Source organism: Medicago sativa, chromosome 2 (genome assembly GCF_051527215.1).
Source record: "Medicago sativa cultivar Bolivia chromosome 2, Bolivia_mono, whole genome shotgun sequence".
Classification (NCBI taxonomy): domain Eukaryota; kingdom Viridiplantae; phylum Streptophyta; class Magnoliopsida; order Fabales; family Fabaceae; genus Medicago; species Medicago sativa.
This window is the reverse complement of record NC_140750.1, coordinates 75,536,230-75,680,408: the sequence shown is the minus strand read 5'-3', so window position 1 is coordinate 75,680,408 and position 144,179 is coordinate 75,536,230. Positions and strand designations below refer to the sequence as shown.

General features: G+C 33.3%; 14 protein-coding genes, 1 long non-coding RNA gene and 2 pseudogenes across 36 annotated transcripts in view; 9 read left to right on the top strand and 8 right to left on the bottom strand.

Moving 5' to 3' along the window:
- LOC146950784 (vacuolar fusion protein MON1 homolog) overlaps positions 1-4,195 on the bottom strand; it is a 5,905-nt gene extending 1,710 nt beyond the window's left edge. For both annotated transcript variants that reach the window (XM_085746728.1, XM_085746727.1), the window contains exons 1-10: positions 3,840-4,195; positions 2,036-2,115; positions 1,843-1,914; positions 1,687-1,726; positions 1,285-1,386; positions 1,043-1,164; positions 682-814; positions 513-604; positions 211-292; positions 66-130 (exon numbers count right to left, since the gene is read on the bottom strand). In XM_085746728.1, the coding sequence (XP_085602854.1) occupies positions 66-130; positions 211-292; positions 513-604; positions 682-814; positions 1,043-1,164; positions 1,285-1,386; positions 1,687-1,726; positions 1,843-1,914; positions 2,036-2,115; positions 3,840-4,172 (1,121 nt within the window). In that variant the 5' untranslated portion in view covers positions 4,173-4,195. The remainder of the gene's footprint in view (positions 1-65; positions 131-210; positions 293-512; positions 605-681; positions 815-1,042; positions 1,165-1,284; positions 1,387-1,686; positions 1,727-1,842; positions 1,915-2,035; positions 2,116-3,839) is intronic.
- Positions 4,196-17,984: 13,789 nt separating this feature from the next.
- LOC146950783 (putative pentatricopeptide repeat-containing protein At3g08820) lies at positions 17,985-18,677 on the bottom strand. Its single transcript, XM_085748669.1, has one exon. It carries the CDS (start codon positions 18,675-18,677, stop codon positions 17,985-17,987), a length of 693 nt encoding a protein of 230 aa, XP_085604795.1.
- Positions 18,678-34,008: 15,331 nt separating this feature from the next.
- Positions 34,009-37,271, top strand: LOC146950782 (F-box/LRR-repeat protein 13-like). The gene is made up of 5 exons (XM_085746726.1): positions 34,009-34,067; positions 34,161-34,211; positions 34,979-36,211; positions 36,419-36,574; positions 36,670-37,271. Exons 2-5 carry the CDS (start codon positions 34,167-34,169, stop codon positions 36,958-36,960), a joined length of 1,725 nt encoding a protein of 574 aa, XP_085602852.1. The 5' UTR covers positions 34,009-34,067; positions 34,161-34,166; the 3' UTR covers positions 36,961-37,271.
- A 6,664-nt stretch (positions 37,272-43,935) lies between these two features.
- On the bottom strand, positions 43,936-46,433 carry LOC146950781 (Pentatricopeptide repeat (PPR) superfamily protein). Its single transcript, XM_085746758.1, has one exon. It carries the CDS (start codon positions 46,410-46,412, stop codon positions 44,340-44,342), a length of 2,073 nt encoding a protein of 690 aa, XP_085602884.1. The 5' UTR covers positions 46,413-46,433; the 3' UTR covers positions 43,936-44,339.
- A 2,070-nt stretch (positions 46,434-48,503) lies between these two features.
- Positions 48,504-49,320, bottom strand: LOC146950780 (protein S40-4-like). The gene has a single exon (XM_085746757.1). The coding sequence runs from the start codon at positions 49,142-49,144 to the stop codon at positions 48,680-48,682; it is 465 nt and encodes a 154-aa protein (XP_085602883.1). The 5' UTR covers positions 49,145-49,320; the 3' UTR covers positions 48,504-48,679.
- Positions 49,321-56,513: 7,193 nt separating this feature from the next.
- Positions 56,514-60,037, top strand: LOC146950779 (large ribosomal subunit protein uL11x pseudogene; annotated as a pseudogene). Its single transcript, XR_015027695.1, has one exon. The product of XR_015027695.1 is annotated as a large ribosomal subunit protein uL11x pseudogene (transcript).
- Positions 60,038-66,850: 6,813 nt separating this feature from the next.
- On the bottom strand, positions 66,851-68,016 carry LOC146950778 (uncharacterized). Its single transcript, XM_085746756.1, has one exon. It carries the CDS (start codon positions 67,611-67,613, stop codon positions 66,867-66,869), a length of 747 nt encoding a protein of 248 aa, XP_085602882.1. The 5' UTR covers positions 67,614-68,016; the 3' UTR covers positions 66,851-66,866.
- A 2,881-nt stretch (positions 68,017-70,897) lies between these two features.
- On the top strand, positions 70,898-73,618 carry LOC146950777 (aquaporin PIP2-7). Its single transcript, XM_085746755.1, has 4 exons — positions 70,898-71,286; positions 72,337-72,632; positions 72,747-72,887; positions 73,133-73,618. Exons 1-4 carry the CDS (start codon positions 70,974-70,976, stop codon positions 73,244-73,246), a joined length of 864 nt encoding a protein of 287 aa, XP_085602881.1. The 5' UTR covers positions 70,898-70,973; the 3' UTR covers positions 73,247-73,618.
- A 7,976-nt stretch (positions 73,619-81,594) lies between these two features.
- LOC146950776 (uncharacterized) lies at positions 81,595-82,432 on the top strand. The gene has a single exon (XM_085746754.1). The coding sequence runs from the start codon at positions 81,692-81,694 to the stop codon at positions 82,106-82,108; it is 417 nt and encodes a 138-aa protein (XP_085602880.1). The 5' UTR covers positions 81,595-81,691; the 3' UTR covers positions 82,109-82,432.
- A 5,220-nt stretch (positions 82,433-87,652) lies between these two features.
- On the top strand, positions 87,653-92,945 carry LOC146950775 (putative serine/threonine-protein kinase PBL28). 16 transcript variants are annotated; one of them, XM_085746740.1, is made up of 10 exons: positions 87,653-88,165; positions 89,365-89,529; positions 89,869-89,994; positions 90,498-90,722; positions 90,821-91,056; positions 91,256-91,382; positions 91,469-91,540; positions 91,836-92,016; positions 92,120-92,252; positions 92,414-92,945. In XM_085746740.1, the coding sequence occupies exons 2-10, from the start codon at positions 89,442-89,444 to the stop codon at positions 92,729-92,731; spliced, it is 1,506 nt and encodes a 501-aa protein (XP_085602866.1). In that variant the 5' UTR covers positions 87,653-88,165; positions 89,365-89,441; the 3' UTR covers positions 92,732-92,945. The 16 variants fall into 16 exon arrangements, with proteins under 16 accessions (XP_085602866.1, XP_085602871.1, XP_085602868.1 ...); XM_085746745.1 differs by having other exon boundaries at positions 87,656-88,165; positions 91,965-92,016; XM_085746742.1 differs by having other exon boundaries at positions 88,034-88,165; positions 91,839-92,016.
- Positions 92,946-104,468: 11,523 nt separating this feature from the next.
- On the top strand, positions 104,469-108,531 carry PDIL1-4 (PDI-like 1-4). Its single transcript, XM_085746736.1, has 12 exons — positions 104,469-105,054; positions 105,159-105,288; positions 105,972-106,137; positions 106,229-106,347; positions 106,463-106,543; positions 106,919-107,005; positions 107,128-107,202; positions 107,340-107,408; positions 107,493-107,573; positions 107,653-107,787; positions 107,917-107,973; positions 108,116-108,531. Exons 1-12 carry the CDS (start codon positions 104,540-104,542, stop codon positions 108,296-108,298), a joined length of 1,698 nt encoding a protein of 565 aa, XP_085602862.1. The 5' UTR covers positions 104,469-104,539; the 3' UTR covers positions 108,299-108,531.
- A 1,569-nt stretch (positions 108,532-110,100) lies between these two features.
- Positions 110,101-110,804, top strand: LOC146950773 (uncharacterized). Its single transcript, XM_085746735.1, has one exon. It carries the CDS (start codon positions 110,244-110,246, stop codon positions 110,682-110,684), a length of 441 nt encoding a protein of 146 aa, XP_085602861.1. The 5' UTR covers positions 110,101-110,243; the 3' UTR covers positions 110,685-110,804.
- A 1,116-nt stretch (positions 110,805-111,920) lies between these two features.
- HDS (4-hydroxy-3-methylbut-2-enyl diphosphate synthase) lies at positions 111,921-117,307 on the bottom strand. Of its 2 annotated transcripts, none has more exons than XM_085746734.1 (20): positions 117,139-117,307; positions 116,542-116,768; positions 115,964-116,121; positions 115,760-115,866; positions 115,562-115,662; positions 115,364-115,440; positions 115,103-115,222; positions 114,775-115,005; positions 114,556-114,672; positions 114,378-114,452; positions 114,204-114,281; positions 114,032-114,091; positions 113,886-113,948; positions 113,584-113,728; positions 113,360-113,498; positions 113,174-113,251; positions 112,944-113,103; positions 112,745-112,843; positions 112,510-112,614; positions 111,921-112,318 (listed from the first exon to the last, which is right to left on the bottom strand). In XM_085746734.1, exons 2-20 carry the CDS (start codon positions 116,747-116,749, stop codon positions 112,217-112,219), a joined length of 2,223 nt encoding a protein of 740 aa, XP_085602860.1. In that variant the 5' UTR covers positions 116,750-116,768; positions 117,139-117,307; the 3' UTR covers positions 111,921-112,216. The 2 variants fall into 2 exon arrangements, with proteins under 2 accessions (XP_085602860.1, XP_085602859.1); XM_085746733.1 differs by having other exon boundaries at positions 117,191-117,307.
- Positions 117,308-126,700: 9,393 nt separating this feature from the next.
- On the bottom strand, positions 126,701-130,926 carry LOC146950771 (uncharacterized). Of its 4 annotated transcripts, none has more exons than XR_015027697.1 (9): positions 130,769-130,926; positions 130,121-130,585; positions 129,470-129,626; positions 129,005-129,293; positions 128,274-128,346; positions 128,110-128,200; positions 127,770-127,849; positions 127,308-127,673; positions 126,701-127,003 (listed from the first exon to the last, which is right to left on the bottom strand). XR_015027697.1 is itself a non-coding variant. In XM_085746731.1 (8 exons), the coding sequence occupies exons 1-8, from the start codon at positions 130,841-130,843 to the stop codon at positions 127,398-127,400; spliced, it is 1,506 nt and encodes a 501-aa protein (XP_085602857.1). In that variant the 5' UTR covers positions 130,844-130,926; the 3' UTR covers positions 127,095-127,397. The 4 variants fall into 4 exon arrangements, 2 of the variants coding, with proteins under 2 accessions (XP_085602857.1, XP_085602858.1); XR_015027698.1 differs by having other exon boundaries at positions 127,308-127,658; XM_085746731.1 differs by lacking the exon at positions 126,701-127,003 and having other exon boundaries at positions 127,095-127,673.
- A 5,524-nt stretch (positions 130,927-136,450) lies between these two features.
- On the top strand, positions 136,451-136,982 carry LOC146950770 (uncharacterized). The gene is made up of 2 exons (XR_015027696.1): positions 136,451-136,576; positions 136,715-136,982. It is a non-coding gene; the product is annotated as an uncharacterized LOC146950770 (long non-coding RNA).
- Positions 136,983-137,922: 940 nt separating this feature from the next.
- On the bottom strand, positions 137,923-138,756 carry LOC146950769 (AT-hook motif nuclear-localized protein 10-like; annotated as a pseudogene).
- Position 138,757: 1 nt separating this feature from the next.
- On the top strand, positions 138,758-139,605 carry LOC146950768 (AT-hook motif nuclear-localized protein 6-like). Its single transcript, XM_085746730.1, has 3 exons — positions 138,758-138,889; positions 138,992-139,147; positions 139,320-139,605. Exons 1-3 carry the CDS (start codon positions 138,758-138,760, stop codon positions 139,596-139,598), a joined length of 567 nt encoding a protein of 188 aa, XP_085602856.1. The 3' UTR covers positions 139,599-139,605.
- Positions 139,606-144,179: the final 4,574 nt, after the last annotated feature.

The window sequence follows — 144,179 nt, the reverse complement described above, 5'->3', positions numbered from 1 at the left end:
TTTTAATAAAAAAAAAATAATGAACAGAACAGATGCAATGATCATATTATCAAAACATCCTTTACCTGCAATCCTTGAGATGGTAAAATGTATCAGAATTATTTGTTAGCAACATCAAGTATGTGTCATCCTGCGACAGATATACATAAAACTGTCATTTATGAACTTAATTTATAACACATGTAGATTGTCTATGCACTTGTCACTCACATCAAAATAATGGATATAAGCATACAAAAATGCTAAAGGGTTGTATCTTGGCAAGCAAACAGGGGAAAATGCCTCGGAGGTCCTGCATGATTATAGTCCAAAAGAAGAGAATGAGAAAGTAATGGTATGAGAAAGCCAATAACTCTACTTGCAACTGAGCAAGATAAAAGTAGTTTACTGCTCATAGGGTCAACAAAACAAGACAAACAGAGTCGTATATAGACTGCACGAATAGAAAACTATGCCATCAAACCATCTCTGAAATGCTATCTGAAATATAAAATAATGCCGGTTCGACTTGCCTAAAGGACTCTGTGGACATAACAAAGTTGGCCAGTAGCAGCATATCATCTGGATGAAGAGAGGCTTTCTGAGCACCAAATAGACTGATTACCTGCCTTCAACCTTTAACAAGTTATTTTATCATTTTATGTCTGCACGTGACTTGACAAATTGAGTATAGTGCTAAACCTTGTGTCTACACATCAGTATTGCAAACAGAACCCCAGAATCAGCAACGTCTTGCAAGATGGCACCAGCAGCTTGCCTTGTTGCATATGCAAGAGGTAGACAAGTATAGGCATGAAGAAATGTAGCTGGATTCCTGATACAATCACACAATAACAACCTTAACTACTGAAGTATAGCATAGGGTGATGGGAAACCAGACATGTTAAACAAATGAACAACCTCCACAACTCTTCCCACCAAGGGAAAACACAGACAGCAGAAAAAACACATAAAATACCCCTATACCTATATCTTGGAGAAAATATTTTATAGTTTCTCCTTTAAAACAAAATATCAGACTGCCTAGATTAGAGAAACGAACCAACTAAAAGAGTGGATTAGCGAAGAGAAGACAGTGTCTGTTCCACCAAGCAAGGGCGTCATATCAAACTTAGGATTCTTCTCAAAACATCTGTTTACTGACTTTGTAAGTATAACAATCATCTGCAGATGTATAAAAAATAGGAATGCATCATATAACTGTCACAAGTCACAACATTACCAGTCCATTTGAATGATTAAAAAGGTGATGCAACGGTATACAAGCATCCAACTCAATTATACCTGTCCATAAATGAGATCCAATTGCCTTCTTAGGGACTCGTATGACTCTTCTGTGCAGCTGATGCAGACTAAGTAAATCGGTCCTTTCACAAGAAAAACCACCTGCACCATAATTTCAAACTAAGATTTCACAACACATAATCATTGTGTTGCTACAGAAATGCCTAATAAATAAAATCCTCTCTCTAAAACCACTGATGAACATAACATGAGAAACTCAGCAACCAAAAGCACAACATACAACCAATATTTCTATCTTACAGCAAAGATTGAAATATCATTTTGCATCACAACATGATACTAGTTATGTGGGCTTCAAGTACTGACTTATAGGAAATAATGCTAAATCAAACAATATATTGATTAGCAAAACTTTTACAAGAGAAAAATGTGTGATAAGACCTGATGCTTTCCAGCCCTCACCAATTTGACACGGTCACCCCTGAAAACAAAGAAATAAATCTTTGAAAGTTCCTTCTCAAATTATATCTAGATAACGAATCAAATACATTCAAGAATGTTTTTATAAATTAACCAGACCAAAGCCAGCTACAATACCCATTCTCAACAAAGGAAATGATTGCTTGCAAAGTTGCAGAAAAACCAGCAAGCTTGTGTTCATCTCCGTACCTGGAAAAAAAAAGTGAGAAACAAAAAATTGAGAAAAAGAGCACAAGTTTAAGTCAGCAATCATAGAGATATATGAACAGTAATTGAGGGAAGCTCGCATGAGGAGTTGATAAACACTAACCTAGAGTATATTGGTTTTCCGGAATGACTCAGAACAAAAAAATGCTTCTTCCTTTTCCTCCATGATATGGAAGCATCATCCTGCACTTTATTCGTTAATCAATCAGGATGTGGTATTACAGGTATCTTCAGTGTAATGCCTCAGAGGGCATGAATTTGAAGAGAAATGTTTGTATCAGAAAGCTAAAGTATTTAGCAAGAATTGCAGAACAGCTCTTAATAGTATCTATAACAGATTCACAGTTGATTTGAGTTTGGAAGTTAGTGCTTAGAACCAAAACAACATTTATCCATTTTTAAAGCTAAGATGCTGTTAGGATATAGAATATTTAAGAGTTGTCGGAGCAATTAGTTAGTTAGTTGGTTAGTGACTACCATGTGTTAATAGTTGTTAGAGTAGTTAGAAATTATCATGCAAAAATCAAAGAATAATTGATAGAGGGAATCATCGACTATTGTAAATGTTTTGTAAATAGAGTGGTGGTGACTCTATGATTGAACTGGAAACCCTTGCAGGAGAGTTTTCTCTGCTATTCTTTCATATTTTCTCCAGAGTAGTGCTAGCAACACTCTCTTTTCAAGACTCTCCCAAACACTCACTTCAGTATTGGTTTGAATCAAGGTGGCTCTCACACATTGGAAATGGGTTCCACTTAAAGTGGTGGGACATACACTAGTTTCATCCAATAAGAGAGTGAGTGTTAGAGAGAGTGTTGAAAAGAGAGTGTCCCTAGCATTACTCTTTTCTCAATAAAGGTGTTCCTACTATTCAGTCTAATTTTCGGGTTACTAACAGGGATACTAACAGACGTCAACTTCATTCCCGTTTTGTCATTCATGCATTTAATTGTGTGTTGTGACCATAATCTTAAGCACAGTGGAAAATCCTTAAACAGACGTCAACTTCATTCCTGTTTCCCATGCTTTTTCATTTTCATTGTCACTCATGCATTTAATTGTTCAAGTTAGATGCTTATGTATGTATTTTGATTTTCATTTTAGACTGTCTAAATAAATTAACATATATGCAGCGGTGTCGGTGTCCTACATTTTTTTCATAGTGTCAGTGTCGTATCAGGTGTCCGTGTTGGAGTCCATGCTTCATAGACGAAAAGTCAAGTGATTTTAAATTTGATAACAACACTTTGTTTTATAAAACCTATACTCTCAACATTTAATGAATCTTCATCCTTAAGGAACAGCTGAATGGAATGAATATGTAAGTTAAATTTCAAAGTCATTCATTGAAGACTAAATACTGGTTCATAATCAGTAGCCACATGAACAAATCAAATTTAGATTTATAAACAGTGAAAACAAACACAATAAGGGTCTGTTTGGATTGGTTATTTGTGCATATCTACTGATGAGACTGTTTATGAGAACTATGAAAACAACTTATAACATTGTCCATAAACTGTTTTCAACTTATTTTCGTATGTTCTCCAATATAGCTTATGAAAACAACTTATGGCATTGTTCTAAACTGGTTTGAGCTTATTTTCATAAGTTCTCAAATATAGCTTATGAAAACAACTTATATCTTATACGAAAACAATTTAACTTCATTTTGTCTTTTGCTATAGAAATGGCCTATACACAAGCGCTTACCATGATAAGTGCTTGTGCTATAAGCTACAAATAAGCTGTTTATCCAAACAAATCCTAAAACAATGAAACAAAATCGCATTAATCCTAATTTTCAAAACTGAATGACACAAATTACACCTAACACTATCATCACGAGATTAATCACAATAAGCTATAGGTTGAAAGCGAAATTGTGAATAATCAACAATATATACCTCATCAAGATTTCGTTCACCAGGAAACCAAGAATCATGCGAATCATTAGAAACGGACGGTGGAGGATCATGAATACTCATTTCTTCAATTTCATGAGAAACGGAATCTTCAACATGCGACACGCTTGCGGCAGTGCTGCTGCCGCTACCTCTTTCGGCAGCGTAACCGCTGCTGGTAGGACTTGAAGGTTCGGAGGAGTGTTTGGAGGGAGTAGATCCATGAACGACGTCGTTTGGTTGTTCGGAGGTTGATGGTTCGCCGTCGAAGAGGCTTAGAGAGAGTGGTGGGAGGTTGAATTGGATCGGAGAAGACGAGGAGAGGGATTGATCCATCGGTGGTGCAATTCAACTGTGATGAGAGAGAGAGAGAGAGAGAGAGAGAGAGAGAGACGGTTGTGTTTATTCAGTTGTTTTGTTTTGATTTGGATATCCATAGAGAGCTCTAGTCGTCCGATCAAGATTTGATGATCTGACTTTAAAACAAGTTTGTTTAAATCATTTAAACTGGATTAATGTTTGGATTGGATTTGGACGTTGATAGAGAGGCAAAAGTTTATGCACCATGCATAAGGACTTGTCAATCATCAGATCATGCATAATCCTACGGTTCACAGCTCACACCCCACACCCCACACTTGATCGCAGAAAACTCAACTCATTCTTGCTCGCACGCGTTTTCCGACGAATCTATCAGAAATGAGTTCAAATCTTGAATCTCTCCAGAAGCTTCTTCTCACGAAAGTTGTTTTCGTCGACGACGACACTTTCTCTAAAGCCTCTCTCGCCGCCAATCAAGCCCGCACTATCAAACTCCTCGATCAGCGCGTCCACACCTTAGAACGAGAACTCGACGCCGCCATCACCGCCGCTGCTCGCGCTCGTTCCGAGAAACGACAAGCCGTCTCAGAAAGCTGCTGAATTACGCGCTCTTGAAGTCACCAAAGAACTTGAAAACACCACAAGTAAGTACTATTAACCTAATTGTGAATCCTAATTTCGAATTCGATGATTGTGAATTTGAATTATTGTGATCTTTGATTGGAGAAGTTAATTGATAGTTTCTGATTTTTTTAATACGGTAGAGGTGTTTGAGTTGCATATGGAAGAACTGCGTGCAAAGCAAGAAGAAATTACGAAGCGTGATAATGATATTAAGCTTTTGGAAGCAATTATTCAAACACTTGGAAGGAAAGAATGATTTACTACATCTCTGTAAAACACTAAAACTTGTTGTTCTTAGTTTCGTTAGTTTCTGTGTAAATTGAGTTTTCTAGTTCTAGTAAGTAAAGATTTATTGTTATCTGAAACACTGTAATAAATTTGAATTTTTCTATAATGAATAATTTTTCTGTGTTATTTAGTTCTCTGGTGCAAGGATTAAATTTGTGTGTGCGAAATGAAGGTGATAAAGAAAATAAGTGTATGGTAGATTTTAATTTGAAGGTGTTGAACTTTTTTTTCTTTGCTTTGGTTAAATGTGTTTATTATAGGGATGTTTTAAATTGTGATCGAGTCTGCTTCGTGATCCTTGATATTGCTGATAATTGCAATTAAATGTAGTTGACGCGGCCTTAATCATAGTTGCATTGTTGTCTTAGAGACATAAAAAATCTTATGGCATGGCCGAAATTGCGTTTCTAGACTTTCTTTTGAAATATTGTTCATTACATAGAGGATACAGTAAGCATAAGTTGTGTCTGATCATATTACTTTAGGACATTAGAGTATATAGATTCTCCACAATTGCAATGAGTGCCTTAGGAAGCAAGATATGTTTGTTTTCCTTGATGAAAGACAAAATTGACATAAGTTCTATCCAGAAGAATTAACTGAGATTTTAGAGACATATGACACAGTAAGTTTCTTGGTATGACATATCCAAATTCCTGGCTCCATTTTCTTTCTTTCATGTCTCATCTCTTTTATCCCTTAGTTTGGAAACACTGAAAGTATTAATGAAAGAGATGCACATATCTCAAACTCTCAAAATACATCTTTGCTTTTAAATGCTAGCGATGTGTGCAGAGTGAAGTATCGACCTCTCAAACAATATATGTGAAATTTGATCTGCAATGTTGTCATGTTTAGGGTTAATTTTCTTTGTTTTTGTATAATCAGCTCACTCAAAACACATGAATATTGCATGCAGGTAAAATGTACATGTAATGACAATTCTTCAAAAATTCTTTAGAAAGGAGATGGTGGTTGGTGAAGCAACTGTAATTCAAGAATTCTTTAGAAATGAAGCTCTCTCAAAATCATCTTTAGAAATGAAGCAACAATAATTTGTGGTGTAAAACTATTTTACACATGCATTCAATCAATTTATTTTTTTAAATTGTTGTCAGTGTTCATGTGTCGGAGTCAGTGTCATGTATCAGGTGTCTGTGTTAGTGCGGTTAAATTGCTTGATGTCTTTGTTTTGAATTAAGAAAAAGTTACAGTCTGCTGTAATTTCACTATGCATTTGGTTGTTCTTTTGAGGGTTATGGATTGTAGGAAGAATCACATGCTTTCAGATTGGTAATTTGAAGGGAAATTTTGATTCGGTTATATTCATATTGTAACACAGTGCTTTGTACAATGCTATTAGCATCTATTTGACTTGGAAATTTTAATTTGACTATATTATGAAAGAATCCTGTTGTTCTAACGATTTGATTCAAAACTGCTTGGTTAATCTTATGCAGTGTCACGACCCAAGGACACTAATCGTGACCGGCGCACGAACTAATACCTCACAGTTCGGCAAGCCTGATGACCAAAGAATTAAAAAAAAATTCAAGCTAACTTTCGATTCAAAATCATGTTTACTAAAATTTCGACAGAGTAACCCCTATATTTTCAACATTACCAAGATGTAAATCCTGTTCATAAACTATCATCATCAACCAGAATTTCAAAGTGACATTTCAACATATTTGTACAACTCAGAATGAGACATTTCTAAACTCCAAATAGCTGCAGATACTTGGACTCAACGTATACATAAACAATAGAGACATTCATCAAGGAAGCCTACCAAAAAAAGTGACACCACTGAACTTCGAATCTACTAGCAGCTTCCCACTTAGCTACTTGGCAATCTGAAAAAATAGAAAATAGAAGAGTAAGTCACATGGACTTAGTGAGAGACAACAACCACCACCAACTAGAAGGGAAACACACAAGAGCACGATTAGTTACTTTTCTCAAATCTAATTTTAATTTACAAAGCTAGTACCCGTATAAAAATATGATAAACTCACAATTAAGTGTCCCATGAAAATTCGAAAAAACTTTGTAATTTTAGCAAACCAAATAAGACTGTGTCAAAATTCCAATGTCGTAAACAAAATGTGAACCCAAATCCACAACTTTAAAGAAAATATAGAAGCCGCGTATATTGAAAAAATAATCAAATCCAAATAGAATATCAAATCAAATTCCAGTTAATAATACCAAAATAATCAACTTTGAAGAAAGTATAAAAATCCAACTTTAGTGAAAATAATCTAATGGGTGAATCGAGAACTAACTCCATCTCGTTGATAGCCCTCTCCTCCTAATGGTGGCCTTTCCATAGGGGCGGCTCCATCTAACGGATAGCTCTTTTCTCTCGACTCAAAACAAAAATGTTTTTTAAAGTATAGTAAACTCAATTTAGTGAAATAATCAAAATGGGTGAATCGAGAACTAGCTCCATCTCGTTGATAGCCCTCTCCTCCTAATGATGGCCTTTCCATAGGGGCGGCTCCATCTAACGGATAGCTCTTTTCTCTCGACTCAAAACAAAGTGTAAAACATCTTCAATTAGGTAGTTTACCTCTCATTGATAGCCCTCTCCTCCTAACGGTGGCCTTTCCACAGGGGCGGCTCCATCTAACGGAGTAATTCTACCTAATTGAAATCACATACTAGGTGCACCTAGGTCGTCGCAATAATAATAGTTTTTCTCAAAACAAAATTTTCAAAATGTCTCTAAAACCATATTTCACAACATATTGAAACTTAAGTCAAAATACGTTCATCAAAACTCAATCGAAAATCTACTACTTATCATCATAGGTAAATCCAAATTTAAATCCAATTATAGTCCATATTAATATCAAAATCTTCGAAAAACACAAAGTTCGTCTCAATTATCCTTTTTCAAAGAATTTCCCAATTTCTAAGTAAGAACAAATAGGTTCACTACATCACAGTTTAGCCACCTTAGTTACACCTTTAAAAAAAATCAAGTTTCAAAGATTAAAAACATTCCACAAGGATTGGGTCGACTTAGAACTAGTTATGCGGGATTTTTCGACAAAACGTTTCAAGAGTATTTTCCCCATAACTTGCAAACCAAAAATCGTATTCAAGTCAAACCAACGCCCTTAGAAAGATAAAAATATTCTCTACAATTTTCATGTTTGCACCAAAAACCAGTTCAAAACAAAAACGAGGGAAAAGACACGAAAACACAAAACAGGGAGCACTGACCTGTGTAGCTCGCAACTGCGAGTAGGTCTACTCGCCATTGCGAGTGCTCGCACTTGCGAGCAAGCTTTACTCGCCATTGCGAGTCATGACAGTTCAGTCTCGGGAAAAACCTCATTTTCACCCCAAAACCCCAATTTTGACTTCCCAATGCCCAAATTTGATCCCAAAGTTTGTTTAAACATTTCTAAACATGAAAAAACACTCAATTCCATATAAAATTTGCCCCAAAACATTCTCTTGACAAAAATCATCATTTGACCCATTTTTCATCAAACATTCAAAAACAACACAAAGTCATAGCAAACTCTCCAATTATGATTACCCAATGTTTTAATCATCAACAACAACATCTCTCAACAACAACAGCAACTAAACATCATGAGTTCATCAACAATTCATCACAACAACACTTCATATCATCATTTTTGGACAAAAATGCAAAGTATACATATAACCACAACTTAAGCATGTAATTTCATCATCAACAACTCAATTAACATTTAATTTACATACTCAAACATTGCATCAAAACATGAACACGAATTTAAAAGCAATTAGGTTCAATTCAACAATTTCAGAAAATGGGTAAAAAGAAAAAAGATGTGAATCATGGTTGAAATCTAACCCTCTTACCTCTAACACCAAGATTCTCTAACCCAAGCTTCAATTTAGCTCCTAGATGATGAATCCTCTCTTTGCATTCTAACCCTTGTTGATGTTCTTCTCTCTAGCCTCTATCTCTTCTCTTCTCAAATGAAATGAAATGAATAATGTTTGTAAAACCTAATTTCACCAACAACTAGAGTATATATATATATATATATATACATACTCTACTCAATTGGGCTTATCTCTCAAACCTTAACGGGCCTAACCCATTTCTATTCTAACACCCAAAATGTCACTACTCACTTAATGGTAAATTATAACACTAACGGTCACTTAATGGTAATTAAAATAATTACTACACCCTCTCTAGTAACTTGGTAAAATAATACTCTTACTAAGCACTAAAAATAACTTTCTGAAAAATTACAAAATTACCCCTGCTCTCAAAATGACCAAAATGCCCCTAAGTCCAAAATGACTAAAATACCCCTCTAATACCGAATTCTACGAATCCCAACCAAAAATACACACAGAGGCAAAAAATCACATATAAACACATATAACACACTTAAAAGCAATTAAATAAATAATAAAATAAAACTAGCGAAAATCGGGCTGTTACAACTCTCCCCCACTAAAAAGAATTTTCGCCCTCGAAAATTACCTGATGGAAACAACTCTGGGTACGCAACCCTCAGCCTACTCTCTGATTCCCAAGTGGCACTCTCACCAGTCGGTCCAACCCAAATCACTTTAACCAAAACGATCTCCTTGCCACGCAAACGTTTCACTTCACGATCTTCAATCCTAACTGGCCAAGTCTCAACGGTCAAATTATCCCTTACTTCCAACTCATCCACTTGGATCACATGAGACGCATCATACACATACTTCCTCAACTGAGACACATGAAACACATCATGAAGATTCGACAAAGATGGCGGTAACGCAATCCGATATGCTACAACCCCAACCTTCTCAACAATCTCAAAAGGTCCAACAAAGCGAGGAGTCAACTTCCGACACTTCAAAGCACGTCCAACACCGGTTACAGGATTCACTCTCAAAAACACATGATCACCAACCTGAAACTCAATGTCCTTCCTCCTCTTATCATGATAACTCTTATGCCTACTCTGAGACGCTTTCATCTTCTCTTGGATCATCTTAACCTTTTCCGTAGTTTCTTGCACAACTTCCGGTCCTAGCAAAGCACTTTCTCCTGACTCATACCAACACCACGGAGTTCTACACCTCCGACCATACAAAGCCTCAAACAGTGTCATTCCGATACTAGAATGAAAACTGTTGTTGTAGGTAAACTTAATCAATGGTAAACATTCAATCCAACTGACACCTTGCTCCAACACACAAGCTCTTAACAAAGTCCATTGATATACTATCCCACTTCCACTCTGGCACAAACAACGGCTGCATCAAACCTGACGGCTTCTGATGTTCAATCTTAGACTTTTGACAAACCAAACAAGCATACATAAATTCCGCAATCTCTTTCTTCATTCCAGGCCACCAAAACAACCTCTTCAAATCCTGATACATCTTAGTCGCTCCTGGATGAATACTCAAACTACTTCTGTGACCTTCCTCCAAAATCTGCCTCTTAAGCTCAAGAATACTTGGCACACAAACACGATCATGAAACATCAAAACACCATTCTCATCCAACCTGAAGTCTCCACCCTTACCTTGCTTAACCAACACCACACGATCAACAAGTTCCAAATCTTCCTTCTGACCATTCTTGATCTCCTCCAGAATATTACTTGTCAGCTTCAACATTCCCAACCTCACACCATCCGGTGTCAACTCACTAACCAAACTCAAATCTCGAAACTGCTCAATCAACTCCAAATCTTTTACCATCAAAGCAGACATGTGCAACGACTTCTTACTCAAAGCATCAGCAACAACATTGGCCTTTCCAGGATGATAGCTCAACTGGAAATCAAAATCCTTAAGATATTCCAACCATCTCCTCTGCCTCATATTCAACTCCTTCTGGTCAAACAAATACTTCAAACTCTTATGATCACTGAACACTTCAAACTTAGAACCATACAGATAATGCCTCCAAATCTTCAACACATACACAACAGCTGCTAATTCCAAATCATGAGTCGGATAATTCTTCTCATGCACTTTCAACTACCTCGAAGCATAAGCCACAACCTGACGATTCTGCATAAGCACACCACCAAGACCCATCTTAGAAGCATCACAATACACAACAAACGATTCCTTCGGATTCGGCAAAATCAACACTGGAGCCGAAGTCAACCTCTTCTTCAACTCTTGGAAACTCTTCTCACACTTAGCATCCCAAACATAAGCTTGTCCTTTCTGAGTCAACTGCGTCAATGGCAAATCCAATTTAGAGAATCCCTCAATGAACCTCCGATAATAACCTGCTAATCCAAGAAAGCTCCTCACTTCAAAAACAGACTTAGGTGATTCCCATTGCAACACTGCATCAACCTTCGACGGATCCACGGCAATACCACCTTTAGAAATCACATGACCAAGGAAACTCACTTCCCGCAACCAAAACTCACACTTCGACAACTTAGCAAACAACTTATTCTCCTTCAAGACTCCCAACACAATCCTCAAATGCTCGGCATGCTCTTCTTCAGACTTAGAATACACCAAAATATCATCTATAAACACCACCACAAAACGATCCAGAAAAGGATGAAATATTCTATTCATATATTCCATGAAGACACCTGGCGCATTAGATACTCCAAATGGCATCACAGAATACTCATTGTGTCCATACCTCGTTCTGAACGCAGTTTTGGATATATCTTCCAACCATCTAAATGATTGGGGATCGGAGGTTGATTGGTTTCCGGTGATCATAGTTTCATTCTCGTTGAACGCCTTCATATTTCTGCGACCAGAAGCTGCAGTAGTTGGACAAAACAACTAAGGTTAATTTCGGTATTTTGCATGAAAAAGAGTGGGGACCTCAGTTGCCAGCGCATTCGCGGGATATGCACGATAGTTTCTGTCGCACAAACTATCTAACAATGATGTAATTTAGGTAGCTTTTTTCCTTAATGTCTTATTTTGACTAAGAAATTATAGTTAAATTCAATCAACGATTTTTGTACGCTATTATGATGTATTGCATTCCAATGGTAGCCACAAACTATATTACTAAAGTCACCATTATACGACTAATATTTATCGTAATTGAAATTTTATAAAATATTACTTACATTGATTCAGTTATAACCAACTGACTTATTAATATAGAAAGGGAATAATAATTGTAACTTAAACACACATGTGTAAGCTGGTAGGACCTGTGCGGAGCACGGGTCGATGGTCTAGTATTATTTAACTCAATTAAAGTTATTGCTTAACCTATTCCCCCAACCCCACACGTTTTCACCACCACAATTTGTTTCATTTCTCAATCGGCAGCCTTTTGTAGCTTCAGTTTCTCTGAGTTTTTTTTTTTTTAATACTTCACATTCTCGTTTAATTAATTGCAACTGATTTGAGTTTTGGTTTAAATAAATTAAAACACCAACATACCGGTTGGATTTATAAAGTGAGAACTGCTGTGATATGTATCTTCTAATCTAATAGGAAGAATGTTTGTTAATTTCTCTCTCTGTTACAAGTCTTCTTCAATGCTTTTTTTCCCCTTTTGGCTGATTGCAAACAAGGGCAAAATTGAAAATTTAAAATTTGGAACACTCTCTCCTTTATTTCTTCGCATGAGTGTGAAGATTCTCAAAACCGTGGGACCCACGTGTTTTAACTCTCTCTCGCCTATTTCTTCCCTCTGCGTCAAACAGGAGAAATGCTCCACTTCTTTTCTATCTCTCTCACTTCAACTTCTCTCTTCCCTAATTCTTCTCTACCAAACAAGCCGTTAGAGCTAGGGGTGGGAATAAGCCGGGCCGAGCCGAGCTTTGGTTAAATAGGCTAGACCTAGTTGAAAAAACTAAAGCCTAAGCCTTGGCCTTTTACCTGTCATAGACTTTATTTTAAGCCTGGTTTGACCTTTTTAAAAGCCTGCCTGACCTATTAGCCTGTCGAAAAGCCTAGTTTGTGTTACAAATTTCAAACAAAATTTGTTCATCAATCTTTTTTTCTTTTCAATTTGTGCAACATGCTTAATATAGAGATAAACATTGATTAGATACAAATTAAACTAGTAAAACCCAATTGTAAAATTTATAGATGGATAGAAACTCAAGAATAATCATGTCTGATAACAATAAGGATTTCAAACTTAATCTAATAATCATACTTGACCTTAGGCATATCAGTAGCAAGCCTTTTTTGGTGGTGGTCGGGGTTTGAACCCCGAACCTTGCATATATTATGCATTGTCCATACAAACTGAGCTAAGCTCACGATGACATATCAGTAGCAAACCTTAACATAAATAATAAATATGGAAAAATGCAATATAAATAATAAATATGGAAAAATGTATTATAAATAATAAATATGGAAATATGTAATATACTCATATATGTTGATAGGCTTTTTTATAAGCCTAAGTCTGACCTAATTAAATTAATAGGCTTTTTAAAAAGCTCAAACTTGACTCATTTATTAAACAAGCTAGGCCGAGCCGAACTTTTAGTAGGCCGAGCCATGGGCCCCTGACGGGTGGCCTGGCCTATTCCCACCCCATAGTTAGAGCCCAACACCATGCCCAGTACAACATCGGTAACTTTAGTCTCTTTTGTTAATGTTCTTATAGGTTAGAATTAAAGTGATTTTTGTAACACTAATCCAAAACTTTTATTTGACCTCATAAATTTGTTAATAAGTTTGGTGATCCACCCAATGCGTATATCTCCAAGATATTTCCACACTTCAATATGTATGTTATTTGGTCCAACTGAATTGCCCTTACTCATCAATTTGAATACTTCTTTTGCCTCATGTTCTTGAATTCGACAATAGTAATTATAATTTCAACCTTCCTCTCTAATGTCATGTTTGTTAGAGTTTAGTAAAATCTCATATCCTTTAATAAATAAGGTATGAAAATGTTTTTTTCTTCTTCCATATGTCATTTATATTTTTTTTGAATTTTTTTTATATAAATATTTACAAAACTAATTTTTTTTAGTCAAAATGTGTACCGACAGTTAGTAAGTTATATCCTAATAAACTTGTAAGAAACATATTTTATATGTAATTATGAACCATTAAACAACTTTGTTGCGCCCATAGACCAAAGAGAAAAAAAAAAATACTTATTTGGTTTTCATAGTAGTAATAATAAACTTACTACTTTAATGGTACGGTGAAAAAAATAAGCACATGGAAATTTTTAGTAATCAATTGCTTACATTTTGCACATTTAACGTCATTTTGCGCATTTTACTTTTCTAAAATATTTATGAATTTATTGTTGTGTCTTATATTAACATATAATAATTATGTGATGATGAACTTATCTGATTTTATTAGTGGTTGATCATTACCACTTGTCGACAAAAAATTGCTAGAAATTGTAGTTTTCAAAGTATTAGGAATTTTCTCCCTCTCCACTTGTGAATATTTCTTTCTCATTGTTTCAATGGAAGGGGAGGATCCATTTGATTTGTTTTTCTTATAGTGAAAATATGTTTGGATGCAATAAAAAAATGCTATTTAGAAGTCAAGTCTAATTTACGTGATATTTGGAATTTGATAAGACGTGCACGTGATATTTAAAAGTGCTATCACTTAATGAATAATATCGCATATTTAGAGGCACTTCCGAAAGAAAAAATTGTATTGTATTCACGTGGGGAAGTCACAATCCTTTACTATAAACATACACAACAACTAATAACAATCATTTTGAACTATTTTATTTCTCCCAAGTCTTTGAAAACAAACGTCGTGAACCAAAGAAAAAAATAGATAGCTTATTTAGAATGTTCGTACCAAATAAATTTCATTCAAAATATTACAATGTTTATTTCAAATATTACAATGTGATCATTTATTTAAAAAGTTTGTACCAAATTAATTTCATTTAAAATATTGTTGATCCTTAGAGATATTTGTCTTAATTAAAAAATAATAATGTACAGAATTTCCATGATTTATAAACATAAAAATATAAACTCTTTAATTATTTAGTCAAAGGTTCCATCCATGACAATCTTAAATTTTTCTCAAAAAAAAAAAGAGAAGAGTTTCCTCTCTACTCTTTTGTGAAACTCGAAAAAAAAGAGAAGAGTTTCCTCTTACTCTTTTGTGAAAATGAATAAATGAGTATTTTTTGGTTACACAATGAATAACAATTAACAATATTAGTCAATTAATTTTTTTATTAATTATCATTTACGTCACAACACATATATGGTGATGTGGCGGATGAAGGATATATGAAAAAAAAACATTTTCATACCTTATTTATATAAAAAAAACATTGGTTATAAACATTTTTTTCTCTATCTATCAGTCCCGTAATATTCCAAAGATGGTGGAGTGTGAACAGCAATATACTAAAGACATTGGGTTGGGCCTAACACCCTAATAGATAACCTCGAAAATTAGCCCATATAGTAGGAACTAGTCGTTGCTCTATTCTTATATAAGCCATACGCGCCAAGTTTTCATCCTCAACTGATTGAAATTATTCACCAGAAGAATAACAAACTCACTCACTTCACAGTTTCGATAGAGTACTCAAGATTTGTGCGCATTCACCATTCAACCTTGTTGAATTTAGGGTTAGATCCTTTTGTTCCTTCTCAATATTCTACAATTTTATTTTGTTAAAACATAATAAAATCTTCAATTCCTTGAATTGTCCTTCAATTTCAGAGTGTGATTTGTTCCATACCTTCACTATCTTCTCCATCAGATTCCTCTTTCTTTCAGATAAGGTATTTCATCTACCCAGTTTAATTCTTTTTTTCTTTATATCAGTTTTTGGTGAAGAAATAATGGTGTTTGTTGAATTTTATAGGTTCCTTTCTTATCTTCTCCCATAAGTGCTTGGTTCTTTCTTTCTTTCAGATAAAGAACGGTAATTTAATCTTTTTTACTCTATATCTGTTTTTTTTTTTATATTTTTTTTTTATATTCAACCTTGTTGTGAATTGCTTTTTTTGGTTCTAATACATATCTACCATTTATTATTTTGTTATAACATTTTGCTGAATTTTCTTTTAATTTCAGTCTGTGATTTTGTTCTATCTTCGTTATCTTCTCCTTCCTTCAGTGTTGCTTTCTTTCGGAAAAAGAAGGTAATTAATCTATTTAATTTACCCCTTTTAATCCTTTTTTTTTTTAGTTACTCTTTTTATTTCTGTGAACTAGATTTCTTACCATTTTATTTTAATTTCTTTGTTTGGATCATGATTAGGGTCAGAATTAGTTGTATGGTAGTTATTATTTACATGCCTAGTGATTTTTATTTCTGTGAATTGGATTTTTTACCATTTCATTTTATTTTGTTTGGATCATGATTAATTAGGGTCATGATTAGTTTTAGGTGGTTATTATTTACATGCCTAGTGATTTTTATTTCTGTGAATTGAATTTTTTACCATTTCATTTTATTTTGTTTGGATCATGATTAATTAGGGTCATGATTAGTTTTAAGGTGGTTATTATTTACATGCCTAGTGATTTTTATTTCTGTGAATTGGATTTTTTACCATTTCATTTTATTTTGTTTGGATCATGATTACGGTGATAATTAACGAATTACTTTTGTACCTGTGTTATTAGATAGAATCTTTGGAATTCAATAATGTTCTATATGTTTGAATTTAATAAGCTGAATATTGTTTGTTTATCTGCAGACATGGTGCGTTGTGGATGTTGCAAAGTTAGGAGGGCAAAGTGTGTTCAAGGAGAATGCATCTATGCTCCCTATTTCCCAACTGTGGAGTCCTATGAAGGAGTTAATAGATTATACGGTTTCAAACGAGTACAGGAGTGGATTAACAATAGTGCACAAACAGATCAGCAGAGGCATTCGTTGGCGAATGCTCTTAGATGGGAAGCCAACAACAGGCATGCAGATCCTATCCGAGGGTCGTACCGTCCATATATGGAGGCCCGGGACCAAATAGATATCCTGCAGAACCAAGTTAACGAATACCAACAGCAACTGCATACGCTTAGGCTAAGAGTCGAACAATTGCAAGCACAGCAACCTAATGCTGCTGCACAAGGGCCACCACAGCCAGCCGATGCTGCACAAGGGCCACCACAGCCAGCCATTGCTGCACAAGGGCCACCACAGCCAGCCAATGCTGCACAAGGGCCGCCACAGCCAGCCAATGCTGCACAAGGGCCGCCAGAGCTTCTTGATCTTTTCAAATTTTAGATTATGCCTATGTTAAGCATCCTTCTGTAAGGATAGGAAACCTCTTTTTTTTTTTGTTTTTTTTTAAAGTAGTGGCACCTTTTGGTAACATGCATTGTAAAACTTTGAACATGTGTAAAAGTTTTTGAATGCTGTTACTTTTGGATGAATTTGTTAGATGTAACCGTTGGCATAATAACTTGATGAATTCATAGTTCAAATTTTCACTTGCTACAAAATGTTTGCCTTACTTGCTAGACTTCAAATGACTGACATTGTCTAAGTTGCTTATATAATTTAATCTAAAATGGTTAAGTTCTCCACCCGATTAGTAAGTTCGTCATGCAAAGGTTTTCCACAATATCAAATTAATTAGGCTCATATTGAATGAAAAAATAGACAGCAACTTTGTAATGTAATTCAAGTGCTCACTTGTAATCATTCCAGACCTCGAGAAAACAATTTGCATTTTCATAGACAACTGCAACTCCGGAGTTCAATTTTGGAACCCGTACATCTATGTCAAGTTGAGGTATGGGAGGAATTATGAAGTTAGATATTTAGGTGGATTAAACAAGTGCCCATTTCTTCATCTGAATGTAACAAAACTATTTTGGATCTCTGCTATATTCAAGGCAGGTGCAAGATGTCACAAATTTTGTTTATCCCCTTCGCGAATTTCTGTAAAGGATGGCACAATTTTGAAGGGATGCAAACAATGAACTCAATTTTAAAACTGAATATACATCAAAATTTTACCAATAATCCCGACAAGAACATGCACCATCCCTGAAACAATGGAATCTATTATTGTCCCTAATGACTATCTCTCTCCCGGTAACCTTTGAAATGAGTTTTATTGCCTCATGACAATCGCCGCATAGACGAAGATTTTTAACAACACGAATCACATCTTTGGCACCAGTACTGATCAGTGCAAATGCAACAGCTAATTTCTCACTATGACAGCCAAGGAAGTGCTCTTTTTCCTCTTCCTCTACATCAAAGAGCACAAACTCGGTGGTCGGAGTATAACCAGCTTCTTTCAAGTCCTTAAATAAGCTTTCAAGCTTGTCATATATCTTCTGTGATAACGGATGGGAAGTGTCCCCCACAAGGAATTCATGAATAACCCCGTCAACTTCAACCCAACTATACCCAGGTAACTTTTGCATCCCTTTCTCATTCACTGTTGACCTTATTTTTTCTGCCTCGTCCCATCTATGACTTGCTGAATATATATTTGATAAGAGAACATAATGTCCCGAATTCCATGGTTCTAACTCAATCAGCTGCTTCAGCACATGTTCAGCCAACTGTGTTTCCCGATGCAACCGACATCCTCCCAACAGTGACCCCCAAACAATAACATTAGCCTTCATTGGCATACCCTTGATCAAATTATGTGCTTCATCCAAGAAACCTGCACGGGCTAGGAGATCCACCATGCATCCATAATGGGTACGCAAACATGTATGAAAGCAAAACAGAGTCGACATGTATGAAAGCAAAAGGGTACGCAAACATTTAGGACATTTCTTGTCACTAGTGCTATAAAACTTGAATTTATGTTTCATATTCACATAACACGGATACACACGAATAATAGTTAAAACCACAAATTAACTACGATTCCATGAGTCTAAGTATCTATTTCAAGTTGATCTAACTGTAAATTCAAATTTTAGTAAACTTTGGTAAACTCGTAGTGAACTAAATTTTGAGTCTAAGTATCAATTTTGATTCCATGAAGTTGAGTTTAATCGCAGTGAACTCGAGTAAAGTCACAGGAGATTTTTAACACAGTTTGTGATCTTTTTTCATCTCACTTTTTTTGATCGAGTTCCTTTTCTTCTTTGTTACTTGGATTTTGTTCATGTTACTCTTTTGTTTATAACCGAGTTAAAATTTTGAGTTATTGATGTACTTACAGTCATGTATATAAGTATATATGTCACTGTCATGTATATATTATTTTTAATATCAAGTAAACTCTCGTTATAGAGAAACCGCGAGTTTAATATCATTCTAACTCAATGTTTGTTTGCCAATCCTTAATCTTGAACATACATGTTTCATGATGCTACAAAAACATTTATGAAGTTTTGTATTTCTCTCTAGGCCGTTCCTTTCTCCAAGGGCCAAGCACTAGCCAACAAGTATGGAATCAAATTTTTGAAACAGTAAGTGGTGTATATACATAAAAATGTGGAAACTTCCTTAATTTTTTTTTTGTTGCTATTATTGCAAATTGAAGATTTTCTGTTGCAGAGTGCAAAGACAAATCTAAATGTGGAAGAAGCTTTTTTCTTAATTGCAAGGGATATAAAACAAAGGCTTCCTGACTCTAAGAAAACGGTATTTAAACTTCCTCTTCCTTGACTTCATTTACAAATTTAGTGTTAATTAATAGCTCTTTGTTCATGAAGTTGAATGTCTGTTTTTACATTGCAGCCGTCGAGAATTAGAATCAACAAACAAGGCAATGCAGCTGCATGCAACACGTGGTTCACAGAAGTTGGCATGTTGTGGTTGAGGAAGCAGAATTGCTGTTCAAGATCAAGAAGGAGGAAAAAAATACATGTATGATGAGATTGATGATGACTTCTTTTGTGTTTAACCTTGTCATTCTTTCAGAATTTCTTTGTTTTCTAGGAGTAAATTAATCCAAAATGACAATGTGATTGTGTCATTGCCTCTATGGTTTTTGTTTGGGACAAAATCCCCTAGTCATTGATTTTTTGAAGGGTTAATTGTGTTTACATTCTTTAGAATTTGACAAACTTATGTTGACCTAGTTCTTATTTCAATAAAGTACAATAGTTAATTTTGTTAAACTTTTACCAATAATTTCATAGTTACAAAATCAATAGATGAAAAAGCCGAAATTACTAGTTGAGAGTAACATTCCAACCATAAGTTCCGTTGGAACATTGGTGTGAAGATGGAAAGAAATTGGAAGGTTGAAAGATTAAACACTAAGTAATTAAACTTTGATCTAGTGTTGTGTGAATTAAAAAAAGGGTTAATTATGTTTCTAGTCCCTATAAAATAGCGACCTTGTAAATTTAGTCCTTACTTAATTTTAATAGCATTTTTAGTCCCTATAAAAAAAATACTTATAATTTTAGTCCCTGCTAAAACAAAGTTTGATTAATTATCATTAAACTCTTAAATTTTTGAACGATTTTTTTAAGACAAGATTAGAACACTATGAAAGGTTCGTTTACTAAAATTTAGAATTTTCTGACATGAAATGAATTAATTATGAATTTTTCAAAACGACAAAAGTTAAAGATAAAAAGTAATAAAATCTGGATGTAGAAATCAAATTTTGCGATAATTTTTTGCGGAGGAACTTTTAGTAATGTTCTAAACATGTCTGCAAAAAATTGTTCAAAAATTTAAGAGTTTAAGCATAAATTAAACAAATTTGAATTGAGTAGGGACTAATACTCAGTGCAGAAAAACAAAATTAGGGACTAAAAATGCTATTAAAATTAAGTAAGGATTAAACTCACAAGGTCGCTATTTTATAGGGACTAGAAACATAATTAACCCTTAAAAAATAGAATGTGGGGGTCCCACATAAAATAGAACACACACATTAGTAGTGTTTAAATTGCGGTATTTAATTTTAAATACCCGATAATGATGAAAATAATAGTAATTATTATTTTTAATTCATGGATATCACTCCCCATAATTTTAGTTTTTATGTTGGTTGTGATAAGATTGAGAATCCAACTGAATTTCCTATCTTTCCTTCGTTAGTGGATTTGTTTCTTTTTGAATTTATCCGATTAGTTTGTTACTTGAGCTGATCTGTGAGTTGCTTAATTTTTAAGTTTACTTAATTCTTAAGTTTCTCCAAATTAGTTACAAACTCTCCCTATAAAAGGAGAGCTCATCTAGTTCAAAAAACACACCAAAGAGTTTCATTGAGTTGTCGGAAACTCTTTCTCTCTTCTCCCTTTCTTGACTTGTGTTGACGAGTCTGTCTTCTCTTCATCTCCTTTTTCTGTTCCTTCGGATTTAAGAGTGTTCTTAAGACCAAAGTCCCTTTTCGGTTTAATGTCCCTTCGGAATTAAGAATGGTCTTAAAAACATAGTCCCTTCGATAATATAAGTCCCTTCGAAATAAAATGTACTATTAAGATCATAGTCCCTTTTTGGAATAATAATGTCTCGTCGGAATTAAGAATGAATGATCTTAACGGTATATAAAATATTTCAATATTTTTCTATTTGAGGAGAAATGGTGGTATCACCATATTTGAGTGGTCGTAGTGCCATATTGATGTTTTGGAGAAATTAAAGTTAGAATGGTGGTAACACCATATTTGAGTGGTCTCAGCACCATAACAGAGTGATCATATTAAAGTGGTTTCAGTATTAAAAAGTGGTCTTAGTACCATATTTGAAGGTGTAAATCTCGAATGGTTTTCTACAGTGCAGTACTTAACCGCACAGTTGTCGCTGAGCTTGTTTTATCCTGGAGGCGGCGTGGTTGATAGTCTGCCTTGCACAATTTTGGGCAGTGCCACGAAACGTCTTAAAGAGAGCGACTTGGTCGTGACTCAACCTAGTAACAACTTCGGTAGATAATAGAATTTGGAAATTCAAATATAACAGTTTGGAAATCCAAAAACTTGAAGGAAACTAAAACTTGATGGGACGGTTGATGAATACAAGGCTCTCCTTGCAGTCAAAGGTTTTAGACAAAGAGAAAAATATAGACTTCTTCGACACTCATTCACCAGTCACTAGAATCATACCCATAAGAGTACTAGTCCCTTTAACCGCTATTCATAACTCGATAGTACTCCAAATGGATGTGAAAGTTGTCTTTTTATGGTGAACTAGAAGAAGAAATCTATATGAAACAACCTGAAATTTTTGCGTTTCTTGGACAAGAAAACAAGGTCTGTAAGGTAGATAATTATTTGTATGGTCTAAAATAAACTCCTAAGGAATGACATGAAAAATATGACATTCTAATGTTATCGAATGAGTATAAAGTAAATGAAAGTGACAAATATTATTTGCATGATCATATGTCTCTATGAAGACGACTTGGTCATATTTGATTTAAAGATTCATGTTATGAATTATGTGAAATCATTGTATATCAACAACAATGATAAGAAAGACCTAGACAAAGTTGAAGTAATTCTTGGTTTCAAGATTACTAGATCAGAAAAGAGAACTTTTATGATAAATCTCACAAAGTTGAGAAGATCTTAAGGAAATGTAATTTTTGACCGTAAACTTGCAATCATATATTATGATCAAGTGTAAGAACACTTGACATGGAGTTAGAAAAACAGAATATGCGAGCATCAGGCAGTACTTAGGTATGCCACTGAATGTATTAGACCTGACATTGTCAATGTCATGAAACTCTTGTGCAAGTTTACTAGTATACAGATGAGAAGCATCGCCATGCTATAGAAAGAGTCATGAGGTACCTCAATAAGACTATAATGTAGAATTACATTATGAGAAGTATCCGATCGTATTTGATCGGTACACGATACAAAATAGGACATCATTCAGATGAGTTTTAAAGCGACCAATGACTGCACATTGAGCATCACTGTAGGAGTTATTTGTTGAAACAAATGATATCGACTCAGTCCACTATGGAATGAATCTAAGATGAGAACACTAGAGAAAACTAGTGAAGAAGCAAGTTGATAAGATGCTTGCTAGTTGAGAACCCTTAATGGGTAAAACTGTTACCAGAAGTGTTAATTCATTGTGATAGTGCTGCAACTATTACAAAAATTGAGAATCGTTACTACAATGGCAAGAGACGATTATTAAGGCACGAACACATAGAGAAATAGAGAGCTAGCTACTCTCAAAAGGAACGGTTAAAGTAGATTATGTACGTACTGATAAAGAATTAGTCAATCATTTGACGAAAGGAATTACTAAAAAGAAAGTCCTAAACACATCTAATAGCATGGGACTAATGCCCAAAGGTCACAAGTGATGGTAACCCGACCTACATGACTGGAGATCCTAAGAAATAGGTTTAATGGGTAATAACAAGTCACAAGTGATAGAACATGCTATGAGAAAATTAAGAAAGCATGAATCCTGCAGCGACAGAAGGATGAGATAATAGAAACTCTTAAAGAGATCTATACTCTATGTTGAGTGGAGTACATAGCTACAAGAGTACTCTTGATAGACTCACCTATACGAATGTGGAATTGAGGCCGGTTCCTATGGTATTCAGGGCAGAATACCTAGAGCGTTCATTAAAACCGGGATACACGTGCATGGCCATAAACGCACGGGCTTTTAGAATACACCTTATGAAAAGGTTTGTGTGCGGGTTCTATGTCTGAGATAGAGTTCAATGGTGTAAGCAACTCTTGTAAATCGGAATATTAACCGCTATGCAAAGGTTCAAGTTGTAGGTGACGCCTTTGTTTATTAGCAACCTTATAGATACGTTTTGACGTTATTATTGAAACCATTTTTTAAATTTAAGTGGGGGATTGTTGGAACATTGGTGTGAAGATGGAAATAAATTGGAAGGTTGGAAGATTAAACGCTAAGTAATTAAACTTTGATCTAGTGTTGTGTGAATTAAAAAAATAGAATGTGGGGGTCCCACATAAAATAGAACACACACATTAGTAGTGTTTAAATTGCGGTATTTAATTTTAAATACCCGATAATGATGAAAATAATAGTAATTATTATTTTTAATTCATGGATATCACTCCCCATAATTTTAGTTTATGTTGGTTGTGATAAGATTGAGAATCCAACTGAATTTCCTATCTTTCCTTCGTTAATGGATTTGTTTCTTTTTGAACTTATCCGATTAGTTTGTTACTTGAGCTGATCTATGAGTTGCTTAATTTTTAAGTTTACTTAATTCTTAAGTTTCTCCAAATTAGTTACAAACTCTCCCTATAAAAGGAGAGCTCACCTAGTTCAAAAAACACACCAAAGAGTTTCATTGAGTTGTCGGGAACTCTTTCTCTCTTCTCCCTTTCTTGACTTGTGTTGACGAGTCTTTCTTCTCTTCATTTCCTTTTTCTGTCCCTTCGGATTTAAGAGTGTTCTTAAGACCAAAGTCCCTTTTCGGTTTAATGTCCCTTCGGAATTAAGAATGGTCTTAAAAACATAGTCCCTTCGATAATATAAGTTCCTTCGAAATAAAAAGTACTATTAAGATCATAGTCCCTTTTTGGAATAATAATGTCTCGTCGGAATTAAGAATGAATGATCTTATCGGTATATAAAATATTTCAATATTTTTCTATTTGAGGAGAAATGGTGGTATCACCATATTTGAGTGGTCGTAGTGTCATATTGATGTTTTGGAGAAATTAAAGTTAGAATGGTGGTAACACCATATTTGAGTGGTCTCAGCACCATAACAGAGTGATCATATTAAAGTGGTTTCAGTATTAAAGAGTGGTCTTAGTACCATATTTGAAGATGTAAATCTCGAACGGTTTTCTACAGTGCAGTAGTTAACCGCACAGTTGTAGCTGGGCTTGTTTTATCCTGGAGGCAGCGTGGTTGATAGTCTGCCTTGCACAATTTTGGGCAGTGCCACGAAACGTCTTAAAGAGAGCGACATGGACGTGACTCAACCTAGTAACAACTTCGGTAGTTAATAAAATTTGGAAATTCAAATATAACAGTTTGGAAATCCAAAAACAACAAGTTCTCCATCCTCTATCAAAATGCATCTATCAAAAAGTATTGCAAAAATGTTACAAAATATGATAATACACAACTAAGCAAAAATAAATATCATCAGCTAAAAATTTCCAATCAAATGTTTCCTGAGTTTGAGCTTAAGATCACAGCTCTAAATTGTGGTCTCGCGTTTTACTGCAATCTTAAGATTTGCAGCGTAACTGCAACCATGACTACCAGAGTCAAGTTCAAGGCCAAACAATGCCATTCTCTAACGGTGTCAAGTTCAAGTCCAACACAAAATTCAACTTTTCACAACGATCTTTTGATTTCTTGAAGATGGAAAAACTACTATGCTTTCTCATGTGGCCACCAAGAGCTTGTCCAATAGAAAACTCAAATCCACAAATAGGACATGGATGCATCTTTGGTTTTGTTTGGTAACTTGTACATGAGTACTTTCGGTCTCTTGTGACTTGCTCTATGGCCACCTAAGGCTTGAAAAGAAGAGAATTCCTTGTTGCATGTTTTGCACTTAAAACCACATTCTTTCAATGTATTAGGCTCTTTGGTTTCACCAACTTTGGATAGTAGCATCAAACAATTTAACTCACTCTTATCTTCTCTGCCTCTCTTCATGTCTAGGCAAAAACAAAAAGTACAAGAATATTGTTGAGATTTTTTTATGGAAGTATATACTATTGTAGAAATTAATAATGAGAATTTGAGAGCATTACACACTTATATATTATACAGATAGATTATAGATAGGTTCTCAGCATATGCGAGGAAGGTGCGTATAGAGAGTTGCTCTGAATACGACTCTCGTTACGCGGTTAGAGTACAGAAATATGTGTTTTTTCTAAGCAATTAAGTAAATATATTAGTCTATTATTATTTTTTGTTTTGAAGTTAGGAAATAGGAGTATTGGTTAGTATAAAAAAAGTTGGGACATACAGTCAACAAAAAATATAGATGAAAAATATATATGAAATTTTTGAGTAACTTCTCAGTTTGTCACTAAATTTATCGACGAAATGACGAGAAAATTAGCGGCGATTTCATTTTTTTTTAAGAGTAATGATATATGGTACGGTTAAATTTTCTTACGAAAACTAACGAATGCACAGCAGTTCAATTTTAAAAGAAGAAAAACCAGTTTAGTTTGTTGGAAGGCACACAAATCATGGGGTGGTGGCCACGTGGAGGATTAAAAATACTCCATTTACACAATTCATGGTTGGATGACTTTAAGGGTGTGTTTGGAATGGAAGAGAAGTTGTGAAGAGAGAAATAAGTGAGAGAGAGAGTGAGAAGAGAGAAGTATGTGAGAAATAGAGTAGATTTGAGTGGTTGTTTGATATAATAAAAAGAGAGAAGAAATAGAGAAGAGAGAAGTGTTGTTTATTTTGAAAAGTACTATAATGCCCCTACATTATATAACATTTTCAACCAAATTAATTTAATTCAACTACTTATTTTAATTCAACAGAATTTATATATTTTCTTATAAAAGAAATAACGAAATATATACAGGATTTTTTCAAAAAAAAAAAAAGTAGTAACATACATTGCAAAATAGCAAAGTATCGGTAATTAGTATAAAAGATTCTATAAAATATTAATACATATACAACAAAAAAAGTTATGAATACCAAAAAATAGCTTACCCTTGATGAAAAAAAAAAAAACCTTTATCCTATATTCACTTTGAGATTATATAAAACGGTGGAAAAAAAACTGCATAAGAGACATCCTTCAAAACAAAAAAACTTCATAAGAGACAAAATTCTTTTAAAAAAAAAGACTCAAATTTAATTGAATTGAACCAGGGGTATAATAGGAATACACAAAAATATCACTAATCTCTTCACTTTCTTCTCAACTTTGGAGAGAAAGGATTTTGTGTGGGGTCCACATGTTTTTAGTCTCTCCCCCCTATTTCTCTTCACTACCAAACAAGGTAACTTCACTATCTCTCTTCAATTTCTCTCTTCCTTAACTCTCTCTTCTCTATTTCTTCTCTACCAAACACAGTGTAAGGGCCTGTTTGTTTCAAAGGAAAGGGGGTGGATAGATAGTAAAGAGAATGGAATGTGATCTTTCCATGGTTTAGTTGCTATGTCAGTGAGGAAAGAAACCTTGCTTTTGGTGGACCCCACATGCAGAAAGCTTTCCGCCCAAAACAGCAAGGAAACATGGAATATACATCAAAATTAATAAAATGACAAATAAATCCTTGGTTGGAGCATTTTTTTAATACTTTTCTTTAATGATTACATATTGTTTTTTTTTCAAATTAGTTTTGCTTCTCTCATATAGTAAATAAGGTGAGGCTTAGATTACCCTCTCTTGTTTAAAGGGTATTTACCCTTTTAAGATATCAACCAATCAAAATGTAATATACAAATGTAACATTAAATGTCAAATAAATGAGTCAATTTTTCTATAAAAAAAAATCAATTTTAATAGGGGTACTTTTAATTTTTATTTAATTATATTTAGGTATACAATCTTAATTAATTTACATATTTAAAATGTAATATACCCTCTCTTGTTTTCTCTATATATCTTTATTTTTCAGATTTATCACTTCCAAGCCTAACTAATTCTCTATATCGTATTTTTGTTCTCATCTATTTTAATCTCTTAATCTTAATAATTTGCATATTTAAAAAATTAATAGAAACGACACAATAATGCTAAATTTTTTAAAATAATCATTAGTTTTCAAAATTTAAGCATATTAACTTTCTGATATCGGTATACATAAAATTTGATTTTGGAGATATAAGCACATAAAGTCTACAATGAGTGCAATGTAAATATTTAACGGTATTTTGGAGAAACAATACAACGATGTTGATATTTTAAAAATAATCACGAGATTTCTAAATTTTATCATATTGACTATTACATATTGTTAAAAAAAAAATATTCTGCATATATAAGTATATAAAATCTTCAACGAGTGCGGTGCAAATATTTATCGGTGTTTTAAATATAAAATAAAAAGTTATTTAATATAAACATTACATCGATGTTGATATTTTGAAAATAGTCACGAGTTTTCGAAATTTTATCATATCGATTTTCTCATATATGTACATCAAAATTTATTGATGCATATATAAACTCATAAAATCTACAACGAGAGCGGTGCAAATATTGAACAGTTTTTTGCATATAAAATAAAAATTTATTCAATAGAAACACTATATTAATGTTTATATTTTGACAATATTAATGAGTTTCTACGATTTTATCATATCAACTTTCTCATATATTCACATAAAAAATAATTTCTGCCGATAAATCACATAAAATCTACAACGGGTACGGTGAAAACATTGAACAGTGTTTTGCATATAAAATAAAAAGTTATTTAATAAAAACACTACATTTTTTTTGAAGGAAAAAAACATTACATTGATGTTGATATTTTAAAAATAATCATGATTTTTAAAAAAATTATTTTATTGACTTTCTTATATGTGTATATAAAAATTTATTTTCTTGTACATAAGAAAATAAAATCCACAACATACACGATTCAAATATTTAACATTTTTTTATATATAATATATGAAAAAAAAACATTTGATAGTACTAACAAAATAATTATTTTTTATATTATTACCACAATGTTACGTGACCCGTGCGTAACCGCACGAGTTTATTACTAGTTAAAAAATAAAATAAAGCATGACAGTTTTTTTTTCAAAGGAGAAAACATGATAGTTGTTTTATTAAAAAATAAGCTATGAATTGGCCGTTATTTTTTAAGCAATGAACATGTTGTTTTATTAAAAAATAATTAAATTAAATTAATAGGGTTAAAATTGGAAGAAAATATAAAAAAACTACCAGCTATAAGCTCAAAAGCTACTTGAAATAGTTTCTCAAAAAACGTTATAAGGTAGTGGAAAAAGCTTTTTACCAAACACATCTTATTATATCAAAACAAGCTTATAAGCTAGTCCAACAATCTATAAGCTAGTTTATTCGTGTTACGAAACACAACCATTATGGGTTGAATTTGATGTGAAATTTTAATTGTTATAAGTCCTATAGTGTAAATTAATACCTAAATATAATTAAATAAAAATTAAAAGTTACCTTATTAAAATTGATTTTTTTTTTTTATAGAAAAAATTGACTCATTTATTTGACATTTAATACATTTGTATATTGCATTTTGATTGGTTGATATTTTGAAGGGGTAAATACCCCCTAAACAAGAGAGGGTAATGTAGAAAAAACCAGTAAATCATGGTTTCAGACATTAATAATTTATATTGATTCTCATATATATATATATATATATATATATATATATATATATATATTAACATATTGATTTTTTTTTGATAGTGTCCGGGATTCGAACCACGGACTTTGCATATATTATGCATTGTCCTTACCAACTGAGCTAAGCTCGCAAGGACCATATTGATTTTTATTTGTTAATATGTAAATATGAACATATTATATTAAATAAATAACAAATACATAACTCATTTTATCATAAGGATATTTATGTCATTTACTAAATATACATCTTTCTTTCCTCTCATTTTCTTTTCACTTTCACTAATACCAAACAACTAAAAAATCATCACACTTTCCACTCACTTTTTACTCACTTTCATTCCTTCATCAATCTTTCCTCATACAATCTATCCTTCCACTTTCTTCTATCATCCAAACAAAGCCTAAAAGTATGCAATAAACGGATTCGTCAAATTTCGTTGTTTATGTTCCGTACCATCCATCATTATCCTTTATTTAATCCCCTAGAAATTCTCTAATTGGACACTCTCATTAAGGTTTATAAGTTTTTTTTTTTATTACCTGGATTATATATGTACCCATCACTTATATGTATTTTACTCTTGTATTTCTTCTCTTTGGATGATTTTAAGAAATACAAAGGCACTTACTTATTGCTCATAAGTGATAGTATGTACCCATAGTTTAGTGGAATGGATCATCTCAATTATTTCTCTCTCATGTGTCTTAATTATTGTCAATTACATCATGGAATGAAAAAAGGTAAGATTGATTTTATAGTATAAAAAATAAGAGCAAAAAAGTTAAATAATCTACCTACTAACTATATATTAAAATAAATGTCTAATGATTTTCCATTTTTACCCTTGAGAGGGGCAATTTTGTAATCAAATAATGTTCAAGTTTGGGGGAGTGCCACATCACCCACTTTTTAAAACTATTTCGATTTTTATATTTTTATCCATTTTTTATAATTTTAACTATTTTTTAATTGGGCTGATAGTGTTTTACCCCTGTAATATAGGTCATTTTCTGTTTTAAACCCTCTAAAAAAAACTTTTGATTTACCCCCTAAAAAAAATTGTTTTGATTTACCCCCCTAATAGGTCATTCAATGATTCTGCATTTTAAAGGTTTTATTTTTTGTTGTTTTTCCCCGATTGTTAGTGGATTATGTACCATAGATTGTTATGTTGTATGGCTGTAGAAGAATCTTCCTTTAATCTTAGGTGTTTTGTTCTTCATTTGGGGTTTGTTTTCAAGAAAGATGGTTTTTTTTAGTTGAGGTTGTCATGTTTGTTGTTGCGATATTGTTTTTGCATTTGATACAATTTTTTTCACAGGCTAGATAAATGCATGCATGTGGATTATAATAGATGTCATGATGATTGAATTTTAGGTGATAGTAAAGTTGCGAGACAATTGTTGTTTTAGCGTCTGACGATCCTATTTTTGCATTTGATGTATTTTTTTCATGGTTTAAATAAATACATACATGTGGATTATAGTAAAGGTCATGATGATTGAATTTTGGCTCATGGTAAGATTTTGACACAATTGTTATTTTACCTTGTGGTGCTATGGTTGAAAAAAAATTGATGCATGTGGGTTATGATATTGGTATATCATGATTGATGTCATTATTTTGGTGATTCAATTTTAGGTGGTGCTAAAGATCTAATACAACTAATGTTTTAACATGTGGCATTAAATTTCAAAATTTGATGATAAAGAACCTTGATTAGCTGTTTGATTTTGTGCTAAAGGTGTAACAATTTTCATATTTGGTTTATTCTTTCTTATATCATTGAGTCGTACGAAAGTTGATTGGAATAGTTATGTGCTTTAAGTCACGTGGGGTGGCTCCACGTGGCCCTTATCCTGTTTGAAATACTTGATCTCGCCAAAACTTCGCCAATGGCGAATACTCCCTGGAACAATTTCGCTATAAGCGAAATATGAATTCTGCTTTAGTGACTTCGCCAAAACTTCGCTATTAGCGTACACTCCCTGGAACAATTTCGTTAATGGCAAAATTCTCGCTAATGGCGAGTTTCTTGTGAACTTTGGCAATATTTGATCCTTGCTTGTATTTTCCTGCACAAAAAGGGCTGAGTAAGGCATGTAAAGCATAAATGGCATTAATGCACATAATTGAAGCTTTTCCATCAATAACTTGTAAAACAAATCACCAAAATGCCTAAACTAACACATGAATTAGATCACTTTTGAGCACTTATCAATCATTGGTAGAAACAAAGGATACTCGAAACTTGCCATGTTGAATATTTTCTCGGACAAAATGATAGGCTAAGGCTATATGTTTCATTCAAGAGTGAAATGCAGGATTAACATTAAGGTGGGTAGCACCGAGGTTGTCACAATAGATGACTGGATTGGCTGTTGGAGTGTGGCCAAGTTCAGTGAATAGGGAAAGGACCCATAGCAGCTCAATCGTCGTGTCAGCTAAGGCTTTATATTCTGCTTATGTGGAAGATCGAGCAACATAAAATTATTTTCGAGAGCTCCAAGAGATGGGCGTGCTGCCAAGATATAACAGATAACCAGTGGTGGAGATATAATCATCCTTGTCGCCTGCCCAATTCGCATGTGAGTAGGCGTGGAGATTTAGTGGGGCGGTCGTCGAGATGAACACACCTTAGTCACAAGAACCCACCAAGTATCTGAGCACTCTTTTGAGTGTAGTCAAATGCGCCGTTCTGGGGTTCTGCATGAATTGGGCGAGTTTGTTTGTACTGAAGGCAATGTCTGGGTGAGTAAGGCTCAAGTATTGGAGGCTTCCAATGAGCGTTCGATACTCGGTTGGGGTCGGTAGGAGATCGCCGGAATCCTCGAGTAACTTATTTGTGGCAGACAATGGAGTGCATGCTGGTTTCGTATCTGCCATGCCTAAATTATGTAGTAGATCAGTGATATATTTCCTTTGGGAAATGAATATACCCGCAGTAGAGGGAATCACTTCGACCCCCAAGAAATAATTAAGATATCCAAGGTCTTTGAAGGAAAAGCGAGCGGCGAGTGTGGCGATGAGTTTGGAGACCTTTGCAGGAGAACTCCCGGTGACAATGATATCATCAACATATACTAATAAGTATAGTTTAACACCTGATTTGTATTGGATGAAAAAAGATGCATCAACAGTGGAGTTGACGAAGCCAATGGATAATAGGAATACCCGAAGCTCCGTATACCAGGCACGAGGTGCCTGCTTTAACCTGTAAAATGCCTTTTTGAGGCAACAAATATGATCAGGGAAGTTTTTGTTGACAAATCCAGGTAGCTGTAACATGAATACTTCCTCCTTGAGTGTACCTTGAAGGAACACATTGTTGACATCAAGCTGACGAAGGGACCATCCTTAACGAACTGCAAGTGTTAGGACAATTCGAATAGTCACCAGTTTAACAACTAGACTGAATGTTTCCGTGTAGTCACAACCAGGGCGTTGATGAAATCCTTTGGCGACTACTCGTGCCTTGTAACGATCAATGGAGCCATCCGGATTTCGTTTGATACGAAAACCCCATTGACACCCAACCAAATTGTGAGCAGAGGACCAGCTAACAAGATCCCAGGTGTTATTGTTGTATAAGGCATCAAATTCAGCTTGCATAGCAAAGCGCCAATCAGGGTCACGAAGGGCTTGAGTGATATTGCTGGGTTCGATGGGACATAAGGGGCGAAAATGAAGGTTAAGCTTTTTGATGGGTTTAACAATGTTGTTTTGAGAACGGGGCAAAAAAATATAAAACGTGGCACCTTACTTACGTGATGTGGGTGCCACATCAGCGTTGAATGGGTCAAAATTTACCTGGGGGACCAAAACTGCAAAAGGGGTAAACATAGAGGGCTCGAAAGTGATTTTTTTTTTTGAATAAAAAGGTGATTATTTTTTTTAGAGGTCAAAATCGTAACATTTGGATACTTGGAGAGCCAAAACTGTAATTAAGCGAAAAAAACTAATTGATCAAAACACACACTTTAATTATACCATTCACGTTAAAAATAAAAGGGTTAATATGTCTTTACCCCCTGTAATTTCGGCGAGTTCCGGTTTACCCCTTGTAAAAAAAAAGTTTAGATTCCAACTCTGTAATTTGAAGATTCTTTCGAAATAGACCCTGTAATTTGAAGATTCTTTCGTTTTACACCCAGAGGTCATCTGACTGTGCAAACATGATGACGTGGCACACTGAGTCATAAAAAAATTATATTCAGATTTTAAAAAATAATAAAAATTCCATAATTTTTATTTTTGGTCGAAAAGATTTTAAAAAACATTTTTATTTCGAAAAAATCTGAACTTTTTTTTAATTTCAAATATGTTTTTCTAAATTTTCTTTTTTTCATTTTAAAAATTAAATTCCAGAATTTTTAATTTCTCTTTAGAAAATTCGATTTTTTTCGATAATATATTGTTTTTTACGATTTTTTATTTTCGAAAATTAATTTTCAGATTTTTTAAATTAATTTTTATTTTAAATTAATATAATTTCATTTATATTATTTTTTTATTTTAAAAAATAGGCAAAATGCCACGTGTGCCCTTAAAAAATATTAATTATATAGTCAGCGTGCCACATAATCATATATTCACAGTCAATGCGTCACTCAGCATACCACGTCAGCATTTTGTCCAGTCATAAGACCTCAGTGTCTAAAACGAAAGAATATTAAATTACAGAGTTGAAATCTAAATTTTTTATTTTACATCGAAATTTGTCCAAGTTACAGGGCGTAGAGACATGTTAACCCAAACAAAAAAAGGGGAGCGTGAGCAAAATACCAAGTTAGTTTCTCTTTCTCCTCCACAAACACACTGCGCAGCTCTCACTCATGCAGCAAGGTATGATTCGTTTTCATATACAATCAACCAATCGCTTAATAATTTGATTCTGTGTAAGCGCTGTTCTAATTTTTTTTTCCAAATTAAGAACAGATAATTATGTTTAAAAAGAAGAAGATGGAAATCAGCAGCAGCAGCAGCAAGGTATGATTGAGTTTCCACTACATTCAATCGCTTCAATTCTGAATAAGTGTTGTTATATTTTTTTGAAATTAAGAACAGTTATTTAATGTTTCTATTACTAGCAAATATTTCTAAGTTTAAATAGTATTTACCCCTTTAATTTGAATGAGTTTTGGTTTACATCCTGACATCTTTGACATCCTGTAAGATTTTTGAGTAAACCACCGATTTTATCCCAATCTTTGTAAGTCACTCTCAAATTAGTCCCGACTCTATTAATATTTCCAAGATCCCTCTCAATATTATCAAAAGTTTCTCAATTCGATCCCTCTCTCTTTGTTTTTCACATGACGAGACACTTAATTGAGAAACTTTTGACAAAGACAGAGACTATTTTGAAATATTAATAGAGTTAGGGACTAATTTGAAGGTGACTTACATAGACATGGATCAATTTGGTGGTTTACTCATTATTTTTTAGATTCTAACGTTGTACTTTAGAGATCTTTATGAAAGTTGAGCGTACAAAATATGATAATATTGTTTGGAAGGTAAAATAAAATTCGCTCAAATTACATAGACGAAAGTACGTTAATTTTAAAGTTTGATATCAAGAAGGTTTAAAAGAGAAGAATTTGCAAATAACAAGTTGGAATCTAAAACAAAAGTATTACAGGGATAAGCCTTCGTTCAAATTACAACTTTTATTTTTATCATTGTTATTATATATTTATTTTTAAAACTTAGCGTTAAGCTGAGTGACTAATCCCATTGTTCATCATCAGCAGGACCTAATCGAAATCGGAGCAACCCCTGAATGGACTTGTCCAACGCAGGACCTAATCGAAGTCGGAGCAACCCCTGAATGGACTTGTCCAACATTTGAATTGTTATCACCAGATTTGAACATGAGACCTAGAAAGATGAGCAACAACATGGTGTCCAAAGATGTCCACCATCTTCCGTACCTTATTTTGGGCAGTCAGGCATATCTCATCAATGAATCACCACTCGAAAAGGTGAAAAATCTCATCAATGAATCATCACTCAAAACGGTGAAAAATATTAGTGACTTACCCGATAACATTCTTCACCATATTCTTTCATTTCTCTCCACCAAAGATGCTGTCAAAACTTCCATATTAGCAACAAAGTGGAGGTACTTGTGGACTCAATTATCTGTCTTTGATTTTCATATTATTAGTCCTTCTCATCCTCAAAATCAAAACTCAGCAACAGCAAATTCTCTTTTAGGTATAGTTGCCACACTACTTCACAAATCTAACGTGGAAATACAAAGCCTCACCATTAAAATAACACCCCGATTTTTTCGTGATGCACACGATCATCCTTGTCAACTATCTGTTGCTCTTGATGCACGCAAACTTACTTCTTTACTATCTTCTCTACTCACCCACAAAGTCCAGAACCTTCAACTTTGCATAAGTGATACAAAATATCGAAATACCACTTGTGTGTTACCCTGTAGTTTCTCAACATCTCACTCATTGACTAAACTATCGTTGCAGCTTGGTGGCTTTACTCTATTTATTCCTACCGGTATTCGATTCCCTACCCTCAAGACTTTAAATCTTTCATATGCTACCTTTGAAAGTGACAAGTCAATTGAACAATTTTTTTCTGAGGGGTGCCCTATCCTACAAGATTTGACTTTGAACTATTGCTATTGGTTGTACATCAAGCAGATCACCATTGCTACTTCCACATTGAGGATTTTGACCATCCGTTCTGACCCTTATTGCCTAAATTGTCATGATGTCTCTAATTTCTCAGTCAAGATTGATGCTGTCAATCTTGTATCTTTAGCTTGCACAAGTCGTCCAACCATACAATTAATCATTGTTAACCCCCCACCTTCCATAGTTGATGCATATATTGAATTTGACATACACCTTCCAGTTACTTATTTAATGCAACATGTTTCCTCTCCTTATTCGGTTCTGCTACTGAGTGGACTTGCAAGTGTCAAGTCTCTTACACTATCAAAGGACACTTTTAGGGTATGTATTACCTTTTTTCTCATCATCTTCATTTAATCTTTTTAAATATTGTGTATAATATAATGTTCAGGGTATGTATTGCCTTTTTTTTTTCTTCATCTTCATTTTATCTTTTTAAATATTGTGTATAAAATGATGTGTTTTGACGCACAATGTTGCCTTTGGTTGTGTTTACCATGCAAATTTATTTTTGTTTCCTTTTTCTAGAAACCTCTCTATGTAATTGATCATCTCCATCTCCTTCCTGAGTTCCACAATTTGACACATCTTTGTCTGGCTTTGGAGATTGACAACTTCAGTAGAAAAACATTAATGGAATTTCTCCTAAGGTGTCCTAAACTGGAAGCTCTTGTTTTACCTCTGGTACACCTTATATCCTTCTTATAATCTCCCCCATTTCTAGGTTAAAAGAATGATATTATTTCCATCCATTGACTTGTTAATTGATTCTTATTTAGGCAGTTACCAAATTCTTGGATATGAATGACTCCACATTAATTCCAGTGCCTCCTTGTTTTAAATCTTCTCTCAAGATGCTTCACATTTCAATATATGATGGCTCTGATTGTGGAATTCGATTCATTGAGTTTATTTTAAAAAATGCTAGACTTTTAGAGGAGATCCAGATAACTTATTCGTCATTTTTTCGAGGTTTTTACAAGCATTTCATGAACCTGGCGGATGTCAAGAACCAACTTGAAGGCATGGGAAGTTGTGATATTAAGTTTCGGGAAAGAATTTCTTTTTAGTAGGAATTAAATTTACTCGGCTAACATTAATTCAAAACTCTGTGCTTGAGTTAAATAGCTTCCTTCACTTAGGTAGACTACCAACAATAGTTTATGGAGCTTGTCTTGCACTTCATGAACCAAATCAGTTTATGTTTTATATTATCGTACAAACTCTCTTTTGTTTTGTTGATAAATGTTTGCATGGAAATGAAACCATGTAACTATGCAAGTGTTGAGAATGGTTTGCTTGGAAATGAAGCTTGACATGATTTTTTGCCAGAAAAAAAAAAATGCTAGAACTTGTCCATCATGCTTGGACTTACAGCTTTCATCTTATCTTTGAGTTTTGGGATAACATTGGGTTCAGCGGCCCTCACCCCTAAGAATTTATACCATTAATGATTCTGAAGTTTAATTCTTTTTCTTGTTGTGATTTAATTAACATGAGATTGTTGTGAGAAATCAGCTAGACTTTTGTAGTTTAGCAAAGTGTATAGTTTTAACCGGTCTAGGAAATAAAGGTTTGCTTAGCTCGGTTGAGATATGGCGTATTTTTATTATTATTGAGCTATGAAAGTATGAAATTCGACAGATACCTACATGGAATAAAATATGAAATGGTCTATAAAGATCTTTCTATATATTGATATATTGAGCAATTTGTTTCATTAAAATAAGTTCTTTAACAAAATATGATAGTTTCCATCTTCATTCATCTATCTATTGTGCCGAAAAGCTAAAAATGATGTAATCAATCGATCCTAATATACTTTTGCCAATTTCAAATGAGATTTTTGCTTCAATGTTATAGACTACATGATAGAATTTTCGTGTTCAAAAAATAAAGCAACTCATCAGTGCAAGAACTTATAAATTTACTGTGGTACATCACTTCATCGTTTGAGATCCTAGAGCAAATAACCTGCTCCTGCTCATTTGAGATTGGTTAAAAACATTCTAATAGAATAGTATAAATTGAAGGACTGTTACTTTTCCCACCCCTCTTAAGTTCTTGCGCTCCCTGCAAATGTACAAAAAAGCCCTTCAGATTATATAATTTGGATAAATAATTTCCCAGAAATTTCCGGATTATATAATCCAGAAAACACTTTTATCAGAATTTCACACTTTGCTTAGACTTTGATTTATTTTATATTATTTAGATGTTAGATTCATAAAATAAATGCAAATAAAAACACAAATATACGAACAAAAATAATACAGATTACATAATCTTTGAAAACCTTTTGAAACCTTTGTCCAAAACATCTTGACACAGTCCGGATTACATAATCCGTACTCCTCCCATGATTTCCGGATTATGTAATCCGAATTCTTACGATATATTACAAAAAAAGGCCTTTAGGTCTTTACAATAGGAAATCAAGGTCGAAGAAGCGGAAGTGCCCCAGAAACCAACCAAGCTCGGTGTCGAGACGGCAAGAAAGGCAGATGTTAATCATATCATAATCATCGTTTGCGCCTGGAGGTGGCAAGTGAGAATTGCGGATCCTGTTGCTCGTCGCATAAGCCACGTCGGAAAGTCAAGTGAACTTGTAGTCCAAACCTGGGGGCATAAAACGTAGTTCGAGTTGACTCCAATCGAAGAGAAGACCGTCGGCACCGATGACGCTTCTACAGTGAGCAAGACGCTGTCGAGTGAAAAGGTAACGAAAGAGGGATAAAACCCTATCTCTGTCAAAACCTTCGCTTGCCAGCACCTTCAACATGATCAAGAAGTACATGGCTTCATCTGGGCGCTGCTGAGAACAGATTGAATCCTTGGCAGGTCGGGGTGCGGTTGTTGAAACATTTGAGCCGCTCTGACAACGCAGTACAATGCATGACCACTGAGAGTAAGTTGCATTGCAGCAAAAACTTCCTTTGTCCCGCGTTAAGCGAAGGGAGTTCAAGAAGGCGCAGACAATCTTCCGACACCACTCTGAGCACCACAGGGTTTTCGGAAAGTCTCCGATGGAGCTTCGCGGATGCCCAGAAGGTTAGAAACTCTCTAGTGCTCGAAGCGGCGATCTTCTTGACAATAAGGGTGTGTTTGATGGTCAGGATAGGGAGACAGGATATGATACATTAATCATATCCTGCTTAAATCTCATGTTTGATGCACCAAAGGGATAGGATAAAATAAACCATTTTCCTATCCTATCCTGACTTTCCTTTGTAATTTTTATCCTGAGTATAGGTTGGGTTAGAAATTATCCTGATAGGATTAGAAGATTATTCCTTATTTATTATCCTGATATTTAAAGAAGGAGGAATATATCATTTTTCTAATGTTCGGCAAGAATGCGTCTTCGTATGGTATCGGTGACGCACAAAGACGCATTCTTGCCCGGGAATATATCTTGCACCGATACCTGCGCGAAGATGCATTCTTGTCAATTATATACCAAAAAAAAAAGAGGAGGAATATATCATTTTTCTAATGTTTGACAAGAATCCTCTGAATCCCATATACTTCAAAATGGATGACGTACCTTAAATAGAAATCATCATTACTTAGTCAATTACATATATACCAAATATAATAGAAACATCCGGTAGTGCGCACATATAAGTTTTCCACTGCCTATTCCTCGTATCCCAAATGTATCTGAAAAGTATCGGATAATTGTTTTAAAAAAATAAAATTTAATACTCAAAATTATACTTCAGTTAATCAAGATAACGAGAGAGGTGATTCAGTTAATCAACATTAGATAAAATTTGTGTTGAGTTCTTTTAATCAATATTTATTTTCTTCAAGTATTTTACATACATATAACGTATGCGTATCGGGGCTTCATAGATAAAAACATGTCCTACCTGAAAACCGCATGACCCAGTCCGTACAATCTGATCTGGCTATACGGCCTTTCCGCTACTCCTTTTCTTTTTTTAATTTAACATAACAAATCACTTCTTTTTCTTCCATCTCCTTCATTCCTATTCATTACCAAATAGGCAAATTATATGGTAACTAGCGAAAAAACGGGCACGTTGCAATCACGTGTCCGTCTTTCCATTTTCTTATTGCGTTGTTTGAAAATTATTAACAGTGTTTTTGTATGAAATTTTGATTTGGGTTAAAACTAAAAATATAAACGTTGTTGCTTTCAAGTTATAACAAACCAAAATAATCATGATTATTTATTTCAATGACACCAATAATATTACAAAAAAATATAATCTAATATTTTTTTAATAAAACCAACAACGATCTTTATTGTAGAAAAAGTTGTTTAAGAGTATAATTGGGATAATGAAAAAGTAAGTATAAATATACTCATCTAGTTTGTTACATTTTTTAAATGATAAAGAAAAAAAACATATATATATATATATATATATATATATTCTTATTTTGTTTGTTACATTTTTTAATATTTAATATTATTCTTATCTATTTGTTACTTGTATTATTTGTATTCAAAATTGAGGGCATTTTTGGAAAGAAAAAATCATCCCAAAAAAGTTGAAATGAGTTATTTTCTTTATATATAGTATAGATATAATACAAATATATTATATTTGTGAGAAATTCTAATATGACCGACGTTGTCTTTTGTTAATAGATGTTAATGATTCTTCACATTTTTACGATTGAAATATTGATTTAATTGGAATTAGTTTGATTAAAACAACAAAAATAAAAATGTAGCTTGCATTGAGTTTTTATTTTTGGATAGTATTGTCGATTGTTTTTGAAAACTTTGATAACTTTAAATACTAATTCACAATAGACCACTTATGATGGTGATCAACAATAGAGCTCGCCTATATTTTCAATTTTTAGATATCATATGGAGCCTGAGAATTATCGATCTCTTAAAGAAGGAAGAAGAACTTGGCAAAAGAAGTTGGAAAGAGAATTAAAATGTAAAGGTAAGATATATATAAACGATGGAGGAGATAGAAGAGAAAATATAAATGTAGCAACAATAATAACCAAAAGTGAAGTTGAGGGCCAATCGTGTTTCCAATTGACAATAAGAACATATTCTAGAAGTGAATGATATTGATTGAAGGGAAATGCTAACTTGTGCCTTTAAGCACAAGTATAGAGTTAAATGTAGAAATTAATTATTTTTTTAGATATTAACTTATGCCCTTAGGGAACAAATTAGTATGATCCATAATTGAAGCAAGCAGAAAATGAAAACCACACTGTCCATAATTAAGCAGCTACGTACCTTCAAAGTCACATATTTAGCCAGATGCACGTTTGTGTCCATAAATAAAAACATCAATGGATGTGAGATTTATTGTAGAGTATGGTTAGATCGGTGGACTGATGCCAAGTGCAATAAAACAAAACCTCATCCTTGAAAATTGCTCTTCTCTCGACATAAATTGCTCACGTCCAACCGAACTTCCCAAAATACCTCTACGTGACTTAACTCGCGTGAGTATATAATCTATGTGACTTCAGTCACGTTGGAATACAATCTACGTGACTTAAGTCACATTCGGTAGATCCAGCGTAAGTTAAGTCACATGGCGTGTATTTAAAGGTCAGACAATACCTCATTTTCCCATTCTTCAACATTTCACATCTAAAATCTTTAAAAACTCTCTCAAATCAACCATATCCCCAATTTCTTCAAGTTTAAATCAACCAACACTCAAATAACAAGTAAGTTTTCATAATCAAGTATCATTAGCATTTTATGTTTATATGTTTACATTTTTCCTCTTAAATTAGAAATTTAAATTTTAGGGTTTTCATACCTTATTTATATAAAAAAAACATTGGTTATAAACATTTTTTTCTCTATCTATCAGTCCCGTAATATTCCAAAGATGGTGGAGTGTGAACAGCAATATACTAAAGACATTGGGTTGGGCCTAACACCCTAATAGATAACCTCGAAAATTAGCCCATATAGTAGGAACTAGTCGTTGCTCTATTCTTATATAAGCCATACGCGCCAAGTTTTCATCCTCAACTGATTGAAATTATTCACCAGAAGAATAACAAACTCACTCACTTCACAGTTTCGATAGAGTACTCAAGATTTGTGCGCATTCACCATTCAACCTTGTTGAATTTAGGGTTAGATCCTTTTGTTCCTTCTCAATATTCTACAATTTTATTTTGTTAAAACATAATAAAATCTTCAATTCCTTGAATTGTCCTTCAATTTCAGAGTGTGATTTGTTCCATACCTTCACTATCTTCTCCATCAGATTCCTCTTTCTTTCAGATAAGGTATTTCATCTACCCAGTTTAATTCTTTTTTTCTTTATATCAGTTTTTGGTGAAGAAATAATGGTGTTTGTTGAATTTTATAGGTTCCTTTCTTATCTTCTCCCATAAGTGCTTGGTTCTTTCTTTCTTTCAGATAAAGAACGGTAATTTAATCTTTTTTACTCTATATCTGTTTTTTTTTTTATATTTTTTTTTTATATTCAACCTTGTTGTGAATTGCTTTTTTTGGTTCTAATACATATCTACCATTTATTATTTTGTTATAACATTTTGCTGAATTTTCTTTTAATTTCAGTCTGTGATTTTGTTCTATCTTCGTTATCTTCTCCTTCCTTCAGTGTTGCTTTCTTTCGGAAAAAGAAGGTAATTAATCTATTTAATTTACCCCTTTTAATCCTTTTTTTTTTTAGTTACTCTTTTTATTCCTGTGAACTAGATTTCTTACCATTTTATTTTAATTTCTTTGTTTGGATCATGATTAGGGTCAGAATTAGTTGTATGGTAGTTATTATTTACATGCCTAGTGATTTTTATTTCTGTGAATTGGATTTTTTACCATTTCATTTTATTTTGTTTGGATCATGATTAATTAGGGTCATGATTAGTTTTAGGTGGTTATTATTTACATGCCTAGTGATTTTTATTTCTGTGAATTGAATTTTTTACCATTTCATTTTATTTTGTTTGGATCATGATTAATTAGGGTCATGATTAGTTTTAAGGTGGTTATTATTTACATGCCTAGTGATTTTTATTTCTGTGAATTGGATTTTTTACCATTTCATTTTATTTTGTTTGGATCATGATTACGGTGATAATTAACGAATTACTTTTGTACCTGTGTTATTAGATAGAATCTTTGGAATTCAATAATGTTCTATATGTTTGAATTTAATAAGCTGAATATTGTTTGTTTATCTGCAGACATGGTGCGTTGTGGATGTTGCAAAGTTAGGAGGGCAAAGTGTGTTCAAGGAGAATGCATCTATGCTCCCTATTTCCCAACTGTGGAGTCCTATGAAGGAGTTAATAGATTATACGGTTTCAAACGAGTACAGGAGTGGATTAACAATAGTGCACAAACAGATCAGCAGAGGCATTCGTTGGCGAATGCTCTTAGATGGGAAGCCAACAACAGGCATGCAGATCCTATCCGAGGGTCGTACCGTCCATATATGGAGGCCCGGGACCAAATAGATATCCTGCAGAACCAAGTTAACGAATACCAACAGCAACTGCATACGCTTAGGCTAAGAGTCGAACAATTGCAAGCACAGCAACCTAATGCTGCTGCACAAGGGCCACCACAGCCAGCCGATGCTGCACAAGGGCCACCACAGCCAGCCATTGCTGCACAAGGGCCACCACAGCCAGCCAATGCTGCACAAGGGCCGCCACAGCCAGCCAATGCTGCACAAGGGCCGCCAGAGCTTCTTGATCTTTTCAAATTTTAGATTATGCCTATGTTAAGCATCCTTCTGTAAGGATAGGAAACCTCTTTTTTTTTTTGTTTTTTTTTAAAGTAGTGGCACCTTTTGGTAACATGCATTGTAAAACTTTGAACATGTGTAAAAGTTTTTGAATGCTGTTACTTTTGGATGAATTTGTTAGATGTAACCGTTGGCATAATAACTTGATGAATTCATAGTTCAAATTTTCACTTGCTACAAAATGTTTGCCTTACTTGCTAGACTTCAAATGACTGACATTGTCTAAGTTGCTTATATAATTTAATCTAAAATGGTTAAGTTCTCCACCCGATTAGTAAGTTCGTCATGCAAAGGTTTTCCACAATATCAAATTAATTAGGCTCATATTGAATGAAAAAATAGACAGCAACTTTGTAATGTAATTCAAGTGCTCACTTGTAATCATTCCAGACCTCGAGAAAACAATTTGCATTTTCATAGACAACTGCAACTCCGGAGTTCAATTTTGGAACCCGTACATCTATGTCAAGTTGAGGTATGGGAGGAATTATGAAGTTAGATATTTAGGTGGATTAAACAAGTGCCCATTTCTTCATCTGAATGTAACAAAACTATTTTGGATCTCTGCTATATTCAAGGCAGGTGCAAGATGTCACAAATTTTGTTTATCCCCTTCGCGAATTTCTGTAAAGGATGGCACAATTTTGAAGGGATGCAAACAATGAACTCAATTTTAAAACTGAATATACATCAAAATTTTACCAATAATCCCGACAAGAACATGCACCATCCCTGAAACAATGGAATCTATTATTGTCCCTAATGACTATCTCTCTCCCGGTAACCTTTGAAATGAGTTTTATTGCCTCATGACAATCGCCGCATAGACGAAGATTTTTAACAACACGAATCACATCTTTGGCACCAGTACTGATCAGTGCAAATGCAACAGCTAATTTCTCACTATGACAGCCAAGGAAGTGCTCTTTTTCCTCTTCCTCTACATCAAAGAGCACAAACTCGGTGGTCGGAGTATAACCAGCTTCTTTCAAGTCCTTAAATAAGCTTTCAAGCTTGTCATATATCTTCTGTGATAACGGATGGGAAGTGTCCCCCACAAGGAATTCATGAATAACCCCGTCAACTTCAACCCAACTATACCCAGGTAACTTTTGCATCCCTTTCTCATTCACTGTTGACCTTATTTTTTCTGCCTCGTCCCATCTATGACTTGCTGAATATATATTTGATAAGAGAACATAATGTCCCGAATTCCATGGTTCTAACTCAATCAGCTGCTTCAGCACATGTTCAGCCAACTGTGTTTCCCGATGCAACCGACATCCTCCCAACAGTGACCCCCAAACAATAACATTAGCCTTCATTGGCATACCCTTGATCAAATTATGTGCTTCATCCAAGAAACCTGCACGGGCTAGGAGATCCACCATGCATCCATAATGTTCAATAGTAGGAGTCACAGAAAAGTCACGACTCATGCTATTAAAATAACGACGACCATCATCAACCAGACCAGCATGAGTACATCCACAAAGCAAACCAACAAAAGTATGCTCATTCGGCGGAATTCCAAACTTCCCCATTTGGCCAAAAACACCAAATGCAGCCCCAACTTGTCCGTACATAGCCAGTCCAGAAATAACAGCATTGAAAACCACACAATCTTTCTCCTTCATCATTTTGTAAACCCCCAAAGCCTCCTCCACGCTTCCACATTTTGCATAAAAATCAATCAAGGAAGTACCCAACACAGGGTTAGACAAAAACTCATCATAATTCATCAAACCCTTAGCCCAATTCCCCAACTCCAACGCTCCCAAACTCGCACATGAAGAGAGAGCTCCCACCATAGCATAACAATCCGGTCTCACATTTACCTTCCTCATTTCAAAAAACAACTCAATTGCCTCTCTAGGTAACCCATTCGACGCATAACCCTGAATCATAGCACTCCAACAAACAACATCCTTCTCAACCATTCCATCAAACACAAACCTCGCTTCCTCCATACTTCCACATTTCGTATACATATCCACCAAAGAAGTAGCCACAAAAACATTCCTAGACAAACCACACTCCCTCAAACACCTATCTATCCACCTCCCACTCTCCAAATCACCTAACCTTGCACAGGCACGCAAAACCCTCACAATAACAAAACCATCCGGCCTCAAACCACTTTCCAACAACCCTCTAAACAAATCAACCGCTTCCCTAAACTTCCCAAACTCAATACACCCACAAATCATACCAGTCCAAGACACAACATTTTTAACACCCATATCATCAAACACCTTCCATGCATCCCTTAAAAACCCACATTTCGAATAAAAACAAACCACATTCGTTTTCACAAAAACATCACAATCAAAACCAGTTTTAAACACAAGTGAATGTATCATCACACCCAGATGAAAAAGATTGAGTCTTGCACAAGCTTTAAGTACAAAACTGAAAGTGAAGCTATCAGGAACAATAGCAGCTTTGTGCATTGAAGCGTAGAGATGAACTGCGTCATTGAACCGGTCTTTGGACACCATGCCGCGGATCATGGTGTTATATAGAAATGTGTTTGGATTTGTTGAAGTTTTGTGGAAAACGAGGATTGGGTATTGGGGGTTGGTGGAGAAGGATATGGTAGAGCGGAGAATGATGCTGAGGAGGTCGTTGTCATGGTGAAGGTTGAGGCGGAGAAGGCGGCAGTGTGCGAGTTTTGCGTGTTTCAAGGACTTCAATCCTGATGCTATGCACCAGTTCGTTAGTTCTAAGGCCATCTTGCCATGCCATCGTTGTTGTGCTAATAGATACATGTTTCAAATACTATGTTCTTTCTCTCTAGTAAAAAAACAAAGGGAAATGTTAACCAGTGCCCGGGGCACTCGTTAAAGAATCAGATGTAGAAAGTATTACATTGGAATTTGTGCTGTCAACTCCTCAAAAACATAAAAAGTGTTATTTTTACTTTAAAATTTCCTTTTTTAGGTTCCTTAACCAGTGCCCCGGGGACCCAAAAACAAAATAGTAAATCATCAAATTGAGACCTATTTGAAAAACTTTTCACAAAATGCTCACTAGTTTTGAAATATATTTTTTAAAAGTAAATTGGCCCACCTAAATTTAAAGAATTGAACATGAGACTTAGCACATTGTCAAGTCCCAAATCAATATCATTAAACCAACGTAAGTGAATTACTAGTTTGAAATATTAATAGAGTCAATGACTAATTTAACTATGACTTATGAAGACGTGATCAATTTTGTGGTTCTCTCGTAAAAATATGTTGTACTAAATTTTGAATTGTGTGTGCTTAATACAACTCCAAAGAATCATCTCTTACTTGGCTAAAACATCAACGAGTAGCAAAGTTCTTGTCAAGAAATTTAACCATTCTGCATTCTTATGACCGAATGCGAAATCAGACCTCTTGTTGAACTGGAAAATGATCTTAAATTAATAAGAAATGCTAGCAGTACACATTTTAACATACACTTTTCAACACACTCTTTTTGATTGATTAAAATTTACATGAGACCCACTAAATTTATATGGGACCCACATGATTTGGTTGGATTTATGTAAATTTTAACCAATCAAAGATAATGTGTTAAAAAGTGTGTGTTGTTAATTCCTCTAAATTAATTTAAGTAAATTTTATTCTTAAATTTTATTAAAATATGAACCACGCTCCAATATGAACAATCCTGCATACTATTAGATAGAGTAAAAAGAGCTTATTTTAATTTATTTGGACAAGATTCTTATTTGCGAAAATATTTAATAATAATATATGTTAAATTGACGTCCTCATGAACATAACTCAATTGATATGGACAATGCATAAAATATGTAAGGTTCGAGGTTCGATCCCTAGACACAAGGGTGCTCTGTAGGTCTATACAATGCATAATATATTTGGGGTTCAAAACTCAACCACCGGAAGTAAAAAAATGAAAAGATGAACAAGTTTCTTCTCTAATACGTATACTAGTAATAAAAGGGATGCATAATTTTTTATTTTTTTTGTATTCTATTTTTGATAGTATCTAAACTACCCTCAAACAATTTTACTATTAAATTCATTCATTATGCTTTTTTAGTTGTTATAAATATCTCTTTATATCATTAACAATTCAATTTTTGTTTTTAAATTTAAATCTGCCCCATATAATTTAAAAAACTAAAAAGCTAACTGCAATTTTTAGTTAATCTTTTTCTAAAACTAATTATAATTTTTCTGAGCAATATAGATATTATAAAATTAAAATCGGTATAATACAAATAAAAAATGCACGTAGATGTTTAGCTAGTGGAAATTAACGGTAACTTTGAAGACGGGAAAGTTTAGAGAAACCATTGCTTCATGGAAATTTTTAGAATTGTTAAAAATGAAAGTTAGTTTATTTTGTTTTTGATATATCATCAGCATTATTTATTATTGTCCTCATCATGCATCCAAAGAAAGTGTAAAAGTAAAAACCAAAATCCCACCAATCATTGAACTACTGCTACTTCTACAACAACGGGTCCACCAACCATACACGATCCAATTGTGGAAGAAATTCAACCAAATTATTCCCAAAAACAAACTCAATAAACAACGTAAATGAACAAGAATCATATTAATTACTACATCCGTTCCTTTTTAAGTGTCACTTTTTAACATTTTACACAAACCAAGACACTCAATAAATGTTACTTTTTCTTATACAATAATCTATACTTTTACTATAATAGCCTTAGTCATTTAATATCTTATTTCATATATTTCTCTCTCCACAATAAATAATTAAGGGTAATGTTGGTAAAACAACATTTATTGTTGCATTGAACTTTGAAAGTGACAGTTAAATAGGAACAAAAAATTTCTCCAAAAGTGACACTTAAAAAGGAACGGAGGGAGTAATAATGATATTAATGATAACACAAAAATAACAAAAGTTCCTCAACACATATCAAAATTTCTCAGAAAATTTCCATCAAAATCAAAATGAAAGAAGAAATTCTAACAAAAACAAGTTTCAATGAATGATTTTGTGAAGTCCAAATCCAAATCCAATAATAATAAAAATGATCGATCTAGTCTTGAAAACCAGTTTTAGCCCAAATCGCATTTCGAACCCTACTAAGATCACGTCCTTTCAAAGTTCTACCAACACCTTCATGAACAGAAAATGAAGCCATTCTTGTTCTAGCAAGAAACTCATGCGGTGGAACTTTCTCGTCATCTTCTTCATCTTCATCATCACCTTCATCGTAGTTTCTTCTCCGATTCTGTCTGTACTCTTCTCCAAGTATCTTTGACCAATCCGGAACATTCACTGGCATGGATGACACACGACCATCGGTGGTGGAAGATGATGAAGTGCCTTGAAAACGAGAAACGCGAACAGATTTGCGAAACTCGGGGGAATTTGAGTTAGTGTTGTAGAGTTCTGATTCGTCGAACTCGAAGAGTGAATCAGTGACAGAATTGTTGTTTGTGGATGGAAGAAAGTGGTAGGTTTGTTTTCGAACATGGTGGTTCTTAGTTGTTGCTGCCATTGAAATTGTGTGTGTTTGGTTTGGTTATGATGAAGATGAAAATGAATTTGTATTTGTATTTGATGTGGTTTTTTATAAAGGTTTGGTTTTGTGTGGTTTTTGAATGAAACAAAAGGGATGGGTTTTGTTTTCTTTTGCGTATAGACTTGTGTACTTTGGAGTGGATAAGAGCGAGAGGGATTCATTTACGGTAACACCCCGCATATTTGAACTTAATTAATCATATACTATATTCGGTTGTTTAAATAATTGATGTATTTGGTGTATGTTATTGACTAGATACATAAGTTATTTAATATACATAAAAATTATTTTATTTGGTCATTATTATAAACAAAACAAATTACTTTTTAAATTCATTGAATAACTGAAGTATTTGATCAATAATATGGATTAGATACATCAATTATTTAATGAATCTAAAATGTGATTTTTTAATTATAATAATCATCGTATGGAGATAAGCGAATGAGGTCGCTCATACACTTGTTCCAGATGTCACTTTTTTAGCTAGTCCCCAAAATTTTAATGTTGCACCTCTTTGTATTTCGACTTTGATTATTAATGAAAAGCTATAAGCTATTTTCCCTAAAAAAAAAAATCATCGTATGAAGTATTATTATTTTTTGTTTAGTTTAACCAACCAAATGGTATAATGATATGTATGCTCCAATTATGGTGAGTCGTCATAATTTTACAAGGTCTAGGTATATAGTGCATGTTTCATATCACACTTTTTAAAATTAAACTTTTTTTTCCTATTCATGGATTTCATGAGCATAAATACTTTATCTCCATAATTTCACTCTGAAAATTGGTGATTTATTCATAATATCAAACATGCATCAAGTTACTTTTCAAAATATTAGAATAAAGTTAATGAATGTTGGTTTAGTTAGTAAGAAGTTGGTTCATACCGTGCAAAGATGTGAATTCTACTACTAATATCAATGTGAGAAAACAATTTGTAAATACATATGTCCACTCTTCTTTGAGCCTATATTTGGTAGTACGGTGATCGTATTTTTTCAATATCTACATTTTATAACTTCAATGAAATCACAATAAATCAACGTAATTTTGACCTATTAATCGTGATACCAAACATACACCCTCCGGTCATTATTATAAGCAAAAATCAACATTTTAAGTTCATTTAATAAATGATGTATGTGGTCTACATTAAAGACCACATACATTATTTATTGAATGAATTTAAAATGTAGATTTTTGTTTATAATAGTAATCGAAGTGTGTACATCGTTCTACCATGGTCATCTCCAAAACCCAACTTAATTAAAATTTTCTTGATAAAAGAAAAATTGAATAGTAGAGAGAGGTATACATGATAGATGAGGGCAGGGGCGGACCTGGACTGGGCACACTGTGGCAAGTGCCACACCAGTCCAGGCCCAATTATATATTTTTTTTTAATTTTTAGCTAAATATTATGTTATATAAGTTAAATTTTGTAAATTAATCACAACTGTATGGTGGTATCTAGTGGCAATCGTGCGCCCCTTTGTTCAATTCCTGCAATGCACATTTTAGCTTTTTAAATTTTATTTTAACTATTAATACTATAAAAAATGCAAAAAGCAAGTGTTGAACCGCAACACCCGAAGTAAAATCAATTAATATATACACCTGCATGTGATGTACCATTATCTATACAATTGTTTTATGAATATTGTTGTGAGAAACAATATATAAGACAACCTGCAAAAAAAATTTGTGCCAGGCTGGTTTTGTGAGGCCAGGTCCGCCCCTGGATGAGGGTAAAAATGGAAAGGGGGAATAAGGGTAGTTGTTACGAGGAGATTGGGGGTTGGATGGAGAGAAAAGTGGTCCTATTCGAATTGGTTTAGAGGTTCAAGGATGATGACACGTGTGAAGAGGAGGTTACGTGAGAAAGGAAGGGAAGGGCGTGATAGCACGTGAACAAAGTAGCTTCACTTGGATCAAGTGCTTTGCATCGCTTTCCATTTTCTGCCAGCTCACTCCTAACTGGATAAATCACTTGTCCTCTCAAATGCGACATCCCAATTATTTTCTCATTTTTCTAACTCCTAAAATTATCCTTCTCAATAAATAATCATGACCCTTTCTTCTTCTCTATTCAATTCAACCACTCATCTGCTTTATGATTGCTCATTTCTCTGTCGTTTTCTAACCTTTTTTTTATTAATTAAACTATTCCGTTCATATTTTGGTACCCACTTCAACCTTATTTATAAACAAAAGGCTTAAATATGTCTTTAGTCCCTGCACTTTCATCATATTTTGGCATTGGTCCCTGCACTTTGTAAAAATATTGGTATTGGTCCCTCTGTTAACCTTCTGTTAAAAAAAAACACAACTATTGGTATTGGTCCCTGCACTTTGTAAAAATATTGGTATTGGTCCCTGCACTTTGTCAAAATATTGGTATTGGTGCCACGTGGCATGAAATGATTGGGCCACGTGGCACTCCGTTAGTTTTGTTTTTTTTATTAACAGAAAGTTAACAGAGGGACCAATACCAATATTTTTACAAAGTGCAGGGACCAATGCCAAACAAAAAAAAGTGCAGGGACCAATGCCAAAATCTGATGAAAGTGCAGGGACCAATGACACATTTAAACCTAAACAAAATAAATAAATAAAATCAACTTTCACATTTATTAAAAATATAGTTAAATATATATAATCTTTTCAATTTCATGTATAAAAAAAAAAAAGCAATGCTATATATCAAGAAAGATTTTATCACGAGTTCTTCCTGAAATTAATGTTAGCCAATAAAATTTGTGCATGGTCTTGACCCAATAAAAAAAAATATGCCTGATCCGAAATCATGGGGTGGTGAGTGCTATGTATTTTATTTTGATGAAACGGTAATCAAATTAAACTGAAATCTAAGGGTTAGTGTTCTGCCATGTCATTCGGGAAGAAATCGTGATTTCACTTTCGCTGTACATAACATTACACAAAGAAAAAAGATCATGCTAACTAGTGTCTATCAAACACAAGTTAAGAAAACCAAAACGATAATATTTGTATTTAAAATAGCATCTTTTACACTTCTAAAAGTTTTAGAACACAAGTTTCGAAATATTTTTATTATATTTCTTTCCTTAACTAGTTACTTAAGGTCACTTGTTAGTATTTTTAAAAGAAATGCATTTACTATTTGTTCTGGATCGGCGAAGTGAAACCCCTTCACCATAACACCGTAAAAGGAAGAAAAGACTATACCCTTAAAATTTCAGGTCTCCTCGAAGGTTCCCCTATCGAACACGCACACCACTCACCCTGTCATCACCTACCGTGGTGATCTAGTCTAAGGGAGACTGTAACAACCCGTTTTTCGTTAGTATTATTTTATTTATTTATTACATGTCTTTAATTGCTTGTTTGTGTGTTTGATTTGGGATTAGTGTATTTTTAGGCGAGAAAGGTATTTTAGTCATTTTCAGGACTAAGAGTATTTTTGTAATTTGAAGAGCGAGGATAAATTAGTAATTTTAGAATGTAGAATATTTTAGTGTTTTAGTGTGAATAGTTATTTTTACTAAGTTAGTAGTAACTTGAGGTAATTATTTTGAGACAGTAAACTATGAAATATTTTAACGAGTTAAGTGTGTAGTAACTTTTGCACTAAGCAGTAGAGCTGAAAATGAGTCAAGTCGAATCGAACTCACCTGAGCTCGACTCGATAAAAATTGGTTCAGCTCGAAACTCGACTCGAATTTGATACGAACCTTTTTTTTTAACTCGAGTTCAACTCGTTTAGAGTTCACAAACTACTCAGTTCGGATCGTTAGGTTCAACTCATTTAAATTTAAAGGCCTTTTAACATAACCTCAAAATTTAACTTAGAGTCTCAAAATTTAAAGGTTAAATAGTAACATAATTTACCACAAGTCCCAAAAAAAATATTAACTGCATTTGGTCATTAAAAGACCACACACTCCACTAATACACTACACTATCTTCTTTTGCTTTTATTTATAGCCAATTTTCATCCCCTTGCCTACTAAACTTTCGATGTGGGACATTAGTTATGTGTTCTACGGGAAATACTTCCATGACATAGTTTTGGTGCCATTGGTGCCATTGGGGAAATCATGGTCATTGATGTGTGTGGATGTGTGTGTGATGTGTGTGTGTGGTGGAGATGCAAGCTAAGGCACCAATGGCACCAAAGCTATGGCACCAAAGTGCTACTCGTGTTCTACAATTGCAAACCATATCAGTTATGTGTTATCTTTATTTCCTTTTACTTTCAGTCTATCTTTTTTCATGGTTTTGTACGAATATGGTTTTTTATAACAAAGTTATTGGAATAGTAAAAATGAAAACGTTATCTGATGTGAATAAATTATTCATCCATGTCAAACTATTATTGCTCATCCTATCACCATATTCATATCAATTCTTATGCAAAATTGGTTTTAATTAAGGACCGTATACGTAGAGAAAGAAGGATACTGAAGAAATTTAAAACTACACGAGAACTAGTATAAACAAAATAAACAAAATTCAACAGAAATAAGCAACTATAATTGAGGATATATATAATTGAGGATATATATATATATATAAAATTTGCTAAAAGACACCTTCATAAAGGGTGTCTCCTAGCAAAACCCATATATAAATATATATAAAGAGGATATATATTATGGAGCCAACTCATGAACCAAACGAGTCGAACTATATATAGTTCAAGTTCAGCTCGTTTAGTTAACGAACCTGATTTTGAACTCAAGTTCAGCTCATTTGGTTCATGAACCAAGTTCACCGAGTTAATTGTCAAATCGAGTTCCGAACTATTTTCGAGTTGGTTCATTGCCAGCCCTACTAAGCGGTAAGAGACACTAGGCCCATTATGAATTGAAGTAACCTAGCCCATTAGTTGAAGTATATATAGATAACTTATGAGGAGAATTAAGAGCAACACCAATTTGATTTTTCCTGGTGTTCTAGGGAGATTTCAACACTCAAGAATATAGAACCCAAGAGTATTACTTCAATTACTTTAGGAGTAATGACTATAGAGTTACTCTACTTAATAATTGTCATTTGCATAAATACACAACACAAAATATGGTGTAGTGGTGTATTTAAATCTGGCCATTAGCAACTTTTGCAATTATAAAATAAATCATATAAATTCATATAACTTTTTTGTTATATAAATGTGTAATGATCATAATTTGGTCGTGTAGGAATAAATGGGTAATGATACCAAGTACAATATGATGGTAACCACATAATTTGTACACAATTTGGTTGTTATGACTTATGATCATCTCCTGAAATCAATGCGCAAGCAAAACAAAATCTGATGTGGTGGTGGTGTCAAACAATGACAGGGTTACTGGCAGGGAGGTGACCAACACAACTACTAAACCAGTTAGCAAATCAAGTGAACCAAAAATCAAAACTATTGAACCGATCAATACAATAGTAACAAACCATGATTAGTGGAGTTTTGCGGATCCCCAGCTAACAATGAAGGATAAATAATACTTCAAACACTTTACCTTGTGATTGAATTAAAGTGGAAAGAAAAAACGAGGGAGTTCATGGTTTTTTATGGGGGACAAATGCAACCACAATATGCTAAATTTAGTTTCCCTACATGAAGAAACAAATTCAAAATGAAGATATGGACACTCAAATAGGGCCCAATCAGAAGGCTAAGGGTAAGTTCAAGAGAAAAAAAAAAATTGATACAAGAAAATTTTACCCTATAGCCTTACTGTTGTACCTTAACTCCTACGAATCAACAAAAATTTCAATTGACATTTCAAGTATGTATTTCTCGAAAAAATGAATTTTTTTTTAGTAATTATAAAAAATAATAGCAAAAAAAAAAAAACAGAAAACATAGTTCAAGTTATTCAATTCCTTTAATCAACTAGAGACATTGCATATGAGTGTTTTAGAAACCAGATTGAACAAAAGACTTGAACTACATATTTATGTTGATGGTTCTCACGTCGTCATCGTTCTGTAGCTTCATATGGTGAACCGAACATGCCCATCTAAGTTCATCGACAAACGACAATACTCAACACTTTCTACCATTCTTGTGAACAATCCGATGCGACACCAACTTAGACGATGCGACACCAACATGGACCCTAAATAGATTGAGTTTTCTCATGTTGTAGTATACTACAACTAGTTTGATGTTTACTTCTGCTGTATAAATGTTCATGGTTCTATGGTGTGGTTTGCAAATGAATGAAGCACACCAAACTATGGAAGTTTATGTGCGTAATGGATAACAGAAACTGTTGATGTAATGTGGACCACAAAAAAATCTTACATTACTGATTCAAATTATATAACCTAAAACATTCCAAACCCTCCAACGTAGAAGTTTTTACACAATCTAGGAACGAATCAGATTATACAATCCGAAATAAGCTGAGAATGATTTTGGATTATATATATAATCTAAACCAGTCCGGAATCTGGACAGTGGCTTGGTCATCAAGTCTCACTGGTTTCATGTGTGTTCCATGTATTTTTTTTTACTGTGAGCAATGTTGACCACGTGTTTCAGACTCCCCTTGACTTCATTACATTCTCGGTTTGCATTTTGCCTATACCCACCCATTCTCATTCCAACTCACATTTTCTTTCATACTTTTCTTTTTAGTCTTTTATGATGTCAATGTTTCACTGTTGGTCTTTCATACAAAAGTTCCTGTCATCTTATAGGGATAATATGAATGATCAAAAGGCATTTGTCGACTCTGGAAATTCGTACCACAAATAAATCTGGATTTTCAATCCGTCTAGATTTGGGGTTGCTTATCAGAGTCTCCTTCACTCATTGTGTCATTTTTAATTCCCATATTCTCCTCCTAAGGATCTGCGATAGGGATGACGAGTCTTTCCCTCCTTTTCCCTCCATCTTCTTGTGGGATAAATTAATTAGCATTATGCGTTTAATATTTTGTTATAATAAATGTTATGTTAATGTAAACGTATTATGAATTTTGGATCAAATAATAAAATATGTTCAATTCTTGACAATTTATATTATGTCTCTTTAAATTTTGTCATTTTCATATATGCAATTTTAATAATTTGTCACTGTATTTTTTTTTTTTTTGGTAGAATAATTTGTCGCTATATATATTGATATAACTGGTTAAACAAAATTCAGATTTTAAAATTTGAACGAGGGTAAAATGATCAATTTGGAGGGCAAGATTTTTGGGAGTGTGTGAAAAGAAATTCTCAAATTTTTTTGGGAGTTATGCTGGGCCCATAGTAATAGTAATAGTAATAATACTATCAATCCGGATATTTTATTCACCCTTGGAGCGCAAGATATGTAGCCTCTATATATTTAATTTAACGATTTCCTTCCCTTACGTATTATCCTGTAACCCTAATTGTCAGACAACTTAGCCACCATGCCACCAAAGCTTGATCCATCGCAGGTAACCGAGGTGAAGGTTCGAATCACCGGCGGCGAGGTGGGTGCGGCAAGTTCACTTGCTCCGAAAATCGGTCCACTCGGTCTCTCCCCAAAAAAGATAGGAGAAGACATTGCTAAGATGACTGCCAAAGACTGGAAGGGTATAAGGGTGACTGCCAAGCTCATCGTGCAGAATCGTCAGGCAGCGATTGAGGTGGTTCCTTCGGCATCTGCGCTTGTCATCAAGGCGTTGAAAGAGCCTGAACGTGACCGCAAGAAGACCAAGCATATCAACCACAATGGAAACATATCCCTTGAGGATGTCATTGACATTGCTAGGGTTATGAGTTCGAGGTCGATGGCGAAGAAACTTTCTGGCACTGTTAATGAGGTTCTTGGTACGTGTGTCTCTGTCGGATGTACCGTGGATGGCAAGGCTCCTAAGGACTTGCAGCAGGAAATTAATGGAGGAGTGGTTGAAATCCCTGCTTTTTAAGGAGGTGGTTTATTTTAATTAATTTTTTTTTCTGCATACGTGTTTGGAATTATTGAAGATTTTGTTAATTTGGTTTAGTATTTGAGATGCTTTTGAGAGGTTTTATTTTCTGGTTAACATTGTCTGCTACTGTTGAATTGGAATATGTTTTTTCTCATATGTTTTTGTTGTGGTCTGAACGTATTACACCTTATTTGTATTGTGTTATATAATTGTTAATTAGGTTTTGCTTTTGAGAGCTGTTGACATAGTGAGCATATCATTATTCATTGCCCTAGTTAGCCGAATTTATGCTCTCATCGTTTTTTTATTTGAAGATCGATTTCCTAATACAGCAGCTTTTAACAGTTCAATATGCTCGCATTGGTTTTTATTTGAAAATCGATCTCCTGATATAGCAGCTTTTAACAGTTCAATTAGGTTGATATTTTGCATTCTGGTAATTCTTTAAAATTAGAACCGACACCAAACCGAAAGACCTATGGAGCTATGCTTGGACTGTTTAAAATTTGAGATGAAACCGCAGTCAAACCATTCAAATAACTTAACGGTAGACAATGCTGATTCATTATGCAACTTGTTGAACTATCCCATTCAATTTGGTTTTTAAAGACAATGCAATTAAGCTGATGTGAGAATAGCTGTCTGGTTTTAATTCGATGATTGAGATTCTGTGTGATTCTGGTACTGCAGGAATCAATTCCAGGTTTTTGTTGTCACTGCTATTGTGAGGGACATACTATGTTTTAGTTTATTTTCTTAGCTGAGTAAACAATAGTGCCATATACTCTGAGCTATCCGACATTTTGTCCATTGTATAAATTTGATAGATAGACTTAATCATTTGCTTTGTTTGGATGTTTCTCGTGTGAGCTCCCTGGTGTTGGTTTGCATTTTGGCTTTCGCTATCGTTTGAGTTTTCCTTGCAGTTTGCTTTTGGTTTTGTTTAGGCCGTTCTGTTGTGCTCCGCTAGTGCAGAGCTGTCTCAACCGAACACTCTTCATTGGTACGTCTTGTACTCTCGGCAGAGCTATTCTAATAAATTCATTGGCCGTTTCAAAAAAATAAATAACTACAAATACGATTTTTCTTTAACAACAGAATATAAATGGTATCCTACTCTTGGATGAAAATTTGTTCTTTGTTCAAGGAAATGATCTATCATTGATCATACTTTGATACACATAACTTGATGGTTGAAACTTTATAGCAAGTTTTTTGATTGAAATTGATTGTTTCACATTTTTGCATCTTCATTGCATTCTGTACATAAGATTTGTGTTTGGGATTAGAGAGTCTTGTATTAAGTTTTGGGTCATAAGATGTGTTTTTTGTTCTGCTGTCTATGTAGCTACTTAAACCGTAAGCATAAAAGTTTGCTGAAATAGTTTCCCCAAATTTTCCTTACTCAAGCAAAAATATTTACTTTCACTTGTCAATTTATTTTCTTGGAAGAAAAATTCTCTTTCTATGCCAATAAAAAATGTCGTGGAGCATTATGGTGTATATAATTTGCTATTGGATTTTTGAATGCATGAAATGTAGTGTGAATCACGGAAGTGATTATAGCATCTATATATGCACTTGTATGATCAGGCCGCTGGTATGGGTGTTTTTTAATGGATAAGTTGCCCATAACCATATCATATCTAATCCAAATTCAGTTATAAAAAAATTATTAAGTTTTTAAACTCTCCATATTGCTCTTCTTGGATGGATTCCCATCACCAAAGACAACCAAACTGAATTTGAAAAATAATGTAGTTTGGTTTTTTTGGATATGATTTGACCATCTACACCTCTGGCCAAAGGGATATGCTATTTTGACCATTTTGTATATGGTTTGGCTTTGTTTTGTGTGGAACTTACTGTCATTTAATTTGAAAAAAAGGTGTTGCCATAGGAAAAGATACGACAACATAGACAAGAAAAATTCTTGGGTGGATACAAAAATTTAGATCCTCTATTTGGTCACACACATAAAAAAGTAGACATGCTATAATCATTTAAAAATTAATGATTATTTAATTATTATTTTTTTTTACTTTTTCCTTTTTATGTGTGTGTGACTAAATAAAGGGTTTAAATCCTTGTGTCCACCCAAGAGTTGCTCCATGAACAAATAGAAATATGCATGAAAATTTTACACATGTCCTCTTCTTCCTATTTTAAGGCATTATAATCCTTTGGATAATTTGTTTTCTATAATTGACAATCATATGAAACAAATCCTCTGTATTTGTTCCTTATCATTGGTTTTGAAGCTATTGGCCAACGTGGTTTGCTCTCTACCCCTTACATTGCCTCAATTTGTTGCGCAATTTCCTCCTTTGTTTACAACCGTGTACTCAACCACTTCATGTATGTATATATAGTGCTCATCATTTGTCAATACCAAGTCATTCGATCACTCAATAGCGTTCATCAAATATCTCAAAGAAACTTTAAGGTTATTTTTTTGAAGAGTTAATCTTTTTCGTTTGCATTCTCTCTCTGTGTTTCATTCAAGGACATAGAGAGGGATTGGCATAACAATAATAATAAAGCTTCATCAAGCGTCGTGTGTATCACCGTCAAATTGTATATTCATACAAACAAGCTGCTGCAATGGCAAGAGAGCTAAGACCCGCCACGATGAAGCCATGGATGGAGGTTGCACCTTCACTTCTCGAGTTCCCTTGGAAACCCTCCAATACTCCTAAGTTAGAGACCATATTTGAAGATGAAGAATGTGAAGAAGATGGTCTTGCTGACTTCTGATTGTTTTGTACTTTAATTTGCGTCCATATTTTGTAAATGAATAGAGAGACGTTACCTAAAACAATCATTAGCGGCATATAGGAATTATCAAAGAATGGTTGCATTTATATTTTATAGATGTCATTGTCTTGATATGTTTCGACATTGCATAGTCGAATTTGTAAATACTCATTCTATTATGAAATAGTGAAACCAAGGAACTCATAAATTTGGATTTGCTTTTTGCTTTTTTAGTTTTGAATCAATGAAACAAAATATTATTAACACTATAAGCACAAGTTGTGAAAAGAGTACGAAAAAATACAATCTCACAAAACTCAATTGTTACTTCGTTTTTTTCTTTTTCGTGTGTGATAATTCTCTCTCACTCACGACTTTAATCTAAAAACATGTTTCCCTACAACATATTTGGGATTTAGTAATTTTTGAAAAATGTTACTAAATCAAGAACAAAGTTGCTAATTACATTTAGTAACATTTAATAAATGTTAGATAAAGTCTTTGTCTAAAAAAAGGATTTTGTAAAACTTTAGAGGGGCATTACTAACATTAGAAGATGTTACCTATGGATACTTTTTGCAACATTTTCTGTATCATCAGTAGCATTATAAAATGTTACTATTTTAGATTATTTGTAAAACTTTTTAATTGTTACTATTTTTGCAAACTAAAAAAGATGTGCCTTGACAATCAATTTATTAGAATCACTCACTATTGAAAGAACAAAACAAAAGGAGTTTAACTATTTTCCAACTACAGTTTCCATCAATTTATAGAACCCTAAAATGTTTGTAACATGCTTTTAAACAACAAAATAGTTCTTATAAATTGAAACCACCCCATTTTACGGAATCTCGCAATTTAGATCACAAAAGAAATTGAGGTTAAGTTGTTTTTTTTTTTCCTTTTTTCGCTGATAGAGACTTAAGTTTCAAGAAAAACAAAAAAAACAAGTGTATGTATCAAGTTTGAAGTGGTGGAAGGAGAAAAATCTCTACTTTGCAGGAAGAAGCATACTCATAAAAGTTGCAGTGCATACCATTCCTATTTCCTATCTACATTATGAGTTGTTTCCATCAAGTATATGCCTCTATAGTTAGATGCACTTGAGTATGTATTTTTTATTTTTAAGGATGGAATGATCTTGAGCATGTATTTCACATGTTTTTATTCTACTTTAATATATACAATTTAGCGATTTATAAAATTTATTTATTTATTTCTTTATAGGGACGAAGAGAAACATTGTGCACTTTGTTTGGAGAATATGCAAATTAATTCAAAATTTGTTTACTTTCTAAGTGAAGTTTAATTAAAAAAAGGAAAATGCTAATGAGTGCCCTTGAAGTATTGGTTAGAGTACTAAAATAAGTAACTTTGCAATAAAATTATGTCGCAAAGGATATATTATGAATTTATTCTGTAAGAGTTTTTAAGAATTTTTTCTTTGAACTCTTTCATCTTTTTATGACGATTTGAACTCTTTCATTCAAATATAACATGTTTGTATAACTGTTGGTCAATTAAATCTCCTCTTATATAAATCAAGTGATTGGACTCAAGTAGTTTATAGATTCCACCAAAAGACCAATCGTTCAAGAGAACCCGAGTTTATTTCCTGTGTACAACAATTCTTGGCCAGACCAATTGTATAATTTAAGTACTTAAAGTGTATTTGCTTAAGATTTTAAAAGATAATTTTTGTTTGAAAAATCTTGTGGATTTTCAATTTGGATTTCAAAGGATTTATGACGCGGTCGGAAACGGGGGTTAACAAGAGCTAAACCTAGATTGATAAGGAACAAGTATGCAAGCGACAAACTTGTGAAAATAGGGTTCCAGAATCCACCAGAAATTGAGAAAACTCTCTAAAATATTATTGAATGAATAAAAGCTGTCTCTTAGGCTACAACTCTTAAGCTTGAATAAGGAAATTTTTTTGTGGTGGTCGGGGTTTGAACCCCGGACCTTGCATATGTTATGCGTTGTCCCTACCAACTAAGCTAAACTCACGAGGACAACTTGAATAGGGAAATAACAAAACCCTAATGTGCCAAAAATCCAAATAGAAAATAAAACAAACTAATAATAAAATTGGGCTGAAATAATAAAATACTAAAGAAACTCTCCTACATCAATTTATATCAAAAGACTTTATGAATTTTAAGGAATCATTGAAGAGAAATGATTGTAACACACTCCATTTCACAATATTATCTAGGGATGGCAAAGCGGGCCAGGCCGCCCCATTTAGGCCCGCCCCGTCTAAGCCCACTAAAAACGAGACGAGCCGAGTCAAATTTTGTGACCGAGTCCAATATCTCACCCCGCCCCATTTAGTGGCGGGCTTGCGAGTTGGCGGGCCGGTCCGACAAACAAATTTTTTTTTTTAAAACTTAATTGTTAAAAAAAAACTATGTTGCTTTTATCGTAAAAAAAATATAAAAGAATGGGTAGCAATTAAATTTGTGAAAAACAAGATAATTATCAAATTTTCGAATTCAACATCATAACTAATGGCAAAATAAGGCAAATGCGCAACATAAAACAAATCGTAAAATAAATTCAACAACCAAATTATTAAATAAGTCTCAAAATAAATAAACTCAACAACCAAGATAAATACAAAAGCATAAAATAAGTCTCAAAATATATCTAACAACCAAAATAAATTCAAAAACATATAATAAGACTCAAAATAACAAATTGAAACACGAGTTAAGCGGGCCGCCCAGCCACGCCCCGTGCCCGTCCCGTTTCCAACGAGTTAAGCGGACCAGCCCGCCCCGCCCCGTATATTAACGAGACGAGACGAGTCAACTATAGAAAGCGAGTTCAAAACTTCGACTCTGCCCGCCAAAAATAGCGGGCCAAACGGGCCGGCCCGGCGGGTCAGACCCGTTTTGCCACCCCTACGCCTATGAAAGGATATCATCCATGCGACCGCAAGAACTTGAAGTACGCTTTTCTGATCCTCGTTGATGATAAAAAAATTGAAGTACGTTTTTCCAGTTCCGACGACCACACAGATGGTATCCTTTCATATATGAGTGTCTAACACAATCTCAAATATGAACGATGTGTATAGAAAAATGCTCAAAACTGAAATTATTAATATTGTAAAAAGTTGGTTCGACAAAATACCTCCAAAACTGGAGCAGTTCCTTTGAAACAGTGTTGCCCATGCTTCCCCACCTCCCTTTAAGATCATTGAGAAATTCACAAAGGTGATCAAACACAGCTTTTGCCGAGTTGATTTTATCAAAAGTCTTCATATCTTTGATTTACCCCCGAAAAGAACTAGAATAATATCTTGGTTGTCTGAGCATAGCATCATTTGCTCAACCAAAAAATAAGACAACAATTATTTCAACAATGTTTGCTCAACAAATGCATAACATCATTTGCTCAACAAATGCACATTTTCATTTTGTGTACCCATACACAAGTGCAACAATGCACTTTTTTCCTGGTTCAACAATGCACTTGTTGAGCAAAAAATAATATCTATGGTTAAATGGCCTATGCCACTTTTTTCCTTTCAATGGTACACTTTAACCATTATTTCAACAATTATTTTTTTTATTAGAAAAATTTATAATATTTTTTCTCTTAATTAATGATACATTTTTATTATAAAATTTGGTAACCGTAAAATGAATTCATTAATCTTACGGCGAAATTTGTTATTTATTCATTAATCTTAGGTTGAATTTCTGACATTTTCATTTTGAAGGTCATTTTTACTAATTATAAATTTTTATGTGTGTGTGTCTATATATATATATATATATATATATATATATATATATATATATATATATATATATATATATATAATATTTCGTTTTTTATAGAACAGATTTTATAATGAAGATGTACCACTAATTAAGAAGAAAAAATTATCCCTCAGAAAAAGAAGAAAAAATTAATTATACATTTATAAAATAATGGATACGTACAAAAATAAATAAATTGTTTATATCTATTAATTTATTTAAAATAATATTTTAGAGTTTTGAATTATTAATATCTAATGAAAAAATAGAGTTTTTTTTTAACCTAACACCACTTAAATATCATCTAATTATTTACACAAGAACGCTTAAATGAGATGGTAAGAATCTCTTCTAGTTTAACCAATGCTCGAGAGATCTCCACAAGTAACGCGCGGAGGATATTCGCTTTACACCAAAAAATATCATCCAAATATCTTAATTTAAAATAGGATATCGGGTTTACACCAAAAAATATCATTTATGATGTTTTTTTTTAATATAAATATATAAATGCAATTATCATTTTCTTGAAGATTCACAAGTCTCTAGTGAGTTGCATTTCATTGATAATGAGGGAAATCCTTACATAAAGATGGATAGATTTGTTGAGGGGCAGACCGACCCCACCCAACATCTATTTCCTACTGTTTTTGCCAAACCCACAAGACCATGGGCTACTTGATTACAATTTCTTCTAGCAAAATTAACAGGACAATTGCTAAAACGTGACAGATAATCTAAACAGTCTAGGATCAGAAACTCAATAGCTGCAATTTTCTTCCTACGGCGCAGGCAATGAACAACCTGTTCAGCATCAGTCTCTATACACAGGCTTGTGAATAGAGACTAAGCCATTGAATAAACTCTTGAATCATTGGTAAAATGAGCATTTGTGTATAGGTACACAAATTTAAGCATTTGTGCACCTTAAAAGTCACCTCTTAGAAAGTTACGAAGATATTGGTATTTTTTGTGCGATGTTAGATTGTTTTGTGTGGATTGTGGAAGCCACATGTTCAAGTTATCTAGATTTTGGTTATGAAATCCCTGTGCTCAATTAAAGTAATTGTTAGGCCTTGTGACTTCTTAAAGAACACGTTTATAACTTATCACTTACTATTTAAGCCAAATGAATCATTAGAGAAGGTCGAATTCGAATTCATTATAAATCACTAGTGTAAATTTATAAGTAGTAGTTTTGTTTTGAGCATAATTCATATACTAGTTTTTTTTTTCTCCCTGAGTGGAGCATCATAATTCGAAGACTATTCTTAATGGAAAAAGTAATGCAATTTCACTAATAATCAAAGCAATACAATTGGTGGCTTCAGCTCTTCATCACAATTTTAAAGAATGGCCATACATGTGTCCATCTACTAAGTTAGGAGCAACAATTTCATAGGTTTCTCTCCTAGAAAACTCTACCAAAGAGTTGGAAAATTGAGAAAATAAAAGACCTGAACAATGTAAAATAATAGCCTTATATTGTCAAAGTAAAATAAAATGATAATCTCATATTCAATTCAATTTTGTTATCTTGATTTTGTGTTGTCCTCAACAATTGCTTTGAATCCAACTCAAACGTCATATTGAATGCAACAAGCTCAATTGTCATATAGGCATGATGAGTATGATGATGGCGTAGTTTGAAGAAATTTTCTTTCTCATTACAAATATTAAGATTAATACTGAATATTATCAATTTACCAAAAATTCCTACATCATGCAAAAAAGACTAAGGATTCTTCTAATATTTTTCCACACTTTATTTGTAGGTATCAAACAAAAACTTGAACCAATTTCCATACTTTCTTTTGGTTACATGAATTTCTACACACAAATTCCCATTTAGAGCTAAATCCTCAATAGTATAAAAAATATTTAGAATAAAGAAACAGTTACTAAATAAAAAAATAAATACTTTGAAGCCCACAGACTGTCATGATAATCAATTGTGTGGAGTGATATAACAGGCTGACTAATATAGTGGGCCCACCACAATAATTAGACATATATTTGTCCTCTTGTTAATTTTCCACCCACCCTCCTGACATGGACAACAAATATGCCACTGAAGCAATGTTTATTTTCATTTTTTACTATACAAAATCTTATATTATATGGATAGGAAATAATAAAGGGTAGGGGTGGCAAATGATAGTGACCAAAATTACTATAGGAATTCAGAATTGACATGTATGTATGCTATTGCCGCCCACTTAGCCAATTCCACTGCATTTTTGGTTCTCATTTTTCAAATATACAATGTGCATAATTTAATTGTCAAATGAATTTCAATTTTCAAACACAAACACAATCAATGATGCTATGATATGGCTAAGAAAGAGCCACGTGTTGTACATTTGTAGGCTAATTTTATGTTGAATAAGAATTCTCTGTTTGCTTCTGTAAGATGAGAATGACCCTATTGATGGTCGGTGTACTTTTTAATTAAATGTTATAATTTCTGATTTCATTAGCTTATCTTTGCACTTTCAGCTGAAGGTTTTTTCTTGTTGGCTTATGATGAAATTGTATGCTTATTGCTTATTCTGACTGGGACTGCCAATGTTTCTTCATCATGGATTAATCCTGTCACTGTCCAAGAATTCCATCTTTTTTTTTTAACTATTAGGGTCTAGCGCAAATGGTTGATGTGCAGTGTTTGTGAATATTCTTAATTCTAGACCATCTTATTTGAAGGAGATGATACTTAAAATGCAAACTCACACACATTAAGTGTAGAGAAATGAGAAACTACATGTTCGAATCTTGCATAGATAAGGGTATCAAATATTCATGTAACAAAAATTATGTGATTATACTCATCTTAGATTCTTTATAACTAGTTCATTATTGGAATTTCCATTTTTGGTGTATTGAAAGTTGATTAAGAATCTTCTAGGCCTCTCTCCACCCATTCAAATACTTATTTTGTTTTTTGTTACACAATACTTATCTTTATTATTATTGAATAAAATATTTATCTTTCTTTTACCTTTTTAAAAATATTTTATAATGTTTTATAAATTATTGTATAGTGAGAGTAGGTTAATATAGATGATTATAATAAGCCATAAGTCTTTTTATTTTAGAAGTTAATTTCATGAGGTTGAGTTAAAATCTACTTTTTTTTTTTTTTGAACAAACTAAAATGGAATATATATATAAACACCAAAGGAAGATTCAGTAGCATAAGACATGCCAAAGAAACTCCTAAATATACAAAATGTCACTGGACTGAAATGGAACTAAACATTAACCAATACCCAAACATTGAAAAGGGCTCGACCACCATCTATCAGTGCCAAAAGGAAAGACAACCTTATTGGCTTTCAACCACCCTAAAGACATATATTTTACTTTATCCAGGAGCCTAGGAATAGGAGTAAAAGCATTGTTATACAACCTATTATTACGTTCAATCCATAGTATCCAAGAACAAAGAAGCCAGATAAGTTGAAGAAAAGACCTTCTAGCTTTACCATCACCTGTTGAATGAACAAACTGGATATAATGATCTGACATTACGTTGTAGTCCACCCCCAAGACGCCTATCCATTCTCGAACCAAAGGCCAGAAAGAAGCATACACATTACACGAAAGAAATACATGATGAGCTGTTTCACTAGCACCGCACCCTGAAACACATAAAGAGTCTTCTTGGGAAACAACACATCTAGAAACCAAATTTGATTTAGTTGGTAGTCTGTCACGCAACAACCTCCACGCAAAAATTGATACTTTTAGAGGAACATGCTTGTGCCAAATAAGTTCTGCCGCTGAATCCACAACTGAGTCACCATGAATTATTAACCGTTGATATGCACCACTGACAGAATAAACACCTGTTGGGTCAGGAAGCCAAAGCCACCTATCTGAAACATTATCAATCAAAGAAACATCAAGTAACATAGTCCTACACTCCTCCAACATTTCCTCCTCCCAAGCCCACAACCTTCTCCTCCAATGCCACGTAATCCCACCCGTATCAGGAGCAAACATTTGGGCCACCGATATAGATTTGTTATCAGCTAACTCAAACAGCCTCCGGAACCGCACACTCAAAGGACCAGACCCCAACCAATTATCTAACCAAAACAACGTATCAAACCCGTTCCCCACCTTTTTTGAAACAGACTCCTCAAACCAGCCTCCGTAACCACCACTAAAACCATCCCTAATCCTCCCCACCTCCCTCCACCACGTTGAACAACTCCGTCCCCCAACCTCCAACCTCCCACCCACCTCACCATAACGAGCAACTAAAACTCTAAACCACAAACCACTTCTGTCCACTAACAACCTCCAACACCATTTACCCAATAAGGCAACATTAAACTCCTTCAGTTGTCTAACCCCCAACCCTCCATACTCCTTTTGAAGACAAACACTAGACCATCGGATCCAACATTAAACTATATCTACTTCTTTCGGTCTTTTTTACAAGAGAGAAATTGGTCAATTAAAATTGATGTTTGATTTATAATATATACCAAATATATTAAGTTTTGTTGACCAATTTATTTCTTATAAAAAAAGACCGAAGAGGGTAATATAGTTTTAGAACCTCGATCATATTTTAGATGTCAATTTTAGATTGAATATGAAAAAGTATCTTTTTTAGATCCATTGAACCGTCTAAATCATAATCTAGAAAAGAATATGTTTAGAGTCTCATATTGAGTAATTGTTACCGTTTAAATAGTGTTTACAAGAAGAGGCAAGGAATTCCCAACGTCTCTATGATCATAATATACAGTTAATTCACTATATAATACGAAATACTCAACACCTCCATATGGTTTTAAAACTGTGTAAAGTAATTACAATTTTTTTTGTCAAAAAAAAAAATATATAAACTATGGCCTCACGAGGTTTGCAAGGACAATTATTTTGATTCCTATTTGTTCTAAACTTAGCTATTTGATTTTTTTTTTGAAGGAAAACTTAGCTATTTGATATTAATTCATTTAAAAAAAATGCTATATTTGATTATAATTTAGGTGTGTCCAGATAAGTTGATCTGGCAAGCCAAGCCATTGGGGTGGCACTTCAGTACCATTGAAAAATTAATGGTATGGTGACATTACCAATCAGAGGCTGACACATGGCACATAGTCATTAAAATAAAACAAAAAACAAAAAGCCATTTTAATTGAAAAAGAACCAAACACGATATCAGCTTTCCTCCTCCTTTCTCCCTTGCCTCTTCAATCCAAAAGCCATTTTAAGTGAGAATCTATTCCATATAAAACTGATATGGCTTGCAAAATTGAAGATATTTGTCTCTTTTGAGTGTACAGAAGCATTGAAGTAAGCACTAAACAACATATCAATTCTTAGTGATCTAAAGCTTGAAATTAAATTGACCATCTTGTTCATATTTTTCAATAAGGCAGAAATTAGTAAACATTAGCCCCAAAACCAGCACCTTCGGCCAACAAAACATGTGCTCTGATGAAAGCAGCCGAGCTAAACACAGCAGGGGCAGCCAAACTGTCATGACAACAGCTGCACCTCCTAACCAGCCACAGAATGAATGTGTTTCTCATTTTAATTATTTGAATCCTCACTGGCCAATTATTATGATCTATGGTTTTCAAGCAACTTTCATTACCTCCTCTTTTCTTTCAAAATCGTATGTAGCTTAGTATGCAACTTTCATTATTATATCACTATCATCACAAGTATACCTTCTCATTAATTCAACCAAAATTGATTTTATTGTTCTAAAGAAACCATGAGAAAGCAGGATACTAAATAAAAAATAAATTTAAAAAAAAATGATATTATTGATGGATGAGATTGACAAGGAGGGATGTGAATTTCCGGCGGCCTGTGACAGATTGATGTTCGACGGTACGGCAGAGGGTGGTGGTTGAAGGTTATTGCGGCGGACGGTGAAGAAAACCGGTGGTGGTGGTGGTGGCTTTTGTGTTGAAGAGGCAAAAGGGAGAAAGAAGGAGGAAAGCTTATATCACGTTTGGTTCTTTTCACTTAAAATGGCTTTTTGTTTTTTGTTTTATTTTAATGACTATGTGCCACATGTCAGCCTCTGATTGGTAATGTCACCATACCATAAATTTTTCAATGGTACTGAAGTGCCACCCGTCAGGTAACAAAAGTGACAACTACTTTCCCTCTTATTTTAATCACATCAACAATTACTTAATACTGAAAACAATGATTGATTGCATTCTTCAATTGTCAGTATAATATATCTCAGCATATATCCTTCATGTATTTTTTATGCTTATCATTTCTCAGCCATGAACATGGATAATGCTTTAAAATTCTACCAGCGTATACTCAATTTTTTATTTTTTATTTTTTATTTTGGTACAAAACGTATAGTCAAATTTATTACTATTCAACAATATCATAATCATCATATGCATAAAAGATAAACCCGCGTCAATTTCGTAAGAACAAAGGGATGGACCCAAAACGATAATTAATTGCAGAAAGAAGATTGATAAAATTCAAGAGCGCCAAGATAAGATAATTGTAAAAAATAAAACAGCACTACCATAAAATAAGATTTTAATTGAAATGCACTTATATGTAAAATAACTTTACATCAACATCCAATAAAAACTTATGATATTGTCACGTAAAAATATTCTATAAGTGCAATTTCAAAATAACCGTAAAATGTTAAATTTTTTCGATGAATGTTAGTTAAAATTAGTTTATTTTAACTTGCATTTCTCCATTTCTCATAAAACATACTTCTTTACTAAATATATGTCTAAAGTCACTTTCATTGTCTAGACAATGTGATGTCTCGAATTTCATAAGTATAACTCATCGTAAAAAAACACATTTTTTTAAGAGACTAAATTAGCCCACCAAATTGGTATCAGAGATAATCGAATATGAAACCTTAAGAATGAACACACTTCCAAATTTCAAGTCAATAAGTCATCCAAATGGGTTAACCACAAATATATTTGGACCTATTTGAATCCGTAATTCTTCACTTTTTAAAATTTAATGTGAGTGATTTTGCCCGTTGCATTTTAAAAGAAAATAAACAAAAGGGTGACTCCAAAAAAGAAGGATTTAAGAGTCGTTGGGTCGGGTAGTAGCCGCATAGTGGTAGGGTCTTGCAAGCGAAATGAAGCTAATAAGGTCGGCAAAAAAAAACTATATAGTAAAATAAATAATGTAATGTCATTGTTCATAATACATGCGTATACAAACAAAAAACTAGTAATTTAAAAATTAATTTGATTGGCACATTTGATTCCTTAAATACCATATTTCTACTCATTCATCAATCCACACAAAAATAGTACACTTCAATTAAGTAACACACACACACCCACCACCACCTCAAACACAAGAAGAACAAAAAACATGGGCAAAGATGTTGAGGTTCAAGAACAAGGTGCTGAATTTACAGCTAAGGATTACCAAGATCCACCACCAGCACCTTTGTTTGATACAGATGAGTTAACAAAGTGGTCTTTGTACAGAGCTGTTATAGCTGAGTTTGTAGCAACTCTTCTCTTCCTTTACATCACTGTTTTGACCATTATTGGTTATAGTAGACAAAGTGATACTACTATTGATGGTAACACTGAATGTGATGGTGTTGGTGTTTTGGGAATTGCTTGGGCTTTTGGTGGTATGATCTTCATCCTTGTTTACTGCACCGCCGGTATCTCTGGTAAGCTACCGTTCTCTCTTGATTTCGTTGAATGTTGTTTAAGGTAGTTACATGTTAGTTATTTAGTCGGAAAGTGTATTATATTCCCAACTAATTCTAACAATATTCGTCTTTGATGTGTTAATTAACGATTTACCTTAATTTTTTGGTTAATTTGGCTAATCTATAGTAACAATTTTACTTACAAGTGAGTTGTTCAATTTAGAGTAGCTAACTACTTATGTATACTATTTTAAGAACAATTTTTTGTTTAATAACATGTGGAATTTTAAGTTTCCCTTTTCGATGGCTATGTGTTTTTACATAGATTCTTTAGTAGAGTTTAATCGAGATTTACTACTCCCTCCGTCCCATAATATAAGCAAAAAAAACTCATTTTTATTGTCCCAAAATATAAGCAAAAAAGAAAAACTTTTATCCTATTTAATCTTGTTTTTTAAAAAAATCTCTTTTCCAAGAAAAACTTTTGTTTATTCTCATAAAATTAAATGCAAATTACATTCAATTTTCTTTCTCTTTCATTTTTTCCATAACCAATAGCCAATGAAAATTGTTTTTACATCTTCCTATAAAACTTTTTCCAAAGAAAACACAAAAAACTATACTCCAAATTCTTATGTTTTAGTTTTCTTAATAAGTGTGATTTTTTTTTTTTTGCTTATAAATTGAGACGGAGGGAGTATTAATTTCGACATTCAATGAAAACTCATGATATTGTCTATGTTTATAACTACGATTTAAAATTGGCCAAAAAATATGTATAATTTAGAGGAAAAAAAATTGTAACATAGTGTGTTTTCATTGAACATCAGTGTAATCGGTTTCAACCGGAGATTGTTTGTTTGTTTTTCACTCTTTACTTTTAGTACAACTTAAAAAGAAAATTAATTTAAAAAAATGTGCAATTGCAAGGTTACATAAGTCAAAATTGGACCTATTCTCAAAACTTGTGTTGTGTTGTGTTGTGTAGGTATATTTTTTTCTTTTGAGGGGTTGTGCATGTATATTTGTAATTGAAATTAATTAATTGGTAATATTTCATAATTGTAGGAGGACACATTAATCCGGCTGTGACCTTTGGACTATTAGTGGGACGCAAGGTGTCTTTAATAAGGGCATTCCTATACATAGTTGCACAGTGTTTAGGAGCAATTTGTGGTGCTGGACTTGCAAAGGGATTCCAAACATCATACTACAACAGGTACAAAGGAGGAGTTAACATGGTTTCTGATGGTTACAGCAAAGGCACTGCTTTAGGTGCTGAAATTATTGGTACCTTTGTTTTGGTCTACACTGTTTTCTCTGCTACTGATCCTAAGAGAAGTGCTAGGGATTCCCATGTTCCTGTAAGTATCAAATTAATCACTTTTTTGGGCTTAATAATTTTCTTAATTTAATTTGTGACTTATGATTGTTTTGTTGAAGTTAATTAATTTAATTTGAAATCATTAATTAAATAGGTATTGGCACCACTTCCCATTGGATTTGCTGTGTTCATGGTTCACTTGGCTACCATCCCCGTTACCGGAACCGGTATTAACCCTGCCAGGAGTTTCGGACCAGCCGTTATCTTCAACAACGAGAAAGCCTGGGATGACCAGGTAAATTCAGTGTCAGGCACACTACTCGATATTGTAGAGAATTACGGTCAAATGCAGTTGATGCGATCACATTGTGGTCTGCATTGACATAAAAAACTATAATGTTGCTAACTACATTTTTCCACATATATACTAAATACCACCACTCAAAATTTTCTATTTAAAGTGTTAACATTTTTTTCCTTTATATATGCTAATAATTGAGATTGTTATAATTAATTTTGTTGTTTGTTGTTTTTGTTCAGTGGATTTATTGGGTTGGACCATTTATTGGTGCTGCTGTGGCTGCAATTTACCACCAATACATCCTTAGAGGATCAGCAATTAAAGCTCTTGGATCCTTCAGGAGCAATGCTTAATGAATGAATATGTTTGGTTTCAATTATTATCTATGAGTTGTTGGTGTTGGTTCCTTTTAAGAATAACAGTATCATATTGAGTAGTTGTCTACTGGTCCCTCATGGAGTCATGTCCTCTTGTTTTCAATCCCATGTTCGTAATGGCCCTATGTGTTTGGAATTTGGATTGGATAAAGAAGCCAAAATTACATGGGGTCCTCAAAATTGTAGATAAGCATGCTTATGTTTTAAGGGTGTATTTTTATCCCTTCCTTTTATCTTTTTTATTTTAGTTTATTTTTATTCAAGAACTTCTCATGTGTAATGTGTTCTCTTTAATTTATGTGATATGTTTCAATCTCAATGAAAATTTCCATTTTACTTGTTTCTTTATTTAAGTGGTGTGTTTCAAATTAAATCATCTTATCATATGCTTCTAAAATTTGCCAATTAGTCATTTTCTGTTTCTAATATTGACCTTAGCTTCAATAATTGAGCTTCCACACAATTTGTGGTCCTTTTTCACATATGATTAATTTAACCTTACTCCACCTTCCACTTTAATTAGTGTTTTATTTTACCCTAGAGGTCACACTCATAGAAGGTAGATGTAAATTTCACCCATACATGTGTCATAACCTGGACAACTATTTATTAAAATTAATGTTTCAATGCTTATCTGATGCAATAAACTATATTGAAAGAGGTTAGTATCATAATTAAATTATCATTGTGGTCATAATCTCCCTGACTATAATATTATCTACGACTTTTGTGGTGGTACGTAGTATTGGACATTACAATACACCTCTTATTTCCATGAGTTGGTACTTGGTTATATTAAATTTAAGGCTTAATTGCACTTTTCCCCCTATCTTTTGCTAATTGTGCGATTTTGCACCCCCTCTATTTTTTGGAGTGATTTTGCACCCCATCTTTTGCCAATTGTGTTTTGTTCAAAATCATCATTAAAAGAGGGGAAATGGGGCAAAAGATGGGGTGCAAAATCGCTCAAAAAAAAGAAGCGGGGGTGCAAAATCGCACAATTGACAAAAAGATAGGGGGCAAAAGTGCAATTAAACACAAGAAGGTCCATCCAATTAGAAAGGGGGCGAAAAGATGGGGTGCAAAATCGCTCAAACAAAAAGAGGGGATGCAAAATTGCACAATTAGCAAAAGATAGGAGGGAAAAAGTTGCATGCTGAAAATATACTAGGTTAGCAATAAAATGCTATTCTGATGTTGATGGAAATTGTAGAAAATGAAGTCTGACTTACCTTGTCTCAATTTTTCTATGATTGAATTTAAAAAAGTTACGTGTATGTGAAGATAGAAAAGGGATAATTTAGAATACAATTATTTTCTCAGCCACATATTCTCATCTTAACCGATTTCATGGTTGAGACTGGCGAGTATGAACATGCTGCATTATTTGGTTATTTTAGCAACGATTAATAACCGTGCCCAAAACAAGGTTTTTTTTAATAGAGTATGATATTTTTTTTTTTGATGAATACAAAAAAAAAAAAAAAAAAAAAAAAAAACCTTGTCTCGATATATGGACATGATGTTTTGGAGTTTTTTTTTTTCTTTTGCTTTTGCTTTTACAAAAATACCTCTATATCAATGTTCTGCAAACCAAGTGTTAACTCCCCGAGTTTACTGAGTTTTAGATACCAAAATCGTGTTAACATTGAGGTGAACTCGGTTTCTGGTAAAATCGGAAAGTTTGACGAGTTTGACCGAGTGTTTTACGAGTTTATATCTAAAAAAATAATAATAAATTGGCCCAATTTTTTTCAAAACCCAATTCCTATTCTACAAGCCCAAAGACTGTAACGTTTATTGAATAGTTACCTTTAGAGTAACACATTGCTAGCGTCTTGAAATGAAACGTTCCTTTTTCTCTCTTATCTGATTTCTCAAACCATGAACAAGAGAGCACATACCAGTTAGGGTTACAATTATGACGCCGGTGATTGTGACGCTGGTTACAGTTGCGGTGGTGGTGTTTGATGATCTTTTGAAGAAATTAACTAGTTAATTTTTTGGATAGTTTTATTAATAATTTTACGAACTTGTGAAACTTGTTTTTTTGGATGGTTTTATGGATGACTTAAACTTAGAGACTTATGAAACTTATGATTTTGTGCGTAAATTTTTGTATTTTGATGCTAAGTTGAGCATAACGTTTTATTATGGTAGTTTGATATAATTTGCCTTTGTAATAAGTCATATTTTGCACTATTGACCTATTTACAATATTATATTAGCTTATATATGTCATGCATATAATAAATTTTATATAATTTTAATTTTAGGTAAACTCGTACGAGTTCTCGAGTCGAGTTTACGAGTCAAGTTTACCTAAGTAAAATGAGTTGAGGTAAACTCTCAAGTTGCAAAACCTTGCTCTATATACATAGGATTGTCAAAATAATTGTTAAAAAATTATGTTCAAATATCATTTCTCTTTTTAATATGTTACATGGGTAACGGATGACAATGGAAATAATATTAACCAATTAGCTCAAACCATAAGGTGTGCCAAGATCAAGAGAAAGAGATACTCCCCTCTTGTCTCTATTATAAGAGAAAATTCATTTTTTTAATTCATTCGATAAATGATGTATTTAGTTCTTAATATAGACTAAATATATTTTTTTAAGGAAATATAGACTAAATATATTGTTTATTAAATGAATTTTCACGTATAATAAAAACTAGAGTAGTATCATTCATATCTCATTCCCTAAAACAAAAGGTTAATCCAACAAATATCAAAACTGACAACAAAATAAATCAACATAAAAGACAAAAACAAAACTCTCAAGCGTCATTAAAATTCAATAGACACATGTTAGATGATCCTATCATTTTATCTTATCTTACTATATAAATATGAAAGGAAGTTTGAGAATATTGTTAACCTTAATACTCAATTTTCCTCCCAAATCATCTTACTAATCCAACAGATTATATTTGAGCGACATTAGATTTTGATGACAATGTTTATATCTCCCTCTTAATCAATTATTCTCTTTCACCTAAATAATTTATTTTAATCATTCATCCATCATTCTCTCTCATGTAAAATAAATTAAAAAGAGTCTTTAAATAAGTCCCGTATTTACACGCCATTTATTTATAATTTTTTAATAAATGTACACATTAAGAATTCAACGACTCCAATCGTAGTAAACTAAAAAGTGTCTTTAAATAGGTCCCATTAATATGTACACTCTCCGATCACTAATATAAGTAAAAATTAATATTTTAGATTCTCATATTAAATGATGTATGTAAAATATAGATTTTTGCTTATAATAGTGACCGGATGATGTATTTTATTATGTGAATTTAGAAAATAAATAAAAAGAAATTGAAAAGAGCAAGAATCACGTGAATTTGAAATGATGGAACCAACTTTTTGTTGGTGTAAGCCCTAGAGGCCAATAGTTTATGTTAAACTTATCTTATGTATCATGACTTTTATTATTGAATAATATGACACTTTTTATTATATTTATATAATGTTAATAAAGTCCTTGGAATAGATAGTTCGTGTAATAATATATTAAATGTGACTTAATTATGAGATTACATTATCATAAAGAACGCTATTCTTAAATGTATCCGTAGTCAAAACTTTAATATGAATAAAGGATAATAATAATAAAGCGTCGAGACTATTATGTATGTAGACTGATGACCGCATCTCATGGGTCATAGATATGAGATATTAAGTCTATACATAGGTATAAATATTAGGAGTAATATTTACACTAGATTGACCCACCGTGAGAATACTACATAGTAAGTTATGAAATTGTCATAAGATATTCTCACAATGATAATAGTGTATATCGCTCTTAGACCTGAAACCACTATGATCCCTAGATGTGGACTCAAGTGCTTTGTTGCCATTCTAACGTTGTCTGTAAAAGGATAACCATAACGTTGGTTGATGGGTACTTGATGAATCATGCTGAGGGAAATGAGTGTCCTAGATGGGATTTGTCCCTCCTCATAAACATGAGATATATCTTTAGGCCTCTTGATGAAATATGACTGTAAAACTGCATGGCCATGCCGAACTAAGTCAATATAAGATATTGAACTTATTCGTTATTCAGTATATTTCGGAATCAAGATATATAAACATTGATCTATACAAGGGTGACAATATCTATGCCTTGGTATCAATAAAGATATCGAGACAAAGGAGTAATTGTACACATGAGTATTATCATGAAAGGTTTCGTCGGATCACTTGACATTCTTGTCACTTGGGTAGCAATGATGTGTTGCTAGATACCGCTCATTGTTTATAATATTAAATATTAGATTTAATATTATTGCCAACGTGACTAGAACCTATAGGGTCACACACAAAGAACAGTCAAAAGAGAAATATATAAGTATGACTTATATAAGGGGTGCGTTTAGTAAATAACGCTAATTAGTTAGCAGAATTACTAAACTCGTTATTGGGCTTACTGAAGCCCAATAGTGACTTCTGACTTGCAGAGCACACTAGAAGTTCTATAAATATTATTGCCAACGTGACTAGAACCTATAGGGTCACACACAAAGAACAGTCAAAAGAGAAATATATAAGTATGACTTATATAAGGGGTGCGTTTAGTAAATAACGCTAATTAGTTAGCAGAATTACTAAACTCGTTATTGGGCTTACTGAAGCCCAATAGTGACTTCTGACTTGCAGAGCACACTAGAAGTTCTATAAATAGAACCCTAGTGCTGAAGTTTTTGGTTACACGTTTTGGAGCAACCTTACTTCTCTGAAACTTCTGATTCCTTGGCTAGCACCGAGATTTGGAGGAGCACTGTTCGTGTGGACTTGCTAGAGACTTTGCTGCTTGTTGCTTGCTTTGCTGTGATCGTGATTCCAGTTCCAGTATTCAGTTTCCAGACTCCACACTTTCGAGGTAACAATCGAATCACTGATTCATGTGTAATTCGTAATGATCCAAGGAAAGAAAATCGAAATTTTTATCCGCTGCTTTATTCTGTTTTGAATTCGATTTTCCTTCAGTGATATCAGAGCCAATTACGAAACCTTGAATCGGATTGCTTTGTTATTGCTTTATGTTTTAATTTGATTAAACATATTGAATGAAATTAAATAATAAAGAGAATTAGAATTGGCATCGTATCATATTATGCTTTCTGTGCATGGCTTTTCGATTTGATTCGATGTTTCAGAAACCGTTTCTGGTGAAACATCAACGTTTCGATTATACATATCGACAGGAACCTGATTGATCGATCATAAAACCCAGTTAATAATAATATCAATCACGTGTATGTGCATGGCTTTTCGATTTGCTTTGATGTTTCAGAAACCGTTTCTGGTGAAACATCAAACTTTTTGATTATACATATCGACAGAAGCGTGATTGGTAAATTCTGTATGACAACGGTATATGTGATATACTGGATTTGATCGTAGTTTAAATAAGTCAGATGATATTTGTTCATATTAATTGATCTGATGTATGGAGCTTAGTAACCGATTCTGTGTACTCTGGTGAAGCATCCTAGACTCGATCATGATGTATGATATCATATATTATATGATATTTTGATAAATGTTTGCAGTGTGACATAATATATTTTATCTTGAAGTTGAAAACTCGTTGAGATCGTAATATCTCACCCTATTCAGTTGTTTACTTTTCGGGTATAAGCCATTTAGGAGTCCATCGGAGCCGGATCACATTGTTTAGAGTTAGGATTTCTCAGTTGTATTTTTTAAACATTACTTTGTTTTGTAAAAGGATGTCAAATTGCATTTAAGTCATATTTCATTTTCAAGATTTTGTGTTTAAAAACTATTTTCCGTTGTCAATGACTTTTACTGAGCAAACAGTTGGATTAAAATTGTATGGTTCTTACATATATTAAGTTCATTTATCCATAACATTATCCATCCAATTCGTCAACTACACATTAAAATTGTTAATAGATTGAATCTAATCCATCCAAACATTTTTAAAAAATCAATTAATTATTTTTTTAGACGAAATTCAATGAATCTTCCTTATTATAGGTTTTGTCAACGTTGCTTGCGGATTAAGTTTTCTCCTCCCTCCTTTTGTACATCACTTTTACTTTAAAATATTTTAGATGCTGCCTATCTTAGGCACATGAGTTTAAGAAGAAAAAAAAAAATCCAATAGATCACTTCTAATTTTTTTTAGTGATAAGAATAGATTTAAATAATTTTCCTATCTTTCCTTATATTTTTCTTATGATAAAATAAATTATTATATTGATTCACTACAAACCCATATAACTACATATAATACCTTCCTTCAAAATGTAGTCTCACTATTGTAAACTACTGTAAATAAAAGAGCTAGCTCTTACCGACATGATTTTTATTTTTTTTTATTTTGTATTATTAACATCACATCATATGAACATATATGTAGTGGAGTGAGGGTGGCCTATTTGAACAATATTTGCTATATATTCACCTCTTGCATGCGTTAATTTTGTGGCATTGCAATAATGTTGTAGAGCAGGCCAACCTCACCTTTGCTGCTCCTCTAAGCTAAGCTAAGCTAAGGTTACCTTACCCCATGCTTTCAATTGCTTTTCATTTTGCACGTTGCGACTAAGCAAAGCATAAACCTCCCTCATTACACTATAATTGGCGGCTTAGACATTGATTTAAGCCAACTCCTCATAAGCAATTGATCAAAACTTAATTAAAAAAAAATATCATTTCACTAGTCACAAAATGACACGTGAATAAGAATTAGAGACCACGACTTTGGCTTATTTGTTATAAACTTTTTGATGTTTTTTTTTGTCAAGTAACCTAATAGTTATAACTCACCTATTAAAGTTAAAAGCGGATATTTGAGGTTCGAATCATAGCCTCTACATAAAACAATATATTGTCTCTATCAACTGAGCTATGTTCACTGAGATTTTAATGTTCTTTTTTAAACCACAGAAAATAATTAGTTAATTACTTGCATTTATGTAAGATGGTTTTGCCTATTATTACTCCAAATGAACACTCAATATTTACCCGTGAAGCTTAGTTTAAGTGAATGATGATTAATCTTCTAAATGCATTGACAAAGCTATTGAATGATTTCATCCTCTAGTCCTTATTAATTACTCATAGTAAATACATTGAGTAAGGCACTCAAGTACATAAACCAAGCACACACAGTCCCCACTTACTCAAGTATTAACTTCATTCTTAGAGCCACGTCAAACACAATCCAGATAATGTACAAGCCTGTGACAACATGCTATATGACATTTATGCCCTATAGTTATAGTTGTTCCAATAAATACATTACTTTTATTGCAAGCGTAACCATTTTAATGTAATCCTATATAAACAAGGACAAAAAAACATGAAAAACCCCACATGGATAAAGGATTATACCAACTTAATTAGAAGAAGAAAAAAAAATAAAGAAGGTTAAGTGGCAGGTAGAGTCATAGAGACACCCGAATCTAAGTAGTTAATAGTAGTTAATTGAAAAGAGTTGTTAATTGGAATCTAGCAGTAGTTAGAGCTGTTACATCTGTTACACAATCACAAGGTACAAAGACTGATTCATGAAATTTTGGTTTCAAATAACATTGGGGAAATAGTCACTTTACTCCCTGAATATGTAATGACTAGTCATTTTAGTCCTTCATTGTGTCAAAATTTCAAAATAGTTCATGATTGTGCATTTTGTTAGTCAAAATAGTCCTTGACCCTAAAATAACCTCTTAATGTTCACAATAACTCTTTTCATACAGGGATTAAAACGACAATAAACATGTACTTATAAGGACTAATATGACAATAAGTAAGTATATTTGAGAACTAATCTGACAATATTAATGAAATATTTTAACATTAAAGACTATTTTGACTAACAAAATGCACAATCAGAGACTACTTTGAAGTTTTGATACATTGAAGGACTATTTTGACTACTCATTACAATTTCAGGGACCAAAGTGACTATTACCCCAATAACAAAAGGTAGAAAAGTACGGCGAAAATTGTTCCAGTAAAAAATCTAACTCGACTAACGGAAAAATGCAAATTCCGACTCTAATTTTGTCACTAAATGTTAGAGGCGCTAAATTTATTGATTAAATTTATTTTTTCCGCCTTTTTCCGTCGTCATTTCAACAACATACTGGGCAATTTGGAAATTACAAATAGTTATTCAATGTAAATGTTGGGGTATTCTGAAAGCAAAGCCAATAATTTTGTTCCCCATTCATTAGCATCCTTTTCCCAACACTAAAATTAAGGTCCAAGGAACAACCACACTCCTTCATAACCTTAACCATTATAAAACCCAATGCAACCCACCCCACAATTTATCATCATCCCAACAAATCACAACTTCTTCTACTTCCAAGTGTAAAACAAAAAAAAAAAAGTCAATTAGACATAAACACAAGAAAATGATCAATCACATTGGTTTCTTCCTCCTTTCTCTATCACTTGTTACTATTGTTACATCTCAAGAAAGAGCACCTCATGGACTTGTTAACCAAAATCCTGAAGCATTTTCACCATCAGCATATGAATTCTTTCATCCCAATTCTCAAAAGCATGGTAATGACAAAAAAGATGATCCATGCACTTCATCTAAATGTTCACCCTTACCTTTAGCTGTAGAAGCTACTCAAATTCATGAAAGCAAAGGTGGAAAATTAGACAAAGGTAGGAAACATTTGGGAGCTGGTGGCATTGTTGGAATTATCTTTGGTGTTGCATTTGTTGTGGTTTTAGCCATGAGTGTGTATCATGTTAGAGTCACACGTAAAGCCAACATGATTAGAGCCAAAGCTAATAATAGTGTTCAACCACCTGTTTGATGTACCTTGCCTTTTTTTTATATATAAATTAAAGTTTAGGCGAGTTGAGTCTCGGAAACTCACCAGAGTCAAACAAAAATCTCAGAGTTAATAGAGTGTTGACATGATTACTTACATATTATATATTCATCAACGAGGTCCTCACATCGACAACAAGATTCAAACTCAAGTCCTTATAAGATCTAAATTGAATCCTTATCAATTGGACCATTCTACATCAGCTTGACGTGTCTTAGCTTATATAATTATTTTAAAACCTTGTTGCATATAATTAATTCATCACCCTCTACTTTTACTTCCTCTAATATATCTTACATTTGATTAGTTCCATGTTTTTTACTTGTTTAATTGGATTTTGGTAAGTTAATGTATGCAATGTTATTATGATAGTGATTAGTTTTTCAAAATTTGGGTGTTGTGTTACAATCAATCATACATGTCACGCATTTTCAACTTTTTCTTTGTTACTTAGATTATATACGAAATGAGGAGGACCGAGACAGCAATTAGAAAGCAATAGATAATATGAACAATGCAGGAAAAACTACCTGGGTCTGCAATTAAGATGTCATGTGTGCTAGAGTTTAATAATTCAGAGGTCAATAAGATCAAGGACTAAGGCCTAACATTCCTTGCAATTGAATCAAGTAACTAAGCTCCAATAATTAATGAACTACGGTCTTTGGGAGAATAAGGTTAAAACCATATATCGAAGGAATCGTTAATAAGACTTAACTTCCGACTAACGTAGATTATCCGATCACTGTTATAAACAAAAATTTACATTTTAAATTGATTCAGTTAATGATTTATGTTGTCTTTATTTTAGACCACATACATCGTTTATTGAATGAATCTAAAATATAAATTTTTGTTTATAATAACGATTGGTGTACTCATGATTAAGAAAAGAAACAAAAAACACCAAATTCGCCTGATTTTGAATAACTTGTGATAGTAAAACATTAGAACTTTTTAACAGTCAAGACATGAAAACCACCCCCAAAATTTGAGCTGTTAATTCTCCTACCGGTTTAGAAAATTATTGTTTTGCATTAAATGATTTGCTATCATACACATGGAAAGGACTAAAATACTCCAACGATAGTTAACCAGCAGCAAACTATGGTTAACTACTGATGGCAAATCATTCAGTCTAAAAAGCAATTTTCACCTGTTTATGTTTACTAGCCCAACTCTCTATTGACCGTGGGCTAACTACACTACCTCACGGGCTTTTATTTTTTAAAATAGAAAATAATTTTTCTAATTACACTTTATATGTTCATGGTTACACTCTAAAATGACAAAATTACCATTAAAATGAGTTTAAGTGTACATACTTAAACTCAGTTTAAGAAGATCATGTAAATTTAGTTTAAGTAGGGAATATAAACTGAGTTTAAGTGTACATACTTAAACTCAGTTTAAGTAAGTCATGTAAACTTAGTTTAAGTAGGTCATTTAAAATAAGTTTAAGTGTACATACTAAAAGTTAAATTTTGCTTTAACCTCTTCAACCTTGCTTAATGATTCTAAGTAATTTTATTTTAAGTATGTACATGTAAACTCAATTTAAGTAGGTTATGTAAACTAAGTTTACATGTACCTACTTAAACTGAATTTAAGTTAACCTCAACAATGTTAATTAACGTTGTTCGTATTGCACAATTAAATAATCGTGTTGTAAAGTGCATAACGTATCAACATTGAACAAAAAAAGAAACTCTAGCATCATTGAAAAAGAATAAGAAATTCAATTACTTATATGCAAAAGAGTATAGATGAAAGATGTTTTGATTCACTCTTTAGAGTGACAATGAAGAAATCAAAGTTTTAAGAAAATTCCTATAAAAGGACAATTTTGATATTATTATAAAATTTTAAGTAAATTTGGGTGTAACCAGATATACACGGGGTGTGAATAGAAAAACTCAATAGAAAATTACTCTTTAGACTTTCAAAATTGTTCTTAGACACTCCAAAATTACTTAAATACCTTCAACAGTAGTTAGATAATTTTAGGGTGCCTAAGATATATTTTGAAAGCTTAAAGAATAATTTTCTTTAAAATATACATTATTCTTATTTCTTAAAGTCTGTCTTTTGATTAAAAAGAGAAATCTTTTTTCCACCCTATGCACTTTTTATGTGCACTCCGAATTAACCATTTTACTCTCATTCATATTTTATAATTTGAAGCGTATCTGACGTTTTTAGGATTATCAGTATTGTTCATATTCAACTCAAAGTATTAAATTGACAACAAAATTTAATAATTAATCACATTTTATGAATTGAAAATAATTTCAGAATAAATTTATATTAACATAACACTATATAGTACAAAATGTTGGCAACTAAAATTAAACTTGTAGCACAAGAAGACGGAGGGAGAAGGCTTGTCATCCCTCCCGTACACTATTCGAAGAATTTGAGAACACAAGATAATGGAGCAAGAAAAGGTGGAAATTAATCTGAACAATCCAAGATCCAAACCGTCATGGAATATGAAATGGAGAGGAACAACCCCCTTTGAACATTCATACTAACCCCACAATATGACACAAGGTCATGTTGACCTTCATATGATAGGCCAACAATGTAAGATTGACTTCATGACCGACCAAAAAAAAAAGTAATAAAGAAAAGGGAAGATGAAGATGAGTTTTAGAACGAAGAAAATGGAAGAGAGGAAGGATATTTATAGGAAAATATTTAACCTAGAATGTATCTACAATCAATCAAAACGCGTGATACAGTGAAAAAAAAACCGTGTAAAACACCACATTTTACCACTCAAAATCATACGACCTTCCAAAAACTTGTTAACCAAGCCACCATCCAAATTATGGACTATTTTAAATTATATAATCCGAACACATGCTCATTATTTGTTCGGATTATATAATCTGAAACGTGTCCAGTCAGTTGAAAAACTTGTGCTTTGGGGTGGGGAGGGGGTGATGCTTTTCAAATTATATAATTTGAACCATTTAAATATAGGATTTTTCGGTGGTCAACATTGCATCGACAATTTTTGTGTAATTATGGAAGTTAGAATAATTTGAAATCGCTTATTGAGTTCACTTACAACAATATTTACCATGCAAATATTGAAATGGAACCATACGAGCCTTTGTACGAATGAAAGTGTTAGACTAAACTGTGTTGGTACCAAGATGTCGAGAGTTCGATTGTAGGACCTTAGTTGGTGTAGTGGACGAAACAGAAGATAACGGCCTCACACAGGAGACATAAGAGTTGTGTGGATCAACGAAGTAGACCCTTGGAGTTTCAGGAAGCTGAACATATGTCTTGAGAATGATATATCTACGACTGGTGTGTGAAGGTCACCAAAATCCAAGAAGTATACCCCTAAGTTCATTAGATTAGACCGAATCATATTTTTAGGTGTGTTTGGGACTCGTAGTTTATTATATTGCACTGCCTCCGATTTTGGCCAACTTACATAGTATGTTGCATGTGTCTCGCATGTATATGGTTGATGCCTCGCATGTAATTATCACACCTTATGATCTTCAGTTCAAGGAAAATCGTTCCTTTAAAGTTCCTCTGATGGGTACTGGAGTTATAAGTGTCATTTATCTACAAGGAAAGGAAATATCATTAGTCAGGGTGATTTGGATATGACATGCTACGTGGGAATAAGAGGACCAAATGAGGGAGCTTTACGCTAGTTGTTTTTTTTTTTTTTTTGTGACCGATTAATTTTGAGCATGAAACTATTTTAAGGGAGTTATGATTGTAACATCCTCTATTTTTTGATGTATTGAGGCCTAATTAAAGGGAACTTAACGAATTAGTCTTTTTTAAAATTAATATTTTTAAAACATACTTTAGGCTAATTTAATTTTTGGGACTTTCTAATATGCAAAATTGATTGTTAAATTATCATAGATTTGATTTATCATTTCTTTTTTAGTAGATTATAAAACCAACTCATTCAGTCGATTTTAGATAAGATTTAATAACTTTAATTGTGAATCAGAACATTAATACTTTGTAGAAACCACAAATATTTTAGAAAAAATTGTTACCATCTCATCACCAGTAACAATATCACACACGCATACACATATATACTAGTTAAAAAAATGTATAAATTTGAGGTGAGGCCTAAGGCAAGGACTTTATTTGCCTAATGGTTAGGAAAGACCAACCGTATGTGTACCTATTGCAATATAGAGTAATAAATTTCGTGACAAGTTTGATTCATTGTTATGTTCTTTCTTCAGTTGTTTATTTGTTTTTAGTTTTGTCTATACTATTGTCGCGTTAATCTGTTTTTTGTGTTGTCTCAGCCTTTATTTGTTTTGCTATCCTATTACCAATCCTTCATGTTTTGAATTCTTCTAGTCGCTTATTAGTCTAAATATGGAGGATTTAATTACATATATATAAATTAGTTACACATAAACTGGTAAAATAAATGTGATGATATACAAAATAAAAGTACCTTATTATTCCCTTACGGCAAAAAGGTTTGTAATTTTGTGCATGTGACTTACTGGCAATGGCCAATTGACCACTGCCTTCTTCTCATGTGACCAGCTTTCTTCCTCTACTCTAAAATTTCCCTAAAGGGTCCCCACATACACCTCTAGTCAGCATCATGATGCATGCAACAGACAACTTCATTCAAACCAAAAGTCTCATGGTCCTTCTTTGTTTATTAGGACCAACCAAGGATGTTTTCTCGCATATGATATGTCCATATTTTCTTACCTCAATCACTTCAATTCTTACACATTTACAGATCATTAATAATCAATCAACTTTACAACATGCAGCACGTTTTCTCATATCATTTTTTTTAAGAAACATTTTCTCATATAATTGTTTAGTACCTTAATTAGCCCACCACCCTTTGATTCTCAACTGATTACATACCAAATGAATGCAGGAAAAAATCTGATTAATTATAGTATCTTGATCTATATATGTAGAGAGAATCAATCCTAGTGAGGATTTACGACAGAAATTTTCGTATGGCCTACTAATACGAGAATTTCATATTCAAACTCAAATCACACTTCGTACAAACAGAAGCTTCGATTATCAATGTCATACATATGATTCTTAAATAGTCAGGATCATTGTTGTTGAAGTGGCTTATGGCGACGAGGCTAAAATCTGCCATAAACATATGGCGGATGAAGTAATGGCAAATGGCGAAAGCACATGACAAAAACCTTAGACTTAATTGATATGATAGAATATCATTTGTTTGCAACAAAAAAAAAAAAAAAATCATTTGTCGCAATCACAATGTCATAAACAACCTAACAATAACTTCTCATTGAATTCAAGACTTCAAAATAACAACAAGTCTTGCTGCAAGTGTGAATAAGATAGTTGTTTGCACACAATTTGTAGTTTGGACTTGGAACTGTTTGCCACCAATGCTAAGGTGCATAGTGGCTGCCAAGACATGTAGTATTAACACTTTCCATTTTGCAACAAGAAAAAGTTAAAAAGATATAAAAATACAAGTTCATTAGAAGACCATGCAATGTACTGATGTACAAACTCTCTCTCTCACTCTCTCTCAATACACACACACACACACACACCTCTCACTGTTTCTGTTATGCCATATTTAATATTTGCCATGAAATTATATCATAATATGAATCATGAATGTCAACATTTTTTTCAATGGAATAATAACACAACATGCATTAATTAACATCAACATCATCATAATTCTTCTCACTTTCTAGTTGTACTAATTAACCTCAACTCTTTGTAAAGATTTAAATTCTAATATTCCATGACTTATTTTCCTGTCAAGGTCCAAGGATTGTGTTTTTGGCTTTTGTTGTTTACTACTTTATCATGTTGAGAATCATCTTTTTTTATGTTTGCTTTTACAATGGTCCACTTATATCAACTTTGCAGGACAACATTGCTGTAATATGAAAAACCCTGATCATGTTTTACAAAAAGTTTACATATTTATCATGTTGATGTGTTGATGAAGATAATTGAGGATGAATCATGCAAGAAAGCAATTGGGACAGAGTAGTACAGGTAGGTAATGAAGCATGGAGTGGGTGAAAAGATTTTATTTACTTTGATCAGTGTTTGGAAATTGGAATTCACTTGGTTCAGTTTCAGCTTGCTTATATTCTTGCTGGCATTTCCTTTTGAAATCAAGGTATAGAGAGATTCCTTGGGAATATTTTGGGATTGGTATTACATATATTTCCTTGACGGGAAAGTTTTGTGGGCTAACAAAGTTCAAAAGAAACCAAGCAATTCCACCTGTCCATTTCAATGTACAACCTGTTTAAAGTGTTTTTCCAGCTTTTCTTAGCTGTATGCCTGGATATATATTTTTTCTCAACTTAGTCCACTGTTTAAATTTATTGAATTCTGGATATAAGTTAACACACACAACAAAAGATTAATAGAGGAGCTCGGTCAATTATGCCTACGTCTACGACAATAGAATGATTGATGTAGTTTTCTATTATACAATGCTTAAGGGTTACAAAGTATAAGTAATGTTTAAATACTACGGTCCAGATTATAAGATCACTTGTGAATTGTTATGCTAGAACGTCTGCCCACTTATCAGTAAATATGAGACGTACTCAATGTTAAGAGTTCCGCGTTAGATGAAATATGACCTGCAAAATATGCTTATAACTGTTGGACAATCCTCACCTTACGTGTCGGTTTTGTTGGGGTTGAGTTAGGTCCAAATGTCTAGTCATGAGCATGAGGGGGTATGTTAAGAGTGTCACATTGGATGAGATATGTCTGAAAATGTGTTTATAAACGACGGATAGTCTTCACCTTACAAACCGGTTTTGTACGGGTTGAGTTAGACCCAATCTAAACTTTAAGACTCCAACTCCTTCCCTTTTAATCACTTTTATCTATTATAATTACTTCTCTTCTTTTTTACTTCTGCTTACTACTACTAAAGTACTACTATTACTATTAGTATGATTGGTGAATGAAACTTACTTGAGAAGCATGCAAACCATGAGTTCAATTCTTTCTCAATTGTCACCTTTATATAAAGCAGCTAACTGTCCAAGTCTACCCCCCCTTTACTATTTCTGGCCAACAAATTGACTTCCATTGTCACAATTAGATCTTTCTTTGTGGTTTCTCTCTATTATTGTATTGTATACTACTGGTTCTTTTTTCAAAAGATATTTTATCCTCCTCAATAGTGTTAGTACTTAATTACTATCTTGTGAAACTCTTGTATGTAGGAAAGGATCAGGAGCATTTGATTATACCTCAAAACTAAGAATTCATAAGGAAGTTTATGGGGTGATGCACATTGACAATGCAACTTCTATGGTGGATAAGGCTGCTACTACTCATAATGATTCAATTGTTATTATACCTCAAGATATCAACCTGCAAATTATCTTGTAAGCTTTTGTCAAGATTTTTTTCTCCTATATATCTATCTATTCATGATTTTTTTTTTTTTTTTATGAATAATTATTTAAGTGAATTTATCTTGATCTTTATGGTCAAAATTCTTATGAAGTCCATGTGCTGCTAGCTTGGTATTTCCATTTCCAAGCTATGAATTAATTATACTGACATGGTCTAGACTCTACATTGACTTGAATAGAGAGGCTTTAATTAGATAAGTTAAACTACAAGTTTTCATCAACATTTCTATTTTCTGATGAAAAGTACACATTAGTCCACTAATAATAAATTTATAATTACTGAATCATACATTTGTTAATTAATTGCAGCAAAGGATATGTTAAATTTCAAAGGTTTACTTGAAGCTGGTCCACAACAACTTGGATGCAATATTATGAAACATCCATGTCAAATGCAATGGCCTTGTCTTGACTGCTCTAAACAAAATGAACCAGGTGCTTTTTTCTCTAATTTTCTGTAAGCTTCTTCTCTCACTTTCACTCTCAGTCTCTTTGAATTTTTGTGTAGTGATTGATTGTTTGCACTCAGTAATACATTAGTATTGAATTTTATCAAATTAATTTTACAAAATCAATTCAATTATGTTCGATATGGCTCATGCCTTACGGTTTACTGCTAAACAAGTAGTACGGTTTAGGGGTAATATTGTGAACATATTGCTGGAGCATAGTATATAATCACACGTTGTACTTTTAAACCCTAAGCTTTTTAGTGATAATAGAAAGGTATTGCAATGCAGCCTCTCTGCAGTCGGAGACGTAAGTACACTTGACCGAACTCCATGGCTGTTCTAGCAATTTCAAAATCACATTAATCAAACATTCTTACAAACACATGCTAAGAATAGTAAGAAAAAGCTCTCTACTTATCTGCTTGAACAATGCTAAGAATAGTAATCAAACATTCTTACAAACACATTAATCAAACATTTTTACAGGTGGGGTAAAAGAAAATATAGACAAGAGCAATGACACTCCAATACTTACGAAACAAGCTCAAGTTAAAAAACTAGGAGGAAGAAGATCTGCAGCCATAGCTGGTGGTGCTGGTGCTGCATTAATCATCATTGTCATTGCGGTCATTATATGTATCTGCTTGAGAAGATGTAAAAGATTTAAAAAACAATCATCTGATTCTGCTTCTTCTGTGCCATCTCAAGCTGGTAAGTAAATTTGAGTACTTTATAAATATCTTCAAAGTTATGACTTCTAAGTATTTACTTTGTTGTGATTATTTATTTGTGGTATTCTTTTTTGACAGTTGAGATGGGAAGAATCAACAACTCGCAGTATGTTAATGCTTTCTCTCCACATTATATGCAGAACACAAGGTTGTTAACAATTTTAGAGATAGAACAAGCTACAGGAAAATTTAATCAAAGTAACATTATAGGTGAAGGGAGATTTGGTTTTGTATACAAAGGTTTGCTTCAAGATGGATCTTTTGTCGCTATAAAAAGGCGACTATTTGCTCTAACTCGAGATTTCATACCTGAGGTAAATTCATTACGAAACTAGCATTTAAAACCCTTGCAACGCACAAATAGATAATTGTTATGTGTAAATGTACTAGTGAGACCCCGTACAATGCACGATGAGAAAATCGTTGAAAGAACATAAGTTAGTTATCATTTATAATTTCTTGAAAGAACAGAAACAACGCTTAACAGTAAATCACATGTATATGTGAGGACAGGTCAAGCAGATAGCTCAAATCCACCACATTCATCTTGTGAAGCTTATTGGTTATTATGATGATAGCTATCAACAATTACTTGTGTATGAATATCTCCCTAATGGCAATGTAGGGAATCATCTATATGGTACTCTTTCCTAATTCCATCTTTCTATGAAGTTTGTTTCACCATACACTTTATATATTTATTTATGCTTAATACATGTTATGCAGATAGCGAAGGTTTACCTATTGGAAAGTTAAACTTGCAGCGTAGGGTATCCATCGCCTTAGGCGCGTCCAAAGGTAAGTCCATCATAGCCATGGTCCTTTTTACCGTTTAGACTTTAGAGTAAAGGGTCAAATTAATCCTTGAGGAAAAATACGGAGTGCTAATTAGTCTCTGATGAATGGAAATTAACAATTTAATCATCAAAAGCCTCAAATGCAAGTCAAGATTTCTGAGGACTAAATTAGTATCTTTTATTTTTCAAAGATCAAACAAGTCTCCATATATTTTCTCAAAAAAACAGTCTGAATCTTTACTATATTCTTTATTCATTTGGAATTGAAAACAGTTAATTCAGTTTCTACTTTGAAGCAGGACTTGAACATCTTCACAATCTGGTCCCTCCTTTGCTTCACACAAATTTTAGTACAAGAAATGTTCTGTTAGATGAAAATTATACAGCCAAAGTTTCTGATTATGGATTCTTCAAATTGCAAACAGAAATTGATCAGGCAGGCTCATCTTCAAATGTTGACTACTTTCATGATCCAGAGTATGCTACAATTGCAACTTATTCTTCAAAGAATTATAAACTTTTTCTTTTGGAATTTCATCTGTTGATTTGAGTTACATTGACTTTTATATTTTTTCCAAAGGTTGAGCTTATCGCAAAACTACTCGGAGCAAAGTGATGTATACAGTTTCGGAGTGTTTTTACTAGAGTTGATTAGTGGCTGTGAAGCATATAACAGAAACATGTCAAATCCATATGAAAGTCTTGTATTTGAGGTACATCTAACATGGTCAAGTAACCGTGTGTGAACTGCGTTAACCATTTAAAAAATTGTCGAAATTTGTTGTTTCAAATTGACGATTAAATGACATTTCCACGAGTTTAAATAAATTGATGTTTTTGAGCTTACTCACTAATATCATAATTTGTTTTGAAGGCAAAATATAGCAGTGATTTGGAAAAATTTATTGACAAAGCATTAGGAGAGCAAGAAAAACATGGTGCTAGAAGAATAGTGAAGTTGGCATTGCTATGTGTGGATGTGATTCTTAGAAGACCATCAATGGCTCATATTGTGCAAGAATTGGAGAGGATACAAAGAGATATTGGTCCTTTGTATTCTGAAAACAATGAGGAGATTGGTGTCGTGAAACTTGGGAGTGAGCTATTCAAACTAAGCCTCTTGAAATTTGTCATGTCAATGATTGATGACATTGTTGCAATTGCAACCTTTTCTTGGTGCATGCATTATTAATAGTATATTAGTTAATATGGTTATTATTGTTGGTATAGTGCTCATGCTCGAATATTAGTTTGTAATTATTAAATTATTATATATTGTTGTTGTTATTATTCAGAGTAAGTAAAATATTGAAAATATGTAGAAGGAGATTGAATGTTATATATGCGATTTAATTTGATTTTAAAAAATGAATTTGAAATTCGGAAAGGTTTACACAACAAAGAAATCCAAAAACATCGAATAATATTTGATTTAGTGTGGTTTAGGTTATTTTAGATCGATTGGTAGTTTTGATTTGGATCGGTTATAATATAAACACCTCTAGTCCAACCTACACTAAAATGGTACTTTCATACTCAAGTAAAATATCATTTTAGCAAATATTTAGCAAGAATGAGAGTTCCATCATATAGAGAGATGTAGTAATCCTTTTATAGTAGTAGTGATTAGTTAAATACTCTTTGACCAAATTATATAGTTAATTAATCACTCTTTCAATAGCTAATATTACATCCTCTGATATACATTTTTCAAGGCACTATTTTTTATTGATTGAAGTTCATAGAGCCCATCAAATTTATATGAGACTCATATATTTGATGAAGCTATATAAATATTAATCATTAAAAGTGAGAATGTGTTAAAAAATATGTGTTATAAAGTGTTTTGTTACTTGTCGGTGTTTCTATTCATAAAGTTATATTTTAATCTCAAATCAAGATAAAAGATTCTTTTTAACATTTTATATATCCGAACGGTTAAAGGTTCGATCCCCATCTACCCACATTTTTTCCCTCAAAAAAAACATTTTATATATCAATATTTTAAAGAAAAAATTTATTAGTGAAATAAACTTGAGAGAGAAAAGTAAGAATAAATAACTGAGTCGTTTAATGAAACAAACGAGTAACATGATAATTCTAATAAGGAAATAAGCTTTATCAGTCATGGGCCACGAGTGTAAGAACCAAATCAATAACTCGATTAATTTGAACCAAACTAAACTAACAAGTTCTTTATCGCTTCATTCTAGTTAAAATTTCATGAAAGAAGATTACATAACTTAACCATGTTGAAAATATTAAGAGTAAACTAGAATTAAGAGAGCTAGGAAAGATAGAAGAGAGTTGTTGTGCCGTGACAAAAATCACTGCCCTGAAAGCAAATTTCCGGTGGACCTCCGGTGCAACCCTAGTCCGGTTTTGCTCCCCAAGGTTTACACAACTGCGTGTCTGAACTCGTACACTCGAGGCCAAACACGATGGAGCTTCACAAACAATGCCCAGGATAATTGAGAGTAGGTAGAAAGGAAAACACTAAGATTATTTTATATCGACCAATGCTCCCTCCTCCAATTCTAAGTTTATGACTTTATAGATACCAACTATTATTTGTGCCAAGCTAATTCAATCGCATCCTCTACATTTTAGCAAATAGTAGTTTTTATATACTAACTAATGCATGCTCCATAAAACAAATCATTTTGTCCGTTGGTTATGTAACTGACAATTAGCACTAGGAACACAAACGGTTGTACATTTAAGAAGAAAATAATAGTTGGAATTAAGTCACTTGATTGTCATTATTCCACAAACCAAACCAATTATTTTTTATCTGTTCGGATTTTTTCACCTAAAAGTTGAACCAAACCAACAAGTTACACTTGCACCCCTAGTAACAACTTGTAACTTAAATGATGAAATCTCTGGTAATGTTACAAACTGTAACTGCCAGTCAACTAATTAACAAGCTTAAGTTAACTATTTATCATCTTCTTCGTTATCATCTTATCATCCCAAGCTTAACCAAATTATAAAAGGAAGAAGGATGCAACCCTTCAATGAAGAAATCGACTACTTGATCATGTGAAAAGATCATAGGATGAAGTTTCATTGAACTAGCTAGCTAGATTCTTTTCACGTACGAAGAGGTATCAATTTTCAATTGTTTTTTCTGCACTGTCTTACATGATGGCAAGCTTTAAAAGTGAGATCATTTTATTGTTTTTTTTACGTACGAAGAGGTATCAATTATCAGAGGATTTTTACCTCATGAATTATCTTGACTAACAAAATGGATAATAAAAAATTATTTTAAAATTTTGATTTATTAATTGGGTATTGTGACTGCTCGTACACATTCAAGAACAAAAATTACTATTAACTCTTTTATTTTTATACAACTATTTGCCCATATTATTTATACCTACAATATAAAATACTCCGAGAGCATAAGAACAAAAATTACTATTAACTCTTTTATTTTTATACAACTATTTGCCCATATTATTTATACCTACAATATAAAATACTCCGTGAGCATAACTCAGTTGGTAGGACAATGCATTATTATATGCAGGGGCCGGGGTTCGAACCCCGGACACCCCACTTATTCACGTTATGAGGTGAATTCTAGCCACTAGGCTACTTGACCAAAAAAAAAAATACTCCTTATTTGAGGATTATTAATGCGTTTGAGGAATGAGGTAAATTCTAGCCACTAGGCTACCTGACCAAAAAAAAAAATACTCCTTATTTGAGGATTATTAATGCGTTTGAGGAATTTATTTCTATATAATCCGTTTCCTAAAAAACTAAAAAATACTGTAAAGTATAACTTCTCTTTTTGTGCTTGGGCACACATGTAGAGACACTACATTCTTTTATTAATGTGTTTGAGGAATTAGGTAAATTCTAGCCACTAGGCTACCTGACAAAAAAAAAATAATACTTCTTATTTGAGGATTATTAATGCGTTTGAGGAATTTATTTCTATATAATCCGTTTCCTAAAAAACTAAAAAGTAAAGTATAACTTCTCTTTTTGTACTTGGGCACACATGTAGAGACACTACATTCTTTTTGTTTTTTTTACGCAATATAGAGACACTGCGAACGAACAACTTGAATATCATATGCTATAGCAATTTATTACTCCCTCCGTTTCAAAATGAGTGTCGCTATAGTAAAAAAAATTTGTTTCAAAATGAGTGTCGCTTTACATTTCCAATACAACTTTAATTTTTTCTTCCAACTTTACCCTCTCCAACTTTTCTCTCACACAATTTTCAATGCAACTTTAATTTTGTCTTTTTCTTATAAAGTAAGGGCAGTTTAGTAAAAGCGTTATATCCAATGATTATTTCATTCTATTTCTTAATCTGTGTGCCAAAGCCTAAAACGACACTCATTTTGAAACGGAGGGAGTATGTTTTCCTTTTATTTTTTATAATATATATATATAATAATACATATAATAAATTTATTATATAATTTGTTTATTATTTCAACCAGAATTTCATTGTGTATAATCTCAAATTGCAAACCACATTAAATTAGATACATGCAGATCCATATAACAAAGCAAGTCTACGCAAGATGGGTGTAAGGTTTGGAGTTTAGGATTTAGGATATTTTTCTCATTCTATAATTTTCTTGCGCATTCTATTTGAAATATAAAATTTTTAAGGTTTTAAACATTTTGAAGGTTTTTACTGGATATTTATGTCGTTTGAATTCGATAATACTAATTGTATATAATACACGATAAACCAATAGGATGGAAAGAAAAAAAAAAAAGGAGTTTAACACTTCAACGAAGTACTAAACGCATAACATTTTCTAAAGACCTTAAATTCTTAAATGAGAAAGAAAAAATCGCAAGATCATTTCGGACCAAGTCATACTTACAACAGTCAAATAACATAATTTAAACTCATAAGCCTGAACACTCAATAATAGAAATTGGTGATAACTTCCTTAGCAACACCAACGACTTCTTGGTCAATGTTCTTAAAATCGATATCAACATCACCAATTGCAAATTTGGATATGAGATCATGTGGAAGAAAATCAAAGGTAATGATGTAGTGATAACTTCTTCAAAAAAAATGTAGTGATAAATTGAAATGATAAAGTATAAACAATTAAATTTGATGTGCACTTACTTGAGCTAGACTACTTAAATCTTCCTCAATTTTGGCTCTTTTCCCTTTGATTAAAAAACGTGTACCAACTTTAACAACCTAATAAACTACTTAAATCTTCCTCAATTTTGGCTCTTTCCCCTTTGATTAAAAAACGCGTACCAACTTTAACAACCTAATAAAATCATATAATATTTTATATGTAATACTTGTAATTCTGTGTCCATAATTGATTATATTTAATTGATTATATTTGAAGTTAAAATTTATGCATTTTGATTATAGAATTGATTCTAACGTATAAATTCAAAATTCAATCCACTTTTACATGAATGTTCAAACATAAATCACTTTAATTTTTTTTTTTTGTCAAGTAGCCTAGTGACTAGAATTCACATTTTTTTAAGGTAAATAAGTAGGGTGTCCGGGATTTGAACCCCTACCCTGCATATAACAATGCATGTCTCTGTCAACTAAGCTATGTTCACGGGACAAATCACTTTAACTTTAACTCCCTTTAGTGAAAATCAATTTCACAAAAACAATTCTTGTTACGGTACATCCAAACATACACCTAATTTCTATGCATTGTCATTTTAAAACATTTTACACATGTATTTTACACATGTATTCGATCAAATCACACCACTAAACATTTTAGTGTTCAACATAGAATGTAACTTTATAGTGTGATTTTATTTTATGCATGTTAGAAAAATAGAAAAGTATTACGCAGTTGATATATAGAAATTATTCTCCCCTAAAAAAAATTATTCTTTATATTTAAAATACATTAGTTTATAAATTTTATACAGTATATTCGCGCACAAAAAAAAAAGTTACTCCTTCCGTCCTATAATAGATGACCTGTTTAATAATGTAGACTATTGACCTAACATATTTTGACCACATTTTTTCCATAATAAACAAAGATAAATAATATCATACTAGATTGATGACCCGTGCGTCGCATGGGTCTTATGAGCTGAAATATATTTGCTAATAAGAATGCAATGAATACTAAAAAAAAAATATTTGCTAATAGCTGAAACATATTTGCCAATAAGATACTCGAAAATAAATTTGATAATAATGTATCGTCAATTGATAGTGATGTATCGTTAATTAAAATGCAACACCAAGAATTATTGAAGTTTGATAATCACCTACATGATGTTGTTCTTAAAAAATCACCTACATGATTACATTGCGCATTACGAAATAATACTAAAAGCCCTGGATACAAAACAACAACAAAATACACCAAACAATCAAGACCATACACTCTTCACTTCACAAATTTAAAACAAAAAACAACCTTGGTACAATACAAAACAAATCAACTCTACTCATTAAGGATGCATTTGTCGCAACTTTTAAAATAAATATAATTTGTATAGAGATTTTGAAATTTTCTTTTTTGAAAAGAGAGTTCTGATAACATAATATAAAATCATTTTGATTAACCACCTATATGATTGTTTTTAACATTTGATTTGATTGCAATAGATTTTCAATTTAGTTTGTTGTTATTGAATGATGACATATGGCAGTATGACAAAACAATGGTTCATGTAGCAGCCGCTGTTTTGTTCATTTTTTGTTAGGAAAATGAACAAAAGTCAATTATATGTGATAAACATTTAAAACATTGAGCCCTGCTTTGAATTTACAATTTTCAAAACTATGAGCCACACAATCATGGATAATTTGAAATTCAAAATGCAAAGAATTTAAAAGGCTAATGTATCACGGTTAACAACATACTTTAGTTAATGCCACCGAATTAATAAGTTTTGATTCCAAATAAAAAAATGAAATTCAAATTGGCATGAATATGAGAGGGAAATATATTAGGTTTAACATGCTTAGGAGTTAATGCAGCACAATTAGAGGGAAAATGTTAGGTTTAAGTTTTGCTTGACCTAATAACTTTTAAGAATAAGAGATAAGAGATAAGATGTTGACTTCGTCTCGATGAATATTTTTAGAATAATAAATTTTTCATAACTTTTTATAATAGAGAATTGAAGATATTAAAGATAAAAAATATGCATTGATAATTATGATTTTGACTCTTTTATTTTTGCTTATCATTCTTACCAAAAAAATTACTACTATTAAGGAAAAAAGGAGAAAGGAATTTTACCAAAAAAATTAATTACTACTATTAAGGAAAGGGATTTATGAACACAAACTATTTTTCTCTCCTTAGTGAGAAGTGAGTTTTCTCTCCTTAGTGAGAAGTGAGTGAGTCTTTTCCACTGTTTACCAAAACAAAAGAGTTTTTCCAAAATTGTGAGATATCATTACAAAGATCAATACAAGCACTTGATAGTTAATCAGTTTTCTACACTAAGTCATTCATTTTAACCAAAAGTCATGGAACACCTACGACTTGAGGACGACGAGGAGGAGATTGAAATTCCAGAGGAAGAGTTGGTACGCGAAGGAGGTGGTTTCGATCCAAGTTTATGTCTGATTGGGAGATTTTTAACCAATAAGCAAGTCAGAACACACATGATGAAAGGGAATATGAAAGACATCTGGTCTGTGGTGAAGGGATTAGAAATAAGAGAAATTAAGATGGGGGTCTTCTTGTTTCAATTCACCCATAAGTTAGATATCCAAAAAGTCCTTCGAGGGGGGCCATGGTTTTTCAATAAGCACATGATGGTTTTGGGAGCAATGGCAGATGGAGAGAGTCCAGAACACGTACCTTTGAACACAGTTCCATTCTGGATACAAGTTCATAATTTACCAGTGGGTTATATGGCGGAGACGGTGGGTCGAAACGTAGGGAATTATGTGGGAGAATTTCTGGAGTATGATGAGAAGAACAGTTCAGATTTTTGGAGACCATACATGAGAATTAGGGTTATGGTGGATGTCAGGAAGCCATTGGTCTGTTCAAAAAGCATCAAGAAGAAGGGCGCAGCACCGGTCACAGTCAATATCAAATATGAACGCCTTGGCATTTTCTGTTACTACTGTGGAATATTAGGGCACACAGAAGATTCTTGTGAAAAACTATATGCTGTGCAAGAAGATGATGGTGTGAGAAACTGGGGTCCCGATATTAGAATTGAATTAGACCGACGAGGAAGAGATGGAGGTCAGAGATGGAGGGCAGACGACGGTTCAACTTCCGGCAACAATCCGGTGAAGGGAGGTGACGCGCAAGTGAATGCGGCATTAAATGTTGGTAATCAAAGTGTAACAGTAGAGAATAATGGAGCGGTTTTGGTTGAGAAACAGAAACGGAAGGATATGATTGCAGAGTTAATTAAGCAACAAGCACAGCAAAAAGCATTAAAGAAAGAAAGAAATTTCACTTATGAAGCATTAAATGCTGCGAAGTCAATGGGAGAGGCTCGGTCAAACAATGCATTGACAGAGGAAGATGATATGGTGGAATCTGATAAGAAGCGTATGCGTGATGGAAGAAACAAGGAAGCAGGAAACACATGTGGCTATGGAGAACAACAGAAAAACTCAAATTCAATGCAAGTGGATGGTACTAACAAAACAGATGGCGGGAATGACCAAACAATACAAAACAATCATTTTTTATCGGCGGGTCCTGGCAAACAGGCCTGCCGGGAACAATGAGTTTCATGAGCTGGAATTACCGGGGATTGGGCAACCCGAGTGCAGTTCCGACACTTAGAGACTTGGCCCGGAAGTATCGCTTAGATGTCCTCTTTCTTTGCGAAACTTTGGTTCATGCTAATAGAATAGAAGAAATAAGAGTTCGATTGGGTTTTGATGCCTCATTCGCAGTAGATTCAATTGGGAGAAGTGGTGGTTTAGCAATGTTTTGGAGGCAGCCTTTTGATTGTCAACTCATTAATTTTTCACAGAATTTTATCAATATGGAAGTCATTCATCCGCACTATCCACGATGGAGATTTACTGGTTTTTACGGCTGTCCGGAGAATGATCGAAGGAGAGAGTCATGGGACATGCTTCGAACTCTAGCACAAGACAATACATTACCATGGTGTGTAATGGGGGATTTTAACGACTTGCTGTCCAACCATGAAAAAAGAAGCAGAGTTGATCATCCACCATGGAGAATAAGGGGTTTTAGGGAGGCTGTTCAGGATAGCAATTTAAGTGACATTCCGTTGACAGGGTATCCATTCACATGGGTTAAAGGTAGAGGAGGACAAGATATGAAGGAAGAGAGAATTGATAGAGCCATGGCAACTCAGGCGTGGTGTGATATTTTTCATCAAAATCAGCTGCATAATGTCATTTCACATCGGTCCGACCATTTTCCAATTCTACTTAAGTTGCAAGAAGCACCGCGTCGAAGAAGGACAAAAGAGTTTAGGTTCGAAAATTCATGGCTGCTGGAGGAGGAGCTGAATGATATAGTTAGAGGGGGGTGGGAGAGAAGCACGGAGGGTGAAGTGTTGTCACGGTTAAAGGGATGTACGGAGGCTATGAATGATTGGGGACGAAAACTGAGGTTCAAGTACAGACATGCTATTGAGGAGTGTCGGGAGGAGATGGAAAGACTTCGAGGGTGTGTCCAACAATCTCAGGTGGCAAGATATGAGGAGATTCGAACAAGAATGGGATGTTTGTTGGCACAAGAAGAAGCATTTTGGAAGCAAAGGTCGAAGGTATATTGGTTAAAGGATGGGGACACAAATTCTAGATTCTTTCATGCAATGGCAAGCAACAAAAAAAGGCGTAATAACATCATGGAGCTGAAGACAGATGAAGGAGAGCTTGTCACGGCACAGCAAGATATTTGTGGGGTAGCAAAAAACTATTTTTCAAAATTGTTCACAAGTGAGGCGCAAATGGTGAATACCACGTTGGAGCATATAACCCCGCGCGTTATAGATGCTGATAATGGTTTGTTGCTAGCTCAATTTAATATTTCTGAGTTCAAGAAGGCTGTATTTTCAATGCATTCAGATAAAGCACCAGGTCCAGATGGTTTGAATCCGGCTTTTTACAAGAGGTTTTGGCATTTATGTGGCATGGAGATATATCATGCAGCAACATCTTGGTTGTATAGTGGAGAGTTTCCGTCTCAAATAATGGAGACTAACATAGTGCTTATTCCAAAGAAAGATAATCCGGAGACCATGAGGGATCTTAGACCTATTTCCTTGTGTAATGTTCTTTATAAAATTATCTCTAAGGTGCTGGCCAATAGACTTAAGCCACTTTTGCAGAAGTATATATCTCAAGAACAATCGGCATTTGTAGAAAATCGCTCCATTATTGATAATGTTATGGCTGCCCATGAGATTATTCATCATATGAAGTGTAAAAGGAGAGGCAAGGTGGGGGAGGTTGCTTTGAAGATTGACATCAGCAAAGCCTATGATAGAGTTGAGTGGGAGTATGTAAAGAAAGTAATGTGCAGAATGGGTTTTCATGATAGATGGGTAAAATGGATGACTATGTGTATGGAAAGTGTTAACTACCAAGTGCTTGTAAATGAGGAGAGAGTGGGACCAGTCGTTCCAAAGAGAGGTTTGAGGCAGGGTGACCCACTGTCACCTTATCTTTTCATTATATGTGCTGAAGGATTGTCCGCTTTATTAAAAAGAGCTGAAGCGAAAGGAGAAATACATGGTATCAAGGTGTGTCGAGGAGCTCCGCTTCTCACACACCTATTATTTGCTGATGATTGTTTCTTGTTTTGCAGGGCTACCATGAGAGAAAGTACAAAAATAAAGGAGATTTTACAGACTTATGAAGCAGTTTCGGGCCAAGCGATTAATTTCCAAAAGTCAAAAATTTTCTTCAGCAAAAACACATCAGAAGCAGACAAAGAAGCAGTCCAAAATTTGTTTCAGGTTACAAATATAATGGGAAGTGGAAAGTATCTTGGAATGCCATCACTGATTGGTCGAAGCAAAAGGGCGATGTTTGGATATTTGAGGGATCGAGTGTGGAGGAAGATTCAACAGTGGTCAGGGAAGCATCTTTCGAAAGCGGGACGTGAAGTTCTTATCAAGTCAGTGGCTCAAGCAATACCAACATACTGTATGAGTACTTTCTTATTACCAACGTCCTTAGGTGAAGAGATCCAGAAGATGATTAATTCCTTTTGGTGGGGTTCGAATAGAAGGCAAGGTAGAGGGATCAATTGGCTCCGATGGGATAAATTAACAATGCGGAAGGAGTATGGTGGTATGGGATTTAGACACTTTTTTGGCTTTAATTTGGCTATGCTAGGGAAGCAGGGTTGGAAGCTTTTAACTAACCAAGATACTATTGTTTCTCGCATTTACAAAGCTAAATATTTTCCGAAGACAGATTTTTTGGGGGCCCGTCTAGGCCATAACCCAAGTTATATTTGGCGTAGTATCTTTGCTTCGCAGGTAATAGTTAGAGGAGGTCAAAGATGGCGAATTGGAAATGGTAAGAGTATTGCGGTGTGGACAGATCCGTGGCTAAGGGAGGATGAGAATTCGTATGTTACAAGCGAAAAAATCCAAGGTTTGGAAAATATTAAAGTTGCAGATTTGATGAGTGGAGAAAGCTGGAATTGGGGGATGATAGCAGGGATTTTTAATGATCATGACAAGCAAGCGATATCTAATTTGGCATTACTGAACCAGGATGGGGAAGATAGGCTCATTTGGAAGTTTAATCGTCATGGAGTTTATACGGTAAGGTCGGCATATAGATATGCAATGGAAACACTTGTGAATAATGTGGAATACCGAGTTCTGGGGGAATGGTTAAAAATGTGGAGTTTGAAGATTCCACAAAGGGTAAAAGTTTTCCTTTGGAGAGCTGTGAGGGGTGTTTTGCCTACGCGTATGCGGTTGCAAGATAAAGGTGTTCCGTGTACGGATTGCTGTCCTTTTTGTGAAACGAATTACGAGAACGATTGGCATGTTTTCATTGGGTGTGAAGAAGTGAAAACTGTTTGGCGAACAGCAGGCCTATGGGATTTAATTGCTGAGACAGTTGCTGATGCCGCGAGTTTTGCAGACTGTTTTTTCTCATTATTATGCAGGTTAACAGCTGATGAGTGCAAAGACATAGCAATGATACTTTGGTGCATATGGCGTCGCCGTAATGACAAAGTATGGGACGGTGAGCTGAAGCCAGTTTCGATCGCAATTCAGTTAGCACGTGAGGTACTATTCCAATGGCAGACTGTGCGACAGACCACTGCAGCACCACAACAGCCACAACAGCAACAAACAATACAGTGGCAACCACCAGCACAAGGTGTTCTGAAATGCAACGTCGACGCGGCCATTTTCAATGAGCAGAAGAGTTTTGGTACAGGTATTTGTATTAGAGATCATCGTGGCCATGTTATAAGGGCTGCTACAAATTGGTATGAAGGAAATCCTCTTCCTCATGAAGCTGAAGCGGTGGGTTTACGTGACGCTATTTTGTGGCTTGGACAGTTGGGGTTATCAGATGTGCACATTGAACTAGATTGTAAGCTAGTGGTTGATAGCATATGTGATAAGAATAATAACCAAGCCGAATTTGGCAATATCATAGCTGATTGTAGGTCACTTTTACAACAATTCACAAACTTTAAGATAAGTTTTGTTAGGAGACAAGCGAATGTTGTCGCTCATAGCTTAGCAAGGGTGTCAATATTACATGCTCGTCACCATGTCTTTGATTTGATTCCATCTTGTATTACAAACCTTGTGATGAATGAAATAATATGAGTTTATGGTTGTCAAAAAAAAGGAAAGGGATTTATGGGAAATGGAAAATGCAATGAATTGGTAAAACGACGTCGTAAAGTAGGTCCATTCCATTCATTTACAGTACTTCCTAGTTTTAAAAGTCAACCCATTCTCACATCACAGTCACACTCATTTCATCACACAGATCTTCCTCTGTTTCTCTCTTCCTTTCGTTTCTCCGCAAATTTCATTCACAATGAGAATTCTCATTCTCCTTTCCCTCACTACCCTTCTCTTCTTCTCCACCTTCTCTCCCATTCTCTCCTCAAACGAACTCGATGACGAAGATCTCAGTTTCCTCGACGAACCAGAAGCTGGTGAAACCACCACCACACACCACCACCACGGCGATGATTCCGACGCCGATCTCGAAGAAGATTTCTCCGGTTACGAAGATTCAGAAACTTACCAACCCCCTGAATTCGACGAAAAAGACGTCGTCGTTTTGAATGATACAAACTTCACTGACGTAGTCAACAAAAACCGATTCGTTTTAGTCGAATTCTACGCACCATGGTGTGGTCATTGTCAAGCATTAGCACCGGAATACGCCGCAGCTGCAACTGAATTAAAGGGTGAAAATGTCATTTTAGCTAAACTTGATGCCACTGAAGATAATGAAGTTGCTCAGAAATTTGATGTTCAGGGTTTTCCTACTATTCTTTTCTTCATTGATGGTGTTCATAAGAGTTACACTGGTCAAAGAACAAAGTATTAATTTTAATATTTTAATTTTCTCTTTCAATTATTGAAATTTTATTCAATTTTTGGATCTGAAAATGTGATTTTTTTTTTTTTTTTTGATTGTGATGCAGAGAAGCTATTGTGACATGGATTAAGAAGAAGACTGGACCTGGTATACATAACATTACTTCATTGGATGATGCTAAGACAATATTGTCTTCTGAAACCAAAGTTGTTCTGGGTTTTCTCAATTCTTTAGTTGTAAGTAATTTTTTTTTATTAGTTTTGTTTCTTAAGTTAAATGTTGATTTTAAATGGTTTGTTAGATTGTTGTTTGAATATGATTAGATTAAGTTTGTTGTAGTAATAAGAAGTGTAGCTTTATTTCTTGTTTCTTAAGTTATATGCTATAAAGCACGAACATGATACTTACTCGTCGACATTGGTAATAATTTGTGAAAATTATGTAATTGAATGTAGTTAAATGTGTCTCGGTCGTGTTTCGTTGTCAGTGACACATGTTGGACACGCATTCAAACAGAAGTTTCGGTGCTATAGAGGTTATATGTTGATTTTAATTGGTTTGTTTGATTGATGTTTACGTATGATATTCATTAGAGAATTTCTAAATACTAACGTGTCATGGTGTTAATTAAGGAAGAAAGTTTAATTTTTAGACTGGCGGAATTCACGGATGGTTGCGCTTTGCTGTTTTTGTGGGTTGACTCTTTTGTGGCTTTAATCATTTTCCTATTCATTATGATTAGCTAATTTTCTTGTAGTAAGATGTGTTGCTTAATCGCTTTATTTCATGATCAATTAGCAAATTTGTTTTTCGATACAGCTGACGATTAAAGCTTTTTGTCACTGTTGATTTGATTTTATGAAGTGAATGATATTGTTGATTGTTGTTTGTTACTTATCCTGTTATGCACAATATGTAGGGTCCTGAGAGTGAGGAGCTAGCCGCGGCTTCACGTCTTGAGGATGATGTAAATTTTTACCAGACTGTGGATCCTGAAGTTGCAAAGCTTTTCAATATTGACGCTAATGCCAAACGCCCCGCGTTGATCCTTGTCAAGAAAGAGGAGGAAAAGCTAAACCATTTTGGTTTGTTTAATTTTTCGTTCTTATATCTGTATTTTCTTTTTGTTTTGTTTTGACATGGTAATTTGATGTAATGTTCACCGTGTCCCTACAGATGGAAAATTCGATAAGTCTGCAATAGTAGACTTTGTCTCCTCCAACAAGATTCCTTTGGTAACAGTTTTTACAAGAGAAAATGCTCCAACAATCTTTGAAAATCCAATCAAGAAACAGGTAATTATTTTTTAGACGTATCTTATTATAATATAATCTCATTGGCAAATTGTTCTTGAAAAATGCTATCACAACGTTCTTCAAAGATTGTTACATGTTTGAAACTTTTTTTCAGGTGTTGCTGTTTGTGACTTCAAATGATTCAGAGAAATTGCTCCCAGTATTTCAGGAAGCATCAAAGTCTTTCAAGGGAAAGGTATACTTTCATAGACGCAACTAATTATTACTTTCATCTTGTCATTTTTTGGGTCTAGACAAATTTTTATATGTCAAACAGTGCGTATAAAATAGAATTCCTTGCTTTCCACAAGAGTTCAAATGTAGTGTACTTCTTAGCGGGTCATTATAAGCATTGAATCTGTTGACCATGAATCTGTTTATAAAATCATGAGAATCGAGTGTATTTGACTTGTGCTGAGTAGTGATATCTGAAATATGTTTTCTGATTTTGCTAGTTGCTACATTTTACTGATAAATAAAATTGTCATAGCATTGATCCAGATCTTCCTCCTAAAGGGTACTTATGTTTTTGAGAATGGATGATTTATCTGTGTGCACTTATCCATTGCAGTTGATCTTTGTTCTTGTGGAAACTGATAACGAAGATGTTGGAAAGCCTGTTTCAGATTACTTCGGTATTAGTGGGACTGCTCCAAAAGTAATTATTTCTTTTTCCCTTTGTTCAATTTGATTTAAATGATACGTCATGAAATTCATAGAATTAACATATTACATCTTTTGAGTAACTTGGAAGTATAACCAGTGGAATTTTCAATGCAGGTACTTGCATACACCGGAAACGATGATGGAAGAAAATTTGTGTTTGAAGGAGAGGTGACTGTTGACAGAATTAAGGTACTCTTTTCTCCCTTGCCTTGGACTCTGTTAGGTTTTGCTACCATGTTACGGAATGTGTATGATTGCCTTTTTCTTTCATTTAATGAGGTTTGAAAGTAGTAATGACAAAATTTCAAATCTTCGTTTTATCTCAGGCATTTGGGGAAGATTTCCTTGAAGACAAGCTAAAACCTTTTTTCAAGTCAGATCCAATTCCTGAAAGTGTAAGCTATTTGATTTGGCAGCCATCAATTATGATTTGTTAATTTGGTGTTTCGTGTCTAACATGTTTGTTAACTCGGCAACAGAATGATGGTGACGTGAAAATAGTTGTTGGGAACAATTTTGATGAAATTGTCCTGGATGAGTCAAAGGACGTTCTCCTTGAGGTGCAACTTTGACCACCCTCTGTTTTACCAGTTATGTTTGCATCTTGTATTGTTAATTTAATGGTTATTGGAATATCAGATATATGCTCCTTGGTGTGGCCATTGCCAACATTTGGAACCGATATACAACAAGCTTGCAAAACACCTTCGCAGTATTGACTCTCTTGTAATAGCCAAGATGGACGGAACACAAAATGAGCATCCCAGGGCAAAGGTAAACCCAAATTCAAACTAGACATTGCTAGCATATAATGATATTTGCTACAACTTATGCTAACTTTTGAATTTTCGATCCTGCATCCAATAACTTATTGATCAATCTTGATTTATGTTCACTTTGCAGTCTGATGGATTCCCCACTCTTCTCTTCTTCCCAGCAGGAAACAAAAGTTTTGATCCTGTAAGTGAATATTAAGCAACAGTACATATTTTTATCAATTCAGCTTTGTTAAATATAAATATGCTCCCGTGTGTGTGCGAGAGTGATCTGCATATGGTTTATCATTATGTGATTGACATTTATAATTGCTTTGTGTTTGCAGATTACTGTTGAGACAGATCGTACTGTTGTAGCCTTTTACAAGTTCCTCAAGCAGCATGCATCAATCCCATTCAAGCTCCAGAAACCAGCCTCAACTCCTAAATCAGAGAGCTCTGATGTCAAGGAGAGTTCTGATGCCAAAGAGAACCAAAGTAGCAACAGCGATGTCAAGGATGAGCTATGAAGAGTTAAGATATGTTTCTATTTATACTGCTATGATCAGATTGATTCCGACATAGTGACTTATAGAAAACAACCACTAATTCTTCTCTCCCCAAGCCTATAAAAGAGGTAAAGGAAGGGGAAAAGGTGGACAAATGCAAGGCAATTCTGTATCATTAAACTCATGAGTATTTAGAATTTTGGGGTGAGGCTTTAATAAAAAAAATCCCCATTTATTTTGGGTATTTAGTTTAATCCTCCTCGCACATAATAATAAACTATGCTCATATAGTAGAACTTCTTTTACGTATTGGGTATTTTACTTCTTTTCCATTTTACAAATCATTTGCCCATTTCAAAACTTCTTATCCCTGCATGACCAAACATCTTACACGCCTCTGAACCAAAAAGAAATAAAGAGGATTTCAACTCTTGAACCAACAACTTGAACATTTCTGTTTTTTCCAAGTAGATGATGATATTGACTGTGATAAAAGGTACTAATTTTTGTATAAAAAAAAAATGTTTGGGTTGTGCACGATTTCGAGCAGTATAATGTTAGATGTCATAAAAACATGAAAGCATGTCGTGTTTGCAGCCACTGTGGCTAAAGTGTGAGCAACTGCATTGATCTCTCTCATAGTCAACACACTTTTATATAAAGTGTGTCGAACTTGATTTGATTCATCTGTTGAATGTCCCACTCTAAAGAACAACTCGGTGAAGCTTTTACCCTTGTATTGAAGTAAAATAGGATCAAGAACCTTGTTGATCAATTTTAGTGAGGTCTTTCTTTCCAACCATATTTTTTTTTCTATCCGTAAGACTTGAACTGAAAAATCATCATTAAAGGGTTAGAGTCTAGTTCCACTAAAACTTGTACTGGTTAAAAATGTTTAAAATTACCAAGATGAAATTCCACCCCCTTAATTTTTAGCTTATATGTTTAACAAAGGTTTTCCAAATTGACAATCACACCGAAGATTATTAATTACAAGGTCAGTAGTCAAAAGGAATGTAAGGGCTTGAAAGTCACTTTCGAGTGACAAGTGACAACCCCCAAAGGGCGCGGTAGAGCCAACTTCTTTAACTTGTGCCAAGCATACAACAAAAACAAATATAGCAAACACCACTTGGCTAAAAATAAAACTATCCATATTGATAAATAATAATAATAATAATATAACAATAATAAAAACATTATCATAACAAATTATTTTTTCCCTTTCTGCTGTGCTGATATTGAAAGCTAGACATATACATGTTTAGGATGGGAGGTTACAAATTTTATTTTTATATACCATTTTTTTCCAAATAGTTTAGAGTTTAGAAATTCACTTTTTTTTTTAAAAGAATAAGTGGGTGTTGGTGTTCGAACTTCAACCCCTTATATATAGATATATAATATATTGTCATTATCAACCGAGCAAAACTCACGTGAAATTTGTGTATCTCATTTTATCAATGCCCTCCATGATAGCTTGGTATTATTCAAAGTTCAAAACAACTTGACGTTTGGTAAATAAGAATCGACAAGGTTATCTTTCTCTTGTTTCATGACTAAAAATAAATAAATTAGATTAGATATAATACATACATTATATTTAAAATTACCCATAGAAAATATAAAGTTCTTCCTTGAATTGCATGAAAAGCGAAACTACCTATTCAAATCCATAAAAATCACATTTCACATGCATTACCCTTTTTTCCGTATGAACTAATCTTCAACTCTTCCACTTCATTCTCACTTCAATCAAGTTAAACGCGCCGTTTTACTCAGCCACGTGTCACATTCCCGATCCTTCCCCTTCACGATTGTTTCAACATACACCCTCCGATCTCACTTTTATTCCCTCCTTAACCGTTTTCTATCACTCGTGCCGCGAATTTTCTCACAGAATCATTTCTAACCGTTTTTCTTCCATTTTCTTTCTCTTTCATTGTTCTCTCTCTTTTCTCAACCAATGGCAAATGCAAAATCATCCTTTCTTTCTCTCTTTCTTCTCACTCTTTTACTTCATGTTACCGCCGATTCATCGCCGTCTCCATCACCGGCGCCGGCTAACACTCCATCTCATTCACTCTCCGCTCCGAGTCATCCTCCGGCGAGTTCGCCTCCAGTTTCATCGCCGCCAGCGCCGTCACCGTTAAATCCGAGTCCAATTCCTGCTCCGGCACCTTCGCCGGAGGATTCAACACCACTAAACCACATCGACGTTGACGAGAAAACAGAGGATTCATCAACCGAAGGAGGAATGAGTGGAAGCAAGAAAGCAGGGATAGCGATCGGAATAATTGTTGCAGCGAGTGTGCTTATGTTGGCAGCAATGGTGTACAAGAAACGGCAACAGAATCTACGAAGAAATCAGTATAATTACGGTGTAAGAAGAGATATTATTCTGTAAACGAATACGTATAATTGTTGTATTTCTATACTGTATACGTAACTTTCTTCATTTGTATCCATAGAGGTTATTATACTCTTCCTCTATATAGTTTTTTCTTATTTTGGCGTTATTTTCATACACCGATTCATATTATTTTTTAAATTCTTTTTGTTCTTGTTGATATGTGGTTGAAATATATTTTTCGAATTTCTATATTATCATCACTTTTTTCTCTTCGATTTTGTTGTAATAAAGAAACTCAATTTTTGTGTGTAATATTGTGGTATATTATTTATTTAATTTAATTCAATTGGATATCTTGTTCTAGACCGTCTGATTTCAAATTGGTGGCTGATATCATTTTACTAAGTTAGTTAAATCATGCTTAAAATTTGGATCATCCAATCTTAAAATTAGAGTACCGAATTTGAGGTTATAAGGTTATACTAGTGCTCGAATATGTATCTTATTGTAAGGTTAAATTATTATATTTGTACTCGATTGCCAATCCTGTTACTAAATCAATTGTTGGTATTGGACAGTGATTACCAGAGAATTTGATTGCGAAAAATCAATTGTTTTTTGGTAGAATGCAAAAATTCAATTTGTGCACCGTTATTTCAAATTGTTGTCTGCTAAGATATTCATAATTGTGGATTTTTATGGTTTTGCCCTTTCAGTTAAAACAATTGTCTCACAATCAAGGTTAAGAGTTAAAGGAGTATTCTGTTAAACCAATGGTTTGTATTTGTAACGTGCCCTTGATTGGAACGTCTCATCAAGATATTGGGGATCATCAATGAACCATAATATCATATCATATTTTTTTTCTTTCGAAAATGATATGTAGACACCCAAAACCAATCTACACCGAGGAGTGTTCTTTTGACATCCGAAAACCTACAACTTATTCCACACCGTATAACTTCCAATTCACAATTCAAGCTGGCACGCATTCCAAGGTCAAACAAAATGATTAAAAAATTCAATTTACCCTGCCTAACCGTATCAAAATACGGTGTGAACAACCAAAAGGTTGTTCATTTATCATTCCTGTTGATAGATATGTTAAGGATGTAATAAGAAGAGAGATAAAAATAAGATGACTTTCTAAATACAAGTGAGGATTTTTTTAATAACATGGTACCATATTTAGTATATTTTTTTCAATAGGACACATTACATTTCACACTCAGAAATCCGAATAACTAACAGATTGGTTGAGATAAAATGATCGCATAGCTGGATTGTTGATTGTTCCAAGAATCTCTATATAATATTATTATTGATGGGGGCAGTATATTGTTATTGACTTGTCTTATTGTATAACTGATGCAGCTAAAAAATTCCCCACCCCATACTTTATTTGTGACCTTTGTTAAAAGAAAATTTTCGGCATTTTCCAACTATATTGAAACATGAAAATATAATAATTTTCTGAGGTCAAATAACAATAACATATACTACATACAGTGGTCAATATAGAGGATCAACCCAATTTCCGTTGGGTCGGGACCTCATTGGCTAATCAGAACACTGAGATGTAGCTTTTACTCCTCTACAGGAGGGTCTACCCAACGTCCATGCTCTTTTATTAGATCGATCAAGGCATCAGTTGCTTGCTCCATCGCAATTGCACGCTTCACCACAGTCTGCAATTGTAACAATTCCATTCAACTTACTGTCAAACTCCATTCAACAATAAAAAAAATAAAAAAAAAAAACACGATGATGTTTTTTTTTTTTTTTTCTTAGAACATAAGTGCATGTTTAGATTCATAGTGTTGCTAACATAATGAGGGTCCAAATCAACATTTGTACTTAAGCATAAAAAACATGTTACCTTGCCGACATAGAGGTCAATCTTCCCAGGAGCACCTCCCACATACCCAAAATCTGCATCAGCCATCTCTCCCGGACCATTTACAATGCAACCCATGATTGCAATCTGATGCGACATAGAGCAGAAAGTTAATAATATAAAGACATAACCTTTCTCGTTTCAAAGATGCAATTTACAAAGCATACAGAGACAATTTTGAACATGTTCTATGAAGGAAAGGACTAGGTGATATTACCGAAACGCCTGGGAGGTGCGATGTCTTTTCTCTAATTTCTGCACTTATTTCTTGAAGATCAAATAATGTTCTGCCACAGGATGGACAAGAGACATACTCCTGCAAGAAATGTTAAGCATATCAATAAATATCACGACTTTCACTTTTCTCTTTCAATTCAACTTTTGCATTGTAATTTTTATGTGCTTGAACTACATACTGTTTTTGTATTTCTCATTCTGCAGCCTTGCAGCAAATTGAAAGATGTATTTCTTAGAAAGTCAAAATCTTTGTCCGAGGCTTCTAAAAGAAGACCGTCTCCAAGCCCGTCAACCAGAAGAGCTCCAGCATGAGAACCAGCACCAATCACTAAATCATCCCTGTAAGACGAGCTGATTAGGCTTCACATGAACCACATATCTGTTAATCTCAACATAATTCAAAAATTACCTGTGAATCCCATTTGGAAAATGAATGTGGTGAATGACGGGAAAGTCTAGAGAATTGTCTGATAGGTATTCGAATAACCTGAAGCCAATAAAATGTCGAGATTAGTAAAGATATATTTTATATACTAATTGGATTCATGTTGCCATATTGATTCAGCAAATTGTTAATCATGTGAAGTATTCTCACCGCCTTGCTGCGTGCACTCTACTAATTCTGTCTTCTGTATAAGGCAGGTCATGGAGAAGCATAGTAGCATCAACATCTTTGAGAATTTCCAGGTCTTCATAAGGCTCATCCCCACGTACTGACACAGCCAAGCGTGTGCCTGATAGGGAACCAATAGATATAAATCACACATTTACTATGAATCTAAAAAACAGGAGGAAAAGAAAACGTGGATTGAGTAGCACCTTGTGGCAAAAGCTTATAAGCTCCAGTAGATAGCTCCTTAAGGTTTACCAGAACTATGGCATTTGGTAATGGCTTTGTTAGCTGCTCCGACAAAGGAGTTATAACTCCCATACTAATATCAATCAGTCTTTTAAGAGCTAGCCGCTAATCATAGACCAAAAATGAGAGAGAGAAAGAGAAAATTATTTCAACTGTCATAATAACTTGACAATATAGAGATGGTTTTGCGGATAAAAAAGATGAAGAAGTAAATGCTCCTAATTTAGGCTTGGCTGCCAAAGTGAAGGTTCTTAGTTCTTACAGCATCAACATCATCTACTGGAGGAAGTTCCCGCAATAAGATTGAATCTACTGTTGCCAGATCCTGAATATACAGGGCATACTATGTAAATAACTTGTTATTTGAATCACAGGACATTTAATCGAATAAGATTTAGTAACCAAAACCTTAAATGGCATGCCAACAATGAGTTTTGCAGCAAGTGACTTGTAAAGGAGCTCCGGTGTCTGTGAAAATCAGGGAATAAAGAGGATATAAAAGTGATTAGCAGAGACAGATATATTGACAGGAACATTTGGTCAGACAAAAAGGAGAACAAGGGGGATGTACAAATGTTACCTTTAACTGCTCCAAGGAGACTGACATGAGAACTGACCCATCCCGGTGGAGGGCACCTCTATAATCCACCTCCTCGCCCTGTATTAAGATGGAAAGTACAACGTGGAAGTAAGTTCAGAGTTTGTGTAAGGCGAAAATTTGATTAAATTTTTCTAGAGAACTTCTAATTTTAACCTCTTTTTGCAATGGCAATTGACCAGAACGGCGCTGGAAGTCAAAGTAATGTCTGTGCTTTTCTTCAAAAGGTGCCTGATGGAAAAGCAGTGTCAGAGAAAATAAGTTCATAAATTTTATGATGTTAGACATTAGAAAGTTTAGGTATGTCACACTGAAACATTGTTTTGAACCATACCACTCCTTTCTGGAGTTCAGCTGCTCTCATTCCAAGGTTTGCCAACCTTGTACAAGGATCTATCTCCTCCTCTGGTGGTTCTGTGAGAGAAACTCTAATCGTATCACCCAATCCATCCTGATGAAAAGCATATTGTCAACTTACATGTAAGTCTGTAGCAAAACTAAAGTGCTTGATGATAATTTCAATTTGTTATACGTAATAGATTCTCATGCATACCTGAAGAAGAGTTCCAATGCCAATTGCAGATTTCATCCTACCATCCTCGCCTTCTCCAGCTTCGGTAACTCCCAAGTGTAACGGATAATCCCAGCCTTGGACATACATTTCGGCTACAAGTAAGCGGTATGCCTGAACCATGACAACAGGGTTGCTTGCTTTCATAGAAAATACAAAGTTGTGATAGTCCAACTTCCGGCATATCCTTGCAAATTCAAAAGCAGATTCCACCTGTCCCATCATTGCTTAGTAAGATGGACAAAATGTCTAGAGCAAACACTTCAATGCACAAAAGGTGAGTCACAGAGTAAGAGGCAAAAGGACTGACCATTCCCCTAGGTGAATCACCATAGTAGCTCATTATACGGTCAGAAAGACTGCCGTGGTTTGTCCCGATGCGCATTGCTCTCCCATATTTCTTACATTTTTCAACTAATGGCGTGAAAACCTAGAATTTTATAAAGCATAAAATAGGTCAATAAGGATCCATGTATGGGAGATGAGTGACCCTAACTGAAGTGTTCACGAATGAGCATATGCATGCCCTTGATAAAAATTTGAGATATAAAACAAGAGGCGGTGGTTTGACCTGTTCAATATGCTCAAGTTCTTTCTGATAGTCGTCTTCTGTGTACTCTAATATTTCAAACTGAGCTCGTCTATCAGCTGTGAGACACAAACAATTTGGATTCAGTATGCAACATAACACTTTCAAAAACACATTGAAAAAAAGCACAACACAATAGATAATAAAAGAAGACTACTGAATTGATGAAGATATGCATACCAAAATTTCCAGGGTTGACACGAATCTTATCAAAGCATTCAGCTACTCGTAAAGCAACAGTTGGAGCAAAATGAATGTCAGCCACCAATGGTATGTTGTAGCTGGACATAGGTACATAAGAATGAAGATGAATACATAAACAATGTTAACTTACAGCATCCACCATGTCAAATATAACTCGCAATAATTTATGCTTACTTTTTCTGCACAAGTGAGTTTTTAATCTCAAAACATGCATCAGCTTCTTTCTTCCCTTGAACTGTTATCCGGACAATATCAGCTCCTTTATCTGCGATTTTCATCACCTGCCAATAGAAAGAAGAAAAATAAACACACCATCAAAATTGTAAATTGGCTACAAGCTTGTGCTATCAGTAAGAAGCAGAAGAACAGCTGTGTAACCTGCTCTACTGTTCCAGCGACATCCTTAGTGTCGGTCGTAGTCATGGTCTGAATTCTTATGGGATGGTCACTACCAATAGTCACATCACCAACATTCACTGTCCTTGTTTTCCTCCTCACAGTTTTGTGCAATGATTCACAATACTTCTGCCTAGGAACTACATTCAAAATATTGTCCATGGATCAGGCTAAACTAAAACAAGTTAATATTAATAATAACCACTATGATTCTATTTGGATTGGCTTATTTGAGCTTATATACTGATTAGGAGTAAGCACTGGTGAGACTGATTAGGAGAACTTATGAAAACAGCTTACAACATGTTTATAAGTTGTTTTCAGCTTATTTCCATAAGCTCTCCAGGATTACTTATGAAAACAACTTATTGCTTATATGAAAACCGTTTGACTTAAAGTAAGTAATTATATACGATAGGCGGTTATGCTATAATCTGCAAATTAAGTTGTTTATCAAACAGAACCTATAAGCAGAAACACCTAATTAGTCATTAGAGTTGGCATTCAGAATGTCAATTAATCCACAAACAAAACAATTGAAGCGTTAAACACTTTCATACCCAAAAGTTGACTTCCTTTGGATGCAGGTTGAAGTTCAGCAATATCCTGACTAGGATTTGAATTCCTGATAATTGACACCTTCCTCCTTGAAGATTTCATTCTTTGCAAATCAGAAATTCTCACAAAATCAATACTTTTCCCAAACCCCAAACCAGAATCACATGTCCTGAGGCTGGAAAATGAAGCAGGCACAGTTCCAGCAGCCATTTTTGAACCACAATCAATCCTTAACACAGATTGAAAAATCAAGTCAAATAAACTAAATAGATAACTTGCAACACCACATAGCAATCACAACAAAGTTTCATTCAGAATTCAGCTCAATACAAAATAGTGCTTATTGTTCTATAAATTTCAACTACAACAAAAAAATATTTTTTTTCATTAACTCTTTCAAAAAAATAATCTTTTTGATTAATAGAAAAAAGGGTAAGAGAAAGATTCAGCTACCAAGTTTCATAATTGAGCTCAAAACAAACAGTCAAAATTGTGCTGCTTACTGTACTATAAATTTCAACTACCACAAAAATATAATCTTTTTAATCAATAGAAAAAAGGGTAAGAGAAAAAACCAGCTACCAAGTTTTCTATTCTACCTGAAAAATTAATGAGAAAGGTTGAGCCTTGGAAAAGGGTTGTTGAGTTTACCTGGTAGAGATGAGAGAAAAGGAAAAAGATTCAAAGGCTTGTGTTCAAACTCTCTCTGTTTTAATTTTGTAATAATGAAAAGGAACAAAGATGAACTAATGTTGTTAGAAAAAACATGACACACGAGTAAAAAACATGTTTTTTGTTTCATTCACAGCATCTAAAATTCTAAACCACGATTATCCTTCTTCACTAGCTGACGGACATAGCACATTCATGCATTTCTCTTTTTTGTGCATTGAACCCTCACTCTTTCACTATTTCCATTTCTACCTATTTCCATTTTTCTACCTAATTTCCTTTTGTCTTCATTTTGAATTCAACCATTGGCGATTTCTTTGGTAATATTCAAAATTATCATAAATTCTATCGACGGTCGATGGTAATATTTCAGAAATAAAAACTAATAAAAAAATTCATATTTATTTATGAATAAGACGATGGTTATTTGATTAGATATTGGTTCAACGTGTCCTCGTGAGCTTAGCTCAGTTGGTTGGGATAATGCATAAAATATGCAAGGTCCGGGGTTTAAACCCGACCACTACCAAAAAGATATTGGTTCAACGCGTCCAACATATAGTTTTCGCTGTTTTAATCAAAGTGATGTCAATTAAGTCATTATTTCAAACTTAAAAATGATGAGGATCACTATCATATACTACCAAGAGAAAATGTATATCGTTGTTAGAGTTTTCAATATTTTTTAAGTAATAATTCACGATGGACGGTTTAAGAAAATGACTCATATTAGAATTTCTCTTCAAACGTATATGATAGTATATTCATTTTTTTAAGAAGGCAGAAAAAATATATTAAAGATAAACAAATGGGACCAAGTTAAGCACAATGTATGCCTACCAACGAATCTGGGACCAAGTTAAGCACAATGTATGCCTACCAACGAATCAAAATAAAGAGTTAAAGTACAAAGAAAAATAAACACCGAGCAAAGAAAATAAAACCAGCAAGCGATTTTACCCGGTGGAATAACCAATACAAATAGATGGATTACTCCATCAAGCATAGAAATCAAAAGGCAAAGTAGGCATAAACACTTTAACCCACCACCATGAATTAAGTTTCACCTTGTCAACAATGCGGAATATAGACGACTCCTTATTTAGAAAACTCATGAGATTACGCTCCTTCTAAATTATCCAAATGGTCGCCATCTAAACCATTTGAAAGCAAGTGCAAATATATTTTCTGAACAGATAGACACCAACAAATTGAGAAGCAAACATACCAAATGTCTGAAGGAAGAAGAGTAGAGATTCCCTGCATAATGGAGTACCAAACATTGCCATAGAAATTACAGTATAAAAATAGATGCTCATAGAAATTACAGTATAAAAATAGATGGTTAATTGACTTCTCATTACCGCAACCGCCCAAGCATAAAACAGAACCAGGTTAAAGAATTCCACGGCGAGACAAATTATCTTTAGTTGGAATTCTTTTGTTCAGTGATAAGTGTCAAATTACAGTTATTTTTTATAGCATTTATCGACTCGTTTTGCAAGTAATCTAATATAAAAACAGTCAACTTTATGTAAATTAAGTTTATAGTACAAACCATGTCAAAAAGCTATTACGTTCTATTACATCAGAAGAAGCAATGAAATCTTTTAGATGATTTTTCTAACACTTTCAAAATCTTTACGTGTTCATCGGATTTATATTATAAAGAGCTATATGATATTTTGACAACCTAAATAAGTTGTTAGTATATACACCGCAGACAAAATCCTTCATAATCAAGCCCGACACTCAAATCAAGACACATAAAAAATTATTAAAAAAGAAAAAGTGAAAGAAGCATGTCTAAATACGGTGGATTGTCAACTTAGGTTGCCAACATATCATTTTTGAATTATAAATAACTTTTTTTTGTTAAAAAAAAGGGTGGGAGATGTGCAGCACAAGGACTTCCCAGAATTCTGAATTATAAATATGGTACAAGAAAAAAAAATTATAAAAAAATAATTTAAAGTGTTGAATTTATAAAATTATCCATATTCAAATTTTTTTCTCAGAACTTGTAGAAAAACGTTTTTTTTAATTGATTTAAAGTTCATATATGAGATCACATGATTTATGTCTATGAATTTAGCTCCTTTAAATTGAGTACAGAGCAAAGCTAAAAATTTAATTATTTATATTTTGATATCTTTTTTAAGCAATATTATGATATACTTTTTTTTTAAAGAATATTATGATATGCTTATGAGTGTTTATATCTGTGAATATTAATATCAATCTTTTGATATATTCATTAACGACTAATATTAATCACTTTACACTTGAACCGATCTCATTTCGATTGCAACTAAACAGGAATGTGTCTACGTGTATTGAACTGGGATTTTGAAGGATTTTAAAAGACTTTTTGGTTCTAAAAAAATCTTGAGATATTCAATCAAGATTTTAAAAGATTAGAAATAATTCTGGTGGTATTCAATAAGGATTTTCAGGAATTTTTAAAGAGTCCAACAAAATTCGGTGGTATTCAATCAAGATTTTTCACAACTTAAAAATTGTCTTTTGGTATTCAAAAATATATAGATTTCAATAGATTATATGGTAGAATGGATTTTGTGAGACTTTTTAATTTTAATGGATTACATGCGTTGTCTTTCTTTGTTTCTCCCACTTCACCGGTTAACATGCGTTGACGTTTTTTTTTTTTTTAGAAAAACATGTGTTACCATTGATATACTCATTTCACTTTTCTGTTTTTCTGCGAGAGTCATTATGTCATGTTTGGGTTCTTTTCTTTTAATTTTCACGTTACTGCATTTTTTTTTGTCCTGTTGTTTCTTCCATGTTTATATTATCAATACGTTTTTTTTGAAGCAATGAGTTTTTATTTTATTAGGTAATTGTTTTCTTTGAAGAAATTTTATTAAGTAGTTGTTGTTGTTATTCTTCTTATTATTATTATTATTATTATCATCATCATCTAAAGTAGTCAATCTCATAAAATCATAGTAAAAAAAACTGATATATATCTCGTTAATTGTTAAAAAAAAAAGTTATTTCAAATTTGAACTTTTTAATTGTGTTAAAAATATTATCAATTTGTTGTTCAAACGGAACAACATGAATAAGAAGATTTTAATTTATGGTAGATTAGTTTAACTTCAAGTATGTGAAGAAATTTCACTTAGGAAGACATGAAACTAGAACCACTTTGTTATTGAAAATTTTAAAAATTGTATTGATTTTATTTTTATCATGTAAATCTTTGATTTGTTTATTATCTTTAGTCATCCACTCTTGTAATTTTGAATTTCTGTTAAAATTTGATGGAGTCATTTCAAATCTTAGGAATTCTCATAAAATACTTTCAAATCTTAAAAGTCTTTGAGTTAAAATCCCTCAAAATCTTAAAAGTCTTTTATAAAAATCTTGAAAGTTAATACATTCTCACATAATCTTTTGAAATCTTCAAGACTTTTTTTTTGCCAAGATAGTCTTTTAAAATCTCAATCCAATACACCCTCCTAAAATCACTTTTAAAGTGGTTATATTTTATCATTAAAATAAAAAATAATTTTTAGTATTTATTTATTTAATTTGGTCAAACTATTAACTTATTCCTTTAATAGAAAATTTAATTGTATTCAAAGTAAGTCATTTTTTAAGGAAAAAAACTAAATAATTTTTAAATCCCGCATATAGAAATGTAAATAATTTTTAGGCTAAATTATTATTTTTTCCCATAAGTAATTATTTAGTTTTTTTTGCCCTAATACTAATTGTTGTTACATTTAAGTCTCTTAATTAAGTTTATGTTTGTCACGTAAGTCCCCTCCGTCAATCGTTAACATTAAGGCTTTGTTTGTTCAAAAAAACATTAAGGCTTTGTTTGGATGAAAGATGAAAGTATAAGGAAAGAAAGTAAGAGGAAAGATTGTTGAAGGAATGAATGTGAGTAGAAAGTAAGTGAAAAGTGTGATGATATTTTAGTTGTTTGGTATAAATGAAAGTTGAAAGAAACTAAAAGGAAAGAAAGATATATACTAATGTAATGACAAAAATGCCCTACATTAAAATGGAATAACATAGATTAATAAGATACATAAAAAAGAAAAAAAAAACTTCAAAAGTGTGATAGTTAATAGCAAATAAGTTTAGCACATCCATTAATATATGACGTGAGATGTAAAAAAAAAAAATTTATCAAATTAATCATAAATATGAACGTGTGGTAAAAAAGAAAAATACTTTAAAAAGTGAGGGTGTTATTGTCATTTAACCATATTGGATGCTCATCTCCCACTTTCTTCGCATTGCTGGGAGGAAAGTTTTTGAACGTGGGCCCCGCCCAAAAGATGCTTTCTTTCCTTACTGACAGTGCATCCAAACAATGGAATGAAGAGTTTTCTATAATCTTTCTTTGCTTACTCCTTTCCACCACACTCTTTCCTTAGAACCAAACAGTGCTTAAATGTTTAAGGTGGACCAACATTATAGGTGGTCCATCACATACCTCATTAATTTTTTTAATTTACACCGTTAATCGTTAACATTTGATCTTTTTGTCAAAAAAATAAATAAGTGAATTGTTTAGGACTATTATATCTAACAGTGAACCCTATGAAGCCCGGATACTCCAAAATGGTGTCGTACCCGTGTCGGATACGTATCGGATACTGATACTCCACGAATACTTAGGATACCGTATCCACGGAGTATCGGAATTATTTATTTTAATTTAAAATATATATTTTATCGGATACTTATAAGATACTCGATAGATACACACAGATACTTATAAGATACTTCCTAGAGACGTATCCTAGAAAAAGAAAAAAATGAAGGGTAACAAAATGAGATTGTTGTGAAAATTCAATGGATATGTATATAATTCAATTTAAGATATGAATCACTATAATTGTTTTTCGATTAACCAATTAAAAATTATGTTTTTGGTGATGAAAGTAACAAGAGAGAGGAAATTCAATCAATCAATATTAAACAAACTTTGTTTTGAGTTCTTCTATTGATACATTTGTTGATATCCTAACATATGAATGAAAATAGAATATGATTTATACGAAAACTTTACATTTTTTATTTTGATTACATGTATTATTCTTGTAAATTGTGACTTTTATGGTTATATAGTATTGAAGAGTAATCAATGTTTTTTTTTTAAGTATTTTACATGCATATAAATTTTAGAATAAATATTTTGTTAACGTATCTTAGCCGTATCGTATCCTAAATTTTAAAAATTTTGCGTATCCGCGTACCCGTATCGTATCGTACCCATATCCTACTACGTATCCGGGCTTCATAGAGTGAACCACTCACAACTAATTACTTTTATATTTCTTCCTCTCTCTTCTTCTTCAGCTTCATCGTCACTTTCATAAACATTCATCATACAAACCCAAAAAGAAAAATAAAATCAATAATACAACGTTTGGATTGTGTCAATCATTACGTTAGGGAAGTACTAATGTCATAGATGAAAAATTTTGGAGGGACCAAAACCTAAGGAATATTTTAGGATGACTAAAATAAAATGTTGGTATATTTAAGAGACCATTTACTTATTTAACAAAAAAAAAAAATCTATCTTAGCCACATGAACTATAGGATCGATAAGGACTAAAACAGAGTGAATAGTCAACTTCGTCCCTGAATTTGCATGGACCAATCAATTTTGTCCCCTAATTTGTCGAAATAGTTAATTAGTCCTTGAATTTGTCAAATGCCAATCAATTTTGTCCCTCCGTCAAGTTGTGGTGTTAATGGTGCTGATGTGGGTCGTTAACCACTCACGTGGCTTGCCATGTCATATGTCACATAAGCAGGGACTAATATGAGCGAAAGTGAAAAAAATTCCAAAGACGAATTTGATTGAAATGCAGAAAATCGTTGCCTTCTTCATGGCCGTTATACAACGGCTCTTTCTTCCCCAAATCTAAAAAATTGGAACCCAATTTTTCAATCTCTCGTCTACACTCTGAAATCCCAAAAAAAAAATTCCATTAATTAATAACTATTTCTTCCCCAATTCTAAAAACTTCAAACCCTAATTTGATTTGATTGAACCCGAAATCCAAAACCCCCAAAATTTCTTCAATAAAAATTGTTCAGATTGAATTCGAAATAATGGATGGTGGACGTATGGGCAAAAATAGTTCTCAAAGTCGAGCTTCATCTTCAAGCTCTATGTTTAATGGTGATGTCAGAGTTTGAAGATGAATGAATGTAATCTTTCTATCATAATATTACCAGCAAGTTAGTCCATAAATTATTTGACTAACTATCAAATCGATTCCTACATTATATGCAAAAACCATCAAATAAGTCCTTGAACTATATAAACAGATATCAATTTGATCCTTGATACATATGTGTTCATAACAAAGTAAAAAGTAAAGAGACACAAATGTGGGCATTAATAAGTCATAATTAAGTCATTGCACTACAAGTGCAGGAATATTACATAGCAAAAAGCAATCCACACAATGTACACTTATTTGAATGAACATGAATGACATGTATGCATGCATGTGCAACACTTGCAATGAGAGACTTAAAACCAGAAGAACATCGTCATGCTTGGTTGACACTTGGATCATATAAGGCAACTTACAGCTACTTGATTCATTCAGTCAATTCCCAAATATATTGGGAACCAACTCCTTATGACAAACATGTGCCACCAAAGGTGAAAAGGGATGCAGGAAGACCAAAGAAGAACAGAAGTACGGATGGCAATGAGGAACCTGTTTATGGGAGTAACATGAAGAAGACTTACGATGACACTCAATGTGGCAAGTGTGGATTGTTTGGTCATAACTCAATGGGCTGTGTGAAGCAAAATGTTTCTAAGAGACCAAAAATTGGATTGATTCTGAGCCTGAACAACCAGGATAATGAAATGATGTTGTTGCTGAAAATGCTGGAAATGTTGTTGCTAATGAGGTGCAATGAAATGATGATCAAGTTTAAAATGTTGTCCATGTTGTTGCTATGAGGCAGTGTCTGTCATCAATGTTGTTGCAAATGAAGTAGTGCTTTGGACAGGTATGACTGGTAGTTTTGTACTGATATCATAAAATATAAGGAACGATTTACTAGTAAGTGTAATAATTTAGGGACTGATTTGATTTAAAATTTTATTGTAGGGAGTAAGTACAAGGAGGTATGACATGAGAGGACCGATTATTTCAACTGAGAGGTCTGAGCAAACACTAGTAAGGGGTCCTACTCCAGCACATTCATCTGCTCCTGAAATTAATAGAGTACCATGTTTGTGTGCCATATGACATGGCAAGCCATATGAGTGGTTAACGGCCAACATCACCACCGTTGACACCCCAACTTGACGGAGAGACGATATTGATTGACATTTGACAAATTCAAAGACTAATTAGCTATTTCGATAAATTAAGAGACGAAATTGATTAATCCATGCAAATTCACTGACGAAGTTGACTATTCACTCGACTAAAACATTTTATAATTTGCACATCTACTGACCTTTTCTCTTTTCACTTTCACAACTACTACCCAAAGTCAACAACATGAATCCATAATCCATTTTACAATCGTATCAAGAGAATGTGATTCACGTTTTTGCTCTCTAATAAATGTGATTCACGAAATTGATTGTTTGTGTAAATCAGATTTGAATTTTCCCTCCTTTGGTGAACCTCGTTTCCTATTTTTCTCTAGTAACTCATACTTCCATTATAGTTTAGTTGTTACGTAGTATTTATTTACTTATGTTGGATGGATATAGTTGAGTTCAACAAGGATTCAACTGTTCCGATTTTTCTCCCTGCCATCATTTTAGCAACTTCTTTTGAATCATTCCACTTGCACCTAATTAATAGGTTCAGCCTACAATTCGTTTTAGGCGACGTGCATTATTTTTCAGGGTCCTTAATTGTAGAACTACACTTGCTAACTAAGACCAAATATTGAGCTTATTTATTTTTTAATAAAGAGCAAATATAGATACAGTCACACACATCACATAGAAAAGTTGAACATTTCCTCAAAAAAAGAAACGTTGAACATATCCAAGGTTTTTTTTTTATTCAACGGGGCTTAAGTTAAAAAATAAATAAAAAAGAAACTACAAAAATACCAGACGATCTCAAAATCTTCCGCAAGGAATGAATTATGAAGACAATTTGGTGCATCAATCCACAATTCATCCATTAATTTAATTAATCTATCAAATCCATCCACAAGAGAAAAAACATTGTTAATGGATTGGATAATCCATCCTTTTTAAAATATGGATGGATCCAATTCATCTACCTTATTTTGAGCAAGATAATACACATTCATTTATAAAATATAAATAACTTTCCCTCAAAATACAAAATATAAATAACTTATTTAAAAAATTAATTTAATAAATAAAAAACAGAAAACAAAAGTAGAAAAACTGAAAAGATTTTTTTTTGTGAAATATATAAATCAATTTAATAAAAAAAGTTGAAAAAAGTAACTATTAAAATTAATTTAATAAAAACACTAAAAATGATTATATTAAAATGAAGGGTTAAATATATTTTTGGTCCCTATATTTTGCGCAATTTTACAGATAGTCCCTACATTTTAATAAATGTTTTTAAAATCCCTACATTTTTCCTCTGTTATCATAAATAGTTCCTGGTGTCAATTTTTTAACGGGATGCTGACGTGGCAGATGGTGGACCCCAATTATTTTAAATGAATTTAAATTAATAAAATGATTAGTGTTAATTTGTAGTTAATTTAATTAATTAACAAAAATGACAAAATTAAAACAAAAAATGAAGAAATTGGAGACCCTAGAACACTAAAAATTTCACAAACTCCTTCATCTTCATCGTAACATGCTAGTGGCTCATATCACCACTACCCTCACAGACACCTCCACCAACAATTCTCGGCAACCTCACCCAACAAATCCTCTTCCACAACCTAAACCCTTTTTCTCTTCACCTTTCCCTTCTAAAAATGTAGGGACTATTCTTCAAAATCGCGCAAAATATAGGGACTAAAAACATATTTAACCATAAAATGAATTTAATAATAAAATAATATAATATTTTATAGGGTGACACAACGTCAAAGCTTCACGGCCCTTCGTCGTGAAGGCCAACAGAATTTTGTCAGCAGCCATCATGCAAGGGTTTGATTTTTGGTTATCATTGTTATTTGGTCGTCATAACGTCTTGTGCAAGGGTTCGAACTCACAACATGACCTAAATGGTTCTAGAAGTTAATGATGTGTGCTTGTTTTCTTTTCTTTTTTTGAGCAAAATGATGTGTGCTTCTGGAAATGGTCTAAAACGGCAAGTTCATGTGAAGTGAGTGAATAAAAAGTTAATTATATATATATGTCATCAATTTTAAAAGTGTATGTCTTTATAGTACATCCTAATCAAACTCTCTCTTTCTAAAAGAGAGGTGTAAAGTGTATCCTAAGTAACCCGACCCACTGAGAGTGGTGGGGTTGAAGTACCATTTTGGATCATGATGGAACATGAACTAAGTGCTCTTTTTTAAAGTACAAAATACAGAAAGTAACAGAAATAAGCAAAAGGGAACCAAAGTGGTCACGTTTTCTGGCTTACATAAGTTTCATCTATTAGATGTTAGTTAAAGCATAGCATTTTAAACCACAAGATGATTTTTCTTAGACAGAAAAGAGTGCAAAGGCAACATATGACGAACCAAGACATTCCAACTATGTTGACATCCCTTGGCCGCCACAAATCATTTGAAACACTCTCGAAAGTATGTTCGCGCCCTCTCTCATTTCAGCCATTGGTAATTGCCCATCTACATCAGTAAGAATGAGACATGACTTCTTTTCCGGCATTCTTAATAAAAAGGCATATAACAAAAATGATTATGTTGAAATATTACTATATTAGAACACAAACTCAAACTTCCATTCTAGCAGTAATAGACAACAAAGGTTATCTGATACTAGTAACATTATCTTGTTTTACTATTTTGCATTAGCATATGACATAGTGCATAATAAGATGCTTTAAACAAAGAACAGAACAAAATATTTCCATAGAAACCTATTGTCCCAAGTTGTTCCCTATTGCAGCAAGCACAATGTACTATGGTGTACCTGCAAAGTAGTAAAATTCTGCTACAGTTTAATCGCCTATACAATCGGTTTTGAAGAAATGAAAGGAGCCATATATAGACTTCAATTCAGTTATGAACTTGAATTCTGTTGATTTTGCAGTTGCACTGTGGTTTGGTTGTGATTGGGAAGACTAGATTGTGGAGTGATTACACCTTGAGGATATAGTCCTTCTTGTGTCATCACTTGAGAGTCACGACGCTGCTGCTCTGAGTAAGCCAGCCATCTTCTTCTCCATTTGAGTACCTCCGAAATAACTGAACTTCCGCTCATCATTACACCAAACCCAGCAAATGATGCTAGAAGAATTGCCAAAACTGCTTGCTTACCAACCTGCAGGTTTCCAAACTAATAGAATGAAGTTATTCTTCCTGTAGGGGTTTGCTATATGTCAAGTGAAAGATTGAAAATGATAAAAATTTCGCTCGTATCATAGTCTATTACCAAGGGGTAAAATACATGCGCGAAGAGAACCACCAAAAGAAACTGAGCAGATGCATAAAGCCAGATGAACTTGCTCCTCACTGGAAAAGGAAACAATTAGGGTTTGCTTAAATGGTGAAACCCAAACAAGCATGGACAGAAAAGGCCAAAATAAAAATGAAACATGAATAGAATTCTCCAAAAGAATTATCAAATCAAGGAGTGATTGTTATGTCATTTTAGACCTATAATGTTTGCAAAAGAACCTATTTTATGCACAATTTTAGATATATAAACGAAACTAAGACGAGTTCATAAAAATATATTCATCGTATTTCTCAGGGATATTTTGCAAACATACCCATGGTTGTAGATGTCATAGCGGAGACTAGACCGAGTACACAGGAAAATGGAAGAGAGATGAAAATTGCTTTCGTTCCCATTTTTCCAACCTGCAGAGAACGAAATAAATGAGGCAACTTTGAATTGTAACTTTGAGAGAAATGAGAGGAATTTTATTCTTACTAAAAGCTGCTCGAGGAAACAGAAATAAGCAAGCATGCTGACAATGACAAGCACAGGCAACTCCTGCCAAACCCTGTTAATTTCAGCAGACAATTTGAAGTGTTATGTGCAACAATTATATATAGTATAAGAAAGATACAAAAACAACACTATATTCCATTTGTAAAATAGTGCACTTGAATTGGCCACAGAACTCCAAGGAAAACATTGATTGCTTAATAGTATTCTAAAGAGTAAACTAAAGACTACTTGAAGCATGAAAGTGGCAAGAATAATTTCAACTAGATATCGCACGGAATAAACCTACAACTTCAATGCAAACAAGTCAGAGATCACAGAAAATCGCAGTTAATCAAATTCTGCAACGTAACAGTGCTCTAGTAACGCTATTTGACAACATTTTGTACTAAACAGCGTATTGTCATATTGGAAAACAATAGCTTGTTCAAATTACGCTATAGCGTCGCTGTAACAGCTATCTAACAACACTGCCGGATGTGCAAAACCAGTGATAAATTCAGAGATAGCATTCAAGCTTATTAGTTCAGTTAGATGCATGACAGTATACGGGTTGATTGGCCCCATATTCTAGATAATTTCATAACAAATAACTTGCAACTAGGGAAATGGCACATGATTATCAACATATTTAGTATGATTCTATAAACAAGTTGCCATAATTCATTCAACATATAGCAATAATAACTTTTATCAAACAAAACTGCACGTGCCTGAAGTCATCTTCCTGGTGAGGCCTTGCTCCAGGATTCTGAGTTCGAGCACTTTGGATCCGTAAGAGAGTGACAGGAAGGTTCTGAACCTCCTCCTTGCACACATCACAGGTCTTGTTACCTCTGATACTAAACCACTTAATTGCACATTCTTGGTGAGCCAAGGCAAGTTCACCTTTGCAACAGCATTCCATCTTCAATGTCTCACCTCCTTCACATAGCTCAATCAGACAAATTCTACACACAGCTTCCTCTTCAGCTATATCTTCACCGTCATCACCATCATTTTCTGAACGAGTAAAGGTTATTAAATCGAGTTATTGACAGCATTTAGGATTGGAAACAATCTATTTTAAATCGAACTAAGATGACTTAAAGAGAGTCTGAAAGCAGAAGACATCATTCAATAAATGAATTTTATCAAATTTTCCGCGATTGCTTATACAAGTTCTTATAATATGATACCAGTATCCTTTGCTGTGGAAGTTTTTAACCATTCTTTCACTTCCTTTGCACCCGGGGTGAAAGGAATAACACGGAAAAACTTATCCATTTTCCTTGTAATTTTTTCTTGGCTATCTACGGGCTCTGAACGAGTTCGAGCTATCGTCCCCTGGCTTCTCTGCAAAAGGATTAAATTGGTTAAAACAAAGGTTAACAGTTATATGTTGCTAAGGCTTCATTAAACAAAAAAATCACTGGAACAAATTCAGCAAATATTAAAATCCTTTATATGTTCAAATTAGGGTCTCTTTGGATTGACTTATTTGAACTTACCTACTGGCATAAACACTTATAAGCTTGTTTGAGAGAACTTATGGAAACAACTTATAACATATCCATAAATTGTTTTCTGCTTATTTCTCCAGGAAGCTTATGAAAACAACTTATAACTTACATAAAAACAACTCGACTTTATTTCATCTTTTGTTATAAAAGTAGCATACACATAACCACTAATATGATAAGCGCTTATTATAAGCGCTTAATTAAGCTGTTTGCCCAAACAAGACCTTACTAACTAATGAAAATATAAGATACCCATTAATTAATTGCACATAAAAAAACAATCTTTAAAAATTGAAATTACAAGTACTAATCAATTAAAGGCCTTACATAAGGAGAAGCACCAAGACATCCACCAAAAGCAAACTCAGTGTTTACACGTCCAATTTCTTCAACAGGTAATGATGAAGTCCTATTAATCTTAGGATTAAATATCTTACTCAAAGACACTGATCCTGAGATTGAAGGCTTCTCATGAGGCCCTACAAAAGAACTTTCCGGCGCTCCAATTACCGCCTTTTCAATATCGGATGATGAAGTCCTATTATACCTGAAATTCAGTTTTGGTAATATACTTCTATTTGAAGATGATTTTGCTCTTGTTGTTGAAATTCCAAGATTGATATTATTATCAATTGGTGCATCAACAGAACGTGATGTCACAAGAAAATTCACCCTCTTTTGTGTTGAAGGTGGACTTGGTGTTAATGGCATCTTTATTGCAACAAAATCATTTGAAGATGATGAACAAGATTCTTCTGATGACTTGCAGGGTATTTCCATCAAAAGATTTTCCTTCCAAATTATCAACATATGAAAATTTTCATCAGTTACCACATAAATACTATACCTTATATTAACTCCTATTAGATTAAATTATAATCATGATTAATTCTACATGTTATCATAGCAATTCAAATTATATAAAATATAAATATTGTAACATAGCTTAAAAAGTGAAAAAGAAAAGTAAAGTACCTTCTGAACTGGAAGAGAAAGTGTTCTTTTACAAGAAGAAAGTTCATGATGATGTTGTTTTTGGTTAGAACTCATATTGTGGTGACAAAGCAAATCAAAGCACACTATAGTTTGTTATTTGCTTGCTTCTTGTGTTGTGTGGTGCATTTGTTTGTTTTAGGAACCTTATGAGTTGTGAAATGAAAAACTATATAGTATAAAGAAAATGCTTTAAATTAGGAAATGAAATGAAAAATGAGATAAAGTTGAGCATTTATGAAACAGGTTATGTGGAATGGAGTTTCTTGAACACTCCCACCTACTTGTATTTCCTTTTTCCACTCACCCCGGACTCTTTGCTTTTACAGTACAATGACATCAAATATGTGCATAAACTTTTTTATTATATAGTATTATTATTCTAGTAGTTTATTCATGTTCAGTGCGTGTAAAGAAAGATTAATATTAATCTTATTACCCCCTTAAACACGTGCTCTCAAATGAATGATTTTGGTGTTTTGGAATTACGTCCACAAAGTGTGTTTAAAAGTGATTTGTTCTTGTTATGGATAAATATACTTTAACCGTTTTAGTGCCACCTTAATGCTTTTACCTTTTCTTATAATACTCGTTCATATCCTTTTTTACTTTGTCTTTTTTACACGTGCTAACAACATCAGTAAACTTTGCTACTTTTGTTAAATTATTTATCATTTTCCTATAACACTTTTTTTTTTAACTTTTTATTAAATTTTTATATTGAGTATATAGTTTATTTTATAATATCTGATTATATAAGATGAAAGGTAGTACTATTTATAAACTCGTTTTAGACCTTAACTTTATTTATTGTGTGAGACGAGTTCTTCCCATTCTCAACACACATAATCACGCTCACTATTACTGAACTTCGTACGTGTAGATAAACGGTGGGTAGTCTGAATCGATAAAATATGATAGTACATTAAGTTTTTTTTTATTATGTATATCCACTTTACATGACCGATTTAAAATATGAAAGATATCACACTTTATAACTTTTTCTAATACATCTTCTTACATCTTACATTATTGAACTTTGAGCGTGAATATAAATGATGGACGTCCAATGAAACTTGTAATAGTTGAGTTTACTCCGATTACAATGTTCATGGACCTCTTGCTTTGAGAACTCGGACCATAACCAATTTTACCAACTCATGTTGGTTTTCCACTAAAATCATTTGAAAGACAAAGTAGAAAGATTTTGATGAAAAAGAGGCCAATTATTGATATTTTATGCTACAAATGTATGAATGCCAATATTACTTTTTTTATCCATGGTTCAAATGTTTTGTTTTGTTTCTATTATAGATTTCACTTTAAAAAAGTGAAATCATATATAATAAAAGAAGTAATAACAATTTTCATCCTTTTATTTTGTCAATTTCTGGATTTCGATCTTCTTATTTTAATTTCACAACTTTACCATCCATGATCTTACAAAGAAAAATCAAAAATTAAATCTAGTAGTAGGTTGTAACAGCCACCACCATTAAATCTTTTGATCTTTGGCTTCCTTGGTGACGGTTTTGGAGCTAAATAGGTGAGTGAATTTCCACTATTTGACCATTGAAAAAAGTTTTCATTGCTTCATGACTTGGTTTGGTGAGCAATTCATATCTCTCTTGCATTATCTATTTATTCAAGACAAAAGAAAAAATATAGTAAAACACAAAATAAACTTAAATAAAAACAATATTTCATTAAATAAAAAATTAGCCAAAAATAAGGTAAAATAACATGCAATCACATCACAAATTTGAATTCTGGTTTGCCATTGCACATTTTTGATGAAGAAAATCCTAGTATTATTCGTACTTAACTTTTATCTATAAGAATAATAACACAAATTTCAACTATGTTGAAACTACCTTAGCTTGTTTACAAGAAGCTCCAACAAATAGGATGATATCATCATTTGTAAAGAGCGTATGCAAAAATTTAGGTCCCTCTCTAGCTAACTGAATAGTCTCCACAACACCCTCATTATAGGAGAATGAAATTCCAATTCAATCTATTATACACCTTTTCAATGCCAATTTTGATAGCCATCCAACCTTTCAAAAAATTTCTAATGTTAGCAGAAAGAAAAACACCATGAACAACAATAATGTTATCACGAATTTGCCTATTAACACAAAGCTACTTTAGCATGGCCATGCAAGATTCTTGATGACTTGACGAAGTCTACAAGCTAAATTATTTATTAATTGCTTTATAAGATTCTTGATGGGTTGACATAGTGGTATTGGCTTGAGATGTGGGAGTGTGCTCCTCTTTGAGATCTCAGGTTCGATTCTCTATGTGCCAATATAGGTGAACTAATTTAGCTTCTTCAAAAAAAAAAGAAATGTTGCACAAACTAATTGGACGAATTTCGAGTGGGTGGTATGAACCCTACTGACGATCGAAGTTAGCAAGTACACATCTTTTTATTTGGAAAAAAAAATCGCTCATCTTTATTATTATTATTATTATTATTATTATTTAAAACTAATAACTTGAAGTTACTTTTGTAACTTTTATTATAAAATATTTGTTAGTTTGCATCACTTTGTTAACTTAGACCCACTTTTGTTATGAACACATTTATCTCACAAATATATATACAAACATTAAATGATAGATATTTGGCAAGTGTACTAAAACTATCTAAGTAATAATAAAATTCGTATCCACGAGGACCATTGTTAATTTCTACTCAACAATTTCATTAGTGTAAAGGATATATTAAATTGGGTGGCTGCCCTAGACAGATGGTTTGATTGCATAAAATTTGTAAAAAGTGCAATTAATTCGGTTTGAAAATTAGATTAAAATAGATGATCAAGTCTTCGAATCATCTATTGCTCACTATGAATAATTTGATTCTCTTCTCTCTCAATGTTCACCTAGTTTTACGGCAAATTAACACAATAGTTTTGATCAATCTCTTGAGTCAAAACTCTTTCCTAAGTTATAATCCCTTAATCTCTTAAATCAATTCCTAACTGTGGGAAGTAATACTAGGCCGTTAATCCCTATGTCATCACTCACCAATTTCTATCTCTAGCTTAATATGTTAACTCAAACAGATTTATTAGGTATAATTTAATAGCTATAACTAGTAGTCAATTAAATTCTAAGATCAATTTATATAATTAAGAAGCTAGGGCTAGTAGTCATACATAATCATATAAAAGGCATTAAGCACAAATAAAATTGAATAATACTAGGATTCCATTGATGTCAAAGAGAGTTCATAACAAACTACATGATCACAGCTTACAATAGAGTCTGTTGTGAATTCGATGAAAATCACACCAATAAAATACTTGATGTGTGGAGCAAGTAATAATCAAGCAATCAATATCAACGTGAGAACAATTATAAACACAAGCAAAAGTAGAAAACAACGAGAGAAAAAAAGAGATAACACACGAAATTTGTTTACCCAATTCGGTCCAAAACTGACCTAGTCTGGAGGAGAGAGCAGCCCTCCGTTCCACTATAATGATGACTAACTTTACAAAAGAGATATCAAAGGGTTACAAGAATAAGTCTCCTGCCTAATTCTACCCAAAGTCCTAATCTCTTCCCGTGACCAAGTGACTCAATCCTAATAGTGTTTTCCAAGGTGAATCAACCCCAACCCTAGTGTTTGTTACCAAGAGCAAACGTTATACAAACCCTAGTTTTCTTATTGACTTATAAACCCTTGTTTCATCCATCTCTATCTCTATCAAGGTTTGCTCTGATACAAGGTCTATATTTATAGTAAAAGTATCCTAAAAAAACTGGAACAAATCTAGGCCCAAAAATATGTTTCTGTTTTATTTCCTGCTGTCAAATTCGGCCACCGAATTGCACCATTCGGCCATCGAAAAATGTCGAATCAAAGGCCATAAAAAACAGAACAAAATCGGCCACCAATTTTTCTAATTCGGCCACCAAATTAGCACATCCAGAAACTCAATTTTGAGTCATTTTCACAACAGAGTCATCTCATGGCTTAATCAACTAAAAACATGACTACTCATAACTAAGACAATTAACAATATAGGAATAATAAGACATACATAAATCCGAACCAACTATAAGTTGGTGTGAGATCCACTGGCTGTTTCTAGGTCTCTGGTCGCCTCCTATGCTCTGAAATCGTCTAAAAATCGAACCCTTCTTCTGAATTCGCATCAAGCTTTTATTGAGAAATTTTATGTAGCAGCCTCATCGTGCCACATTACGGTTCCGTCGTGGCACAATGGCTTCATTAATCCACGTGGCATGCAACATAATCTCCAATCATGGCACCATACAGGTCCAATGTGCCATGATTTTTCTAGACTTCAAAACCCTAATTAGGATGCTCATACAGACGTGCTACGATACAGGTCCATCGCAGCACGATTTGTACAGCAGCTAAAACTTTCAAAATCTTCTCCAAATTGTGCAAAAGTTGCCCATTACATAGTCATATGACCTTTTAACATTTCTTACAACTTTTAACTCATTCTAGCATGTAAATCATGAAAATGACTCTCTATCTTGCACATCATGGCATCAAAATGACTGAAAAACAATAGTGTGACCTAGTGTCATCATTAAACAACCCCAAAAAAGGCAAAAATATTTGTAAACCTGCACTATTTTGCTAGCTTAGACTCACTTTTGATTTATATTTTTAATTAATTAAATGTAATTGACAAATAGCCTTCTATAAAAAACAATTGGAATAGGGGTAAAGAAAACAAAGGTTTGATGTTGGAGTGAAACGGAAGGCCCAAATTGAAGAAAACAAAGGCCCAATAACATATTTCTCTGACAAAACCCTGTTATTAATTTGTTCATTTCTCTTTAGGTTCAATCAAACACACATTCTCTCTATGCTTCCGTTCAAAGTTTCAATTCCTTGAAACCCTATCCGCCGCCAACTTCAAAACCAATATTCCATTTCTGATTGACAACGAAACGAAACCTAATTGAATCCACTTCGTGAAACCCTTATTCTCGCTCTCTAGTTCTCTCTACCTTTGTTGTTTTATTGAAGATTTTGCTTCATAGCGAGTTTATTTTCTTGTGTTTTTTTTTTGTTATAGATCCATATTTTTCTCATAATTTCTCCTTTCTCATGATTTTTATTTATGAAACTCTTACATTTTTTTATTTGATTATGAAACCCTTCCTTGTTTTCTCATGATTTATCTTTTCTCATGATTTTGCTTCGTGAAACCTCTAGATTTTTTTCATAATTTATTATAGTTATTTAGATATTTAATATTTTTGGTTAGAGATTGGCTTACAAAGTTATTTTTTTTGTGGTGGTCGAGGTTTGAACCCGGACCTTACATATATTATACATTGTCCCTACAAACTGAGCTAAGCTCACGAGGACAACTTACAAAGTTACTAACACAATAACACTATTATTCTTTTTGTTTGTTTAGGTACTTACAGAAGAAGTATATTTGATCATGTTATGCTTTAATTTTTATTTTATTTATGGTTTATTCTTACTGTCTATATTTACTATTGATTTTATTTAGGCTTTGTTCACTAACTCTTCTTTCATCATGTTTAAGAACTAATAGAAGAAATAATATTGTATTTGGTTTTTTTTTTAACAAGAATATTGTATATTTGTTTATTACAACAAGATTAATTTGATTTTTTGTATTTAGGGTTATTTTTTTATCCTATTAGTAACTATGTGTTTTTTTGTTGCCTTTTTGTTCACCAACACTAGGGATTTTTATCTTTGTATAGGTATTGATATCATTTGTAGATTTCTTTGTTGAAAATTAAGATAAGGTATGGTGTGTTTTTCTTGTCTCGAGCCTTAGGGTTTTATGTGTTTTCTAATTGATTATTTTTTAATATTTTATGTGTGTATTTAGACTTTTATTTTGTTTGTTCACACTTCTGTGTTTTTCATGTTAATGTTCACAGTTGAAAGATGGAGCAGGAGGACATAGCTAATAGTTTGCAAGAAGTTGGTGTGCCTAATGGTATGTTATGAAATTTATCTTGTTATGGAATATGCTCTATTTATTTTTTGTTGAATATGTATGGTTGTATGTTTGTGGTAGGTTTTGAATATGTATGATTTTGTGATCTTTTTCTTCAAATTATATTTGTGCAAGTGGAAATATTTTTAAAACTAAATCACATGTTTTGAATCAGTTTGTTAATGATATTAAATATGATTTTGATTCTATTCTCATTTCCTTTTCTTCAAATTCTATGTATGCAAGTGTCATGATTGAAAATCTAACTCACATAATTTCGAATCAATTTGCAAACGATGTTAAATGGGGTACCAATAACAAATAAAATAGTTGAATCCGTTTTTTTGACCCTATAAATTTCAAACTCTTATTTTTTTGTTCCATAAAAAAGTGGTACATAATCATTCTTACAAAATTTTCTCACATGCAATTTTAGTCCCAAGCAAATTGTTTAAGTATCCTTAAACTCATATATTTTTGAATGAATTTTGTACAATATTATAAAAATACCTGCAAAAAATACCTGCAAAAAAATTATTCAAAAATATGTGTGAACTTAATAGTAGCGACTAAATGTGCATGCAAGAACATTTTATAAGAAATACAATGTACTACTTTTTTTTTTCCCTCAAAAAAAAAATGTACTACTTTTTTTATAGGGAAGACAGTGTAACACTTTTTTTTACGGGGACGAAAAATAAAATTTGGTAATTTAGTAGGAATTAAAAACTTATTTAATCCAAAGATAAAATTGACACAAATATTATATAAAAAAACATTTAAAAATTAAAAAGTGACGCAACTTTAAGTAATTAATTAATGTAATCAAGCAGTGTATTCAATAAAAAAAAGCTATATTTAAGGGACTTTCTCAACATGATACCTTGATTTACCCCCAAAAAAAAAAATCTCATTTCTTACATGAACATGCTCTATTTTTTGAATTTTGGTGAGTATACTAAATCATAAGCTTAGCCATGAGAAGACCTTAGTTAGAAGATTATACTAATTTGACAAGGCAAAACAAAATTTGAATTGTTGATATAAGTCACAATTTTATTTAACACATAATCAAAGCAAAAATCACATGTTGATAGTTCATAAAAATAAAATGGACAGACCGACAAGAGTAACCGAGAACATCTAGTTTTAAACTAGGACATTAAGCCCACCTGAAGATGAATTGCTAAGAGTAGTCTGTGATGATGGACTTGGGTCTTCTTTAGAAGGCTCTTTTGGGTCAAACTTGACTTTCTCTTGATTCTCAGCTGATGGTGGACTTGGGTCTTCTTTAGAAGGCTCTTTTGGGTCAGACTCAACGTTCCCTTGACTCTCAGCTGATGGTGGACTTTTATCTTCTTTAGGAGGCTCTTTTGAGTCAGACACCACTTCCTCTTGATTCCCTGCAGGGTAACTCCCCAATACTATCTGCAAAATCAACACCAAATTTTGAGAGAAAATAGGTTCACCAGTATAAGAAAAAAATAAAAAAATATATCTAAAAAATCAAATGTATTTCCAAATTTTGGATCAAATGCAATTGAATTTTTAAATTGTTTTGCATATATTTTATTTTGTAAGGAGTAATTTAAAAATGTACCTAAACGGGAGAAGCAGCCATCAAAATGTCAATAAGTTGACCGCAAAATACCCCATCATTTGATGACAAGCTCACATTTAAGCCACCAAATACCTTGCAATGACTTTCTTTTTTATGAATTAAAGATCCACCAAACGATATGATTTCAAATCTTCCCTGGAAAAAAAAAAGTCATATTTCACTTATTGTTGGCAAGTATATTAACACATATTTTTAAAAATTAAAATAAACATGTTTTTACGAAAGTAAGCAAACCATAAAATTGTAGGACGACTAACCTCGTAAGTCTCTGTTTTACCATCTACACAAATAGTTGCTTTGGATGTGGTCCCCACTGCCGATAATATGCTTATATTTCCAGAGAGATTATGGGAAAATGTCATAATGTTGGAAAAGATTATGACATTTTCCTATAATCACTCTGGAAATATAAGCATATTATCGGCAGTGGGGACCACATCCAAAGCAACTATTTGTGTAGATGGTAAAACAAAGACTTCGTCCTACAATTTTATGGTTTGCTTACTTTCGTAAAAACATGTTTATTTTAATTTTTAAAAATATGTGGTAATATACTTGCCAACAATAAGTGAAATATGACTCTTTCTTTTTTGCTAGGGAAGATTTGAGATCATATCGCTTGGTGGATATTTAATTCATAAAAAAGAAAGCAATTGCAAAGTATTTGGGGACTTAAATGTGAGCTTGTCATCAAATGGTGGGGTATTTGGTGGTCAACTTATTGACATTTTGATGGCAGCTTTCCCTGTTCAGGTACATTTTTAAATTACTCCTTACGAAATAAAATATAAGCAAAACAATTTAAAAATTCAATTGCATTTGATCCAAAATTTAGAAATACATTTGATTTTTTAGATATATTTTTTTATTTTTTTCTTATACCGGTGAACCTATTTTCTGTCAAAATTTGGTGCTGATTTTGCAGATAGTATTGGGGATTTACCCTGCATGGAATCAAGAGGAAGTGGTGTCTGACTCAAAAGAGCCTCCTAAAGAAGATAAAAGTCCACCATCAGCTGAGAGTCAAGGGAAAGTCGAGTCTAACCCAAAAGAGCCTTCTAAAGAAGACCCAAGTCCACCATCAGCTGAGAATCAAGAGAAAGTCGAATTTGACCCAAAAGAGCCTTCTAAAGAAGACCCAAGTCCATTATCAGAGATTACTCTTAGCAATTCATCTTCAGACGGGCTTAATGTCCTAGTTTAAAACTAGATGTTCTCGGTTACTCTTGTCGTTCTGTCCATTTTATTTTTATGAATTATCAACATGTGATTTTTGCTTTGATTATGTGTTAAATAAAATTGTGACTTATATCAGCAATTCAAATTTTGTTTTGCCGTGTCAAATGAGTATAATCTTCTAACTAAGGTCTTCTCATGGCTAAGCTTATGATTTAGTATACTCACCAAAATTCAAAAAATAGAGAATGTTCATGTAAGAAATGAGATTTTTTTTTTGGGGTAAATCAAGGTATCATGTTGAGAAAGTGCCTTAAATATAGCTTTTTTTTTTTTTTTTTTCTTTCTGATACTTGTAATTCAAATTGTGATAATGGGTAGTTCGAATTAAGTATTTTGAATTATGTCAACGGGCAATTCAAATTACCTGATAAAAAACAACATCATACTGAAAGCGGTAATTCTAATCATGTTAATGGTCAAGTTACCTGATAAAAAACAACCTCTTGATTTGATTTCTTTTGTTGTTTTATCTCGATTTAATGACTTTGCACTTTGGGACCATGATCCTCTACAGTCGCATATGACTACATGCTCCTACATTTAGTGCAAATAATCTAAGAGAGAGAATGGAGGGAATGACTTTGAGTGTTGTAGTGACCAAAATAACCTTTAAAATAAACGAAATACCGGAAAACGTAGGATTTAAGATTTTAGAGAATCTTGACCTTTTGTTAAAAGTCATTCTAGACACACCTTGTACTGAAATTGATCATTTTTAATGATAGTTTGGTTTTTGTCTTTTTTTTAAAATATTAATAATCAAATGCGACACTCATTATGGAATAAATGAGTAATATTTTTTGAAAATTTACTTAGAAATAATCGTAACTAATTTTTTTCATGTTATAAAAGTGATAGTTGTATCTAGCTAAATTTTCTATTAAGTGCAAATTTATCCCCGTAAAAAATAAGTGATTTTTTTTAATCAAGATGGGAGGGATACATTTTTCATTCTTTCGATTATCCCATGCCTAGCATTGAATTAAAATATCGTCAACAAAGAAATTTCTATTTCTTACTAGGGATGGCTAATATGATTGTTTAGATTTTTGTAAAACAAATTTTTTTTTTTAGATTTTTGTGTGTGGTTGTTTAGAAAATTGAATCAATTAACATTTAACATTTGCTTCCAAGGGAAACCCTCTCACTAAACCCTGTTATATTAACACCAAAGAGCTTGTCAAGTCTTTGAATCAAGGGGCATTGTTAGGTAACCTTTTATTGTGTTTTTATACTTGTGATATTTTGTTTATAAATGATTTGTTATTTCCTTGTGTGCAAGTGCGATGTCAGACCTTCAAGAGAAACTTTAGAAAATTAAGCAGAGCAAAAAGGCCGAAACCAAACTCACTAGCTCAAAGAAGAGGGACCTCACTAGTGTTAGTCATCTTTTGGCTGAAGCTATTGCCCCCTCGTCTAAGGGGGGATCACCTACTGTCTCTGGCGAGCAGTTTGGTTCATCTCCTCGGAGGGTCATCGATCTTGATGATCCACCGGCTCAACCTCCACCCAAGTGCTTAAAGACAGAGAAAGGTAATATGGTGGTAACTAATAACGATGTTGTCATTGAGACCTCTGATGGTGCGATGCTCAACCTTCCGGCTATATGGACAGGCCCGAACAAGTTTGGGCCTGACACCACTTTGGCACTAACTGCTGAAGAATCCCAGGTGGTGGACGACTTGGGAGTTGTGGGGCGGAGTCGCGCTATGATCGAGGGTATCATAGGCTTGGTTAAGGCGATCGGGGTAGCTATAAGCCTTAACAATCAGGAGAGTGAATACCGAGCTCATGCCAATGGGTTAAGAGCGGATAAGGAGATGCTCGAGGCCAAAGTTGTTAAGCTGGAAAACGAATATGTTGATTACAAGGGGAATCACAATATTCAAGCAGGTCTCGTGACCGAGTTGGGTGAAAAGAACAGAAAGATCGAGGGTTAGGAGAAGGACCTAAAGAACTAGAAGAAAAGTGTTGAAGAGCTAGCTAATCGAGAGAAAATTCTCGAGGAGGAAAAGGCCCACTTGGAGTTGATGTTAAAAGATACCCTCAATGACAAAGATGCTTGTGAGGCCAATGAGCCGGTGGATTTCAGAGATCTTGATCGTGTTCAGCTGATAGGTAAAATCATAGAAGTTCAAAATGACTTTTATATGCATGTTAGGCATACCTTCAAGAATGTTGTCCCCCAGATCAAGTTTAAGAATCCTGATGTTGGGTTGGATATCAGGGGTATTGGCTTTCTAAAGGAAGTGAAAGATGGCCAGCTTGTAGGAGATGATGCCAAGAGTGAAGGTGAACCCTACAATGACCAGGCCTAAAGGGCTACATAATCATTTGCGTTTTGTTTTGAATCTTTTGTATTTTGACTGGGTGTAGATGCCAAGACAACGTGCAAATCTTCGTGGTTCGCATTTAATTTGCACAATACCTTCATGCTTTAATTTTTCTCGCATTATGTTATACTTGTGTTGAATATGTTTTGTTTCCAAGTATTTCTTGCGACTAATATGCTCATTGTATGATACTTGGTGCGGTCTGTATGCTCATAGTAGTACTTTGGAATATTCTTTTTTGATTCGGTGTACGCTCATGGTATTCGTTTACATTACCGAACGCATAAGGATATTTGCAACTCGATGATAGATTGAAAATCTTTGAATTCCATTAGTCGCGATGGTTTTGCTTTAATGAAACTAGACTCTAACCCGTGCGATGCACGGGTTTTGTGGAGTTTCATATATAAAATATCAAATTGGCTCTCTTTTTATTTGTAGAGTTACATTTAAACTCATAAACAATCAAACTAAGTGACAATTGAGAGTAATCGACATGCACAATCTCAAAGAAACAAATTAACAACATTTAGTTTACATCTAGAAAAATGTATGGAAATCAACAAAAATGAATATGGAATCAAAGTCATTATTTTGCCAAAACAAAGTAATGTTATAATCTACTGTAGTGATTTTTCAAATAAAAAGTCCGAATAAAAAAATTCAAGTAATATAATATAAGAAAAACAAAGAGGCCGGCAAAATTACAGTAAAAAGTGAAGTTTTTAATGATAAAATTATCTTCTGGATCAGTCAAATTATCAACAATTTTAAAGATGCAACTTTAAAATCGTAACACGGCATACACTAATAATAATAATGAAAAAGAATTGTTATCAATAAAGGAACCCACTAATAATAAAAAATATCTGTTATGAGAAAAGGAACCGCTACGGCGGGCTTTAAAAAAAATGTTTTAGTCATATATATCACTTTTGGAAGCAACAATATTTCAACAAAAATGGAAGTGACATAGTGGATAAAGTTGCAAAGTGTAAGCATATGGTACCTGATTTGATTCCTTGCAAACTTTTTTTTCTTCATAAAATTTACTTAGACCCACCAAAAAAGGCGGGATTAGAATTAGGGCAAACTTTCTAACATTTATATATATTAAGATTAAGATTAAGATAAGATAAGATATTTGTTTGCAATTTTTTTTTAATGAAAATTTGGCTTTCACGTAGTGGTATTGGTTTATATGAAATCACTCTTTTGCAACAACTACATATTAGTTGATGTTAGTATACAATTGAAAAGCACTAATGTGAATGACCCTATTTTTCAATTTTTTAGATACAAACTTATTTTTAAACTTAGATGTTGTTTTGTTTGTCTATTTAACACTAGTGAATTAACATTTGCTTCTGCTTCTGCTTCTGCTTTTTCCATGGACATATACTAATGAGACTTGTGGTTCGGATGCAATGAAAAATAAAGCTAGAATTCAAGACACTTTCTTTCAGGAAAGGTCAGTTAATAGTTAAACCAAACAACCACTTTTATTACGTGTAAGAATCATCACACACATGGCATTTCGAATGGTCAGATTTAAAGTTTACAAGTCTAGTTATATTAATTAAAATTGACATCTATTTTTTGGTTCATATATTTAGCATACATAAATGTGCCATGTCATTTTTATTTTGGACGTATATGCAACACGGACTGCATGATAAGCCATTGCCACCGACGCAATTTATTTACGTGATAAGGAAAGAGCAAGATATCATAGTTTGTGTAATAAATGCTTTTGAAATATCATTCATTCATTTTCATTCTAAAAAATACAGATGGCAACCTCATTGATCCTTCTTCATTTTTCTCAAATAACATATGTTTCCATTGTGCTATCAGTATCACTAATGGGTTGTTACTTGCTTCTAATGCAAGAAAAAATACATTGTAGCATACGCATATCTATTAATACACGCCATAAATGAAAGTTAAATAGATACATAGAAGAAAAAGAATGTGACAATAAAAGAAATATATAATTCTCTCTAACACGCATTCCTCTCCAACAAGGAAAAATGGTGTGAAACTAGACAGAGATAGAGAGAGAGAGAGAGAAAAATGACCAAAAGATGAATAGATATAAAGTTTAGAGAGGTAGAGATAAGTAAAATGGTGGAGAGAAATAGAGAAAAGTTTTGTTGAACCTAATCAGATAATAACTCTTGTCTTGAACGTAAACTCCGACCGACTTCTAT

Excerpts from the sequence above, each read along its gene's own strand:
- LOC146950783 (XM_085748669.1), bottom strand. The coding sequence starts at position 18,677 with ATGGTGGATCTCCTAGCCCGTGCAGGTTTCTTGGATGAAGCACATAAT.
- LOC146950782 (XM_085746726.1), top strand. The coding sequence starts at position 34,167 with ATGTTTAAAAAGAAGAAGATGGAAATCAGCAGCAGCAGCAGCAAG. Across the intron at positions 34,212-34,978 it reads TCAGCAGCAGCAGCAGCAAG|GACCTAATCGAAATCGGAGC; the intron begins GTATGATTGAGT and ends CATCATCAGCAG. Across the intron at positions 36,575-36,669 it reads AAGCTCTTGTTTTACCTCTG|GCAGTTACCAAATTCTTGGA; the intron begins GTACACCTTATA and ends ATTCTTATTTAG.
- LOC146950781 (XM_085746758.1), bottom strand. The coding sequence starts at position 46,412 with ATGTATCTATTAGCACAACAACGATGGCATGGCAAGATGGCCTTAGAA.
- LOC146950780 (XM_085746757.1), bottom strand. The coding sequence starts at position 49,144 with ATGGCAGCAACAACTAAGAACCACCATGTTCGAAAACAAACCTACCAC.
- LOC146950778 (XM_085746756.1), bottom strand. The coding sequence starts at position 67,613 with ATGTTTGCTCCTGATACGGGTGGGATTACGTGGCATTGGAGGAGAAGG.
- LOC146950777 (XM_085746755.1), top strand. The coding sequence starts at position 70,974 with ATGGGCAAAGATGTTGAGGTTCAAGAACAAGGTGCTGAATTTACAGCT. Across the intron at positions 71,287-72,336 it reads CTGCACCGCCGGTATCTCTG|GAGGACACATTAATCCGGCT; the intron begins GTAAGCTACCGT and ends TCATAATTGTAG. Across the intron at positions 72,888-73,132 it reads AGAAAGCCTGGGATGACCAG|TGGATTTATTGGGTTGGACC; the intron begins GTAAATTCAGTG and ends GTTTTTGTTCAG.
- LOC146950776 (XM_085746754.1), top strand. The coding sequence starts at position 81,692 with ATGATCAATCACATTGGTTTCTTCCTCCTTTCTCTATCACTTGTTACT.
- LOC146950775 (XM_085746740.1), top strand. The coding sequence starts at position 89,442 with ATGCAACTTCTATGGTGGATAAGGCTGCTACTACTCATAATGATTCAA. Across the intron at positions 91,383-91,468 it reads TGTAGGGAATCATCTATATG|ATAGCGAAGGTTTACCTATT; the intron begins GTACTCTTTCCT and ends CATGTTATGCAG. Across the intron at positions 92,253-92,413 it reads ATGAAAGTCTTGTATTTGAG|GCAAAATATAGCAGTGATTT; the intron begins GTACATCTAACA and ends TTTGTTTTGAAG.
- PDIL1-4 (XM_085746736.1), top strand. The coding sequence starts at position 104,540 with ATGAGAATTCTCATTCTCCTTTCCCTCACTACCCTTCTCTTCTTCTCC. Across the intron at positions 107,006-107,127 it reads TTAGTGGGACTGCTCCAAAA|GTACTTGCATACACCGGAAA; the intron begins GTAATTATTTCT and ends TTTTCAATGCAG. Across the intron at positions 107,409-107,492 it reads CAGATCCAATTCCTGAAAGT|AATGATGGTGACGTGAAAAT; the intron begins GTAAGCTATTTG and ends ACTCGGCAACAG.
- LOC146950773 (XM_085746735.1), top strand. The coding sequence starts at position 110,244 with ATGGCAAATGCAAAATCATCCTTTCTTTCTCTCTTTCTTCTCACTCTT.
- HDS (XM_085746734.1), bottom strand. The coding sequence starts at position 116,749 with ATGGCTGCTGGAACTGTGCCTGCTTCATTTTCCAGCCTCAGGACATGT. Across the intron at positions 115,867-115,963 it reads TCGCTGGAACAGTAGAGCAG|GTGATGAAAATCGCAGATAA; the intron begins GTTACACAGCTG and ends TTCTATTGGCAG. Across the intron at positions 112,844-112,943 it reads GAATGAGAAATACAAAAACA|GAGTATGTCTCTTGTCCATC; the intron begins GTATGTAGTTCA and ends CATTTCTTGCAG.
- LOC146950771 (XM_085746731.1), bottom strand. The coding sequence starts at position 130,843 with ATGAGTTCTAACCAAAAACAACATCATCATGAACTTTCTTCTTGTAAA. Across the intron at positions 129,294-129,469 it reads TTCCACAGCAAAGGATACTG|AAAATGATGGTGATGACGGT; the intron begins GTATCATATTAT and ends TTACTCGTTCAG. Across the intron at positions 128,201-128,273 it reads GTTTCCTCGAGCAGCTTTTA|GTTGGAAAAATGGGAACGAA; the intron begins GTAAGAATAAAA and ends CGTTCTCTGCAG.
- LOC146950768 (XM_085746730.1), top strand. The coding sequence starts at position 138,758 with ATGTTGGAAAAGATTATGACATTTTCCTATAATCACTCTGGAAATATA. Across the intron at positions 138,890-138,991 it reads CTTCGTCCTACAATTTTATG|GGAAGATTTGAGATCATATC; the intron begins GTTTGCTTACTT and ends CTTTTTTGCTAG. Across the intron at positions 139,148-139,319 it reads TGGCAGCTTTCCCTGTTCAG|ATAGTATTGGGGATTTACCC; the intron begins GTACATTTTTAA and ends CTGATTTTGCAG.